Raw genomic sequence first — 144,179 nt, 5'->3', positions numbered from 1 at the left:
CATATAGGAAATAACAAACTATATATATATATATATATATATATATATATATATATATATATATATATATATATATATATATATATATATATATATATATATATATATATATATATATATATATATATATATATATATATATATATATATATATATATATATAAATATTTTGTTACCCTGGTTGTTCGCAAATAATTTTTCTAAAACGTAAAATGCTGGATAAGATCATAAACGTAAAAAATGCCAGTCCTTTTGACCACGTTGTTGTACTATTGTCTTGCATCCAGGCTGCTAACATTTTCTCGACTTGGTTAGCTTGCTCGACTGAACCTTGGCTCTTGCTGTGCCTTGGTTTTCATGAACTAATTTTGCCTCAGGCCTCAGTATGACATTACCTCATTTATAACTGCATTAACGAACTCACGGCCATTATTGGAATGTAAAATGCATGGTGCGCCAAAAGTTAAGAATATATCCGTTAATATCAATTATTAATTATTGATAAGCAACTTCTACCGCCCTCTTACTTTATAACGGTCTCAATAAAACAAATTGTATTAAATGGTCTTGATAAACCATATTAAACTTATAGCCGTGATCCTCTTGTGATTGCATATCGATCAAATCTACCTAACAGCCACTACTCATTTCTGAATGCAATATAGGTTTCGACACAAGACCATTCTTCGCTTTACTCTTTTTCCGTTAGCAGGTTTTATACATTAATATAAAATTATTGAACATATCAATTATTATCATATTTGCGTATTTTCTGGCGGTTTCAGTCTTCAATGTATCTCAACCTCCATGACCCATAGCAACGTGGGCTGCTTCAATTATGTCAAAAATGTCTTCAACAGGTACACTGATATTTGATAGGGGTTCAGTTCTAGAAGCCAAATTTGTTTTTTTCGCCATTTTAACAATTCTAAATCGTTTTGGAGTTTTCCTGGCAGACAATTATTCCGCATCTTGTACTTCGGCCATTCATTTATTATACATGCTTTTGGTCGCAACATTGTAGTGACTTTCTTTCTTCTAGCTCTGTTCCTTCTGTAAAATCTTTATATATGTTATAGTCAAAGCCCGAATTTCAGGCAATCCTAGGTTTGACTAGGCAATCCTAAGGTGTGACTGACGGTCTTAGTCAAAGCCCGAAATAAATTACAGTTTCGGCCTTTAACTAGTCAAACCTAGGAGAGACTAAGTTGGTCAGCAAAGGTCGAAATTGAATTTTATTAAATCAGGGTTTGACTAGTTAAACCCCGATCAGCTATTAAAATGTCGTAATTTGTTAGATTAGGTTAAATAATTTAATAATTAGGTAAAATTGTGTTTATTCTCACATGTTGAGGCATTATGGCATTTAGAGTTGGACAATACGTTAGACTTTTTACATTTACATATTTTTGAAGAGCATTTCTTATTGCAGTAGCATTTTATAAAGCCTTGTCCTGCAAATTTAGAATTTTTTGTACTAATTTCTCTTTGATACAGCTTATCGTCAGGAACATCTTCGAAACTAAGAAAATTCTCTTTGCAGTTTCTTATTTGATTTCTTAAAAAAATGTGTATATTGTTCCTAATTTCTTACCAACTCGATATAAAACTTCAATTATTTTATTTTATATGATATCCAAAATATTTCGAGCATCGCTTTTGACCCTATCAAAGCTGGAGAGAGGTATTGTTACAGTTTTTCCGATCAAAATTGAAGGAAATTTTTTCACTTAATTGTTTCATAGCATTATCCTGGGCATGATGACCTTCAATCGCCTTTCCTTTATTTATTTTAATCTTTTCTGTCTGTGCACAACGCATGCGTGTACCGTGTACCTTTTCTGTCAAAACCTTCATAGTGTGCACCAAGTGTGCTGTCAGCGCACACAACATGTACCACCTAATTACCAATAATTATGCACTTGTTTGACAATTTTCTTTCTCTCCTAGTGACGACGGTTCAAAGGCTTCCTTAGTATTATGGTGATCCTTAGTTTTTCTCCTATTGCAATATCTTCTTGCAAGTTGACGATGAGATTCCAATTCCATCTGTTTGTGCTAAAATAAAATTCATATATGTATTTACTTAGTCAAACCAAATTACGTTTTTCAAGATATCAAATAAGAGAATGCAAAGAGAATTTTCTTAATTTCGAAGATGTTCCAGATGTTAAGCTGTTTCTATAAAGAGAAATTTGTACAAAAGGTTCTAAATTTGGAGGACAAGGCTTTATAAAATGCTACTGCAATAAGAAATGCTCTTCAAAATTATCTAAGTGTAAAGGGTCTAACGTATTGTGCAACTTTAAATGCTATAATACCTCAACATGTGAGAATAAACACTAATTTTTTATTTTAATTAAGACAATATAAAAATAATAAACATTACAATTAAAAAATGACGTTCCATTAAACCTAATCTAACAAATTACGACATTTTAATAGCTGATCGGGGTTTGACTAGTCAAACCCCGATTTCGTAAAATTAAATTTCGACCTTTGCCTGACCAACTTAGTCTCTCCTAGGTTTGACTAGTCAAAGGCCGAAATTCTAATTTATTTCGCGCTTTGACCAAGACCGCCAGTCAGACCTGAGGATTGCCTAGTCAAACCTAGGAGTGCCTGAAATTCGGGCTTTGACTATAACATATACATTGTAAATTATGATTCGGGAGTGCTCCTAGTAGCATTTAACCTGTCTTGGTTTGTTGATTTCTGCTGCATCTTGACTGTAAATTTAGTATAGACATTTGGCCTGGGGGGGGGGGGGTGGAGAGACTTTCAGTGAATCACCAACCAAAACACAAAAAAGATAAAGCCAAACTAGATAGATAGATAAAATAAAGAGAGACAACTAAAAAGAGAATGATAATTGGGTGGTATGAATACAAACTCCGAGTATGTTCTCATGAAAATGAGCATAAAGTGTAAGTTTGATACATTTCATATGAATAAAAATATGTTAATGTGATGAGCTTCTACTCGCTGTACGTAAGAGTAGATACTACCACGTGGTATATGTACTCCAAAATTTGGAATATAAACTACATTCTCATTTTTATTCCTTCAAGCAAATAACTTCCGTTAATTTTTTTAACTAGCGAGTTTATTGGGTTGAATTTGTCTGCCAATTTTTTTTATTTCATGTCAGCTAGTATATTTTTATGTTTCTACAAATGTTTCCTTTAATTTTGGACGTTGTTGGGGGAATATCACCTATTTCGCCCACCTCAGCTCCGCCACTGATTAAAAGACATAAATAAAAGTCTTGAGAAGTCTAAAAAATGTAAACAACACAGTAGAAGCTCTAATGTTTCACTATCCTGAACATAACATCACAATAAAATATGTTTATCAATGTTTGTTGACAAATATGTCCAATGGCATAATATTTTTTTCAGTATTATCAGTATTTATTTTTATCTCACACTAATATTCTTCAATAGTTGTATTCACCTTCCTTATTGTTTGTTTGTCCAAGAGCTGAAGGCAATTTAACTTTTTTTATCAGCTTCTGAAGTTCTGTAGCAGCCAAATTAAGAAAACTTTATAGATAAGGAGATGTTTCCTTTGATTAGTAACTTCTCGCTTACCAACACTTTATATTGAATTACACTTTTTGTAGTGTTCACTTGGTTCCAAATAACTTAAACGAATTAGAACAACTTTATTGTTACATTAAAATGGAATTCAACATTTTACACTAGGAAATCAAACTGAAAAAGCATTTGAAAAATGAAAAAATTATTTGTGGCTATTTTTTAACTGGAAAATCTGGGGAGAGTCAATAGAGAGGCCGTACCATCCCTTTCTATTGAGTATCGAAAATTTTTACTGCCTCGTGGTTTTTTATTATTATACGCTTTTCTTTACTTCAATAGTTTGCATCAAATTTTTAGACGTTAATTTGACTGACTTTTCTTCAATGCAAATGAATGAAAATTTGCAGACATATGCATTCGCGGGAACAATACACAAATAGTCAATAAAATTTTTTTTATGTTTATTAATTGTTTAAATAAAAAAAAATTTTACCGGAAAATGCTTAAATTCTCTTGTTTTTTACAATGTAGAAACTTGAAACTTTTACGGATTGTAGCTAATGATATGAAATATACATAATTTCACTTTTTACGTTAATTGTTTACGTTATGCTTGATAAATAAACAATAAAGTTTCAAATTTTGAACGCTCATATATTTGTTTATATATAAATCGGTGTTTATTCTTGTCAAATTTCAATACGATACGAAACAAAACTTCAACCAAAACTCGAATTAAAAAAATTCGTGTTTTTATCGTAGTCTTAGAAAAACCACCGGTAGAGACGTTTTGTGCTATAATTAACATTAGAATTCGTTTTGTCGTATTCATTAATTAAACGCTTTTCTTTAGTTCAATCGTTTGGGTCAAATCTTTGGTCGTTAATTTGACTGCCTTTTCTTCGATGCAAATGACTAAAAATTTGCATACATATGCATTCGCGGGAACAATACACGAATAGTCAATAATTTTTTTTTGTTTTATTAATTGTTTAAATAAAAAAACTATTTTAACGGAAAATGCTTAAATTCTCTTGTTTTTTACAATGAAGAAACTTGAAACTTTTACAGATTGTAGCTAATTGTATGAACTATACATAATTTCACTTTTTACGTTAATTGTTTACGTTATGCTTCATAAATAAACAATAAAGTTTAAAAATTTTTGCTGATTCCGACTACTCTTCATGTTTGTACATCATATGTTTTATACATATTTGAAATATTATACATGTTTGAAAAGTGTATGACTAAAAATAAAAAATAAATATGAAAAAAATATTTTTAATAAACGCTTTTCTTTAGTTAAGAGTGACTTAAATTAAACACATAAAAAATCAGCTAAAAAGTAAAAAATAAAATAAATTGAAAAATCTAACACATTCGTTAAAGAAAAGTGTGGTGCGAAAACCGTTTATTCGATGAAGGCGCGTCACGCTTTTCTTTGACGAATGTGTCAGATTTTTCAATCCTTTTTATTTTTTTTTATTAACATTTAAGCAAAAAAGCGACATTTTTAATTAATTTCTTATTAATTTCATTAATATTGTGAAAACACTACGCATTCTAGATGAAAACGCTCAACAGACGATTTTCTTAAAAATACTTACACCTGATGAAAAACCTGAAAGTAAGCATTTTTTAAATTGTTTATAATTGCTAAAATAAACAATAAAAATATTTGGTAACACATTTCACAGTGTGAGTTTTATGTAGTTACTATATGAGCCCGATCGGTCGAGCAGTTTTTACACAATTGTATTGGTTTTTACACAATTGTATTGGTTTATCCCATTTAAGAAAAAAGGTCATATTTAGGACTTTTCTGATCTCATTGTCTTCCTAAGGTCTCAAATTTGCATGTTTTGAAAAAAGCATATTCATTTTTACTTGTGTACTGATAGTGATAAGTACTGTAATTGATGCTGAATGCTTTTTTCACCTGATAAACAATTAAATTATCTACGCAGTTGTAACCTATCCTTTTATACAAAAAAAGGAGTTTTTCAATGGATGCTATACAATGCGCAACTTATCTCACTACTTACATACATTCAAAACGAAAAATTTATCACGCAGTGAGAAAAGTCGGCCATTGCAGTGAGAAATAATTTCTCACTGGTTCTCAGCCGGTTTTCCATGTATTTACATCGCGACGGAATGATAGTCGCGTTAGGAAAACATATGATCGCCGTTTCCATGGTAACATGCACAATACAAACACAATTATTGTTGTCAACTTTCGAATATTTTATTTCAATTTAGGCATCTAATATACCTAAAAGCACCTAAATTATTTAATTTTGAATTTTGAACTCTTGACAAGAACGCATCCATAGAAAAAGTACAGTGTACAATACGTGAGAAAATGACATATTTCTGCCTCGCTTGATTTGCGACAAATTTCTGCGCTCGTGAGAAATATGTCTTTTTTCTCACTTGTACAATATACGAATATACGACAATGTACGACCTATAGAACTGCAGATATTTTATATATTTTTTAATCACAGCGCAATTGTTTATAACAACTTCATCTACTTTCTCTATTACAGTAATCCCTAGGTATTCAAATTCTTTCACTTTTTCGAACCAATATTCTTTTCCATCGTTATCTATTCTAATTTTCAAAAACCTGTTCTTCATTTAGTGTATCTCCCATTTCGGTAAATTTTGTTTTGTGTTCTTTAATTGTCAGACCGTACTGCTTAGCTTTTCTTTCAAAAAGATTAAATACTCTTAGCAGTTCTCTTTTTGTTCTTGTTATCAATACTATGTCGTCTGCATATGCAAGTACCTAAGTTTTTCTATCATGGATCGACCTTCCGTTCTCATCCCGCTGTCCCTGAATATTGCCTCTAATACACAATTGAAAAGGACAGTTGATAAAGGGTCTCCCTGCTTCAAACCCCTTAGTACTTTGAACTTTTCTGAGAGGCTACCCTTCAGTGCTACACGATTTTCTGTTCTCTCCAGTGCAATTTTCACTAGTTTGACCAACTTCTTCGGTATTTCAATTAACCGAAGTGCATGATAAAGACGTTTCCTTACGAATGGCATCATATGCCTGCTTGAAGTCTATAAACAGGAGCTTCATGTTTGGCTGTTGTTAAAGACGTTTCCTTACGAATGCATCATATGCCTGCTTGAAGTCTATAAACAGGAGTTTCATGTTTGGCTCTTGTTCGTAGGTACCGCTCTGTAACATCTTTAGTACGAAAATCTGATTGATGGTAGATCTTCCTCTCTTAAAACCACCTTGATATTTTCCTACCTGCACACTAACATATCTGTCTAATTTTTCTCTTATAACCTTGGCAAGGACTTTATAAATTACATCAAGCAAAGCGATACATCTGTAAACTTTCACACTGAGATTTATCTCCCTTTTTAAATATCGGACATATTACAGCCTGACTTCATTGTTTCGGCATTTCTTCCTGATCCCATATCATCTTTAGTAGGCTACATATTCTCTTTTCTAATATTTTACCCCCATGTTCAATCACCTCTCCAGGGATGTCGTTGATACCTGCACTCTTGTTATTCTTTATGCTTCTTAAAACTTCCATTATTTTCTCGTCTATCGGCGGCTCCATTACATCCTCTTGGTTGTAGTTTTCTTGTATCACTTCCATCTGAACCTCACCATTACTTTCCTGCCTCTCATTTAGCAGTTCTTCACAATGTTCTCTCCATCTATCCAGTTTTCCTTCCTTGTCGTCTATTAGGTGTCCCTCTTTGCTCCTGTAAAACTTTTGTCCTCTTGAATACTGTTCTTTACTTCTTATTGAATAAAATGTAAGGTTGTTAAACTGAATTCCTTTTTATTATACATTTCATTAATAGGGACCAAAGGAGGCAAAGGCACTGTATCCTAACGACCAACACATTTTTCAATACATGGCGATCATGGTTATTTTTTGCTTTTAAAATGCTTCGTGTCCTGGGGTATTGTATCATTCCTGAACTGCTAGTAACCACTGGTATATTCTCTCTGTTCATTTTTTACAAGAAATGCTAAGGGATCAATTACCGTAAAATGTTTGCTTAACTTAGTACGTACAGCAGATATTTGTGTCATTTTACAGAATTCTTGCTAACGCTATCGCAAAGTGAACGCTGAAACTAGAACATAGAATTATTTATGAGACCCTCCTCGTTTAAAAGATCCTTTTCAAATCCTAAACAGCCAGATCTTTCCCGCTATTTTACTTCATACAACTTTTGATACTAACAGTCAACTATGAACAGAAATTTACAAGGTACCGAAAGTGTTACCGCATTCTAGACATTTATTAGTGTAAGTTAAATCCAATTTGAGGATATATGTGGCAAGATACGTTCATTTATTGTGTGAGCCATATTAGGGAATTCCCTGGAAGTTGCTGTCAAACAAAAATTAGGGGCAGGCATATTCTGAGATGGAGGTTTTGGGTTTCACGTATTTGCTCCTTGTTATCCAATAAAATGAATACCATCGTCTTTATTAATTTAATTTTAATATGGTAATATACGAGGTCTGTACTTTTCCTCTTGTTTAGTGTACAGTAAGTAATTACAGGATGTTTTTGAAATTGAATATTCCGCTATACATTTCATGCAATATTATTTGTCTCATAATATTAATTGTTGACATCATTCAAGCTTGTCAATGATACAAAGGATGCAGAGAAAGTTAGAAGGATACTATCAAACAGGTTTTAGGTTTCAAGTTCAAGATCAAGGTATATTGTTATAATGTTCAAGGGATAATAGACAATGGAACCTTTTATCAACTGTATTATACAACTTCCTTTTAGAAAAATTGATAGGCGAGCGGTTTATCCCTATAAAGACACTTGGAAATGGAATAAACCTATCGACTAGGGATGAGAAAAATCTACCGGTTATAACCTAAAACCGGTTTCTTAGTCAGCAATAATCGGTTTTTCCGGTTGTTTTCTGTCCTGGGTTTTTTCTTTTTAAAATATTAAGCTACCTCTAAGAAAAAATAACGAATTTAGAGAAAAAATGGGGAAGTTTTTTTTTATATATTTTGGGGTCAATATATATTAATTCACGCTCATATATTTACAGAGAAACGTCTATAGATACGCTGATATAAAAGCATCTATAAGCTAGATAGCAAGATAGCTAGTATATAAATATGTTACCGGCCAAACCCGATTTCAGGACAAACTAGTTTGGACTAGGCCAAATTAGTTTGTCCTATCGCGTTTAGGCCAAACTAGTTTATCCTGATATAAATACACACTACAGGCCAAACTAGTTTATCCTGATATAATAAAGACTCACACTTGAGGATAAACTAGTACGGCCTAGTCTAAGCCAATTTAGCCGAGTCGAAAGTAATTTAGCGAACATGTAAGGACTTTTACAAATCACATCCCAACAGGATGGCAAAAAAAATATACATCGATATATTGTATCATATGATACATCGAATGAAGGTATTAATACATGCTATAAATCAATATATTATTATATAATTAAATAATATAAAAATTATAAATAAAAGGATGAGGTTTTCTCCAAAAATTAAAAGAAAAGATTCACTTACGAATAAAATCGAGTAGCATTAATATTGTTTTCGCCAATTTTGACAAAATCTGAAAACGTTGAATTATCCACGTCCGTCTGTCTGTCCCTCCGTCTGTCCATCTGTCCGTCCGTCCGTCCGTCTGCCTGTCCGTGAACTCACTCCTCTGTCATTATACCAGGTAGAATGACAAATGAGGTGTCAAATGAAAGCTTATAATCCAAGGATGGTACTAAAGGTGAGAAGTTTGACCTAGGCTGTCTGTTCGTCCGACCTCAAATATAACTCAATATTATTGTTTGTTTGTTACGAATAATTGTAATTTTAATAAAAATGATTATTTTTCGAAGCACAAAGTATTTTATTCAATTTATTATTTATATTAAGCCGTACTAGTTCGCTGATTTACTTTCTTCTTAGCTGTTTCCCATTTTGAGTTTGCCGTTTTCACCTTCCATCGCACTCTATTCTCCCAGTCGCCATCTCTGAGGTCTCTATCTATCATAGCATTTCCGATGTGAGTTTTCCATCTCACAGCAGGTCTTGATCTCCGTATTCCTCCCCGCGGGTCCCAGTCCAGTTATCTTTTCGGCCACCAGTGCTCCGGCATTCCTTGTACATACCCGTACCATTTCAGGGCTCTACTTTTACTACCACAACTTTTTTGTAATTGAACATTCTACTTCTATTATATTTCATATTTCCTCTGTTCTTATTCTATCCTACCTGGTAATTTGTAGACACCATCTCATAAACTTCAATTCAACTCTTCGTATTTTATTTCGTATTATTGTTTTCACTTTCCATTCATTCGCTCTTGTAGGGTAATATTCAGAACTATGCCCTGAAAAATTCTTTTTTGTTTTCTTTAGTTAGAGTGTTCTTCCATATCACTCCATGCAGTGCTTTCGTGGCTTGTTTTCCCCGTACTATTTTTATTTCTATATCTTTCATAAAAGTGCCATCTCGGTTTATCATTTACCCTAAATACTTAAAAGTCTTACAACTCTTAACCCGGCACCTGCCACGTGGCTTTGCAAGGCGCCAACTGCCACGTGGGGTGCTCACAGCACCCCTTAACAATTTTCTGTGATCTACTTGTTTAAAAAACAAAATAATGCGTTGAGTAACACAAGAATATAAAAAAACATGGTTTATTAACTTATTAGCCACTAATATGTTATAAAAGTTAAAAAATAAAATGAAAAAGATGTTATAAGCAAATTAGCAAGTACCAAACCATAATAAATGAAGTCAAGTAAAATATCTATAAAAATTAAAATTTAGTGAGTATAGAGTCTATATTAATAATTTAAATCAGTTATTTCAATAAAAAATGTAAATTTGACCTGTATATCAAAAATACAAAAAAAAAAAATAAAACTTAAAGTGCCAGATGATGACACCCTAATTCGACTTTAGAGCTATAAGTTCAGAATGACACTAAATAACCACTTCAAACACTAACACATCTATGCTATATAATATTATAGAAAGCTACTACGACGCACAGCTCGGTTATCAAACTTGAAATACCAAATATTTGGTAAAAATGTGTTATGGGGTGCTGGTAGTACCCCACGTGGCAGGTGCCGGGTTAATAATGTCGTCTAAACTTACATTTAAATCAGCAACCAATCTGTAATCAATTTGTACTTTCGACTAGATTAAATTAGTTTAGACTAGGCTAAACTAGTTCATCCTGATATAAAACATACACTTCAGGATAAACTAGTTTGGCCTGAAGTGTGCGTCTTTATATCAGGATAAACTAGTTTGGCCTGAAGTGTGTGTATTTATATCAGGATAAACTAGTTTGGCCTAGGACAAACCAGTTTGGCCTACGCGCAATAGGACAAACTAGTTTGGCCTAGGCCACACTAGTTTATCCTAACGCGCTTAGTTTGTCCTGAAATCGGGTTTGGCCGGTAACATAATATATACAGGGTATCCCAGACTAATTTATCCAGGCTATTAAACGAATTGAGATTTTCGAATAAGACAAAAATTGATCTATTCCATTTGTAATACACTTTAACATTTCGTAGAGAAAATCATCCCCTAAATATTCGTCCCTTACTTACAACCCCTAATTTTTTTTTTTAATAGCACCCCTTACATTTTTTTATACTTTTGGATGTGATATTCTATCGTCTATTCAACAGACTTTTTAAAAATAAAATCGGTTCGTAAGTAATCAAGAAAATATTAGTTTATTTTTGATAATTATGTGTCCTAAACTACACTATCCAGGCTATATTTCTTAAACGAATACAGATTTTCGAATGGGACAAAAACTGATCTATTCCATTTTTAATACACTTTAATATAATATGAGGCGTATAAATGCAAATCTTGCTTTTTGCAAAAAATACCAAGTATGACTTGACTGTAGTTTAAAAGTCATTCACCAATATACATTTTGAAAAACTTACCAAATACTTGCAAAACTGTCTCCTTACCGGCCATTTTGTGTAGAGAAATATGCAAAACTCTCTTTTTACAACGTTAAAAGAGATGCATCAGAAACGTGTTTATTGATTATCTCAGAAGAGTATAGCTCCCATAAGGCGAGTTTTGTTAGCTCCCATAGTTAGAGTGGTATTAAAAAAATTAAAATTAAGGGTTTTAACTAAGGGATGAATATTTAGGGGATGACTTTTTTCTACACCATATTTTAAAGTATACAAATGGAATAGATTAGTTAAATTATTACAAATTATAATGATGAATTTTCATATTCTCGACTAACTAATATTGGATTGCCACAGGGGAGTATTTTAAGCCCGATTTTATACATCTTGTACAACATAGATCTTGAAGTTAGTATACCTAACCATAAGAAAATTCTTCAATATGCTGATGATGTTGTTTTATATACAGAAGGAAAATTGTTAAGTAGATGTGAGGATAATTTAAAAGTCGCATTTGAAATCGTAAATCAGTGCTATGAAGAAGTAGGATTATCAATTTCTGACACAGAAACTGAGGTGTGTTACTTTACAAAAAAGCATAGAGTTCCACAAGGCAATCTTAATGTTGAAAAATTTAATTTTCCTTTTAAAAGCTGTGTTAAGTATCGTGGTACCTATCTAGACAGGAAATTGTCATGGAAAGATCACATTTATCATATTGTTAAAAAATCAGAAAACTCAATAAATATTTTAAGAGCTTTCTGTAAAACAAATTGGGGAGCAGACCTAAATATTGCTTTGATGTTTTATCGTAACATGATCAGGCCCATTTTCGACTATAGCTAAGTACGGTAAAGTACGGTAACTAAGTACGGTAAAGTACAGTGAAGTTATCTATAAAAGCCAAATTCCGCCTTACTACAATGAAATGACAAAAACATTATTTTCTAACAAGGTTAAAACATGTTATTTAAACTCACATTTACCGTGAAATATGTTTAATATACTTATTAAAGAAAAATGGTCAAATTTTCAGTACATATTTACCGATGGGTCAAAAGACGCAAATGGAATGGGCTATGCAGTGTTCCACGAAAATAAAAATTACCATCATCAATATAGCCTTCCTATTGAATGCTCAATATACACAGCAGAAATAATGATAACAGTAATGTTTGCTGTTCAGTATGTACTATGTACTGAATCCAACTAGTAATTATGTTATATTTACTGACAGTAAAAGCGTGGTGGACAGATTGAGTAACATTCAAACAGTCAAACATATAAACCACATTGAGTTGAATATTCTTAAAACTCTGTTTGAAACTATACAATTGGGAGTAAATGTAACAGTTGCTTGGGTTAAGGGCCATTCGGGAATAAAAGGCAATGAAATAGTTGACAATTTTGCTAAATCAGCTTATATGATCGGAGAAAAAATAAACAAAAATTTAATTCCAGCTTCAGATATCGATACTTTCAGCAGACAAAAAGAAGATATTCTAGGATATTCTCAAGAAGATGGTTTACACAGAATGTAATAGACATTTTATAAAGACCATTAATTGGCTGAGGGCCAATCATGCTCTTACGCCATCTTACATGCATAGAATCGGCTTGTCAGATACTCCTAATTGTACTTGTGGCAAAATCGGAGATCTAACACATGTCATATTAGAATGTAATTTACAAATAAATAATATAAATGACCTTTATAAGGAATTTATATTTAAAAATGTTTAAAATGTTTTTCCCAATAAACCTTAATACTTTAATATTTACAAATGATATGAAAATTCTTCATCTCATTTATAAACATGTTAAATTATGTAAGTACAAGTTGTAAGCGTAATATGTATCTACTAACTAGGCATAATTTGTTAATGTGGTGAAACGTTTTACATGTCTGCTCATATGGGAACAAGGAAAGACTATCTATAGAGATACTGGGGGGTAAGAATGGGGCTAAAGAAGAAGAAGCAGACACATAAAGCCTCGTTGCGGGACGGCAGCTCATTTGTTGTGCGGGAGCTAGGTCGCAGATTCGTTAGGGAGGGTGAAGGGGTGTTAAGATGACTACACTACCATAACTAAATACATAAGGGTACTTACTCTGACTAGAGGATCTTTCTACTATTTAACAAAAAGGGACGCCGTTTGAAATAAATCCTCTATTTCACCTATGGGTACTTACTGGATACTTTCTTACTTACGGGTACCAATCGGGGGGACAATCATCATTGATTCCTCTTTGGGGTTACATTGGGACAACATCTTTCCTTATTATTGGCTTCTATGCCATATTCTTTCTTTTCTCCTGAACTAAAACTTTCATACAGTTGCATTAGTTTTCTGTTAAAATTTTTCCAAAGGCTACAGAAATGAGATGATAGATACACTTTCACAAACATTTATTTAAAACTTTACGGTGGTTTTTTTTTAAACAAACAAAAAAACTTTTAACAGGAAATGATTTTACAGGACAAAATATCTACAAATCTTTTACATTACAAAAAAAATCTTCAATTTAACATAACAAAAGAATGACAAAAGAACTTGTTGGACAGTGTATGTCAAAACAAAATTTTGACGCAGCTGTCAAAGGTCAAAGTCACTGTCATTTTAATTTACAAGTTGCATCATGAAAGCACAAACAACTATTATTTTTCAAAACTCTTTACCAACAAAAATATTTATCCATTTGGGATCCTTGCAAAATTTAAAAAAATATATCATACCATATTTAAATAAAATCCTTTATCACACGTCACAAACTACACGGAAAGGGGGTTCATCTACAAACAAACAGGGTCATCGACCTGAGGTGGGCTTCATGGCTTCCTTTTTATTTCGGGGCAATCAACTGGATAAACATCACGGGACTGGAACTCAAAATGTCTACATCAGGACATCAATCGGGACTCGGAAGACTTCATTTAAACAGGAACTTGGACAAGATACAGGGACTTCATACCACGCCGGCGTATAGTACTGCGTCACAACTCAAACACAGTGTAAGAGCACCCAACTTCACTACGGGGTAAAAAAAAACATCGTGCCCTCACACTAGATCTTCCAGAACGACATACTATACCCTTTACCGGCGGGTAACAAAAGGCACCACGCCCTTTTGGGGTGAGTCGGCAAGCGATCTTCACGCTTGAAGAAATCAAACCGGACTGATCTGCGCTTCGGTCTGAAGCCACAGATCGGGGAAAAGTACCACATAGGTACCAAGCGATTTTGAACCTTAGGGGTGCTGACTTGACAAAACTCGGAACTTTATTCTAGAAGGTTCTTTTACGCATCAAAACGTCAGCACTTCTTACTATTGCATACCATTGTGCAATACCTAAATACTGTATACAGGGACGGCTTTAAAATACTCTAATGATATACAAACTCACAAAATAAATTGGAAAATAGACATTTTTTTGGGAATTGGGATTTTAAATTAATGTTGGAGTTTTTTCAAACGCTACAAAGCCTCCGCGCAAAAGAGAAACCTGGATAAGATTATCCAGTTTTCGATAACAAACAGAAAAAAATCCAACATGGACATCTTAGGTGTGACAGGACAACAATATCAAAATATTTAGATAATGGCTAGTGGGGATTAAACAAAACAAAAAAGTCGTTAGGGATTGGGCTAGCGTGCCATCAATCGCCAGACTCTTTAAAGTCGAGTAGACTTAAATGTTTCTTGACTCTACTAAGAACTGTAGGTGACAAGAGTTTCTGTGCCTTGGGAAAGAAACTAAACTTGTGCCCTGTGTGGACCTCGCTGACATCCACAGCAGTAACACAAGTGACATACCAGGGCAGACACAGCCTTGTCACCTCGTTGCCTAACCGCGAGCGGTTCACAAAAACTAAAAAGTTGATGTTTGACAGATAAACATCTGCCCAAACTCTGCTAACACCTAGCGAGTTTCACGGGACATTTCGGCAACGGTTCTGCAAAACGAGGATTTAGACAATCCAGTCTAAACACCTCAGTGAGACAAAATCTCACCAACAACTTACTTCAACAACTCATTCAAACAAAACAGGGCTAGACAAAAGGGTATATGACAACAACAAGGACTAAAATCAAGACAATATTAACAAGGGGGGAGGGGGGATACGTGTGACAACAACAAAAGACCGAAAAGACTAGTATACTGGGTTCAAACAGGATATCAAACTTTTTAAACAAGACTAAGGGAAATGAACGCAACATATGATATAGAGAACACTACATCATTACGTTTTCAATCAACAGTCCAATCCAGGACATAAGAACCTTTCATGAACGTTCACTAGACAACTCTCTCATTTTCAAATCACAAGCTGGGGAAAGACTTCATTTTCAAAACAGGGCTACATTTCACTTTTCGAAACAGGGGATAGACTTCATTTTTCAAGACAGGGGGGTTGGGCTTTACTTTTCAAAACTGGGGATAGACTTACTTTTCAAAACAGGGGATGAAAGCAACACGCAAGGGGAAGACCAAAGGGACATTGGAAAGTATGACAGTTCTGACGAACAACCGCTTCCATTTATCGACCGAAAGCAAGCTTCACCTGTACTCAACGCGGCCAGATCCTAACCTCACCAGCCTTGTCACAGCTTCTGCTCTTGGCCTACTTTCAATCAACAAAGAGAAGAGAGGTCAACTAACTATTCGCCAAAAAAAATCAAACCCCAGCACGGACACGGGCTAACAGACAACACGGGCTAATAGACAACACGGGCTAATAGACAACACGGGCTAATAGACAACACGGGCTAATAGACAACACGGGCTAATAGACAACACGGGACAACAGACAATGGGCTCTAAAACTTCCAGACAAAACAGGGATAGACAAACAAACAGACAACAACATACTTTTTGACTTCTAGATATACTCAGGGGCTTACAAACACAAACAATATTGAAATTTGGTTCCTATATGAGCTCACACGGGATAAGACATTTCTTGCTCCGACTACTAATGAAAGTGTTCACAGATAGCTGAACAACACTTCCTTCATCACGAGTATTACACTTGTGACATGTCAGATACAAAAAGACATACTTCATTCACGGGGGGACTTCAACTACTTCACTGGGGGGGAGACTTCAACTACTACTTCACGGGCTCTTTTTAACTAACCTCTGGCATCCTTTTGACACCTACAAAGATAGATTAGTCAAAAAAAAAAAAAAAAAAAAACAAGGGGCAACACAGACAAGGGGGGGGCTTTTTCAGGGGCTAACTTCTACACTTCAAGACAGTTATTCTCAAACAGTGTCGACAGAGAACGCTATCTTCAAATCTAAAAGTGACAGCTTTTCTCCTGGCTGCTTGAAAAAAACACAGAAGTGGGGGGCCTCTCCACGGTTTCCCTCTTCACTTCTTCACGGGGCCACTTCTCAAGGGGATGACTTCTCAATGGGATGACTTCTCCAACTAACCTGTGGCATGACATACACCAACAGAGATAGGCTTCGCTGGAAAAACAAGGGACTACTCTCACACAGACTATACGGGGCTAAGCTCATACACGGACCATACCAACAACATCACACATCTAATCAAATGACCAAATCAATAAATCACAAAAAACGATTATTCTGTAAAAAAACTGTTGATCTATAGGAATACATGCAAAAAATACAACATACTGTTATACTTCATAATTGGATTCAATATTCAAAATATTTAACGTTACTTTTAATCAAAATTTTCAAAAAAATTTTACGTTACTTTTTTATTCAACTGTTTGTCTATATATTTCATCAATATTTTCAAAAAAATTCAAATCAATGCTTTCATCATGGGTACAATATCAATACAATACAGTTAGTACGCTACAATAGCATACAATTCTGTTCTACGATACATACAATACAATACAATACCAGTATACATATGGGGTTACAAGTTAAATACACTATGATGTATGAAATGGTACATGCCTATACAATCAACAGCATGACCAAATCAACATCACAACAAAATGTGTACATACTTACACCTCTTTGGAAAAATTATTAACATTCTGCAACAAAAACTACAAAAATGGGCTCTTTCATGGGGACTAACAGACTGAAACAGTTTCGGGGGCACTAACAGACATGAAACAGTTTCTGGGGGTAAGACAAGAGGAATCTGGGCTAAACTACTTGGGAAGACTTGGGCGATATTTACTCGGGTCAAACTTCAGGGTGTACGTTACAAATGTAACACTAAGTGGGGGGTGGCTAAAGACATTGGGGACTAGTAGATAGGCTAACTACTAGTTGAACATGTCTACAAGCTAGACTTGTAACAATGGGCATACAAAACATGACACGAGTCGAGCTTCCATGTTATCGGAAACACTTGCACCACAAACTGAGATCGGCTACCCAAGACGGGCACTGCCTAACAGTTGTAGTACAAATGAGACCGAAAGGAGGCTAAAAGGACATGGTAGTGGGAACATGCAAATGGGGTCTGAGGGAGGCCAAAAAAAGTACAGGCCCCACGTTGCCGGGGCCATTTGAAGCATTCAACTGGACAAGACAACTACTGGATACTGAAGGAGGCAGAAAAATGAAACGGCCTCACACGTTGGGCGACATTTGAAGCGTTTAGAGCCCCACACGTTGGGCGCAATTTGAAACGTTTTACATGTCTGCTCATATGGGAACAAGGAAAGACTATCTATAGAGATACTGGGGGGTAAGAATGGGGCTAAAGAAGAAGAAGCAGACACATAAAGCCTCGTTGCGGGACGGCAGCTCATTTGTTGTGCGGGAGCTAGGTCGCAGATTCGTTAGGGAGGGTGAAGGGGTGTTAAGATGACTACACTACCATAACTAAATACATAAGGGTACTTACTCTGACTAGAGGATCTTTCTACTATTTAACAAAAAGGGACGCCGTTTGAAATAAATCCTCTATTTCACCTATGGGTACTTACTGGATACTTTCTTACTTACGGGTACCAATCGGGGGGACAATCATCATTGATTCCTCTTTGGGGTTACATTGGGACAACATCTTTCCTTATTATTGGCTTCTATGCCATATTCTTTCTTTTCTCCTGAACTAAAACTTTCATACAGTTGCATTAGTTTTCTGTTAAAATTTTTCCAAAGGCTACAGAAATGAGATGATAGATACACTTTCACAAACATTTATTTAAAACTTTACGGTGGTTTTTTTTTAAACAAACAAAAAAACTTTTAACAGGAAATGATTTTACAGGACAAAATATCTACAAATCTTTTACATTACAAAAAAAATCTTCAATTTAACATAACAAAAGAATGACAAAAGAACTTGTTGGACAGTGTATGTCAAAACAAAATTTTGACGCAGCTGTCAAAGGTCAAAGTCACTGTCATTTTAATTTACAAGTTGCATCATGAAAGCACAAACAACTATTATTTTTCAAAACTCTTTACCAACAAAAATATTTATCCATTTGGGATCCTTGCAAAATTTAAAAAAATATATCATACCATATTTAAATAAAATCCTTTATCACACGTCACAAACTACACGGAAAGGGGGTTCATCTACAAACAAACAGGGTCATCGACCTGAGGTGGGCTTCATGGCTTCCTTTTTATTTCGGGGCAATCAACTGGATAAACATCACGGGACTGGAACTCAAAATGTCTACATCAGGACATCAATCGGGACTCGGAAGACTTCATTTAAACAGGAACTTGGACAAGATACAGGGACTTCATACCACGCCGGCGTATAGTACTGCGTCACAACTCAAACACAGTGTAAGAGCACCCAACTTCACTACGGGGTAAAAAAAAACATCGTGCCCTCACACTAGATCTTCCAGAACGACATACTATACCCTTTACCGGCGGGTAACAAAAGGCACCACGCCCTTTTGGGGTGAGTCGGCAAGCGATCTTCACGCTTGAAGAAATCAAACCGGACTGATCTGCGCTTCGGTCTGAAGCCACAGATCGGGGAAAAGTACCACATAGGTACCAAGCGATTTTGAACCTTAGGGGTGCTGACTTGACAAAACTCGGAACTTTATTCTAGAAGGTTCTTTTACGCATCAAAACGTCAGCACTTCTTACTATTGCATACCATTGTGCAATACCTAAATACTGTATACAGGGACGGCTTTAAAATACTCTAATGATATACAAACTCACAAAATAAATTGGAAAATAGACATTTTTTTGGGAATTGGGATTTTAAATTAATGTTGGAGTTTTTTCAAACGCTACAGTGGTTTAAAAAAATTAAAAAGAAAAAAAAATAATACATAAAAAAACACAGTAAAATAATAATAAAAAAAATAATAAATAAATAAAAAAATGAAACAAAAATAAAAGAAAAGAAAAATAAAGAAAGAAAGTAAAAAAGTGTTTAGCACAAATTAAAATATATATTAAAAAAACACAGTACAATAATAAAAAAAAACAAAATAAAAAAAGCAACACAATGTACCTATGTATCTAAAAATAATATTGTAGTATGTACTTATATTAAGAAATAAGAAATCTATGACTATGAATCTGCAATCAATCACAAACAAGTCTGGCTAATTGGCTTTGCCAAAGCCATTTTTCAAAAAAAAATAGATTAGTTTTTGTCCCATTCGAAAATCTCTATTCGTTTAAGAAATATAGCCTGGATAAATTAATCTAGGACACCCTGTATTATTCTTCAAACCCAGTATTGGTTGGACTATAAACACGGATTTGACTGGTATAGATCGACTGTCTTTGTATCAGTGTGCTAAAATTGTGGATTACTGTGAACATAGAGCACAAAGCTCATAATTAGCAAAAAAAAGATAACCGAATGTCAAATCTACGCCAACCAAACTCCACTAGGAAGAGGGATGAACTATAGCTAGCTGGGCACCATAACGAATGAAGAGTGGACCAACAACCGGGATATAAGAGCGCTCATCGGAAAAGCTAGATCCATCTTCAACCAGATAAGATGCTCCTTCAAGAGCCACACCTCGCACTTGATGTAAAAGTAAGAATACGGCGATGCTACGTCTTTTCTGTCCTTTTTTACGATGTTCAATCGTGGATCTTGAACGAAGGTATGTGCAGAAAATTAGAAGCATTGGAGATGTTGCTATATGGAAAAATAATTAAGATCCTGTGGACTGACGAATCATAAATGAGGAGGTCCTCAGAAGAATTAAGAATAACCCAGACCACCATCAAATCTAGGAAACTATAATATTTCGCACATATTAGGACAAATTATTAATCCAGATATACCCTGCTACACGCACACGCTATCCTAACATACATAATATATTATATTCATACCGATTCGAATAGAGTATCGCAAACTACAGTGCAATGTAAATGTAACAGTGAATCTTAATAAGTATTGGCTATTGATTAAAAAACCAAACACCGCTTTTTGAAATATCCGGTTTGTTGACCGGTTATAACCTCCAGGTTAAACCGTCTTCTTCTTCTATGGCACTCAGCCCAAATTGAGCCTTGACCTCCTTTATTTTTTGCCTCCACCCTTGCTTGTCTCTGGCTGCTCTTCTCCATATACGGACTCCTAAAAGGGCTTGTGCGCCGCTGTTTACTATGTCTTCCCAGCGCTTTCTTGGCTTTCCAATCGGTCTCTTTCCCTGTATTCTAGCATTCAGTGCGCTTTTTGCTAGCCTATCCTCTCCCATTCTTATCACATGTCCAGCCCATTTCAATCTTTGTATTCTAACGAAGTCTGACAGGGGTGTTTCCTTATAAAGTTGATAAAGCTCATTTTTGTATCCACTTCTGAAGATTCCTTTTTCCCTCACAGGTCCTAGTATTCTCCTCAGTACTTTCCATTCGAATGTGTCGAGTGTGTTTTTGGATGTTTCTTTCAGGACCCAGGCTTCACTGCTATATGATGCTGTTGGTCGAATTAAGGTTTTATAGATTCTCATCTTTGTATTTCGGTGGAAATTTTTAGAACGAAATATATGGGAGAGGGCAAAATAAGCTCTATTTGCCGGCGTTATTCTCTTCCATATTTCTCCATCTCCTGATCAGTCGGCATGTAGTTCTACATATACAGGGTGATTCATTAAGAATGTCCAATCTCAGAGTTGTAGATTCTAGACCTCAAAATATTAAGATTTAACCCAAATCACTTAAATAAAATATGACTGGTTACTGAGTTACAGGGTGTTTTATTTAAAAATTTATTAATTATTTTTACCCAGTACGTTAAAACTATTTCACGTATCCTTATCATACTTGGCATAAAGTGTAGGTACTGTACATCCTACGAAATTGTGATAAACAAACGTTTCTACATACTACCAGAGGCGTACGACAGGGGATAATGAATGGATGACCCTTCCCAAATTCTACGCCACTGGCGGAATTGCTATATTGTATAACGTACTCTTCATTAGTAACGATAAAGTCATTCTTTTTCGAGATATTTGAAGTTAAAAATGAAACGGCACAGCAATTTTGTGCTATGCATTGTGCCCATTCACTTTTAACTTCAAATATCTCGAAAACTAATGACTTTATCGTTACGAATAAAGAGTACATCATTTACATAGGAAGTATTGTAGAATCGAAAAATTGCGCTAAAATAGTAATTCCGCTAGTGGCGCAGAATATGGGAAGGGTCAACCATTCAATGTTCCCTGTCGTACGCCTCTGGTAGTAGTCAGAAACGTTTATTTAACATAATGTTGCATTGTGTACACTACCTACAAATAGTTAATATTTCACTCAAATCACTTAAATAAAATGTGGCTCCTTATTGAGTTGCAGGATATTTGATTTAACAATTTAAAAATTACCTATTTGTACCCAGTACTTTAAAAGTATTTGACATATCATTATAATACTTGCCAATAAGTGTAGGCACTGTGTATCCTGCTAAATTATGTTAAATAAACGTTTCTCGCTACTACCAGAGGCGTACGACAGGAGAAAATGAACGGTTGACCCTTCCCAAAATCTACGCCACTGATGGAATTGCTATTTTAGCATAATTTTTAGATTCTCCAATACCTTCTATGTAAATAATATACCTGTAACTCAGTAACGAGCCACATTTTATTTAAGTGATTTGGGTTAAATCTTAATATTTTGAGGTCTAGAATCTACAACTCGGAGATTGGACATTCTTAATGAATCACCCTGTATAGGTATGAAAACTTTTCAACCGTTTCAATATCATCTTCATATATAATGTTTTGTGGGACTATATTTCTTCTCGTATGTATCATTATTTTTGTTTTTTTCGGTGTTAAATTCCAGACCTAGCCTTTGTTTGCGTTTTTAACTCTGCGTAATTTTCCTGTGCTTCTGTTGATGTTCTACTCATAATATTTATATCATCGGCATAAGCGGCCAGTTGAACCGTTTGGTTGGTCAGTAGGTTTCCTCGTCCAGTTTGAATTTGCCTAACCGCATACTCCAGTGCCAGGTTAAACAAAGTTGGGGCCAACCCATCTCCCTGCTTTAGTCCCTGCGAAATTTTGAAAAAAGTCTGTCTGGTGGTTTTGTATTCGTACACATGCCTAAGTTTCATCCATTGTGGCTTTAATGAGTCTAATTAGCTTGTGTGCTATTGCCAATTCAGCCAATATATTGTAAACTTTGTTCCTTTTGACGGAGTCGTAAGCCTGTTTGAAGTCTACAAACACATTGTGACCATCAATGTCGTGTTCCCATGATTTGCTCAAGATCTGTTTTACTGTAAATATTAGATTCAGTGCAGTGTCGATCTTCCCCGTCGGAAGCCCATCTGATACTCTACAATAATATTTTCTGCTAGTGGTTGGAGCCACTGGTTTATAATATACATTTTTAGGACTTTATATATGCTGTGCATAGTAGAGAAATTCCAAGGTAGTTTTTGCACTGGAGTTTGTCTCCTTTTTTATAGATCGGGCATACTATACTTTTCTTCCAGTCGTCGGGTATTTTCTCTTCTTGAGATGCCTTTAATGAGCGCGTTGATGTGACTTGCTAGGTATTCGCTACATACCTTATACAATTCTGCTGGTATTTCTTCAATGCCTGGGGCTTTATTGCTTTTCTGGGCCTTAATGGCTTCGAGAACTTCCTCTATGGTTGGAGCTTCTACTCCATTCTCTACTTCATTCTCTTCTCTGTAGTTCGTACCCATTTCATCTACTTGTGTCCCAAGTAGGGTCTGAAAATAATGCTTCCAGTTTTCTGTGACTTTCTCTTGGTTACTGATTATTTGCCCACTTTCATCTTTACATAGAATTGTTTGAGGTTTATACCCTTTTTTTTATCTTTTTTAGATATTCGTAAGCCCCTCTAATTTCGTTGTTTTTAAAATTTTCTTCAATTTTTTCTATTTTTCCATTTTTATAGCCTCTCTTTTTATTTTTTAAACCCGGTTAAACCGTAAGTAAGGCCAGGTTAAACCGTAAGTCAAAAAAACCGATACCTATAACCGGAAACCGGTGTTTTGTCAACAACCGCCATCTCTACTACCGACTAAATTTTTATTATAGTTCTACTGTACCAAACCTTTTGTATTCGATTCTTTATGTTTTTCAAAGTTCAACGGTAATTTTAAAAAATTTTCCAAGTGGGCCGGAAATTGTTATTAATAAGTAACGTATAAAAAAAACAATTTTCCACCTACCTCTACCGAAAATATACTTTTCCTGTCCTGATTGTAGGGAGCAAAGTCGTACTTTTCCTCCCTAGGGAGGGAAAGTACTTTTCCTCCCTAGGGAGGATAAGTAAAAGTGACGTCATGGTATGTCATTGATGAAATAACTTATTTAGGCTCTATACAATATTCTATTAGCTATTACGTAAGTATCTATACTTTCATTTTAACGTTTATTTATAGAGCACCTTGTATTTTGCAGAATGGTAAAAACAGTAAATTGTTATTTCGATTTCACAATGTTTACATTAATAATTTGACTTATATTTGACAGTTGACAGTTATACTGTACCTACTTGTTAGTTTTAGTGCTCTAATAAATTTTGTCAGTTAGTCACATAAATAAATTATTTAAAAATGAAAAAATTACTTGATATTTGAGGAAGGTGGAAAAATCATATATATAACATGGGAGTAAAGTGCCTTTTCCTCCCTCGAATGATTACTATCCTCCGCTACGTGTCGGACAGTAAATTTCATTCTCGGGAGGAAAAGTAGCACTTTTTTTTAGGAGTATGTCATCGAAATAAATACTTTTTCCACCTACCTCTACCGAAAGTATACTTTTCCGGACCTGATTGTAGGGAGCAAAGTTGTACTTTTCCTCCCTAGGGAGGAAAAGTAAAAGTGACGTCATGGTATTTCATTCATGAAATCTAACTTATTGACGCCCTGTACAATATCTATTTTCTATTACGTAAGTATCTATACATTTTAACGTTTATTTATAAAACACCCTATATGTTGCAGAATAGTAAAAAACAGTAAATTGTTAGTTTGATTTAACAATGTTTACATTAATAATTTGACTTATGTTTGACAGTTGACAGTTATATTGTACCTACTTGTTAGTTTTAGTTTTAATAAATTTTGTTGGTTAGTTACATAAATAAATTAAGTACAAATGAAAAAAACTTGTTATTAATTTGAGGAAGGTGGAAAAACCATATGTATAACATGGGAGTAAAGTGCCTTTTCCTCCTTTGAATGATTACTGCCCTTCGCTACGCGTCGGGCAGTAAACTTCATTCTCGGGAGGAAAAGTAGCACTTTCCTCCCTTGTTATACAAATAGCTATTTCTTTCTTTGTAATTTTTGGAAAAATACTTCCCCTTCAATTTATTTGCAATTTTTGTTGAAAAGAATGCCTTAACACGTTGACGGACAGTGCGTCAAATGTATAAGCAAGTGCTGTGACACTATATTATATGTATTTTGCAAAGTAGAATAGGGATTATTACTGAATTTCTTTTATCGTTTAAAGTTTATGAAAACAATGAGTTTTAACATTTTTGTAAACATGTGGACGATGACCTTGGACATCGTGTAACATTTAATATGCATCTGTATGTAGATATAATGTGACCTTTTTTGTCACATCTCCTTATTTTAAAAATGTCGTATATAGACGTCGTGTCACATTACACCAATGGAAATTAGACGTTTATAGACGTTCTGTCCGCCAACGTGTTAATTGGTGATTAAGAGACTACTAAATGAATCGTAATTCTACAAAAAGCAATATAATCTTTAAACCTTGAAGTACAAGTAGGAATATCTTGGCAAGGAAAAATGGTTTTCATCTTTTTGAAAACAACTATTTCGAATATGCCTTTCGAGAAGTTTCCCACTGTGTGTACAGCGGTTGCGACGATACAGGCACGCGGCGCGTAGAAATCTTTGTTTAAACTTAAAACTATGTTTTTAGCAAGATACACTCACCGTCAGAGAAAACGGGCACCCCAAAAAATGAGTCATTTTTAATGTCTTTTATTTCCTAAACCTGATGTCCGATTTAAGTAATTTTTTTAATATGTTATAGCCTTATTCTTTATCAATATCGCTGTAATAATATTGTTGCTAGACAGGTACCTTGTCATTGTATACAGGGTGTACGAATCAAACTGTGTTTTTTTCTCAAACTTTGGAACACCCTGTGGAATGTTCTAGCTTTTATAAAATACTAAAATTAAAACTCAACTATAGCCACAGATTTTCTTAACATTCTGTTTTTTTATTCATTCGCTTATGTTGGATAATAAAAAAGTTAGGCAATTTAACAACTACCCCTGTTTTTCGTCAATACAGGGTGTTTTTCAATAAGTACGGCAAGCTTTAAGGGGTAATTCTGCATGATAAAATAATGACAGTTTGCTTTATAAACTTATGCCCGCAAATACTTCGTTTCTGAGATAGGGGGTGTTGAAATTGTTCTTACAAACTGACGATTTATTTATTGTTCTAAAACGGTTTGTGATATGCAAATGAAATTTGGTAGATTTTAAGAGCTAGTTATTGCGCATTTTTTGGCATACAATTGAGAATTTTACATTCACCATTGGCGTGCATACGGGATATATCTAAAATATTTATACCCGTATGCACGCCAATGGTGAATATAAAATTCTTAGTTGTATGCTAAAAAATGCGTAATAACTACCTCTTAAAATCTACCAAATTTCATTTGCATATCACAAACCGTTTTAGAGAAATAAATAAATCGTCAGTTTGTAAGAACAATTTCAACAGCCCCTATCTCGGAAACGAGGCATTTGCGGGCATACGTTTATAAAGCAAACTGTCATTATTTTATCATGCAGAATTACCCCTTAAAGTTTGCCGTACTTATTTAAAAACACCCTGTATTAACGAAAAACAGGGGTAGATGTTAAAGTGCTTAACTTTTTTATTATCCAACATAAGCGAATGAATCAAAAAAAAGAATGTTAAGAAAACCTGAGGCTATAATTTGATTTTAATTTCAGTATTTTATAAAAGCTAGAACATTCCACAGGGTGTTCCAAAATTTGAGAAAAAAACACAGTTTGATTCGTACACCCTGTATACAATGACAATGTACCTGTCTAGCAACAATATTATTACAGCGATATTGATAAAGAATAAGGCTATAACATATTAAAAATACTACTTAAATCGGACATCAGGTTTAGGAAATACAAGACATTAAAAATGACCCATTTTTGGGGTGCCCGTTTTCTCTGCCGGTGAGTGTAGAAAGCATTTGTCCTTGTCAAAATATTCTTAATTGTACTAAAAAGTTTAAAGATTTTAAAGCTTTTTATAGAATTGAATTCATTTAGTAGTTTTTTGTAAAAGTTTTCCTAAAATCAGTAACTTAGGTATTTTTCCAACAAAACATTTCAAGTAACTCGAAAGTGAAACATTTTTTCAAAAATTACCAAGAGAAAAATACTTATTTCAATGAAATACACCTAAAAAATTGCATTCGAAGCGATTTGGGAAATTGTTGTTATTCTTCTTCTTCTGGTTGCACTACAACCCGGGGTGGGTCTTGGCTGACTGCACAACTCGCTTCCATCTCGAATGGTCGTCCATGATAGTTGGGTCAGTGGGTAGCCCATTGTTCTTAAATCTGACCATATATTGCCTCTCCATCGCAGTCGTGAGGGTCCTATGGGCCTTCTTCCTGTGAGGGCTTCCTCCCAGATCAGTTTGGCAAGGCGATTATTAGGGAGTCTATGGACATGGCCATCCCATCTTAGACGCTGAGATTTCATTTCTTGGACTACGTCGCTTGCCCTATACATCTGCCTTACCTCAGCATTTATTCTCATTTGGTATTGGTTGCTATTAGGGTCGTGATAAGGTCCAAAGATTCTTCTGAGGATTTTTCTCTCAAAACATCTAAGTTTTCTTTCACTTGCTTTGGTCCGAGTCCACGTCTCACACCCATGCATGAGTATCGGTCTAACCACTGTTTTATATATTCTGATCTTTGATGCTGGTGTTAAGGCGGATATACATATGCGCTCTGCTCGGTGTGCGAGCCGCTCGCGCGCAGCGTATTCGTCAGATTAGTACGTGTTTTCAAGTGACGCACAAACGGCAGGCACACGGCGCACAACGATCTAAATTCTGTCGGTTTTTCAACAAACGCTTTGATGGTTCGCAATACGTATTTGGACGGGTTTGCGAGTGGTTTGTTGGTTTTGGCGCGCATGACTTGAATATTTGTTAGTAATGGAATGGTCGGAACTGTCGGAAGGAAATATCTAACTTATTGATGTTTACCGTAGAAAATCATTATAGTGGGATCCTCAATAAAGAACCATTTAATTTAAAGAACAACTTAAATCCGATCTGAACGGAAATAGAAGCTGAAATAAAAAAAATGTACATGCGGACCTTTTTAAAAAATGTTAGTTCATTGTTGTACTAAAAATAACATGTATTAAAAATAAGATTTACTATTTTATTTGGGCATAAGCCACAATTCGAGTTTGAAATCAAGTTTACTTGACCTTTCGACTTTCACTTCGGAAATAGTTATCAATATCAAAAAAACATTCATAAGCAGATATATATTATGTGTCACCGGAAAGCGAAATAGGTAACGCACGACTTGGAGAACCTATAGTTTTCTAACTTCGTGTCTGGTGAAGCAACGCAGTTGAAACAAGCGGATATATTATAATTGTGTCACCGGAAAGCGAAAAAGGTAAGGCACAACTTGGAAGACCCAATAGTTTTCTAACTTCGCTTCTGGTGAAGCAACGAAGTTGGAATAAGCAGATATATTATAATTGGGTCACCGGAAAGCCAAAAAGGTAACGCACAACTTGGAAGACCCAATAGTTTTCTAACTTCGCTTCTGGTGAAGCAACGGAGTTGGAACAAGCAGATATATTATAATTGGGTCAACGGAAAACGAAAAAGGTAACGCACAACTTGGAAGAGCCTATAGTTTCCTAACTTCGCTTCTGGTGAAGCAACGGAGTTGGAACAAGTAGATATGTTATAATTGTGTCGTCGGAAAGCGAAAAAGGTAACGCACATCTTGGAAGAGCCTATAGTTTCCTAACTTCGCTTCTGGTGAAGTGACTGAGTTGGAACAAGCAGATATATTATAATTGGGTCACCGGAAAGCCAAAAAGGTAACGCACAACTTGAAAGACCCAATAGTTTTCTAACTCCGCTTCTGGTGAAGCAACGGAGTTGGAACAAGCAGATATATTATAATTGGGTCACCGGAAAGCCGAAAAGGTAACGCACAACTTGAAAGACCCAATAGTTTTCTAACTTCGCTTCTGGTGAAGCAACGGAGTTGGAACAAGTAGATATGTTATAATTGTGTCGTCGGAAAGCGAAAAAGGTAACGAACATCTTGGAAGAGCCTATAGTTTCCTAACTTCGCTTCTGGTGAAGCAACTGAGTTGGAACAAGCAGATATATTATAATTGGGTCACCGAAAAGCGAAAAAGTTAACACAGGGCTTGGAAGAACCTATAGTTCTCTAATTTCGTTTCTAGTGAAGCTACGCAGTTGAAACAAGCAGATACATTACAATTGTGTCACCGGAAAACGAAAAAGGTAACGCATGACTTGGAAGTACCTATACTTCTCTAATTTTGTTTATGGTTGTAGGAACAAGCAGATATATTATGGTAGGGGAGCAAAGTATGCTAAATGTGCAATCACTCGAGCGCTTTGGGGACCTATTGGGTTGTGATTATTAGGTCATAAAACCAAAAAAGTTAAGTAAAATTTTCCATTTTAGTGGGGACTTCCCATTTTTTAATTTAATTTTCCATTTCCAACAATCTGTTTTCCGATTATAGCGCCATCTATCCATAATTCAAAAAAATGTTTCGAATAAAAGTTGTTTATTTTTATAAAAACAATCCAAATCTGCAATAAGAAACGGCGTCTACCATTTAAGATTTTAAAGTAACCCCCCACCTCACCTCCGTGGGGGGTCGTGTTTGGAACCATTCGATAGATTTTTCAAAAATATTGATAAAGTGTATTTTGCATTTTTTGGATATGATGTTTATTCTGCGAAAGATCGCGGGATTTGTATTTAAAATTTTAAATTTACCCCCCACCCCTCTCCGTGGGGGGTCAAGTTTGGTATTTTTCGATAGATTTTTGAAAAATATTGAACACGTAGTTTTTAGTTTTTCAATCTGACGTTCATTTCGCGAAATATTCGCTTTTTTTTGTGAAACTTTTTGACTCACCCATTTCCGTAGGCCCCGCTCAAATCGTCATATTTTTGAAATATAGACTCTTTTGCATATACTTAAATTACCTTATCTTAATCTGACAATTTCGAGTATTTTTAAGGATAGATTTTTTTTCGGGCCCCCCTGAACGAACTCATCTGTGTTAAGAGCCAATATATGGTGGAGGTACATCTGCAGGGTACCGCGTTTCTCCCCATATGATAATCTGACGCGCTCGAGTAACTGAAAAAATCCCCGCTTGGGCTCCCCTACCATTATATTTGTGTTGCCGGGAAGCGAAAAAAGTAGTTCCCGAAATGTTCCCAAACTGTGGCTTATTCTACATAAAATAGTAAATTGCATAAGATGACACAAGAAAATAGTTTCAGAACAATACCAAAATAAGATGTAGTAGAAGTACAGGACAGAGACATGATTATCTACAATTACTAAACGTTCGTAAGTTTCCTCTGGATCGTCAAAATGAAAAATTTTAACGAACAATAACCGCGCCACGAACGCGCGGCGCACACACGGCGCGGAGTTCGCGGCGCGGATATTTATCTCCGCCTTTAGATTTAATAGTATTGTGAATACATACATCTGTTTGCTGCCTGAATTCTCCCTTTAATCTCTTCCGTGATATCGTTATATTCAGTGATTGTGCTCCGAGGTATTTAAAACTCTCCACTCTTTCAAAGGTATATGGGTCTATCGTTAAATGTTGCCCTATTCTATCTCGCCCCTTTTGTTTGTCGATGCACATGTGTTTGGTTTTCTCTTCATTTAACCTTAAACTAGTTTTTTTGCCTCTACCTCCAATTTATTGAAAGTATCCTTCACATTGGTGACTGTGTTTCCCACAATGTCAATGTCATCCGCGTATGCTAGTAGTAATTTTGGTCCATTTACTGTCAGTAATTCTGTTCTAATTTGTGATGTTCTTACTACTTTCTCAAGGATTATATTAAAACGGAGAGGTGACATCGCATCTCCTTGTTTCAGACCACTACGTATTTCGAACGATTCTGAGAGTTTGTTACCTATCCGTACTCTGGATCTACAGCCATTTACGCATATCTTAACAAGCTGGATAAGTTTTTTTGGAACTGAAAGTTCTGCCATTGCATTCCACATCTGATCCCTTTTAATGCTATCGTACGCTTCATCTTTTTCAAGCAGCTGCCTTAGAGTAAAAATCTGATATATGTACGATCTATTTTGTCTAAAGCCGACTTGGCATTCTCCTATGAAATTTTCTACAAACAGTGTTAGCCTACTTAAATTTGACCTTTGAAAAACATATAGAATCAAATAAAAAAGGTTTGATGTGGTAGAAATGCAAAAAAGAATGTGTGTGTACTTTGTACGCACGTAAGAAATTATACTTCTATTTATGATTTCAACGAAATAAATATACTTAACACAGGTTATTTGTATTTTATTTAATTATTAAACTAATTTTGATATTACTGAATCAAAATTTCTTTATTAAAACAATATCAAAAATAAAAAAAAAAGGAAAAAAAGAATTGTTCGTGTCCGGATTTGAACCCGGGACCTCCGCGATGCGTAGTCGAATGCTCTACCAATAACCCATCAGGGCTTTGTGTGCACGACTTCTCGGACGTAATTACATACCACGGTGACAAATAGATTAAGTGATGTATAAGAATATAAAAATATTTAATACTTATTATCTTACTCCCGAGGAAGACAAATCCAAAAACACAAAAATTATAATAAATAAATATAATGTTCCTTGGTGCATCAAAACAAAAGTTGATTGACTAAAAATAGAGTTTATTATTAATTAAAAAATTATATGCTAACAAATTATACAAACCTAAAAATAGAGAATCAACAATATTAAAAGTTTATGCTTCCAAAAATCTAACAAATTATTTTATCTATCTGACAATAGCTAAATTAAAACAGAGTGACAAATATCAAATTCATTGAATAAGTGCGTCACTTGGAAACAAGCTGCTGGCTGCGTTCCGTACCTAATGTAATACCAAACATTCACAAAGCTTACATCTTCCCTCCACAAGATATAATTTTCACTATGTAGTGCAAATTATGGTATATCACTAGACATAGGAATGAGCTTTGTGAGCTGATACAAACCAATCGATCTCTTTCCATGTCCTGTGTTGATTTTATAAACTGAATCAGACACTTTCTCCATTATTTCGAATGGACCAATTCGGACTTCATCCATTTTGTTTTTGTTTAGTTTATTACCATTGGCTACATAAAATAGATCTCCTTTGAATTTATATTGTATTCTCTTCTTATCACATACAGATTTGTTATACTGATGATACCTTGTTGATCTATGTGCTGCTATTTTTCGATCTTGTTCTAAATTTTTGATTTCTTCGCTTTTCTCTTTTAACTCAGGTGGTAACAAATCAGTAGATTCACCACTTAAAAGATATTTTGGTCAAAATCCTGTAACTGTGTGATTTGTCTCGTTATATTTATCTGTACATTCTTGTGCTATTTTAGACCATGCCATTTTTTTCTCTTCATTTAATTTACATCGTATTTTATTTACTAATATCGGGTTCAATCTTTCGTTTAAACCATTTGAGAATGGTGCATCTACTGCTGTGAAAATCAGTTGAATGTTCCTCTGTTCAAGATAATTTTTAAAATCATTCGAATTTTGAGCTGGGTATTGATCTGTAAGTATTGTCTCTATTTCATTTTCTGCAGATAGTCCAGAAAGCCACTGCGCATCCGCTAGGAAAAATATTCTAATTCGGATTTTTTGCACAATCTTACTCAAAAAGGACTCCTTTTAACAAATTTGCATGTTGCCAGGACCAAAAGGTGGTCAAAAATTTTTTAAACGTTTTTTTTTTGTTTTTTTTTCCTAAAATTATTTTTTTTGCATGGAAAGAAGTTTTTTTAGGTTTTTTGGATTATTCCAAACAGAAAAGGTCTTTAGTGACTTTTCTCTAAAAATGATAGTTTTTGACATATAAGCGATTAAAAATTGAAAAATTGCGAAATCGGCCATTTTTAACCCTCGAAAACCATGTGAAAAGCTGAAAATTTTAATGTTGCCAAGGTAGGTAGATATTCTTTAAACATCGATTGATGAAATCCCGAAGATTTTTTTGCAATATAATATTCAAAACTCCTTTGTTTTTCAATTGCTAATCAAGCGTGCGCGACACCATTTTCCACCGACAGTATGGTGCAAATGAAAGGAATAAATTCGTTATTTCGTAAACCGGCGACTTTAAGGAAAAATCCCGAAACAGATCGATTTTTATTTTTAAGTTATGATATTATGGCATATATGGTATACTAGTGACGTCATCCATCTGGAAGTGATGACGTAATCGATGATTTTTTAAAACGAGAATAGGGGTCGTGTGCTAGCTCATTTGAAAGGTTCTTCAATTCTCGATTCAGTAATATAAACATTTAGATAATTATTTATACAGGGTGTCAAAAAATTTTTTATTAAATTAAATTATTTGACAAAAAAAGAAGTAGAAGGACACCCTGTATAAATAATTATGTAAATGTTTACATTACTGAATAGAGAATTGAAGAACCTTTCAGATGAGCTACCACACGACCCCTATTCTCATTTAGAAAAATCATCGATTACGTCATCACGCCCAGACGGATGACGTCACTAGTATACCATATATGCCACAATATCATAACTTAAAAATAAAAATCGACCTGTTTCGGTATTTTTCCTTAAAGTCGCCAGTTTACGAAATAACGAATTTATTCCTTTCATTTGCACCATACTGTCGGTGGAAAATAGTGTCGCGCACGCTTGATTAGCAATTAAAAAACAAAGATGTTTTGAATATTGTATTGCAAAAAACTCTTCGGGATTTCATCAATCGATGTTTAAAGAATATCTACCTAGCTTGGCAACATTAAAGTTTTCAGTTTTTGACATAGTTTTCCAGGGTTAAAAATGTCCGATTTCGCAATTTTTCAATTTTTAATCGCTTATATGTCAAAAACTATCATTTTTAGAGAAAAGTCACTAAAGACCTTTTCTGTTTGTAATGATCCAAAAAACCTAAAAAAACTTTTTCCATGCAAAAAAATAAGTTTAGGAAAAAAACAAAAAAAAACATTTAAAAAATTTTCGACCACCTTTTGGTCCTGGCAACATGCAAATTTGTTAAAAGGAGTCCTTTTTGAGTAAAATTGTGCAAAAAATCCGAATTAGAATATTTTTCCTAGCGGATGCGCAGTGGCTTTCTGGACTAAGAAACCTTTTCTATCAGCTTTGTGAGTTCTTGAGCAGTTTGATCTTTTGAACAGAGGATGAATGCAAATCTTGTAAAGTGATCTACTAATAGGTGTAGGTATTTCTTTGTCGATCTGCAGCCACCAAAACCACCAATCGTATCCAAAGACATTATTTGAAACGGTTTTTCAGCAGGACCTAGTTGTGACAATAAACCATATTTCTTGTTTAATCTCGTTTTATTTTTTATGCAAACTTCACAGTTTTTACATATTACCTTTATATTTTCAGAATCATTTGGTGCAATATAAAAAGGTTTAAACATTGTTTTCATTTGATTTATTCCTATGTGACAATAAGTTTCATGAATTTTCGTTAAAACAAGTTTACTGTATTGTTCATTTAATACTATCTTTTTTCTTTTTCTTTTATCATTCTTGTAGTAAATATCGTTTTCCATAATAAAATTAAATTTTTCTTTTATTTGTTGGTTTTGTGCTTGATCACTTTTTATACATTTTAGACTAATAAGATTGACTGTCTTTAGGATATCTTCATTATTTTAATGATCCTCAAAAACTGGATTTCTACTCAGACAATCTGCTTCTGTATTTGTTTTTCCTGGTTTGTACTCTATTTTAAAATTATATTGGGATAAATAGTGAATCATATCTCCTAATTCATCATCTGTTCTGTTTTTAATATTGAGCTTTTCCAGTGGTTTATGATCTGTGTATGCAGTGAAGAAGTTTCCAAGCAACCAATGTTGCCAAAATTTTATACTTTCTTTTATAGCCAAACTTTCCAAAAAAAATAGCTTTTCTCTTTTTTTGATATTGGTTTAATTTCTTTGAAAAGTATGCTACAGGCTTTTGATCTCCATTTAATTGTGTTTGTTTTAGAACAGCTTTTAAACTATTTATACTTGCATCAGTATAAATAAATATGGGTAATTTTGGATTAAAAATGGAAAGAATTGGCCTTGAACATAAGAGATTCTTTATTATGTCAAAGGCTATTTGGCACTCATTGGACCAATCAAATTTTGTGTCTTTACGCAATAAGTTATGCAGAGGTTCAAGCATTATTGTAGAATTTGGGATATATTTAGCGTGAAAATTGACTTTTCCTAAAAATTGTCTTATATGTTTTCTATTTTGTGGAGTGGGAAATTCACTTACTGCTTTCAAGTTATCCTTAAGAGGTGTAATTGTATTATCTTCTATTAAATAACCCAAATATCTAACCGACTTAGATGCAAATCTACACTTCGTAAATTTCATTTTAAGTCCTTCTTTTTGTATAGCATCCAGCAATTTTCTAATGTGTGTTATATGTTCAGTAAATGTTTGTGAAAAAATTAATATGTCATCAATATAATTTACTGTATTTCCAGATAAATCATATTTCTTAATAATATTTCCTAGGATCCTTTGAAACATTGCTGGGGAAGTCTTAAGGCCAAATGGGAGACATGTCCATTGATAATGACCTTCTTGAGTTACGAATCCTGTTTTTGGTCTATCTCGAATTCTTAGAGGTATGGACCAAAAAGCAGAGTTTACATCTAGAGTTGTAAAATATTTGCAATCTATAGTCTTATCATTAAGTCTTCTATTAAAGGAAAAGGTTGACATTGAGGAACTACTACCTTATTAAGGTCTCTAAAGTCGATACATAGTCGATTTCTTTTCCCTTCATCTCTTTTTAATGCCAAAGTGACTGGTGCTGCAAAAGGACTGTATGATTCTTCAATCAAATTATGCTTTAATAATTCTGCAATCTGTTTTTCTATCTCCGTTCTATCTTCTATTGAACATCTGTACGGCCTTTTATAGCAATATTTTTCTGTTTGTAGCTCAATCAAGGCTTCATAATTCTTTACTTTGCCTACATCAAATTTGTTCTTAGCAAATATTTGTTCATATTCATTCAATAGGGCATTTATTATTTCTTTTTGACCTTATTCTAAGTGTTCTGTATTAATTGCAAATTGATTAGTGTCTATTTCTTCATTGAAATTCACTTCATATTCTTGCCTATGTCTTCTTCTATTTCTGCGATATCTTTTAATTTTTGTATGTTTAGATTCCCATCATGGGTCAATCTAAATTTTTTTATTGTATCTAATCCCAATATGAGATCACTATCAAATTCCTTACTTTCTAAAATAAATGCATTTATATTATTTTCTGCATCTAAAATTTTTACTTTTAATGTTACTAAGCCATTAGTTTTTCCCCTACCATTAATCGATTTTAATGTACCGCTTTGTTCATCTTTTTCTTGATTTTTTACTTGTAATAATTTGGAGTTTATTAGTGTAACATTTGATCCAGGATCATAAATTCCTGTAACATTCAATTTGTTATTCAGCAATACATCAATTTTGATTAATGGTGGGAAACTTAGTTTTTTTGGTCTTCTGTGTTTAATTCAACTTCTAAAATTGCATTTGTAGACATATTTTTATTTGTTTCTGATTTGTACCAGCATATATTTTCTGGGTGATAGCGGTTACTCTTACCTTTTTCTTAACAAATTTTGCATGGGGTTTTAAAATTTTTCTTAGTTACTGGTTTTGTAGTTTTTTTAACATCATTTATCTCTTCTATAAACTTCTTATTGAGTATTTTTTCGTATCTTCGTAATTCATTAAATAAGTCTTGTGTATTGTTTAAATTTTTTCTATCTATTTTCTCCCTTACAAATTTTGGTAATCCTACTCCAATTAGATTTATTAAAGTTATGGTATCTATATTTTTGTTAGTTTCTAGTAGTAGACATTCTTTCTTTAAGGCATAGTCTAACAGTGAACCATTCAAAAATTTGTAATTTATAGCATGTGTCACTGGATACCATCCTTTATCTGCAAAGGTTTTTAAGAAATTTTCTCTCCAAATTCTCCATTGTGAATCTAGTGTATTTTTATCAGCATTGAGGTATACCAGTCTTTCGCAGTATTTTCTAAAAACAATCTTAAAATTTCAATTTTTTCAAAATCTTTTGTAATATTAATTCGGTTACATTCACTGTCATATGTTGATAGCCACTGATTTACATTAACATTATTACCATCAAGGAACGGTTGTTCGAACGCTAATCAAGAAGTTGATTATAATCAATAATTTATTGTAATCAATTTTCTTGATGGAAATCAAATCGCGACATGAAAAATACATGTAAAACACTAATCAGTTATTGATTGTAAGTAAAACAGTAATTAAAATAGAGCCGCAGCTCTTAAATTATTAAAAATTGCTTATTATTATTATTTATTTGTAAGTAAAAGCAAGAAATTACCATTAGAAAAAGTTTAATTATGTTTTATTTTAAATTAAAACCAAAATAATAAAATAAATCAGTCAACATAACCTCAAAATGCGACATCTGTCAGAAGTACGCTTAATCAAATATAATTGTAATTAAATATTTGATAATGATCAGTTTTGATTAGCGTTCGAACAACCGGCCCTAAATCTATCAACTATGAACTTTTCAGAAATTTTATTTATATTTAGATTTGTTTGCATTTGATTTTCTTCTTTATTTTTGGATAATTTTTCCAAAATCTGTATTAAATCTTCATGAGAAGTGTGTGGAGATGTGTATTGTTGAACTTCTCCTAAAAGATAATCTTCTATTGCCATATTTCCACTCTCATCTTTGTAAATGTTTAAAGTACTTTGATTTAAATTAAACCATACACTTCGTTTTTGACCACGTTTTTTTAGTGTTGTTGAAACTCTTTTATATTCAGGTAGATTGGCAAGTTGTGTGTGATATTTTATTGGCCATAGGTAATTTGGAATGTAAAATTTTTCTTTTTGTTCATTTGTTATCGATTTAACTGCTACTATATTGGATTTTTGATCTTCTGCTGCAACAACCTCAAACTCAAATCTTAGTCTCTCCATAGCAATTAATATTTAACTATTAAACGAATTTATTCTTCAGTTATATTTAAATATTGATTGTATACTCACGTATTTCTTGCACAAACGTGACAATTGTTGATTTATAATGTTCCTTGGTGCATCGAAGCAAAAGTTGATTGTCTAAAAATAGAGTTTATTATTAATTACAAAATTATATGCTAACAAATTATACAAACCTAAAAATAGAGAATCAACAATTAAAAGTTTATGCTTCCAAAAATCTAACAAATTATTTTATCTATCTGACAATAGCTAAATTAAATCAGAGTGACAAATATCAAATTCATTGAATAAGTGCGTCACTTGGAAACAAGTTCCGTACCTAATGTAATACCAAACATTCACAAAGCTTACATAAATATATCGACGGTTGAAAGGCAAAAGTTACCAAACGCCAATTTGGCGATATTGACATATATATATATATATATATATATATATATATATATATATATATCACTGAAATCAGAAAATTTTTCTGCGTCGATTGGTTGTATCCTCATGCGGCTACGATGAAGTTTTTGTCGCTTGGTTACTTAAAATAATTGACATTTTTAACAATTTTCGGCGACCAAGCGACTAGAATTTCGTAAATTTAAGAACAACTTTCATTTGGTACCTCTTCCATTTTAATCATTTACAGTTAGTAAGTTTTTATTAGATTGTATTTTAAATGTTTGGGCGCGTAGTGATTTTTACAAACAATATCTAGAGTTTTTAAAATGCTTAAGAAATTTTACCCTACCCGAAAATTTTGTTTTTGTCATTTATTACTTTTTTTCGCACATTAATTGAATACCATTTTTGTTTAGTTGATTATATCGAGATGTAACTTTCTTAAAAAGGATCAATAGGTCCTTCTTTCTACCGAAAATAGGTCGAAGTTGTCGCTTGGTAATAATTTTCCTGCCGTTTTTTAATGTTTTTGTTGCTTAGATATAATATTATATTTCTTTAAAAAGGAAATTTTAAAAGAAATTTTATCATTATTGCACGTAACCTGTTCCGCCGTTTAGAAGGGCTCCAAATCATAGTTTGATATGTAGTTAGTAACAGAATACCGGTCAGTGTGCTTCGAAATTGTGGAATAGCTAAATATAATGGAGAGTAGAAAACGAATACATAACATCCTAAACCTAGCTCTAGCAAGAGCAGGGGCATCTACCAAAGATTTACCTTCTGTAAGTCCCCATATTTATAATATTTTAGTGTTTCTTATACTATATTAGTGTTTGGTGTTAATAACTTCTTCTTCTTCTGTAAGTGCCGTCTCCTAATCGGATGTTGGATATCATCATCACTATCGTTACTCTATCTACCACTGCTCTGAATAGTTCTATAGAACTATGTCTATTAAGCTAGAAAGACCATTTCATAAGGGAGCCATGAGACACACCCCATATTTTTTTGCTATTTTATTGCTAATTTATTACGCAAATTAAAAATTTATTGCTTCATCCCCTTCAGAGAAACAGGTGGCCATTCCAGCTTAATATTAAGCTAGAAAGGCCAACATTCATATATCCGGAACGAAAGTAGATAGAGAGTTGCTTCCGGTGGCCTATTTTATTGCTAATTAATTGCTAATTTATTACGCAAAACAAACATTTATTGCTTCATCCCCTTCAGAGAAACAGGTGGTCATTCCAGCTTAATATTAAGCTAGAAAGGCCAACATTCATATATCCGGAACGAAAGTAGATAGAGAGTTGCTTCCGGTGGACTATTTTATTGCTAATTAATTGCTGAAAGATTGAGTTTACAAGAATTTACAAACTCACCCCCTTCAACCCCTACCGATATCATCATTCCCCGGAATCCACAAAAAGTGAAAATAATTAGTTTAAAGAGCTAAAACCAAGTACGTATTTTTTGCTTATTCATTGCTACAGGTCTAAGCCACAAATGAATTTTTTGCTTCCTCCCCTAACGAGCCACAATGGCTACTGCGGTATAGTTGTAGCCTTATTACTTAAGGCTACAATGCTCAAAACTCCTATTTCAGGAAAGAAAGCAGATAGAGGGTCGTTTCTGGCGGCATATTTAATTTTTAATTAATTGCTGAAAGATGGGGTATACCAGAATTTACAAACTCACCCCTTCCATCCCCTACCGTTATCATCGTTGCACGGATTTCACAAACAGTGAAAATAATCAGTTTAAAAACTTAAAACCAAGTGGGTATTTTTTCTAATTAACAGCTGCAGGTCTACGCCAAAAACCAATTTTTTGCTTCATCCCCTAACGAGAAACAATGGCTACTGCGGTTTAATCCTTATGCTACAATACCCAACACTCCTATTTCAGGAACGAAAACAGATAGAGGGTCGTTTCCAGCGGCATATTTTATTGCTAATTAATTTCTGAAAGATATAGTATACAACAATTTGCAAACACACCCCCTCCAACCCCCACCGTTGTTCTCATTCCCCGGATTTCACAGAAAGTCAAAATTACTAGTTTAAAAACCTACGACCAAGTGGGTATTTTTTTCCTAAGCAACTGCTGCAGGTCTACACCAAAAACGATTTTATTGCTTCATCTCCTAACGAGCAACAATGGCTACTGAGGTTGAATACTTAAACTACAACACTCAATTCTCCTGTTTCAGTAACGAAAACAGATAGAGCGTCGCTTCCGGCGGCCTATTTTATTACTAATTAATTGCTTATTTATTACGCAAATTACAAATTTATAGCTTCAACCCCTTCAGAGAAACAGGTGGCTATTCTAGCTTAATATTAAGCTAGAAGAGCCAGCATTCATATTTCTGGAAAGAAAGTAGATAGAGAGTAGTTTTCGGCGGTATATTTTACTGCTAATTAATTGCTGAAAGATTGGGTATACCAGAATTTACAAACTCATCCCCTCCAACCCCCACCATTATCATCGCTCAACGGATTTCACAGAAAGTGAAAATTACCAGTTTAAAAATCTAAGACCAAGTGGGTATTTTTTTCCTAAGCAACTGCTGCAGGTCTACGCCAAATTCGATTTTATCGCTTCATCCCCTAACCAGTAAAAATGGCTACTGCTGTTGAATACTTAAGCTACAACACTCAATTCTCCTATTTCAGTAACGAAAGTAGATAGAGGGTCGCTTCCAGCGGCACATTTTATTGCTAATTAATTTCTGAAAGGTATGGTATACAACAATTTAAAAACTCACCTCCTCCAATCCCCACCGTTATCATCATTCCCCGGATTTCACAGAAAGTCAAAATTACTAGTTTAAAAACCTATGACCAAGTGGGTATTTTTTTCCTAAGCAACTGCTGCAGGTCTACGCCAAAAACGATTATATTGCTTCATCCCCTAACGAGCAACAATGGCTACTGCGGTTGAATACTTAAACTACAACACTTAATTCTCCTGTTTCAGTAACGGAAGCAGATAGAGCGTCGCTTCCGGCGGCCTATTTTATTGCTAATTAATTGCTTGTTTATTACGCAAATTACAAATTTATGCTTCAACCCCTTTGGAGAAACAGGTGGCTATTCTTGCTTAATATTAAGCTAGAAGAGCCAACATTCATATTTCTGGAACAAAAGTAGATAGAGGGTAGCTTCCAGCGGCATATTTTTTTGCTAATTAATTGCTGAAAGATTGGGTATGCAAGAATTTACAAACTCACCCCTTCAACCCCTACCGTTATCGTCATTCCTCGGAATCCACAAAAAGTGAAAATAACCAGTATAAAGACCTAAAACCAAGTGGGTATTTTTTGCTTATTAATTGTTACAGGTCTACGCGAAAAAGGAATTGTTTGCTTCATCGCCGTAACGACCAACAATGGCTACTGCGGTTTAATACTTAAACCACAATACCCAACACTAATATTTCAGTAACGAAAGTAGATAAAGAGTCGCTTGCGGCGCTATATTTTATTGCCAATTAATTACTGAAAGGTGGGGTATAGAAGTAGTTACAGACACTCCCTCTCCAACCCCTACTGTTATTTTCATCCCCTTAATTTCACAAAATGTGAAAATACCCAGTTTAGAGATTTAAATCAAGTGTGCATATTTTTGCTAATTAATTGCTGCAGGTCTACGCCAAAAATGAATTTTTTGCTTCATCCCCTTACGAGCAAGAATGGCTACTGCAGTTTTATAATAAACCCACAGTACCCAACACTCATATTTCATTTATAATTTTCTTAAATGCTCATTAAGAATATCTGTACAGTTCAATATTGATTTGTAGAGTTTTTTATACTTTAGAGTCTATGTTAAATTGTCGATATCCATTATCACATATTTGTAGCACGTGACCCAATGCTCAGATTTTGTATATCGTTTTTTAATAACTAAATGGTAATATTATCAGATTCTCTAAAATCTGTACATTTAAAATAAAGTATGCAACGTCCTTAAAAAACGAATATACTAAGACAGTTGACCATAATTTTTGCATTTATGCGTGCTAATAATAAGCTGCGAAAGAATTTAAGCATAGGTACCAAAAAATTAAAGCAAGTGTTGTTTATTTAATTTTAATTTATTTTATCTTTAATATACATTAATAATCTGAGCGCTATTTTTTTTGTTTCTTTAACGAAAAATGATTTTTCTAGTAAATCATCGAAGCCCATCCAAGATGTGTTTCCTCTTCGATAGGTATAGGTTATGTAGTGAACACCTCGATTTTCATTAAAATCAGTGTATCCGATATCACCCATTAATACTAGCTGATGATCGTCGTCGTGAAGTATGTTTAAATTTTTATGGAGTGTCTTTAATGGTATGGTTTTAATTTCTTCATGTTCATTACAGACTTGAAAAACCACAACATCCCCTGCAATGAATGTAAATTAATTAACTTTTGTTTTTTATAAAATACCTGTAGAGAATTTGGAATGAAATTCAGTACAAAAAAGACAAAAAGGGTGGTCATTAACAAGCACCTAAACAGAAGTGGATCCAGCTGGAGGTTGCATAGAACTTTTTGCATTTTGTAAAACACTGTACGTTCCTTTTCCAGATGTGTTCTTACTTCCAGTGAGTGGTACACACTTTCATCAAGGTTGCTTTCAAGGTACGTTATTCTTGTTACTCCTCACTCCTTCCAGATCTTTGTTTTGTCACAGTGTGAAGGTCAATGTTTTGTCGACATTGACCTTCACACTTCTGTTTAGGTGCTTGCTAATGACCACCCTTTTTGTATTTTTTTGTACTGAATTTCATTCCAAATTCTCTGCAGGTATTTTATAAAAAACAAAAGTTAATTAATTTACATTCATTGCAGGGGATGTTGTGGTTTTTCAAGTCTATAATGAACATGAAGAAATTAAAACCATACCATTAAAGACACTCCATAAAAATTTAAACATAATAATAATATCGTATGGCATTTTTGCCGGGGAGATCCTTTCGGATAGTTCCAGCGCCAATTACATCTTTAACCCTGTTTCAAGTAACTAGTGTCGATGTACACTAGCCCAGGGGGACCGACGGCTTAACGTACTCTCCGAGGCACGGTGAGACGGCTCGTGTCATTATTGGAAATGAAAATGGTTTGTCTTTGGCAGGGATCGAACCCACGTCTACTGGCGTATGAGGCCAGCGTTTATGCCGTTACCCACGGCCGCTCACAAACGGCCATTTAAACATACCCCACGACGACGATCATCAGGTAGTATTAATGGGTGCTATCGGATACACTGGTGTAGGAGGAACCAGTGTGTCTGATTTTAATGAAAATCGAGGTGGTCACTATATAACTTATACCTATCGAAGAGGAAACACATCTTGGATGGGCTTCGATGATTTACTAGAAAAATCATTTTTCGTTAAAGAAACAAAAAAAATAGCGCTCAGATTATTAATGTGCATTAAAGATAAAATAAATTAAAATTAAATAAACAACACTTGCTTTAATTTTTTGGTACCTATGCTTAAATTCTTTCGCCGCTTATTATTAGCACGCATAAATGCAAAAATTATGGTCAACTCTCTTAGTATATTCGTTTTTAAGGACGTTGCATACTTTATTTTAAATGTACAGATTTTAGAGAATCTGCCAATATTACCATTTAGTTATTAAAAAACGATATACAAAATCTGAGCATTGGGTCACGTGCTACATATATGTGATAATGGATATCGACAATTTAACATGGACTCTAAAGTATAAAAAACTCTACAAATCAATATTGAACTGTACAGATATTCTTAATGAGCATTTAAGAAAATTATAAATGAAATATGAGTGTTGGGTACTGTGGGTTCATTATAAAACTGCAGTAGCCATTCTTGCTCGTAAGGGGATGAAGCAAAAAATTCATTTTTGGCGTAGACCTGCAGCAATTAATTAGCAAAAAAATGCACACTTGATTTAAATCTCTAAACTGGCTATTTTCACATTTTGTGAAATTAAGGGGATGAAAATAACATTAGGGGTTGGAGAGGGAGTGTCTGTAAATACTTCTATACCCCACCTTTCAGTAATTAATTGGCAATAAAATATAGCGCCGCAAGCGACCCTTTATCTAATTTCGTACCTGAAATATTAGTGTTGGGTATTGTAGCATAAGTATTAAACCGCAGTAGCCATTTTTGGTCGTTACGGGGATGAAGCAAACAATTCCTTTTTCGCGTAGACCTGCAGCAGTTGCTTAGGAAAAAAATACCCACTTGGTCATAGGTTCTTAAACTAGTAATTTTGACTTTCTGTGAAATCCGGGGAATGATGATAACGGTGGGGGTTGGAGGGGGTGAGTTTTTAAATTGTTGTATACCATATCTTTCAGAAATTATATAGCAACAAAATATGCCGCTGGAAGCTACCCTCTATCTACTTTCGTTACTGAAATAGGAGAATTGAGTGTTGTAGCTTAAGTATTCAACCGCAGTAGCCATTTTTGCTGGTTAGGGGATGAAGCGATAAAATCGATTTTGGCGTAGACCTGCAGCAGTTGCTTAGGAAAAAAATACCCACTTGGTCTTAGGTTTTTAAACTGGTAATTTTCACTTTCTGTGAAATCCGTTGAGCGATGATAATGGTAGGGGTTGGAGGGGGTGAGTTTGTAAATTCTGGTATACCCAATCTTTCAGCAATTAATTAGCAATAAAATATACCGCCGAAAGCTACTCTCTATCTACTTTCGTTCCAGAAATATGAATGTTGGCTATTCTAGCTTAATATTAAGCTAGAATAGCCACCTGTTTCTCTGAAGGGGTTGAAGCTATAAATTTGTAATTTGCGTAATAAATAAGCAATTAATTAGTAATAAAATAGGCCGCCGGAAGCGACGCTCTATCTGTTTTCGTTACTGAAACAGGAGAATTGAGTGTTGTAGTTTAAATATTCAATCGCAGTAGCCATTGTTGCTCGTTAGGGGATGAAGCAATAAAATCGTTTTTGGTGTAGACCTGCAGCAGTTGCTTAGGAAAAAAATACCCACTTGGTCATAGGTTTTTATACTAGTAATTTTGACTTTCTGTGAAATCCGGGGAATGACAACAACGGTGGGGGTTGGAGGGGGTGTGTTTGCAAATTGTTGTATACCATATCTTTCAGAAATTAATTAGCAATAAAATATGCCGCTGGAACCGAGCCTCTATCTGTTTTCGTTCCTGAAATAGGAGTGTTTTTATTGTAGCTTAAGGATTAAACCGCAGTAGCCATTGTTTCTCGTTAGGGGATGAAGCAACAAATTGGTTTTTGGCGTAGACCTGCAGCTATTAATTACAAAAAAATACCCACTTGGTTTTAAGTTTTTAAACTGATTATTTTCACTCTTTGTGAAATCCATGGAACGATGATAACGGTAGGGGTTGGAGGGGGTGAGTTTGTAAATTCTGATATACCCCATCTTTTATAAATTAATTAAAAATTAAATATTCCGCCAGAAGCGACCGTCTATCTGCTTTCTTTCCTGAAATAGGAGTGTTGAGTATTGTAGCCTGAAGTATTAAACCGCAGTAGCCATTGTGGCTCGTTAGGGGAGGAAGCAAAACATTCATTTTTGGCTTAGACCTGTAGCAATGAATAAGCAAAAAATACGTACTTGGTTTTAGCTCTTTAAACTGGTTATTTTCACGTTTTGTGGATTCCGGGGAATGATGATATCGGTAGGGGTTGAAGGGGGTGAGTTGGTAAATTCTTGTAAACTCAATCTTTCAGCAATTAATTAGCAATAAAATAGGCCACCGGAAGCAACTCTCTATCTACTTTCGTTCCGGATATATGAATGTTGGCCTTTCTAGCTTAATATTAAGCTGGAATGGCCACCTGTTTCTCTGAAGGGGATGAAGCAATAAATTTTTGTTTTGCGTAATAAATTAGCAATTAATTAGCAATAAAATAGGCCACCGGAAGCAACTCTCTATCTACTTTCGTTCCGGATATATGAATGTTGGCCTTTCTAGCTTAATATTAAGCTGGAATGGCCACCTGTTTCTCTGAAGGGGATGAAGCAATACATTTTTAATTTGCGTAATAAATTAGCAATAAAATAGTAAAAAAATATGGGGTGTGTCTCATGGCTCCCTTATGAAATGGTCTTTCTAGCTTAATAGACATTATAGAACTGCTTTTAAACCAGTGCCTTAAATTCTTCAACCATGTCACTGCCTTCTTCCTATACTCCATCCGCCTCTTATATTTCCCTGTATTATCAGTCTTAGCATTTTATATCGCTGTCTCCTCATTGCGTGCCCCAGAAATTGTAACTTTCTTATTTTTAATGTGTTTATTATTTCGGATTCTTTAACCAATTCTCGCAATACTTCCGTGTTCGTTTTCTTCTGTGTCCATGCTATTCTAAGCATCCTTCTGTAACACCACATTTCAAATGACTTTATCTTATTTATGTGTTCTTGTTTTAATGTCCAGCTTTTAAGTCCATATTGCAGTATCTACATAAGCTAAAGTCTTCGTAGCAGATAACTGTTTTCATTTTTACAAACGCTTTACTGTTATATAAATTAGGTCACTGGTACTTAATAGAAATATCTTAACATTTTCAAGTGTAGCAATATGCCAAGAAATCAGTAAATATTTCAAATAAGAAATTTATACATTTCACTGATCATGCATGTCGTATAGATAAAGACGACACGATTCAAAGTAAGATTTGTTATTAACATGATAATTACTGTATATTATATTTTTTAGTGTTCTAGTTCAACCATTTTACCTGTTACAAAACATGAATGATTTTCGGATAGGTCATATTTCTGAAAATACATTCAAAAATTTATGGGGTTTAGTCAATTTTACCAGTTCCGATAATAAAAATTAGTGACTTTCAGTATTTTTTTCCAGTTGAAGGTAAAAAAATATAGTCGGTTGGTAACTTTTTCCTGGTTGCGATTTAGCAGAAAATATTACTAACCGACACTATTTCATAAAGTATTAAAAAAATAGATAGTCTACAAAGGGTAGTTTATAAAGTATCTAAACTGCATTTAAAGTTCGTTGGAATTATGACAATAAAACCACTTAATCATGTTTTATGAATTTTTTTCCAAATTTTCAATCTTTAAACCGCTCTAGTGTAAAGTTAGCCAAATGTCGCTTGGTCATTTTTGCCTTTCAGCCGTCGATATGTATTTACTAAAAACACTAACATATTCTTCTTAAACCTTACTTGCGCTGATGCATACATAATTTGAATGATTTAGCAACTAACAACATACTGTCTTTGTGCGCATGCGCGCAGAATAATAAAAATTCACTCTCAATCGCGCCTAAAGAAGTATAACTTCAAAAATTAGTCGGTTCGCTCTGTGCTTATAGGCGTAAGCCGCTCGCCTATTAGATTCAAGTATTCGCCAAACGTATAAAACTAGAGTATTTAATAGGATAAACATTCAAATTTGACAATAATGGTCGTCTTAATGAAATGTTTTGGCGCTTTTTAAAATAGTCTTTTTGAAATGTCGAAGTAAGTATGCGAGTTTTAAAATCAATATCCGCGGTGGAGGGTAACCACTGCGGCCCTAATTCGTCGAGTCTGTCCTGAATCGTCCTCCCTTTTCCCAACAGAGCACAGAAAACCCCAACTTGAAAAATTAAACAGCTTCTCTTTCTTATATCTCTTTTTTATGTTACTGTTAACCCACATTGACCAAAGAAAAAACTACTTACCTACTTTAATTTTTCATTTTGTCCTGAAATTTATTATGCTCCTTTAACTTACCTTATAATAATATTTGCTCTCATGCAGTGGCGAAGCGTGACTTTTTCTAAAGTGTTACCAAAACCAGTTGCAAAAAATCTTATTTAAAAAAATGAAGATATGGGTAAATGTATACACAGGGTGATTGATTAGTGTGAGGAAGCTCAGTAGATCTGTTATAGTAAAAATTACAAAAAAAAAGTTATTGATAAAAATTGTAGGCAGCTTTAAACTCCACATTTTAAAATAAGTTACAATCTTACAGGGTGTTCTATAAGGTGGTGGCAGACCAAACTTATGTTTTTTTTAAATGGAACACCTTATATTTTATTTTAAATTTGAAATCTGCTTCACTTCCACATCACAACAATGTAAAGTTTTATTATGTTATATTGGGTATTTAAAAAGTTATAACCAATATTACCTGAAAATCGTATCAAGTTTAACTCCCTGTATAATTAAAAAGGAGTATAGGCACATTGATATATTGCAATCATAGTTTTTTAGTAATTGTTAAAAATTATAAAACATATTTGTTTTCATAATATTCGTTAAATCAAATACAGGGTAAGTCAAAATGCAAGTACATTATTTTCTTGGTAATTTTAAATAGAACACCCTGTATTTTATATCACTATCGAAAAGTACTAATATCGTACTTTAAATTTTATAAAGCACTCCCTATAACTAAAGTTATCAGTTTTCTAGATATTTTTATTTTTCCATCAAAGTATTAATTTGGTAGATATTTTAACGTTTACCAATAATTATTATTATTATTGTGAGTTGGACATGATTGATTTGTCAGAAACTGACAGTCTGATATTATTGTTTATTAATTTAGTATTGGGATACACCATAAATAAGCAACTATTATTATTTAGTAATTCAGTAATTAATTCATTTTAAATTAGCAATAATGAATTTTACAACTGATGAAATGGTAGATATGATCTGGATTTTGGGAGAATGCAATAAAAATTCATTACTCTCAGCTAGCATTTATCAAGAACGGTTTCCAGATAGGCGGCAACCTAGACAAGATACATTTGAAAAATTGAAAGATCGATTTAACCGCACTGGTTCAGTGAATTATGAAAAACATAAACGAACAAAAACTAGTGTGACAGAGGAAAACGAAATGAGTGTGTTGATGGCAGTTACAGAAAACCCACACACAAGTATAAGGAGTATTTTCAATGAACAAGAACTTAGTTACTACTCTGTTCAAAACATTCTATCTAAAAACAAGATGCACCCTTATATTCAAAAGCACCAAGAATTAAATAATGATGATTTTCAGAAACGAATAGTGTTTTGTGAATGGGATTTAGAAAAAATTAATGAGCAGAGAGAATTTTTTTGATTATGTCGTATTGGGTGATGAAGCTACATTCCATCGAAACGGTTCTGTTAATAGGCATAACTTTCACTACTATTGGGGGAGGGGAAACTATGTGTGGGGAGGTATCGTCGGTAACCATGTAATAGGACCATATTTTTTTGAAGATAACTTAAATGGTGTGGTAAGATTTATTTAGATTTTATCGTAAATCAGTTACCGATATTATTAGAAGAGGTTCCACTTAATATACGTGAACAAATGTAGTTTCTACATGACGGAGGCTCCTGCGCACCACAACGAATTAGTAGGTGGTGAACTTAATGATCAGTTTGGTGAAAGATGGATCGGAAGGGATAGACCGGTAAGGTGGCCCTCGAGGTCACCAGATTCCAATAAAATCATTTTTTGGGGTTACGTTAAGAACGAAGTATATAAAATACCTCCAAAAACAAGGGATGATATGAAAAATAGAATCCGAATTGCATTTCAAAATATTTCTTTACAAATGCTTAGTAATGTAAGCACCTCTTTCAATGGCAGCTTTCAAGTATGCATATATGTTTTGGGAGGTCATTTTGAACACCTTACTTAAGTAAGGTAAGTTAAAATTACTAATTAATGTCAAACTGTCAGTTTCTGACAAATCAATCATGGCCAACTCACAATAATTTTTGGTAAACGTTAAAATATCTACTAAATTAATACTTTGATGGAAAAATAAAAATATTTAGAAAACTGATAACTTTAGGTATAGGGAGTACTTCATAAAATTTGAAGTACGTTATTAGTATTTTTCGTTAGTGATATAAAATACAGGGTGTTCTATTTAAAATTACCAAGAAAATAATGTACGTGTATTTTAACTTACCCTGTATTTGATTTAACGAATATTATAAAAACGAATCTGTTTTATAATTTTTAACAATTATTAAAAAACTATGGCTGCAATAGATCAATGTTCCTGTACTCCTTTTTAATTATACAGGGAGTTAAACTTGATACGATTTTCAGGTAATATTGTTTATAACTTTTTAAATACCCGGTATAACATAATAAACCTTTACACTGTTATGATGTGGAAGTGAAGCAGATTTCAAATTCAAAATAAAATACAGGGTGTTCCATTTAAAAAACATAAGTTTGGTCTGCCACCATCTTATGGAACACCCTGTAAGATTGTAACTAATTTTAAAATGTGGAGTTTAAAGCTGCCTACAATTTTTGTCAATAACTTTTTTTTGTAATTTTTACTATAACAGATCTACTGAGCTTCCTCACACTAATCAATCACCCTGTATAGCTTCAATAATATCATTTTGTATATCACTTGAAACTCTCGAAAAAACGGTTAATGTTTCTAGATGTTGGCAAAAATTTTTGATCTTTTTTGGCAATTAATGTTAACAACCCTCTGTAATTGCCTCGATTGTCAGAGTCGTCACCCTCAAAATGACCAGGAAACGCTAATTCTTGTTTTTCCAAAAAACATACGGTATCTACAGGGTGTCCAGAAACTCTACCAACAAACGAAGGCAGGAGATTCCTCAGATAATTTTAAGATAATTTAACTCAATTCACCTAGTCCGAAAATGCTTCCTAAGGGAACTAGAGCTATTTTAAGATGGCGGCTGGTAATTAGTTTTTCTTAAATACCTCCAGAACGCTTCTATTTAGAAAAACGAAAATTGGTATACATATTTACTTTCCATAAATGAATCGATTTCATTCATTGAGAATTTCTAGTACAGGTCATAGGCGTCCGTTTTGGGTAGGGCAACAGTTATTTTATCGCCTAACTTTTTTTTCTTTAATTTTTAAGCATTTTTGACTCTGAATTATTTAATTGTAAGTTATTCTAGTACTAAAAGGTACTCTTAGTTTAAGTCGATAGGATACACCGTTTTCTAGAAAACGGTGTATCCTCTGGAACGCTTCTATTTAGAAAAACAAAAATTGGTACACGTATTTGCCTTCCAGAGATTAATCTATTCCATACATTGCAAATTTCTAGTACCGTCCATAGGCGTCCGTTTTGGGTAGGGCAACGGTTACTGTATGCCATGGTATAACTTTTTTGTCTTTAATTTTTAAGCATTTGTGACTCTGGATTATTAAATTGTGAGGTATTCCAGTACTAAAAGGTACTCTTGTTTGAAGTCGATAGGATACACTGGTTTTTAGGAAAATCAATTTGAAAATTTTTCGTTTTCTGAATTTCAACAAACAATTTCAAAAAAACACTATTTAGAAAAACGAAAACTTGTATTTTTAACTATATTCCAGAGACGAATCGATTTCATTAATTGCGAATTTCTAGTATCAGTCATATGCGTTGGTTTTGGGTAGGTCAACGGGTTTTTTTTATCGCATAACTTTGTGGTCTTTAATCTTTAAGCATTTTTGACACTAGATTATTAAATTATGAGGTATTCTAGTACTAAAAGTTACTCTTGCTTTAAGTTGGTTAAATACATCTTTTTTTGAAATTTTTTTTTCATTTTTTTTTTCAAATTCAGGAGACGAAAAATTTTCAAATCGATTTTTCTAGAAAACGGTGTGTCCTACCGAATTAAAGTAAGAGTACATTTTAGTACTAGAATACCTCACAATTTAATATTCCAGAGTCAAAAATGCTTTAATTTTAAAGAAAAAAAAGTTATGCGATAAAATAACCGTTGCCCTACCCAAAACAGACGCCTATAAACGGTACTAGAAAGTCGCAATGGATGGTACAGATTTATCTCTAGAAGATAAATATGCTTACCAATTTTCGTTTTTCTAAGTAGAAGCTTTCTGGAGGTATTTAAGAAAAACGAATTACAAGACGCCATCTTCAAAGAGCTCTAGCTCCCTTAGGAAGCATTTTCGGACTAGGTGAATTTAGTTAAATTGTCTTAAAATTATTTGAGGAATCTCCTGTCTTCGTTTGTCGGTAGAGTTTCTGGACACCCTGTATTATAAGTGTGCTAAGGGTATACCTATTTATTTTTTTTAACAAACTCATTATGTTTAGCAATATTTGCTTTAAAAACTTGGTTAAGAGAACTTTCGATTCTTGTTTTGCCAAACTGAATAAAATTGGGTATACATCTTACATGTAGGTAACGGAGAAATTTCATGTCTCCTTTTTAAAACTCTAAAACTATTTAAATCGTGAACCTGGTCCACCCATTTTTTCTGTAGAAACCATAAAACATGGGCTACAATACAGTCTATTTTTCCATCAATCACATAACCAAGGATTTTCACTATACCAACTAAATTTAAAATATCGAACTACTTTTTTTGATTCCTTTTTTAAATTGTTTAAAATAGGTTTTTCACTTTCAATAATCTCATTTTTTTCTTCAAAATTATACAAGGAGAATTACTTTTCAAGTAGTTGATCGATTACGCAGCGACACTCATCCATGGTTAACTGCACGCACACTTTTATAGGTACTGTAACCAAATTGAAATCTGGTAACAGGGCTACTAATATACACAGCGCGCTCACGCCGTCGTTCCTTCAAAATTTTCAGACACTAGCCGGTCCCGAGCGACAGGGTAGATGTAACATTGTAACCACAAATGAAACTGGTAACATAGTGTAATAATGTGCAACTGAGTCACATAAACTCGCCAATATTTTCGTGTGTCTACGAGTAGTTGGCTATTTACTGAATTAGGTACTATTAACACATAATATAATAATATATTTCTATTGGTAAAAATATAGATAAATGGAATTATTCATCGTCATAAAATATTTATTTGCAAGATTTCTAACTGTTACCAATGGTAATAGTGGTTACATGGACGGTTCGCCAGTGCTCTCATGGTATTGATTAACGAGAGGAATAGTGAGGTTTTAGACGAATATATGGCCCGAACTTTTCCATTTTTTTAACTATTATATTCATACAGGATGATTGATTAGTGGGGTAAATCTCCGTAGATCCGTTATAGCATAGACAGTAATAAAAGTTAATAACAAACATTGTAGCCAACTTTGAGCTTCACATTTCAAAATTAATTAGAATATTACCGGGTGTTCGATAACATAGTGGCAGACCCTGATGGTTTTTTAAACGGAACACCCTGTATTTTATTTTATATTCGAAATATTCTTAACTTCTCCATTACAAAAATATAAAGGTTTGTTAAGTTATACATGGTATTTACAAAGTTATAAAGTTATAACCAATTTTATATGAAAATCATAAGTTGAACTCACTGTATAAATAAAAATAAGCACAAAAGAAATGGATTATTGATGCCATATTTTTATTTATTGTCAAAATGTTCATAAATGATTGATATTGCTAATTTTCTTTATATTGAATACAGGGTGAGATTATTTTCTCAGTAATTTTAAATAGAACACCCTGTATTTTATATCACTATCAAAAGTACTATTAACGTACTTTAATTTTTATATAACGTTTAAATTTATTAATTTTCTATATATTTATATTTTCATTTTTCTAAATTTTTCAATTTAAAACCTTTTTTTGTATGTAAATGTAACAATGTAGCAAATAAAGAACGAATAATAATTTATCAGTAAAAAATTTTACAGAAAAAAACATGAGCACAAAATACAACATTCTTGAAAACAGTAAAAGCTACTTTTAATGAAATATTTTAAATATTTAATTACATAAGTTGTTCAAAATGACCTCCTAACACATTTATTTAATGTTTAAAAAGTGTAAGACTAAAAAGTAAAAAATAAAAAATACGAAAAAATTAGAAACGCTTTTCTTTAGTTACGAGTGACTAAAATTAAAAATATTATAAAAAATCAACTAGAAAGATAAAAATTAAAAAAATTCAAACTCGAAGGATTATTCGAAAAAAACTTTTACGACAGATTAAAATACAAATATCTCACACATTCGTTAAAAAATTGAAAAAATCTAACACATTCGTTAAAAAAAACGTGTGGCGCGTCTTCATCGAATAAATTGTTTTCGCCCCACGCTTTTCTTTAGTGAATGTGTTAAGAGTTTTTCAATTTTTTAACGAATATGTGAGATTTTTGTACATTTAATCTCTCTAACAGTTTTTTTTAATAATCCTTCGAGTTTGAATTTTTTTATTTTTTTTGCTTTTTAGTTGATTTGTTTATAATATTTTTAAATTTAGTCACTCGTAACTAAAAAAAGCGTTTCTTAAAAATTTTTTTCATATTTTTTTATTTTAAATTAAGGTAGATGATGGTTAACTTTTAGAATAAATCTTGATTTTGTTGGACACAGTCAGCTAAAGCATCCTTACACTAATTTATTTCTTATGGCACGATGACCTACATATCAAGATTTCTGAGATAGGATACTCCTCTGCCCGATGAATTTAATTTTGAAAGGTAAACTACCAATATTCCCAATAGAATGTTAAACAAAGCATTCGCCTCTCGTACGGAACGAAGGAAAGGGTTAAATAAAATTTGTTTACTTGTTGACGAAGTTCGGCCCTGGAAGCAGAAACAAATAGTTTTCTCAAACAATGTCTAGCTACTATAGGAAGTTTATTCAAAATATCAGCACTGTAATAGCAGGAACAACCTTTGCTTCTGTGCTAGGTCAAATTAAACGAAATCATTACTACACCGAGCAGATGCAACGAAAATGTAAAAATATTTTTGTATCTGAGGACGCCAGAATCTCGATATTCCTCTCGCTGGAGACGAGATATAATGACAAATATTTTAACTGGAAATAATCAAAAGAAATAAACACGGAGAGGTTTTTTAAAGTATTATTTACACAATCTATATGATGTACAATCTGACAGTATAGACCAGGGCATTTAAAAAAAAATAATAGATTTTTAAATATAACACTTATCGACTTGCAATTTTTGCATTGTGTTTGGGATGGCGTTAGGAAAAAGTCTATATATAATAAACTTACTAAGGAAGTAAAACTTCACTTGTAGGTAAATGGTATATAAATTTTTATTAAAATTTTATCTAAAATGATCCAAATCGGATAAAAGTGGGTACATCTATAGTACAAAAATGACACAAACGTTATCGGACCAATCAATCCATCATCAGGTGGTAGAAACCTAAAATAAGCAAACCACTGCATTAAAAAAGGCCAAGATGAAATTTCGACTGTTTGAAAGTTAGGAAAATTAAAACATGTGGTTACTTACTTTAGATCCAAAGTAGTTGGAACTAGCTACATAGATAGGTCAAAAGACCTTAATTTTACAATAATTATGCCATTTCGGCTACAACAATGTCGACAATAAGTCGATGTTTAAAGGATTTAATAATGCAGCGTTATTATAATGTGGTCTTCATCTTGGCTTCAAATTGACAGACTGAAATATGACATTAAACGAAAATTGACAAGACCTTCTAGGTAGGGAATTTTATGTGTATGCAGTTATTTTGTATTTTAGAAATGCAAAATTATTATTACTTAAATAAATGAATTTAATTAGCTATTAAGTAAATGAGTGAAAATAAATAATTTGAATTAATAGTAACATAAAATTATTTATGATATAGGTATATGATGATTATAATTATTTATCATAAATAATTTTATGTTACTATTAATTCAAATTGTATATTCTCACTCATTTATTTAATAGCTAATTAAATTCATTTATTTATTAAGTAATAATATTTTTGCATTTCTATAATACAAAATAACTGCATACACATAAAATTCCCTACCTAGAAGGTCTTGTCAATTTTCGTTTAATGTCATATTTCAGTCTGTCAATTTGAAGCCAAGATGAAGACCACATTATAATAACGCTGCATTATTAAATCCTTTAAACATCGACTTATTGTCGACATTGTTGTAGCCGAAATGGCATAATTATTGTAAAATTAAGGTCTTTTGACCTATCTATGTAGCTACTTCCAACTACTTTGGATCTAAAGTAAGTAACCACATGTTTTAATTTTCCTAACTTTCAAACAGTAAAAATTTCATATTGGCCTTTTTTAATGCAGTGGTTTGCTTATTTTAGGTTTCTACCACCTGATGATGGACTGATTGGTCCGAAAACGTTTGTGTGATTTTTGTACTATAGATGTACCCACTTTTATCCAATTTGGATCATTTTAGATAAAATTTTAACAAAAATTTATATACCATTTACCTACAAGTGAAGTTTTACTTCCTTAGTAAGTTTTTTATTATGGTATACAGCCAATGAGAGGAATCTTTTCCTTTTTATTCTATATATAATACAGGGTGTTTCATTAATAATTGTCCAAATAGTAACTGGAGAAACCTTAGCACAAAATATGAAGATTTAACATAAAACACTTAAATAAAATGTGGTTCCTTACTGAGTTACAGGGTGTTTTATCTAAAAATTTAAAAACTATTTTTGCTCAGCGTTTTAAAACTATTCGACCTATCCTTTTCATACTTGGCAGAAAGTGTGACTACTGTACACCCTACTAAACTATGATACACACACGTTTCTAGCTACTACCAGAGGCGTACGACAGGGGATAGTGAACGGTTGACCCTTCTCAAATTCTACGCTACTGGAGAAATTACTATTTTAGTACCAGTTTTAGATTCTCCAATACTTTATACGTAAATAATGTACTCTTCATTGGTAACGATAAAGTCATTAGTTTTCGAGATATTTTAAGTTAAATATGAAACGGCACATTAATTTTGATTCAATTTATGAAATAATTCATATGATTAAAATTTAAAAATTATTTGTACCCAGTACTTTAAAACTATTTGGCGTATCCTTATCATACTTGGCAGAAAGTGTAGGTTCTGTACACCCTACTAAATTAAGATAAATACACGTTTCTAGCTACTACCAGAGGCGTACGACAGGGGATAGTGGCTGGTTGACCCTTCCCAAATTCTACGCCCATGACGAAATTACTATTTTAGTGTAATTTTTTGATTTTACAATACTTTTTATGTAAATAATATACTGTTCATTCGTAACGATAAAATGATTATTTTTCGAGATATTTGATATTAAAAATGAAGCGACACAATACATTAATCAAAATAACCGTGTCGTTTCATTTTTAACTTCAAAGATCTCGAAAACTAGTGACTTTATCGTTACTAACGAAGAGTATATTATTTTCATAAAAATTGTTGGAGAATCCAAAAATTGAACTAAAATAGCAATTCCGCCAGTGGCGTAGAATTTGGAAAGGGTCAACCATTCACTTTCCCCAGTTGTACGCCTCTGGTAATAGCCAGAAACGTTTGTTTATCATAATTCAGTAGGGTGTATAGTAGTTGCACTTTCTGCCAAGTATGAAAAGGATACGTTAAATAGTTTTAAAATGCTGAGCAAAAATAATTTTTAAATTTTTAGATAAAACACCCTGTAACTCAGTAAGGAACCACATTTTATTTAAGTGTTTTAGGTTAAATCTTCGTATTTTGTGCTAAGGTTTCTCCAGTTACTATATGGACAATTATTAATGAAACACCCTGTATATACGCGATGTTTCCGATTCTCTCAACCTGACTGAATTGAAAAATTGGCCCAATTCCATCTTAAAGTTCTATCATATCTTAAATGTCAACTGCCAAACTCACACAAATTTCGAAAATTTAAGTCCGACTTCTGCGGATTCTGATGGTATTGATCATTCATTTCCAACGCATGTTTAGACGCATTTTGTTTAGAAATTTCTTAGTGCTACGAATAGTAAGTATAATAGTACATATTTATACATTGTAAAAAATTCTTCAATACATGTAGCGGTACCTCTCACTCTTGGAAAAAATAATTGTACGCCACTGAAATTGGTTATACTATTCAAAACTTACCGAGCTCAAAAATTTGACTCAATTTCTATTTAAAAAGGGGAAAATATTTGTGGGTATGTGTGTGGAAAAGTTACACCGATCTGATTTTTTTTACGTTTCAAGAGGGAATTGTGGTGGATTCAGAACAGGTGTAGTTTATGACTTTTATCCACCCATAAGCCAGCTATAGGACTGGGTAGTACAGCAGGACATATTTTTTGGGTAAATGTATCTCAAGTTCAAATACAGACAGGAAAACTGCAAATCACCACCACACACCAAATCTATAGTGCAATTAAACCTTCAAATGGTGCCTAAGTAGTCAGGATCAGACATACACACGACTTAGTATAGCCGAAAAACTGAAAACTTGAACTTTAACAATTTTGATTTTTCGACAATGACTCAACATTTCCACCTACGAATTGTGCCAATAACTGAGCGTTTGTAGGAGTCCAGACGCGTCTAACGGTGTATACCTCATATCTGGTAAAAATTCGACCTTTTAAGTTCTAGACCTTATAAGTATGATCAAATCCATTTCCTATGGGATTTTTAAGCTCACTAAATCCTATAATACCTTTAGATATCATATTTGATCTCAGGTACATCAGACCCCACTTGTCAATACCTTTCAAACTCATGGTTAGTTATCAAAATCGGTTAAACCGTTTAGAAATGGGTATATCGACATTCTAGAGTTTGTTATAAAATTTGTAATTGATGAAATAATTTCACCTCTTAAGGCACGTATCTACTATGATCGCGAACATCTTGCGCTGCGCGCTCTCTGCAACTTTTCCAATCGATACTGTATGAGCTCCTCTACATATAAACCGCCACCGATTGGAGCGCTAAGGCGGAGCAGTTTCAGGAGCGCGAACATAGTGGATACGTACCTTTACACATTTTCACAATTATCCATATTTTGCCTTTTTGTTAGTCCATATAATCCAATGTCTAAATTTTTCAGTTGCTTTGTGGCCGATCCCATATATTTGTTTAGAAATTTCTTAGTGCTACGAATAGTAAGTATAATAGTACATATTTATACATTGTAAAAAAATTCTTCAATACATGTAGCGGTACCTCTCACTCTTGGAAAAAATAATTGTACGCCACTGAAAGTCCAAGGATAACTCATTCTCGTCATAATGGTTATCACCATTTCCTGAAACTTAGTGTCTACAATTTTGATACTTAACATTAGACAGAACAATAATTATTAAGAACTAGACTTAGGCCGTCCGCACATGGGTCGATCGAAGACACGTCTCAAAGTTCGCTCGTCTTGCTCGTCTTGTACGAACCCTGCGCCACAAGCGATTGCTCTTTACATACTAGTCGATTCAGTTTGCTCACACCTTCCAACCAGGAAGAACGCATGTTTTATATATCAACCAAAACGACTATTTCGATCTGTGAAAAGTACGGCATTGTTACATTTTTAGATAATTTGTATACAATGAGCATTATACAATTGAGGGTATTTTTGATTTCCCCAACGAATTTTGTAATAAACACCTAGAAACAGAAGTTTAATGTTTTTAGAATTTGATATATTTCCACAAAGCTACTAGTACTGAAATCAACGAACGTAACATTCACCAATCTTAAAAAAAAACTAAAATTTAGTTTAGCGCAAAAATTTACAAAAACCGGAGGAAACAAATAAAATAAACTTAGCTCTATGACTGAAAACGCGCGTCTCACTCGAATTTTCAAGTGCGCTACCCATCGCAAGGGACGAGAGTCGTATAAGACGAGGAGATTTGCAATCCTAGACGACCACTAAACGCCCCGTCTACGGAGCTCAACGCCACAACGAAGGAACTTGAGTGTTGGAGAGAGACCTACGCGACTAGACTCGAGTCGACCACTTAGAGCGTCGACCCGTGTGCGGACGGTCTTAGGTAGCTAATCATACATATCATCATCATCAACCCGTTCTCGTCCACTGCTGGATATAGGTCTCCCTCAGCTCTATCTATCTCTGTTTTGTGCGGTTTGCATCCAGTTGCCGACAATACGCTTCAGATCGTCAGCCTATCTCGTTGGTAGTGGTCCTGCTCCGTAGTGCTTCTTCTCGTGGCCTCCACTCGACAATACGTTTTGTTCATCGAGTGTCTGACAATCTGGCGACGTGTCCTGCACAATTCCACTTGAGCGATGCGATTCTTTCGACAGCGTCCGTTGTTTTTGTTCTACGACGTATTTCTTCTTTTGAGATTCGGTCCCTCAGGAAAACACCCAACATCTGGCGCTCCATAGCCCTCTGAGTTATGCGACTCTTGTTCACTACCTTTTTTGTGAGTGTTAATGTTTCCGCTCCATAAGTGAGTAGGGGCAATACACACTGGTCAAAGATGTTCCTTTTCAGGCATATGGGTAAGTCCGATTTAAATACATAGCTCAGTTTACCAAACGCTCCCCAGGCTAATCCTATGCGATGTGGGAGCTCGCACGTCTGGTTATCTCTTCTTAACCGAATTTCATGTCCCAAGTACTAATATTCATTCCATCAACAACAATATTACGATTTAGCACCAGATTAGTCATTATTTGCGTCTTGTTGATATTAATCTTTAGTCCGACCTCTAAGGAAGCGTGATATAACTTGTTCAACATTATTGTTGCATGATCCATACAAATCTGCGAATCTCAAATGACTGAGCTTCTCTCCATTTATATTGATACCATATTCGTTCAGATCTGCCTTCTTAAAAGTGTGTTTTAAAAGAGTTGTGAACAGCTTTGGTGAGATGGTGTCTCCTTGCCGTACTCCTCGCTGCATACATAATTTATTAGTTTGTTGATCAGGGAGTCTTACGCTAGCCGTTGCATTGTGGTAGATATATTTTTTCATGTTAGTGTAGCGACGGTCTATTCGGCATTCTGTCAATGCTTTTAACATTTTCTGCTGGTTTATGGTATCGAACGCTTTCTCGTAGTCCACGAATATCAGTACCAATGGTTTGTTGTATTCCGCCGACTTCTCTATCAAGTTTTTTATTACCAGTAAGTGGTCGTTAGTGCTATATCCGGATCTAAACCCAGCTTGTTCTCTAGGATGATAGAAGTCTAACTTAGCCTCCAGTCTTTTTTTGATAATTTTTGTGAAAAGTTTATATATGTGTGGTAGCATACTGATAGGACGGTAGTTTTTAAATCTGTTATGTCACCTTTCTTGTGCAATAAAACAATGACCGCATTGATCCATTGAGAAGGGGTTTTCCTTAGTAAATGCATTAGGTGAAAAGTTTGGCTAAAACCTGGATAATTGTATTTCCACGTTGTTTGATTGCCTCGATCACTACTCCGTCATCGCCAGGGGATTTACATACATACATACAGGATCATACATACCTCTACACAAGTTATAGGGTATTCATAAAATTAAAACTAAAAAAAGTTTCCCATATGGCGCCGACTTAAATTGGACATCCTGTATATATAGATACTCTTAAAACGTATGATTAATAAAACATACATTAGCAAAAAACAGACGCAAATTTAATAAAACTTCCACGCTGTTTTATTAATCTTTTACAGCGATAAATATTTTTAGCCGTAATAAATATGTTATTAAAATTGACCTTTTAACTTTTCCACTCTGATGACTTTTCATACATGTTTAATGGCTTTATATGAAAACGATTCATCCATACTTCTGGATTATCATCGATAGTCCCGGCATCATAAAATTACCCTGTTCAAAATGTCATAAAAATAACTTTATGTTATGTTTTGTGTAATTAGTAATTAAGTAGACTACACATAATAGTAGAGGATAAAACAAATATAACAATAATTGTTCGTAGGGAATACCTCATGCTATATGGCGGAGTCCCTTAAAACAAGAAAGCAAAAGAAGGCGTGGCTCTATGGACCAAGAGTCGGAAAAAAATTATTTTAAGACAACTGGTTCTTTAATATATTATTCCCTATGCTTCCTCGAACACGGTATCGGCCATCTGGCTGCTGATACAGGTTGCGTTTATTACTGCGCAGCACATTTAGACAGGTAAACATATCGAATTTAAAATTATTGTAAGACGAAAAATTATTTTGTCATTACTTTTTAAACATTATTAGAAATATGAACTATAATTGCCAGACATTTTTGTGGTTTAAAAAGTAATGACAAAAAAATGTTTCGTCCTTAAATAATTTAAATCCAATATACAGGGTGATTGATGAGTGTGATAAAGCTCAGTAGATCCGCTATAGTAATAGATAGCAATAAAAATTGATAACAAAAATTGTAGCCAACTTTCAGCTTTACATTACGAAATTAGTTAGAATGTTACAGGATGTTTGATAACACAGTGGCAAACCAAACTTTTGTTTTTTTTTAATAGAGCACCCCATATTTTATTTTACATTCAAAATTCTCTTAACTTTCCCATCACAAAAATATAAAGGTTTGTTATGTTATATACGGCTTTTGCAAAGTTATAAACATTTTTTTTATGAAAAACTTAACAAGTTCAGCTCCCTGTATAAATAAAAATAAGCACAACAGCAATGGTTTATTGGTGCTATATTTTTTGTTGATTGTCAAAATTTATAAAAATGGTTGATATTGCTAATTTTGCTTATATCGAATACAGGGTGAGTCAAAACGCAAGTAGGTACATTCTTTTCTCACAAATTTTAAATGGAACACCCTGTATTTTATATCACCATCGAAAAGTATCATTACCGTGCTTTAATTTTCGTGTAATATTCCCTATGCCTAAATTTGTTAGTTTTCGAGATATTTTCATTTTTCAGAGCAAGTTATTAATTACGGTGTTCTATTTAAAATTACTGAGAAAATAATGTACTTACGTTTTGACTCATCCTGTATTCGATATAAAGAAAATTAGCAATATCAACTATTTTTGTAAATTTTGACAATCAACAAAAAAATATGGCACCAATAAACCATTGCTGTTTTGCTTATTTTGATTTATACAGGGAGATGAACTTATTACTATTTTCGTAGAACATTGTTATAACTTTGTAAATACCCTGTATAACATAACAAACCTTTATATTTTGTGATTGAGAAGTTAACAGGATTTCGAATATAAAATAAAATATAGGGTGTTCCATTAAAAAAAAAAAACATAAGTTTGGTCTGCCACTATGATATCGAACACCCTGTAACATTCTAACTAATTTTGTAAGGTGAAGCTCAAAGTTGGCTTCAAGTTTTGTTATTAACTTTTATTGCTATCTATTACTATATCCGATCTACTAAGCTTTATCACACTAATCAATCACCCTGATTTTGTATTTACCTGTACAGGTGTGCTGCGCAGTAATGAACGCAACCTATATCAGCAGCTAGATGGCCGGTATGGTGTTCGAGGAAGAATAAGGAACAATATAATATGAAAGAATCAGCTGTCTTAAAATAGTTTCTCGAAAACATTGCTATCTCTTAGACTTAGACCAATACTAATACATGAAAAAAGAATATTAAGAGTGTAGACTACGTATCAAAAAGAATATTGATGATAGAGATGATAGAAAAGAAATAAATATCAGAAATTAAATTTAGTAAGTGTATATGGATCTGACAATTTCTTCTTCTTCTTCCTTTGGCATCATAAACCTGGATGTGTCTTTACTTGTCCGGCTATGTCCTTCCATTCAGATCTCCCTTGTGTCCTTCTCCTCCATTGTCTTATATTCATGCTTTTCAGGTCATTTTCCACGTCATATAACCATCTCTTTCTGGGTCTTTCTTTTTTCCGTCTTCCTATCGGCTTGCATTGTAATGTTTTCTTTCGTTTCTCCTGATTCTCCATGTACCGCCTTCTTCTTTCATTTTATTTTTCATTTTGTTAATTGCGAACTCTTGTCTGTCTTCAGCTGTTCTTATTAACTGTTCTAAATTTAGCCCTGTCCATTGTAGGTAGTTTCTTAGCCACGATAGTATTTTCCTTCCTAGTCCTCTCTTTCCCTCGATCTTTCCTTTCACTATTAGTTGAGCATATTGATACTTATTATTTCTCAATAATATGTGGCCTAGGTATGATGTTTTTCTAACTTTCACTGTGTTCGAATATAATAGAAATATGCTTTATTGTCGTTGAAAATTGTACAATTGTATAGACAAAGTTTAAAACAGTCGAAAAACAAAACAATAACAAATACAATTTACTAAACTAACATAAATCGTCAATATAGATTAATACAAATATGTAAAACAAAAACAATATATTGCAACATTTAAATAAATTGCAAATAATCAACCTTAAGAACTAATAAGTTTAATAAGTTAATAAGTTGAGCTGCTACATATGATACCCAAATATAGATAAAAATAGTACTTTTACGTAAGAATACTGTAATTTCTTAGTTATTGATTAAGACCATTGATATAAAAACACCCAGGATAGAACCTATGAGCAAAATTCTGGCGTCCAAAGTAGCTGATAAAAAGTAGCTAATAACTTGACATAAAAATGGCCGACTCTTGGTTTCCGGAAAAATTTCTTGATTTACCAACAGGAATGCATTAAATTATTGACTTAATATTTCCTTAATACATAATGTTACCTGTTTTACAATGTATTTTACATTAAAATATGTCACCAAATTACATTTTTATTATTTATTAACCACAAAAACACCTGTCAACGCCAACTTCACGTCAGAAATTGTAAACAGTATGTGACGTCAGTTCCGTCGCAGATCAGATGTATGTAAAATTATACACAGTTAGACCGCTTGATTAAGACATTCTTCTACTGAATAATACGGTCTTTCAAATAGGTAGGCTTTTGTCATTTCACGGAATTTGGAGAAAAATGTTGCCGGACGTCAACGGAAGAATTTCTGGTGGAATAGTCATGATTAGGTCTTGCTGGAAAGACATGTTGATGTTTACGAATTAATCAAACAGTTTCTAAAATATGTATATAAAAAAGGAAGTGTTAAAATCCCGTGATCTTTGAAGTAGCTTCTGCAACGTGTTGTTCTGTCGAGGCCAAACAGATATCTTATTGCTCTTTTTTGTAATTTAAAAATAACATCGGATTAGGCAGCTGTACCAGAACTCCAAAAAGGAAGACCACATCGAAGATACGACTCGAACAAAGAAAAATATGCTATTTTGGAAGAAGCTAAATTGATTTCCTTCGAAACAGATCTTATTGCATAGCAAGCTGAGGATAGTTTCTTACTTCACATCGATATGATGGGACCATTGAAGGTTGCTATCTTAAAATACCAAGAAATTTTACAGAATCAACGGTACTGATCTGGCTGTTATTAAGAGGTAAGGGTTAAATACCTCCTTTATAGGATAATTTGAAAAATGCTACTGTTTTATCTACATTAACAGGGAGCAAATTAGAATCGGACCAGGTTTTTATTGTGAGTAGATCAGAAGTTCACCATGTAAGTCAGATCACCATGTAAGTCAGAATAGCCATGTTAGTGTCCAACATCCGTAACGGATAGGCACCATAAGAAGATCAGAAGTTATAGTAGCACGAATAGTTGCAATATTTAGATATCTAGATCAGGATTTATTCTGCAATCGATCTAACACCCCAGGTACTTAAATCTGTTGACCAGTTCTAAAATGTGCCCGTTTACTGTGCAAGGTTGATGTACATTTAGGCCAGGGTAATAATACAAAAATATACCATGTTCGTAAAACTTCAACAGCCAGGGTACTGAAGTGTTTTTTCGACAGGTAATACCTATAAGAACAAATTGTAACTATTTCCTGCGTAGGATCTGGCGGCCATTTTTATTTATAAACAATTTAGTGTCAAAAAACGGCCATTTTTCCTTTTTCTTCAAATCAGTGGAAAACAGTGAAACTTATGGTTTTTTTAGTACAAACATCTTCGAGAGCATGGAAAATGCTTTATAACGTATTACAAAGTTTGATATACTCATTTATTGTTGATATAATTGCAAAAAAGATCGAAATTATAAAAAAATTAATTTCGCAACAAATATTGTAAAAATTAGTGTAGGTACAGCTTTGAAAATTTTGTCAAATGAGGCTTCTTTGGTGCCTAATATGTGATAAAAATTTCAAAGTGATTCATTCAATTGTTTAAATTTTATTCAAATTGTTTATCCCAGAGAGCTTTTTTTTGCAATAACATAAGTCAGAAAAAATTATTTTAGAACCATTCTACATGTGTCAAATTAAAAAGCATGAGCTAAACTTTCAAATTGGTTTCAAAAAAGTGAATCAAAAATGTATTTATTAGTAATAAATAATTATGCAAAAGTACCATCAATTTTTCCTTATAAACTTTTTGAATCACTTTTTTCAAAAAAAAATATTTTTTTACCGTGTTTTAGGTGCACAACTACCAAGTAATGTTATGTATATAATAATTGATAAAAAATTGTAATAGATATATCTGGACCTCGGAGTTAAACTACACTATGTCGACATGGTGTTGTTTTGTTTTTATTCCTTTAACTCACTCAGCTCTCCAAGAGCTTTCTAGAGGTATACTACACTTGGTACTAATTACCACGAAAACGAAGTTACCAAAAAAATAGAGCACTATGTTCAAATAATTTGAGAGGTAAAAGCGCCATGTCAACTTGGGTCACAGTTACTAACTGCGTGCTGATGGCAAACAACACTATGTTGACTTAGTGCACTGAGCACCTAGCGGCAAACGGGTCATAGGTAACTGTTCTTCTTAACAGAAATAAATCTCTTTGTTTTTATCTATTCTTTTTTTTATAGTTATATAGTTGTTTTTATAAAAATCGTGGTTATTAATACATTGTAATAAACAATCAACAGATATTGTATACCTTCTCTTAAAAATTGGTGTTTCTATTTCGAATGGTATTATACTGAATTTAAAAAAAAATATAAAAGAAACAGAAATAACAAGTATTATTAAATGTTATTATTTTGTTGAGCCACAATATGTCAGCAACAAATTGACAACATTGTTGTTATTTCTGTTTTGTTTCAAGATTCAATAGATACATATTGGTTTATTAATAATAGTTTTCTATTTGTGATAAAATAGAGACAATTAAATGGACAACCAAACAACATACCTTATGTCTGGTACATACGAAAGACCTATTTAGTATTAGAATGGATTACATAACTCATATTAACAATTTTTTTAAATCTTTTATAGTGCGTCTAATAATTTGGCCAGATACTGTATACTACGGAAAAAACAGAATCTGTTCAGATTGTTATCAGGTGTTAAACAATTGATGTTAGCGTTTAGTGAAGCGTTTTAAAGAATTTTTCACCTCACTTTTATTTTTTTTTATAATACAGCTTGATAATTTTACAACACTATATTTTTCGGCCAACTTTTGTGAATTTAAACCAGACTTTTTACTTTCTCAGCTGTTATATTTTTATTATGTTTCTTAGCGACAAAGGTTTCCTATTTGACGACATATTATTATAGAGATTTAAGAACTTTGTGTTAGCCGACATGGACCCTAATTATGATGCAGGTTATTTTTAATTTCATTTTATATAAATACGATAACTAATAAAATAGTATTGGGTATTTCGCAATATTGGGTATTATCAACAAGTACCTATATAAAAATATTTTGGCCGATATTAACTGGTAAATTTCTATGAAATGGGTTTTAAAAATAATGAGATTATTTGGCCGCGTTCGTATTATATAAATGGTCGTTAGTACAGGTTGCCGATTTTGACAGGTGGGCGCTAACACAGGTTTTACTGTAATAACATTAAACTAAAATAAAAATTTATTTCATGAGAAGTACCTAGCTAATTTTTTTGGGCTTAAATACCTTTAAATTCATTAAATATTTTATAAGTATAGATCAAACCTATCAGAGGTAAACTGCACTATGTTTTATAAGTTGGATTGTACAAACTAGTTATATGTTATGATTAAAATTCGATCACGTTGTCTTTCAGAAGGAATGATACCTAATTATGGGATATACAAGATTTTTAAAACATTTAGAGGTAAACTGCATTATGTCACTCTAAAATACCATTAATTACAGTAATTAGGGCAAATTTTAACGTTTTATTAGTTGTATTGTACAAACTAGTTATATGTTATGGTTAAACTATGATAACATTGTCTTTCAGAGCGAAAGATACCTAATTATGGGATACATAAAATTTTTAAAATATTCAAACTGCTCTATTGAAAATTTGCTTAAAATAACATAGTGTAGTACCTCCGAGGTCCAGATATATAATTTAATATATAAAAAATAAAAAGTTTATAAGGAAAAATTAACGATACTTTTGCATAATTATTTATTAACTAAAAAGGGGTAGTTCCCTGGATTGGCTGTATACCTTATAGTTAAACAAACTGGAACATGAAGTAAAAACCACTTCTATGTAAAAGGTATATTTACTAAAAATTTTTAGAATCCCAATGGATTCAATAAAATGAGTTCATCAGAACGTTTTCAAATCTATCGGTCCATCATCAGTGATCTAAAATCAAATAAGTAATCCCACTATTAAAATTGAAAAGATGGTTGAAATTGTGAAAGTTAAAAATGTGGTTATGATTACTTACTTGAATACTTGCAAAATAGCCCCAGAACCAAACAATGGTTGTGATTATAAATAAATCTACATTATGTTGAAATAAATTTAAAATGGCTAAACGCCGATGTTCAAGGATTAAACCTCTGGGAACATGGTGAAACTCTACCCGAGGACCCAATCAACCATCTTCGGTCAACGATGACTACTAAGTGTCAAAGCTATGTAAGGAAATGCTTGATGTGACATTGACAGTTAAGGAAGAAGGTAGTCGATTTTCTAGGAATTTTAAAAACAAAGTCATGATCCAGACGAAGATATGGTAAAGCTTTTAATATCTGAAATTGTCTGTTAATTAAATCTATTGTTTTTTAAATTAAAAGATAATGTGTTTTACAAAATAAAATTTTCACCTACATCCAAACAATAATTTCCCTACTACCTATACAACCATCAATACACATGCTGTGGACATATAAATTTCTTGATATAATAATATCCCTTTTCAAAATTTAAAACCTTCTTCTATAACACCACTTATTTAATTTTATTTCTGTTATTACTACTAATCAGCTCACTTTATCATATTGTAATTTTTTGATCAGGTTAATTTTATTTGATACAGTCAATTTGTAGTTACCTACAGTTAAAATAATTTTATTTTGTAAAACACATTATCTTTTAATTTAAAAAACAATAGATTTAATTAACAGACAATTTCAGATATTAAAAGCTTTACCATATCTTCGTCTGGATCATGACTTTGTTTTTAAAATTCCTAGAAAATCGACTACCTTCTTCCTTAACTGTCAATGTCACATCAAGCATTTCCTTACATAGCTTTGACACTTAGTAGTCATCGTTGACCGAAGATGGTTGATTGGGTCCTCGGGTAGAGTTTCACCACGTTCCCAGAGGTTTAATCCTTGAACATCGGCGTTTAGCCATTTTAAATTTATTTCAACATAATGTAGATTTATTTATAATCACAACCATTGTTTGGTTCTGGGGCTATTTTGCAAGTATTCAAGTAAGTAATCATAACCACATTTTTAACTTTCACAATTTCAACCATCTTTTCAATTTTAATAGTGGAATTACTTATTTGATTTTAGATCACTGATAATGGACCGATAGGTTTGAAAACGTTCTGATGAACTCATTTTATTGAATCCATTGGGATTCTAAAAATTTTTAGTAAATATACCTTTTACATAGAAGTGGTTTTTACTTCATGTTCCAGTTTGTTTAATTATTTATTACTAATAACTACATTTTTTATTCACTTTCTTTAACCAATTTGAAAATTTAGCTCATGTTCTTTCATTTGACATCTGTTGATGGAATGGTTCTAATATCAGTTTTTTCTGACTTATGTTATTGCAAAACAAGCTCTCTGGGATAAACAATTTGAATAAAATTTAAACAACTGAATGAATCGGTTTGAAATTTTTGTCACATATTAAGGACCAAAGAACCCTCATTTGACAAAAATTTCAAAGCAGTATACTAATTTTTACAATAGTTATTGCGAATATAATTTTTTTGCAATTTCGACATTTTTTGCAATTATATTAACAATAAATGAGTACATCAAACTTTGTAATACGCCGTTTAAAAAGCTTTTTCCATGATCTCGAAGATGTTTGTACTAAAAACACCATAAGTTTCACTGCTTTCCATTGATTTGAAAAAAAAAGGAAAAAAGTCCGTTTTTTGGCACTAAATTGTTTATAAATAAAAATGGCCGCCAGATCCTACGCAGGAAATAGTTAAAATTTGTTGTTATAGGTATTACCTGTCGAAAAACGCTTCAGTACGGTTGTTAAATTGTCATGGAAAAACATAATTACCCTGGACTAATAATTGTGTTTTTTTTCGGATTGACATCACTTTGGTTTTCGTAATGTTTATTTTCATAACTTCATAAAAAAATACTTAAAGATGAAAAGCTGCTAAAACTTAAAAAATATTTATGACTGCAGAAAAGAATTGTAATTTTCCCCAAGCCCAAATAAGTAAAGATATCCAAGTAAATTTATTTTTAAAAGAATTCTTTATTGCCCAAATTCATCATGTAACACATGGGCTTTATGATAATATTGATTTTCGTATTTAGTCCGAACGGGTGGTGTAGGAACATATTTTTATTAAGGGTGGTTGTATAACAGTCCGTGTTATATCAAGAAATTAAAATTGCTGGCCAAATGTTCAAACACGGGAAAATATACGCAATAATATTATAATATCAGAGTAGAATATGGTTGTTGTTATAAATTATTTTTAAATTTGTTGATACACTTGCTACCATACTGCCATGATGTCAACAAGTCAAATTCGTGCTCAATGGTACCTAGAGCAGGAAACATTGGATATTTTAAACATCCATGTTTAAAAATAAAAATAATAAATGATGGTTTTGCTTGTTTTTGATTCAGAGGGTTGCACACCAGCTAGACAGGCACTGTTTCTACCCTTTCAGGCGTCATCAGTAGCTTTCGATAGTGTGCCCACCTCTGAACCGAAAAACAGCTCCACCATCATTTTAAAGGGAATCTGAAAAATAATTCAAATTTCCCATCAGACGCGATACAGCGACATCTACTAACAAATTGAAGAATCTCAGATGCAGAATCCACCAATTTAATAAATTAAAATGGTAGATAGTATTTTAAAACTGAGATCTTTCGTGTTTGAAAGTTCTTACTGGTACATCCTTAATCTGCGACTTTTTCAATTAATAAGACAGCAGACGACGAATATAGAAAACGAAAGGGAAACGATCACATTTCGCTTTCATTCGTCTAGGAAAAACGGACAGCAGAGGAACTTTCAGTACTCAAATCCGAGTAAAGGAAATAAACATAATAAATGATGGTTTTGCTTGTTTTCACACTATCGAAAGCTACTGATGACGCCTGAAAGGGTAGAAACAGTGCCTGTCTAGCTGGTGTGCAACCCTCTGAATCGAAAACAAGCAAAACCATCATTTATTATTTTTATTTCCTTTACTCGGATTTGAGTACTGAAAGTTCCTCTGCTGTCCGTTTTTCCTAGACGAATGAAAGCGAAATGTGATCGTTTCCCTTTCGTTTTCTATATTCGTCGTCTGCTGTCTTATTAATTGAAAAAGTCGCAGATTAAGGATGTACCAGTAAGAACTTTCAAACACGAAAAATCTCATTTTTAAATTACTATCTACCATTTTAATTTATTAAATTGGTGGATTCTGCATCTGAGATTCTTCAATTTATCCATGTTTAAATTCACATCATTTTTCTATGCTCCTATGACGGATTATTTGTAAAGGGTTTTTACCCAAATATTATTACTTTGGTGGTTAGCATGTTGGATTCTGAGGAAACACTGACGATGATCGGTCAACCGAGTGAAAACTAGTTATGTTCTTGATGTAGTCCTGTATAGGGATTTTAACAAATATACCTTTTATAAAGGATTTTATGGTTTTTATTTTTAAAACAGTTCGTAGCTTTATTTTCGAAGGTACACTTCTATTGGGACCAGATTTAAACTACTGTATTCGTGATTTCTAATACTTGTAAAGCAAACGAACGATGAATTACAGAAGACTAGGGGAAATCTAAAATTTGCATTTCACTACCTGCCTATTCATCTAGGTACAAATTCTAACGAATTCTCACATAGGACTAAACTAATAGGTCTTGATATCGCGTACCAAAAAACGTTTATTAATAGCAAGCTGAAAATTTGTTAATAGCTTAACGGTATCAAGTCGGACAAACTTTGATGTATGGGAACACTGGAGCAGGGGAAGTTTTAATTGTGGAACATGATTTTAATTGTCGAACGTGTCATCCTGACAAGTTTATAATTGTGAAAACTAGCAGATTGTTTTTAAGTTTATTCAATAGCAAACTTTATACAGTCTGTTCCAACAAAAATTTGACCCCCCCAGAAACTCAGAAACCAAGAGCTTCTTCAAAATTAAAAAAAAAACACGTTAGTTTATAATGGGAGGGGGACGAATTTTCATGCAAATTTCATGCCCTCAAATGTAACCCCCTACTACCCCACATCAACCCCCACTTTGTTTTAAATAGCAAGTGTGATCGAGTGGCACATCATTTGAAAGGTAATTTTTTTTCTATACGACCCTCTATTTTTTTAATTTGAGTAATAAGTTTGAAGATAATTTTGGACTTAAAAAATTTATTATAAATTAGTTAAATCCAAAATAATCTTTAAAGTTATTCCGCAAATTAAAAAAAGCTAGAGGGTCGTGTGGAGAAAAAAAATATCTGTCAAATGATGTGCCACTCGACTACACTTGCTTTAAAAAAACTGGGGGTTTAGGCGAGGCAGTAGGGGGTTACATTTAAGGGTATGAATTTTGCATGAAAATTCGTCCCCCTTCCAATACAAATTGACGTGTTTTTTTTTAAATTGTACAGAAACTCTTGGTTTCCGAATTTCTAAGAGGAGGGGTCAAATTTTCTTTGGAACACACTGTATAATATATGAAAAATGTTTGTTCGACAGATATGTTGGGCGTTTTAATAAGTCCGACACGTAGAACATGTCAAATGACAGAAATTATGTTGTTGGTAAATAGCAGTCTAGCATAGTTTGATTTTGCATGAGAAATGAATAGGTAACAAATTAATTGGAAGTTCTGTCGGACAAAATACATGTGACGTTTTCGTAGTCTGACGTTCGAAACCTGTAACCTGTTCCACAATTAAAACTTCTCCTCTTCCAGTGTTCCCGTACATCAAAGTTTGTCCGAGTAGACACCGTTAAGGTATTAACAAATATTCAGCTTTCTATTAATAAACTTTTTCGGTACGCGGGATCCAGGCTTATTATATAAAATGAGTTTTATAGCGAACCAAGAACATGTGTACAGGGAACCAAGAATTCGTTGGAACTTTTAAGAAGATGAATAGACAGGTAGTGAACTGATTTAAGATTTTTCCTTGTTTTCTTTAATTCATCATTCGTTTGGTTTGCAAGTATTGGAACGCACGGATACACGAGTTATCATGATATAAGACAACCAGAGATAAAGCCACTTCGAGAACAACTTTTAACCGGTGCGCGTATGACGTCAGCGCCCGACAAACTTGTACGGAGACTTATGGGAAAGCATAGAGTTTTATACGGTTTTATACATTCTTGTGTTATTAAATAACTGAAATTGCCGTTCGTCTGTTCTGTTACACTGTTTAATTTATACTTTGATAAATTATTATAATCATACCAGTAAAATAATAAAATATATTATCTGGGTACTTTACTAAAAAACGTAATAGTTTTTTTCAATGCAAAAATTTAAGAGGTTTCTTGACAAGCAGAAAACTTTAAATAAACCGCGTCAAATAAAAGATGGTTTATTAACAATAATAAAAAAACTATTTTCAAAAAATTATTTTATTAACTGATGCTTTAAATAGATTAGCTGTTGTTGTGGGGAACCATTTCCTCAGGTTGTTTAACCATGATATTCTTCTTCTCCCAACTCCTAGCTTTCCTAGTACTTTGCCTTGAAGTACTATTTTCAGTAATCTCTATTTAGTGCCGTTTCATCACCTCTTTTTTCCCCATTCTTCGTAATACGGTCTCGTTGGTTATCTTGTCTGTCCATGATATCCTTAGGATTCGCCTGTATAGCCACATCTCGAAGGCTTCAAGTTTTTTCTCCATCGCTTCAGTGAGTGTCTCCAGGATTCAACTCCGTAGTACAATATTGAGAAGATGTAACATCATAGGAGCCCTACTTTCATCGCCAGATTAAGATTGTGGCTTTTAAAGAGTTTGGCCATGTTATTGAATGCACTCCTAGCCTCCTCTATTCTACATTTTATTTCTTGTGAGTGATCCCATTATTTGTTTACTATTGTTCCAAGATAGGTATACTGTTTTACTCGGTCCACTAGTGTATTCTTGATAAGCAGTTCTTCTTCTTCTTCTTCAAGTGCCGTCTCCTAATCGGAGGTTGGATATCATCATCACTATCTTTACTCTATCCACCGCTGCTCTAAAGAGTTCTATAGAACTGCATCTAAACCAGTCCCTTAAATTCTTTAACCATGACACTCTCCTTCTTCCGATACTCCTTCCGCCTCTTATCTTTCCCTGTATTATCAGTCTTAGCATTTCATATCGCGGTCCCCTCATTACGTGTCCCAGATATTGTAACTTTCTTATTTTTATTGTGTTTATTATTTCGCATTCTTTACCCATTTCTCGCAGTACTTCCGTGTTCGTTTTCCTCTGTGTCCATGCTATTCTAAGCATTCTTCTGTAACACCACATTTCAAATGACTGTAGCTTATTTATGTGTTCTTGCTTTAATGTCCAGCTTTCAAGTCCATATTGTAGTATCGAGAACACGTAGCATCTCAAAGCTCTTGCTCTCAGTTCTAAGCTAAGGTCTGTTGCAGAGAACTGTTTTCATTTTTACAAACGCATTTCTTGCTATTTCTATCCTGGTCCTTATTTCTGTTGTTTGATCATTTTTCTCTGAAATCCAGGTTCCTAGGTATTTGTATTTATCAACCCTTTCTATCGGTACATTTCCCAAATGTATGCTTGTTTGTATGTTTGTTTTCTTAGTTATTATCATGTATTTGGTCTTTTTTATATTCATTTTTAGTCCATATTCTTTACAGAAATTGTTTGTTTTGTTCAGTAGTAGTTGGAGTTGTTCAGCAGAGCTTGCTATAATCACGGTGTCATCTGCATATCTTATGTTGTTAATAGATCTTCCGTTAATTATTATTCCTTCACTTTGAGATAGCAATGCTTCTTCAAAAATGGCTTCACTATATGCATTAAAGAGTAATGGAGATATAATACATCCCTGCCGAACTCCTCTCCTGATTTCAATTTCTGGACTGGGTTCGTTATCTATTACAATTTGTGCTCTTTGGTTCCAGTAAAGGTTTGTTATTATTCGTAAGTCCCTTTTGTCTATGTTTTTTGTCTTTGGAATTTGGACTAATTTTTCATGTCTTACTTTGTCAAAAGCCTTCTCAAAATCAACGTAACAAACATGCACATCCACATTCATGTCCATGCATCTTTGAGCTAACACATTAAAAGCAAATAACGCCTCTCTGGTTCCTAATCCGTTTCTGAACCCAAACTGACTATCATCTATTCCTTCTTCTAGTTTTTTGTTTATACGACCATGTATTATTTTCAAGAATAATTTGAGAATGTGACTTAGTAGAATGTGATAAGCAGTTGGGCGTCTCTAATTTTATTGTTGCTGATGACCATAAAGTTAGTTTTTGATATGTATATTTACTCGTAGTCCAAATCTTTCACTTACTTCATTTACTTTGTTGATTAGTTACTGTAAACTGTTTAAACTGTCTGCAAAAATAACGGTGTGGTTTTCATAGCGGATATTATTTAGGCGTTCTCCATTTAGGAGTATTCCATGTTCGCAATTTTCCAAGGCTTTACTAAATATCTCCTATGAATATAGGTTAAATAATATAGGTAAAAGTATACATCCTTGTCTAATGCCTCGTAGAATCTGGATAGCTTCTGTGAGTTCATCTCCAAGATTTGGTCTTATTGTTGCTGATTGGTTCCAGTGTAAATTTTTTATTATACGCCGGCCTTTATCATCCATTTGGACTTTTGTTAGAACATCCATCATTTTTCGGTGTTGAACTGTATCAAATGCTTTTTGGTAGTCCACATAAAAGTGGACATAAATATCACAAGTCATATCTCTGCATCTTTGAAATAATACCTGTAGACTAAACAGTGCATCTCTTGTACCTACGCCTTTCATGAATCCAAACTGTGTGTCTTGTATTCTTTCTTCGCATAGCTTGTATATTCTGCGATGTATAATTTTAAGAAAAAGTTTTAATGTATGGCTCATTAGCCTTATTAGCCTATATTCTCCGCACTTTTTTGCTCCCTGTTTCTTTGGCAACGTAAAAAATTCTGAGACTAGCCAATCTTTTGCGATATTGCCTGTGTCATAGATATTATTGAAGATTTTAGATAGTATTCTTAAAGATTCATCATCAATAAGCTTAAGAAATTCAGATCGTACTCTGGTTCTGGAACTCTCCTTTCTTTTAGTGTTATTATGGCTGCTCTTATTTCTGCCACTAGTATAGGTGGTCCTGTTTCCGAAGGTATTGGGGACTGGTTCTCCCTCTCATCAAAAAATTAATTTCGTATGTACTTTTTCCAGGTATTATCGATACTCTCTTTGTCCACGACTATCTCTCCATTGTCATTAACAAGTTTACTTATTCTTCTATTTTTACATTTGCTTCTAATTTCTCTTATCTTCTTGTGCACATTGAAGTCGTCGTATTTAAAAAGTTCATTAACTAATAGGAATTGGAGTATAAGGTAAGTGTTTGACTTATACTTCACCTAGTTCTGCTCACAAAGCACTGATAAATTCAAATTTCTTGCATCGCTTACTACGAATTATAAGTCTATTTATTCAGAAATCTGGCAAAAGTTAAAGTCTCTATATACTTAACATTTCAAACTCGGAACTCCATTAGAAGTGAATTATTTTTAGTTTGATTACTGTTGTATTCGACGATGGATAAGAAAGTTAATCCAATAAAATACAAGACCTCACTAATTATTGGGTCAAAAGCAAAAAGTTTTGTAATATTACATTCTATTTGCTTTTAATTGCTTTTTCTAACTTGGTATCTTTGTATGTTAATTAGAATAAAAAAATAAGAGTATTACTTCTGAAATATAACCCTACACCATTGTATGGTAGGAGGGATATAATTATATATATATATATACTTCTGAACTATCCGGTAAATACGCAAACGCTTTATAGTATGTAACAACCATTCAAATATCTGTTACATGACAAGAAAGCTAATCGAGGAATACAGGAAATGGGGACTAGAGATCAACATAAGATAAACCAAATATATCAATGTAACGAATATAAATACCTGGGTATGAAAATCGCAAATGATGGAACACTTGACGGAGCCATTAAAGAACGAAATATTCAGGACAGGAAAGCAATTGCGCTTCTAAACTTAGTACCCTGGGACAAGCAGATAAACAATCAAAATAAGAAAAAGATCTATAATGCCGTAGTGAAAAGCATCAAAACATACAGCTGCGAAGTATGACCTATGAAGGAAAAATAAAAACGAATGTTAGAAGTCACCGAAATGTATTTCTAGGGAATAGCTGCAGGAATATAAAGAAGAGTATATGTCACCAGTGAACGGATACGAGAAATAATGAAGGTCACACATACAATAAATGACGAAATCAACGAAATACAACTAAGATAGTTTGGTCACGTACAAATAATGCATGAGGACAGATTCCCAAAACAAGTACAAAACTGGAAACCGCAAGGTAGAAGAAGAAGAGGTAGACCGAGGAAAAGTTGGCATGAAGGAATAAACAAAGCCATGGATGAAAGAGGTCTGCAAGTAGATCAATGTGCGGACAGAGGGCAATGGCGAACCGGTATCGGAAGACGGAGAACGTTGTAAACCGATAATATAATATATAACAACTCTTCTAATATTAAGGAAACTCATATCACAATTATCATAATTTACTGGACAGAATTTTGTGGATCTTGGCCTGCTCGCAGAACAGTCGCCACTTCTGTCGATTCCTAGCAACTTCCTTCAATCTTCGGACCCCTAGCTCTTCTTCCAAGTAAGAAAGCTTCAACAAAACAAATGTTGATATGTCCCTAAATAACTCTAAAACTATCTGTCAGAAGTATAATCTCACGATCGTATATTCAATTGTGACGAAACAGGAATAATTGCAGTCAATACTCCACCCAAGGTTTTGACTAAGCGTGGTGAAAAGCAAGTAGAGCAAATGATATGGGCTGAAAGTGGGAGAAAATTACTGGATTTTTACAGTGAATGCAATAGGAAACGCTTTGTCACCTGTATTTGTGACCAGAATCAGGTATAAAAAGTTTTTCTTGAAAGGTGCATCTCCAGGAACCTTGCACTAACTAGCAAGACAGGTTGGATGTCAAATGATCTTTTATGCAGAGTCTAGAACACATAATTAATCACACAAAAAGCAATATATTGTTTGATGAGAGCCATGTGGATTTAGAAGTGATAATAACAACAGCAAAAGAAAAGTGAGTTGTAATGTTATAACGTTTCCACCACATGCAAAGACTTGCAAAGACCGACACTTTGGCTGTAATGCAGTAGAACATTATGTCTGGTTTTCTAAAGACTGGTATCTACCCTTTCAACAGTGAGTTATTCACCACCGAATCAGAAGTCCTAATCTCTTCAATAACTGACTGGCATCCTCCATCTGCACAAGCTACTGGTACTTCTTCCTCAGCAGAACAAGAATATCTTGCAGTTGAGCATATAGCCATTTCATATCATTCATCAAATGTTTCTTCTACATCTTTTGAAAATGATTAACTTTTAAAGACTCTAACGACATTCAAGAACCTAAAATGCCAATGAAAATCATTTCACCTGAGCAAATCCGACGATTTTCTAAAGCTGCACAACGCTAATAAGCTCTAAGAGGAATGAGTAGAGGCAAAAGTCGTATTTTAAATATTACACCAGGGAAAGCAGAGAAAGGAAGAAGTCTGGTAAATCAACTGCAGGCATCCGTAATCTATCTAATAAGAAAAAAGTTTGTGAAGATTCTGAGTATTCGTCCGAGGAAGTACAAATTCCATATCATGGTACAGCACCTTATATAAAGATGTTGAGTCAAGGCCCGTCCAGTAGGGTGGAACGAAAGAATAGGAAAAAAAGTTTTTTTTTTCAATAAAACTTTCTAAGAGCACTCGACAGTTACCTTATCATGTCTACAATAAAACTACAAAATATTTTTGTTCTAGGTTTACATCTTGAGGTGCTGCAAGAGCTTTGAAAAGATAGGTTTTTAACAAAAAATACCGGAAATTTCAAATATTTTATATATTTAAACTGGTGCCGTAGCTAACATTTCTTAGTCAAATATTGTTTCTAATAACAGTTAACATTCCTATCATTGCTATATCTACACATTGCTATAAGATTTCTTTATTTACAATATTCAGCATAATACTTAAATAAATTGTTTTTTTGCCTCAAACTTATGCATAATCTTTTGGGAATCAATCTTTGCTCTAACAAAGCCATTTTTGCTTCAAGACCGCAGACACTAAGAGATAACACAGTCGCGAGCTATATGACTCTTTTCGCTGCCTGTGTATGACAGGAAAAAACACGGAAAATCCACACACTGCACCTGACAACTAGGGTCTCTTGCTTCACTTATATACTTTTTTAAGTCCTCGTCAGTTATATGTTTTGTCATAGGAGACTCAGTAATTTCTTCTTCCGTCCAGTTAATTATATCAATGTGGTCAGTGGTCATTGGCATTAAAGTTAAGCTTCGGGACAACAAACTTCCTTACACCATTTATGAGTTCCGATCTTGCCTTCCAAAGGCGCCGCAGACCTAGCTCCCTTATATGTTTTCTCTTGTCACATAACATGGAGAGAAGCATATTTTCTGGGCGAGAGAAGTAACCATTCCTTTCAATTACTAGATCAACTTTATTCGGAGGTGTTCCTCACAAAGATAACGTGAAAATTTGATGAGTCTCCATAGCATATTTGATCAATTTACACAAAATAGTTTCAGTTTAATATGAAACCAGACTGGAGCATTGGAGCATACACCTTTATCAATACATAGTTAAATTTTTCAGATTATTTGAAGGATCTTCTGTTGCAACATATACCTGAAGAAGGCGATTGGCCAACGTAAGCCATCGTGAATGACCAAATTTCCCAGGGTTTTTTAAAGAAAGATCAGAACGACATACACCACTGGAGATTTCTTTGCAGATTTCAAGTAAATATTTTTGATCTGTGCTTAGATCACCCTTAATCTCTAGAAGAGGGAAGTTGTTTTTTATGGGAGCGAAATTAACCACAGGAAGCTGGTAGCAAATTTCAAGTCCTTTGCCTAAAAGCCCTCCAAATTTATTGGGGCCTTTAGTTTTTCCATCCAATGTGCAAAACCAATGACGCAATAGAACAAACCATCAGCCACTTCAGCGGCTTATTTAGTTTTTTTCTATTAAAGCAATTACACCATTATTAACACCGGTGTTAGTGGCAGTTCCATCACATCTGACAGCTGTTATATTGGAAATGTTCAAAGGAATGTCACCTTGAAAATGCTCCATTATGCTATTTTTTATAGCTTCACCTGTTCCGGAAGCAGGACTTATATGCCCTAGGAAGGTTGATCCAGGTTCCTCTACTATTGAAATGTGCTCTTCTACTACAGTTAGAATGTCAAATTATATTAAGGAATGAAATAAATATTTACCAAATATTTCTTTAAATATGGAATTCAAGTTCAAATTTTGCCAGTTTTAGTAAAAATAAATATTGGGTTGTTTTAAGTTAAATCTAAAATTATCTTGAAAGAATAGTTTTAGAGTATGTATTTGTCATTTACAATAGGAATTAAGACATTACAATAATTATTTTTTACCAAACCAAAATCATCAAAATTCGCAAAATTTAACTAAAAATTCTAACTTTCAACCCTTTTGCGGCACCTCTAAAAATATTTTGTTTGGAAATAGCTATTTGTATAACAAGGGAGGAAAGTGCTACTTTTCCTCCCGAGAATGAAGTTTACACTGGATGAAGGAAAAGGCACTGTACTCCCATGTTATACATATGGTTTTTCCACCTTCCTCAAATAACAAGTCATTTTTTCATTTTTACTTATGTAATTTATTTATGTAAATAACCAACAAAATTTATTATAACTAAAACTAACAAGTAGGTCCAATATAACTGTCAACTGTCAAATATAAGTCAAATTATTAATGTAAACATTGTTAAATCAAAATAAAAATTTACTGTTTTTTACCATCCTGCAAAATACAGGGTGTTTTATAAATAAACGTTAAAATGTATAGATACTTACGTAATAGAAAATAGAGATTGTACAGGCCGTCAATAAGTTATATTTCATGAATGAAATACCATGACGTCACTTTTACTTTTCCTCCCTAGGGAGGAAAATATTTTTCTTCCCTAGGGAGGAAAAGTACAACTTTGCTCCCTACAATCAGGTCCGGAAAAGTATACTTTCGGTAGAGGTAGGTGGAAGAATATTTTACTTGTGGTTAAACAATGGCTCTAGGCAACTTTCTATCACTATTACACATTGAAATTATAAAAACATTTTTTTCGTTCCACCCTACCGTCCAGTCCCTGATTTTTTAAGCCATATGAAATCTGGGGCCTACCAGGACCTCGTTTTCATTCAATCTTCCCCAGGATGATCACTTGCACGAGAGTCTACTTTTACACACACACTTCTATAAAACCAGAGTTCAAAGGCTTCCTTCCCACTTGTTTATTATCATTATTTTGAGGGTCCAAATCTCCGCAATAAGCTTTTGTTGATAAGCTTTTTATTTTGATAAAACCTTGTCGGGTTGCCTCTATTCTCGCTCTTACTTCTTGTTTATATTCGAGATAATTGTTGAATCAGCAGCCAAGATATTTGTGTTGGTCTAATAGCCCGATCAAAGAACAATCTGACCAAAAAAAAAATAAAGGAAGGATGAAAATTTGGGAAAAGGTAGTTGAAATTGTCTATTATTAGGTATATAAGAAAAAGTTTACAATTCTACATCCCCTCCATTTTACAAAAATGGAGGGGAATACCCCCTCTCGAAAATGAAACAAATACATTCAAAATAAGACCGAAATTGGATAAAATGACTAATTCCAAACAACTTTTCTTCTATAGAGTTTTTTCACTTTTCGAGTCAATACTTTTCGAGTTATTTGCGAGTGAATATGTTCATGTTTAACAAAATAAAACATGTTTTTGGACCGTTTTTCGGAGATAACTCAAAAAGTAAGTATTTTAGCGAAAAAAAATATTATCAAAAATATAGCCCATAAAAAATTTAAAAAATGGTGTATACATGAGGTCTGTAGACCCAATAGAAGCAGAGTTGCAGCTAATGAAAAGTAGGAGCTTGTTCGTCAAATTCCAAATCGAATATTTCAATGTGAAATAACCCAAAAACGGAGCACTTTTAGGGGACAATTCATTTTAACTTTTTTAAAGTGTTTAAAAAAAGGTTTATTTTTGTTTAAAAAAACTTGTAATATTAAAAATAAGTGAATTACCCTCAAAATATTGTTGGTCCCTTTTATTTTTTGGTAAAAAAATCGCGAAAATCACCCCCCAATTAGCATCACATATAAATTTTAACATTACAACTTCACAAGTTACTTTGCCTATGTATTATTTATATGATCTGTAAGTTTCATCGGTTCAAAGTGCTTCGTTTTGAAAAAGCTGTAGTTAAAATGGCTTGAACGAGTAACTAATCACGATTTTAGTCAAATTTTGAACAGCCATAGCATAACCAATTTTGTCTAAAAAGAAAACAAAAAATCAAGAATATTCAGAAAAGCAAACCGTAAATTTTATTACTCTTTGAGATTTTTGGTATTCCTAATTGTGTTTAAGTTAATTCCATACAAAATTACGATTTTTTTTCAAAATTAAAAAAAATGTTTTATTTTGAACCTAATTTTTTTCAAAACTGAGCACTTTGAACCAATGAAACTTATAGATAATATAAACAATATATATGTGTAAAGTAACTTGTAAAGCGGTAACGATTAATTTTATTTGAGGGTGATTTTCGCCATTTTTTTACCAAAAAATAGAAGGGACCAACAATATTTTGAGCGTAACTCACTTACTTTTAATGTTATAAGTTTTTTTAAAAAACAAAAATAATCCTTTTTTTAAACACTTTAAAAAAGTTGTCATAAATTTTCCCCGAGGAGTGCTCTGTTTTTTGGTTATTTCACATTGAAATATTCGATTTGGAATTTGACGAAGAAGACCTAATTTTCATTAGCTGCAACTCTGCTTCTACTGGGTCTAGAGACCTATCGCATACACCATTTTTTTCAGTTTTTTATAAGCTATATTTTTACTAAGAATATTTTTTTCGCTAAAATACTTACTTTTTGAGTTATCTCCGAAAAACCGTCCACAAAACATTTTTTTTTTGTTAAAAATGAACACATTCACTCGCAAATAACTCGAAAAGTATTGACTTAGTAAAAAAACTCTATAGAAAAAAAGTTACTTAGAATTAGTCATTTTATCCAATTCCCGAATATTATTTTGCACGTATATTTTTTCACCCCGTATATTCCAAATTTTGTAAAATGGAGGGGATGTAGAATTGTAAACTTTTTCTTATATAATAATAGAAAATTTCAACTACCTATTGCCAAATTTTCATCCTTCCTTTATTTCTTTGGAGGTTTTCGTAAAATTTTGCGTTCCCTGATCGGGCTATAAGCATTTAAGCTGCTGGTGGTACACATTTATTGGAATTTCTTTTTTTCTTTGACATTTTCATAACTTTGGTTTTTGCAGTAATGATTTTCATCCCCATTTTTGCGCAACTCTCAGTGACCATATTTAACAGTATATGTAGACTGTGGTCAGAATCAGTCATTAAAACAGTGTCATCTGCATTTGCACTGTCATTTTTTCTTTGTCCGTTTATCTTGATACCATCTGGAGTGCAATAAAGCGTTTGCTGCGAGTAGACGTTAAACAGTATCGCTGATAGCACACAACCCTGTCTGACACCTTGTTGTATTTCAATCGGCCTTGAAGTGTTACCATTGGTGTCTGATTCCAATAAATAGCTTATATAATTTGTGAATATCTTTTGTCGATTCCGATATCGTTCATTCTTTCTATCAAGGTTCTGTGCTGTACCCGGTCGAACGCCTTTTTAAAATCGATAAAACAGACAAGAAGGTCTGTTTTATGACATTTGCGTCAGAATTTTGAAGACAGAATATTGCTTCTTGCTCCCTACAAATTTTTTATATTCCTATAAATATTTGAAATAATTTAAAAGAGACAAGATTTCACCCTGTTTTCATTGTAGCCGAGTTTTTAGCTGCGTAACATTAAGAGGCTTTTATTAATTAACCTCAAATGCAAACCAAAATTTAGCTAATTACTTCCATATTAAAACACGAACACTTGGAAAATCTCAAGAAATAATTAACGAGAAAGTACGATAGTGGAAATAATCGCATAATTAACTGCGGCCAGGGACTGATATTTACTAATTACGGATCAACTAAGTTAAATAACATTTCTATATTTCATTTCATTTAATTTTCACATTTCTACTTCCTCTCTTTTATTAATTTATTCTAATAAAATGAAATATCTGCAATCATGTATAACACACAAATAAAACTGTTTTTTAAAAGCTGTATTTTAAAAATAGTACTATATAAACATAATATGTACTAGAAATATGACTATACAAACACACATTATTTATTGTGTTGTTGATTTTATTGTACAAAGTGGACTTCAAAATATAATTTATTTCAACTGTATTCATAAAAAGTTTCCATATGATAACAAAAGAATCTTAAATATTGTGTTAATGTGGGATTGGCCACAGGTGATTGTAATAACAATTACGTTTACAATACACTAAGCATTAAAATTAACGCATCACCTTAATAATGGGACATTTTTATGTCTCGTATTTCCTAAACCTGTTGTCCGATTTGAGAGTTTTTTTTTAGTATATTATATGTATGGGCCATTCCACGACCATACGCCTGTTTTGGATTACTTCGACAAGGAATATTTTACTGTGCAACATAAGAAGTACGAAAGTAAATGGCGCTAATAATTTTTCCAATAAACAACAATGTAATTTGCAATTTACTTTCGTTCTTCTTATTTTGCACAGTAAAATATTCGTTGTCGAAGTAATCCAAAACAGGCGTATGTTCGTGGAATAGGGTATAGCTTTATTCTTCAAGAATATCGATGTAATAATATTATTGCTAAAGAGGTAAGTGTCATTGTATACCGGGTGTAACAATGATAGTGTGTTTTTCCTCAAAGTTTAGTTTCCCTGTGGAATATTCTAGAGTATATAAAATATTGAAATTAAAAGTCAACTGTAGCCTTAGGCTTTTTTAACATTTTGCTTTTCGACTCATTCGCTTATGTGGGATAATAAAAAAGTTAGGTACTTTACAATTAGCCATGTTATTCATCAATACAGGGTGTTTCTAAATAAGTGCGACAAATTTTAAGGCAATTTTCCATAAAAAAATAATGACCGTTTGCTTTATAAACATATGTCTACAAATATTTCGTTTCCGAGATACGGGATGTTGAATTTTTTCTTACAAACTGACGATTTATTTATTGCTCTAAAACCGATTGAGATATGCAAATGAAATTTGGTAGATTTCAAGAGGTAGTTATTGCGCATTTTTTGGCATACAAATAAGAATTTTGTATTCACCATTGGCGTGCATACGGGATGTATCTATAATGTTTATACCCGTACGCAGCCAATGGTGAATATAATATTCTTAATTGTATGTCAAGAAATACGCAATAACCATCTCTTAAAACCTACCAAATTTCATTTGCATATCTCAACCAGTTTCAGGGCAATAAATAAATCGTCAGTTTGTAAGAAAAAATTCAACATCCCGTATCTCGGAAACAAAGCATTTGCGGACATACGTTTATAAAGCAAACGCTCATTATTTTTTCATGCAGAATTACCTCTTAAAGTTTGTCGCACTTATTTAGAAACACCCTGTATTGATGAATAACATTGCTAGTTGTTAAAATACTTAACTTTTTTATTATCCAACATAAGGGAATGAATCAAAAAGCAGAATGTTAAGAAAGTCTAAGGCTACAGTTGAGTTTTAATTTCGATATTTTATATACGCTATAATATTCCACAGGTTGTTTCAAACTTTGAGGAAAAAACATACTATCATTTTTACACCCGGTATACAATGATACTTTTCTCTTTAGCCATAATATTATTATATCGATATTCTTGAAGAATAAAGCTATAATATACTAAAAAAATCTCTCAAATCGGACAACAGGTTCAGGCAATACGAGACATCAAAAATGACCCATTTTTAAGGTGGTGCGTTAATTTTGATGCTTAGTGTATTATATCGGTTTTAGAACGTCTTTCGACGTTGTCCGATGCTCAACTTCCACGTTCTTCTATCATCCCATTTGCCATTTCTAAGATCCCTTGCACTCATTGCTTTGGTTATCCCTTCTTTTCATGTATTTTTGGGTCTTTCTCGTTTTTTGCGGTTTGGTGGACTGCATAATCTTTTTGGGCAATCTTGTGTCTTCCATTCTTTGAACATGACCATACCAAATCAACTGTTTCCTCTCAATGTCTGTTGTTAAGTAGCCATCTATTCCAATTCGTCGTCTTATTTCCTCATTTCGAACTCTTTCCCTGCGGGATATACCTAACGATCTTCTAAATACATCAATTTCTACAGCTTCTAATTTTTTTCTGTTGTTCTGTTGATTTATAGATATTGTATTTTAGATTTAGCCAAAACAGAAAAAAAAAACAGTAAGTAACTGAATTTGTACAAACAAAGGGAATACCAACTGAGACATGGGAACAGTATTTCAGAGAACTCTACAAAGGTGAAGACGCCAATGACGAACACGGTTACAATACAGAAGACAGGTATATCACTAAAGAAACTGAAGTAGAAGCGAGAATGAAGACCTTAAAGAATAGACGATCGCCAGGTACTGATGGAATACCGAACGAGCTGCTGAAATACGGCGGTCAGAAACTCACTAATTGTCTCACAACATTGTTTAACAAAATCTTAGACAGAGCAGAGATACCACAAGATTTGCACATCAGTATCACAATACCGATTTTTAAGAAAGGACAAAGATCATACCCGGACAACTACAGAGGAATAACTCTCTTAAATACGACAATGAATTATTCACAGGCATACTCAAGGATAAATTGGAATCACAGATAAAAAAAACAGAGAAGAAGAGCAAGGATTCAGGAAAGACAGGTCGACGACGGACGCAATATTTTTCATGAAACAAGTGAAAGAGAAGTCGATAGAATATAACAAACTTGCATATATTTGCTTCGTAGACCTAACGGAAGCGTTTGACAGAGTCAGACTTAGCGATATAATAAAGAAAATTAAGCAAAAAAGGATACCGGCAAACATTGTTGAAGTCATAAAATTAATGAACAATAACAACACGACAAAAATTAAAACCAACGACACCACCACGGCCAACATACCAACTCCAGGAGGAATCAGGCAGGGAGACTGCCTCAATCCATTTCTATTCAATATGCTAATGGATGAAATAATAGAAGATGTGGAATCGCTACAACTAGGATACAGACTCGGCCACAGTAGAATCAGTATAGTGTGCTATGTGGATGATGCAGCCCTGATTACAGAGGACGAGGATAACCTACAAAGACAACTTTATCGATTCTATCAAGCATGTCGACGACTCAACATGAACATATCCAAGCAGAAAACAAAATGCATTACCATTGCGAAAGACCAAATTAGATGCAAGCTCGTGGTAGAGGGGAAACCCATAGAACAGCTAAATCAGTTCAAATATGTAGGTTTAGAGTTATCAAGTTATCATGACCCAGCCAGAGACCTAAGAGGACAAATTAATATAGCCGCTGTCTTGTCCGGATGTTTGAGAGATGTGGTCTGGAATAACCCATATATGAGAACAGCAAAGTTAGAATTTATTAAACTTAAATCAAACCTGTTATGACCTATCTATGGCATTGAATCAAAAGAAGACACCAATAAAACCAAAAGCATGCTACGAACACCCGAAATGAAGACACTAAGAGCAATAGCAGGGAAGACAAGAAGAGATAGAATACGAAACAACATGTTGTTGAAATTGTTTAGTCATGTAAAAAGAATGGAGGAGCACAGACTACCAAGAATTGCTCTAGAAGGCAAGCGTCTATCGGAGAGACCACCAAAAATATGGAGAGATAGCTGGCAGTCTAACTCTCAAGAAATACTTCAACGTCGGAATTAAGAGATCGACAGATCTACAACAAGTATAAGAAGAAGAAGAAGAAGCTTTATTCCTATTTCGGAGCTCTAAAGTACTCCATTTAGGTAGCCAATTGTTCTTCTAGCTTGTGTTAATCTTTTCTTTATTTCCTCATCGTCTTTTCCCGTTCTATCGAAAATTACTCCCAGGTACGTGTATTCACTACAGGATGTGATTTCTTCATTATTCTTGATTCGATATTGGATGTCAACTCTTATGGGTAGGTATTTAGTTTTTTTCACATTAATTTCCAAGCCCCACTGTTCATATGCCTCCTTTAGTTTTCTTGCCATATACTCTAGACTTTAGATCATCTTTATCCTTACCTATGATGACTTGGTCATCCGAAAATTGTAAGGTATTTATACTGATAAGGTAAGACATTTACGTTTCCAATGGCTTAGTGCTTTTGCAACATATATCTTGAACAAAGTTGGTGAAATACAGCAGCCCTGGCGCAGACCCTTTCGATTTTCCCAGGCGTTTCGATTTCCATACCGCAAATCTTTTTCAAAAAAGACTATTAAGAAAATTGTGTTTAAAGAGTGTATAACCGCATAGGTGTTAAGGAGGTTAAGTATTATCAAGAATTGAGATTTACATTGTGTTGTAGCCAACATTCAGGCTCTGGCTGAAAATATCTGAGGGTTGATGCTTTATGCCCTATTGTACATCAAATTCTGAGTAACCTGTTTGTTTCTGCATTGTATCTACGTGCTTTATGCGTTAGTATTGTATTGTGTATTGTGTGTTGCACATGTATTTGTATGATAGAAGACGTGATTTTTATATTTTCTCATTCGCTATTGTTGGTATGTTCTTCTTTCTTTAAGTATCGGCGACCAAGGCCGCCTGCATTCTGCTGATGGATTTGCTACATATTTTTCTTCATTTAGTACGATGAGAGTTGCTTCTTTGATTTTTCTCTTTTTCATGTTTGTTTCCTTAATGATTATTATCGATTCATCTTTCCATTCTCCTCTGTGTTCTCCTCTGTGTTCCAGGTATTATCTGTTGTCTGTTGTTCGGTTTGGTTTTGGACAGGATAGATCTGAGTGTGTTGGTTGTTTTAAATGTTGCTGTGATATTGTACTTGTTTCGCATCCTCTTTAATTTTTCTGATGAGCCCTTTACATATTATGGTATTGTTGTCATCCTTGACTCCCTTCTTGTGGGTGTTGTTGGACTGCTTGTGGTGGTATTTCTTTCTTATATCTTGTGGAATTCCTTGTTTATAAATGATAATGGGTTTTGTTAGCAGGTTTTTTCTTCCTGAAATGCCTTATTTAAATTTCTAATTTAAAATAAAAACAAAAAGCACTAAAAAGTCCAAAACCTAGGAATTTTGTGCAGTAAGATGACTCATACAACTTTTTGCATTCGATTTGGGAGAGTGTCAGGAAATTTTTTGAACTAAATTGATCGCCGAGAAATGAAAATTGCATTTTGAGCATAAGAAAAACGAATTTGCATAGTGCATTTCGAAGAGAAGGAAAATAAAAAAATTATAACTTGGAAATGTTGACGTAAATGAGTTCAATTTTTATACTCGGGGGTTTTGGGGGTCGCTGAATATGAATTTCATGTCGGCAATGGTCTCCTTGGTGCACAGGGTGAAATTCGTCTCAAAAAGAATTTTGAGAAAGTTTACAAGGTTCATTCCATGCGACTAGTACCACCCTTGGCACCAGGTACCTCGGAGACCATCGCCGTCATGAAATTCGTGCTCAGCCATACCCAAAACACCTGAGTAATGGTTATTGACTGATTTTGAATGATTATAACATAAAACCCCAGGCGACGAGTTCCACTCTGGGCACCAGGTACCTCGGAGACCATCGCTGTCATGAAATTCGTTTTCAGCGACCCTCAAAACTCGCGTGTATAAAAATTGAACCCAGTTCCATAAATATTGCCAATTTCTAAATTTTTCATTTTCCTTCTCTTCGAGATGCACTTTGAACATGCATTTTTCTTATGGCCAAATTGCAATTTTCATCTCCCGGAGATCAATTTAGTTCAAAAAATTTCCTGAAACTCTCCCGAATCGAATGCAAGTAGTTGCATGACGATTCATCTTACTGCACAAAATTCCTAGGTTAATGCTTCCTTGCCTCGCCTGCAATGTGATTCGTCTTAATCCTAACTAATAATTATAAGTAAACCGAAACACCCAAAACTTTCTATTAGTCAAATAAATTTGCGACAGGTTTTACTTTCACCAGTAAAAACTAATTTTATGTTCTTACATTTTTATTGGTGAATCAATAATTTTTTTCGAGAGAAATTTTTTCGAATTGTGGATAGATGGCGCTATAATCGAAAAAAATGATTTATCGTGATACCACAGTATAAAGAGGGACAGTAGAATCACTCTCCGAAAAGTTGGAAGTAAAATTTTTAGTTGCGCATGGTGACCGCGCAATGTTCTTAGTCGCTTTTGCCCCACTCTCGCATTGCTAGTCGCATAGAAACGTACGGCTTTTAACAGGGAAAACCCGTATCCACCACTTTTGAATTACCAATTGCGTACTGCCGGTATTACTTCTTGAGATCAAAGTGCCGACATGGAAGAAGTTTTAATGTCCCTCTTTATACTGTGGTGATACCATAGGTAAATTATAGAAACGGCCTAATATCTCGAGAAATATATAATAGATTCGGGTTAGAACGTCCTGCGACGTTGTCCGATGCCCAATGGCCATCGCGTCCTATCATTACAGTCTTCTTCTGTCAATTCTCGTTCGCTCATTGATCTTCGAACTCCTTCCATCCACGATTTCTTTGGTATTCCTCGTTTCCTGTGTTCCGGTGGTATCCATTTTGCTACTTTCTTTGGTAGTCTATTTTCTGGCATTCTTTGAACATGCCCATACCATATAAGCTGTTTTCTATCTATGCAGTCGGTCACAGTTTCTTTTAGACCCATTTCTTCCTTAATTGTGTTGTTTCGAACTCTATCAAGTTTCGTTTTTCTAGCTGCTCTTCTTAATGCATCCATTTCTGTGGCTTCTATTTTCCTTATTTGATGTTCTTTCAGACGCCAGGTTTCAGACCCGTACAGCAGTGTGATTTTTATCATTGTGTCATATATTCTCAATTTTCTTTGTTTTCCTATTTCGCTCCATAATATTCCATTTAGAAATTTAATTAATTTTCTAGCTTTATTTATTCTACTGTTTATCTCTGAATTATCCGTTCCTTCTTTGTTAAAATTTATTCCCAGGTATCTACAGTCTTCACATCGTTTTATTGCTTTATTGTTTTTCAGTTGCAGGTCAGTAGTTTCCTCTCCTACGCAGAGGTACACCGTCTTTTCCATGTTCATTATCAGACCCCATTTTTCAAATTCCTGATTTAAGTTTCGTGTCATGTACTCGAGATCCTCTTTGTCATTTGCACATATTACTTGATCATCGGCAAATTGGAGGGTATACAAACAAGTGAGAAATACACTTCCAAATAAAAAACCAAAAAATACGTCTTTATATTTTTTAAGAACCTATCGAATAACATAAAACACTACCCTCCACTCCACCCCCTAGAGGTGGGGTGGGGTGTACCTTTAAAATCTTAAATGGGAATCCCCATGTTTTATTGCAAATTGGGATTTCTCATGAAAAAATAAGTAATATTTATTCGAAACATTTTTTAAAATTGTTAATAAATGGCGCTAATAAATAGTGTTCTTCCGATTATAGCGCCATCTATCCATAATTCGAAAAAATGTCTCGAATAAAAGTTACTTATGGGGGCTCCTATTTAAGATTTTAAAGGTACACCCCACCCCACCTCCAGAGGGTGGAGTGGAGGGTCGTGTTTTATGTTATTCGATAGGTTCTTAAAAAATATAAAAGACTTATTTTTTGGTTTTTTATTTGGAAGTGTATTTCTCGAGATACTAGACCGTTTCTATAATTTACCTATGGTATCACGAAAAAAATCGTTTTTCCGATTATAGCGCCATCTATCCACAATTCTAAAAAATGTTTCGAATAAGAGTTGCTTCCTCGGAGACTATCGCTGTAATGAAATTTGTGTTCAGTGACCTTCAAAACCCCCAACTATAAAAATTTAACTCATTTCCGTCAATATTTCCTGAGTCCTAAATTTTCTATTTTCCATCTCTTCGAGATGCACTTTAAATATGCCTTTTCTCATGCACAAAAATGTTTGCCGGAGATCAATTTAGTTCACAAAATTGCCTAACACTCTCAAGAATCGAATGCAAAAAGTTGCATGACGGTTCATCTTACTGCACAAAATTCCTAGGTTTAAAGGCTGTATGACACTATACATTTTCTTGTATCATTTCTAATATCGTTTCTGATATATCAAAAAAATGCATAGTGTCATACACAGATACAAGAAACCATATCAGAAACGATACAAGAATTTGAGTCAGACACAGATTCTTGTACAAGAACTGCGCCAATTTCTGCGCAAAGAGCAAAAACGTAAAACCTGCTGGTAAAACATCTAAAATGTCATAATTACTTACTCATAATGGCGGCTGAAATGAAAATGGGATCATGTATTGATGAATTTATTTGTGTTTTTGTAGGTATTATTAATAAATCTTTTATTGATACTTAATATACCGTTTGGTATGAACTACTGTTCTACTAATAACCATATATTTAGCTCCTAGTAAAGTTCAAATTATAAATTTAGGTTTCATGGTGCATAATTTTTTAATAGACGAAAATACAATAGTTCCTAATTTGGATCAAACTGAAGATAATTCTAATGCAAATATTTTAGCACAAATATCAAAACAAAATAAAAACACAAATAATCAACCTCAAACAGTCAACGTAAAATTCTGGTTAACATTAAAATGTCAATTAAAAGTTTATAAATTTTATAAAATCTTTAAAATCAGCTGTAGCTGTAGATGCAGTACTACCATAACGTGACACAGGGTGACAAACAAAATTTCGACCAATCACGTGCCGAATTTCATACAATTTTCGATACAAGAACTTGCATAATGTCATACAGGGCCCAAATGTACGTACAAGAAATGATACAAGAAAATATATACAAGAAACGATATCAGAAACGATATTAGAAATGATACAAGAAAATGCATAGTGTCATACAGCCTTGATGCTTCGTTGCCTCGTTTATTAATAGTGTAGGGTAGTCGTTCTCAATCTTTTTGTGTCAAGTACCACAAAATACTTTTTATTATTTTTGGTACCACTTAACTGAAATACGTATCTAGCTAGGTAATTTAATTAACTATAATGGTGGTGCTCATTTTGGCTGTTTTTGCATTTTATGTACCACCTCAAATAATGCTATGTACCACCAGTGGTACATGTACCACAGATTGAGAACCGCTGGTCTAGGGGCAGAGGGGATTTTTTATAACTGGTTTTAGGTATTTTGACCCGCTGAATCCGAATCTTCAACATGATAATCCGAATTTTTGAAAAATAATTTGTTTAAATGCTTATAACTAATAAGCTAATAAAGATAATGTGTCCTTTTTCAAAATCATGTTCTGTTTTTTTTTAAATAACCAAACTTCGAAAAATTAATATTGGATCATTAGAAGCCGAGATATTGCAAATTTATTTTAAAAAAATAACAAATTATTCACTATATCAGACATTTTTTGTTTCATTTTAAAGATATGATTATAAGCTATGAAATGTATGTTGGAAAATTAAATTTTATAAGTTATAGTCCCTAATAATCTGAAAACTGAAATACACTCACCGGCACAAAATTCCGCCACCCAAAATTTTTGATTAAGTTTGACAATTTATAACTTCATTATTTGTACTCCGATTTTCAAGATTCTTGCACCAGTTTGTAGGTACATGTATTGATATCTTCTGGTATTATTCCGGCAATACAAACATTTTGCTTGCGTGGCATTATACGGGGGTGAATGGAAGCGTTGTATTTTTTCCTAACTTTAAAATATTCTGTGGAAAATCGGAAGAGCTGATAGTCCTGTCCTGTTTGATAGTCCTGTCATATTATCCCGGAGGCATCGCTAAAATTTTGTTTTTTGAATTATCCGAATATCTCTTATCTTGTAAGAGCTGCACCATTTTGTGTAAATAAAAACACTGGTTGACGCATAAAATAGAGGGTGGATTGATAAGATTAGAATGGCCCGCATGCAGCCCAGATCTCAATCCTATTGAGAATTTATAGTATGAATTAAAAAAAGCTACTCGCTGTCATACTAGATCTCCAGAAAATTTGGTACAGTTATGGCCCTGGTAGAGGAATATCGGGCTATTCCCCAGGCAAAGATAACGTATCTTTATTCGATGCCAAACAGATTGCGAGCAGTCGTTGCTGCAAGAGGTGGACATACCTGCTATTGAATGGTTTTGTTTTGTTGTTAATTTTGTTTTATTTTGTTAATTTTAGTGCATTTGATATTTTTAATTAAAAAAACCTTCAACGCAGTGTTTTTATTTAAAGCTCTTACAAGAAAAGAGATATTCGGATAATCCAAAAAACAAAACCTTAGTGATACCTCCAGGATAATACAAGAGGAGTATGAAACAAAATCAGCACTCCAATTTTTCCACAGAATTTTTTAAGGTTAGGAGATAATACAAGGCTTCCATTCACCCCCGTATAATGCCATCTAAGCAAAAAAAATTTGTTAAATAATAAAAAACGACATCAATACATGTAGTATGGTATAACTAGACCCAAACACAGACATCCAAAGTGAAAGTTATCCTCCAACACCAAATTGTTCTATGTGGTCCACATAATGTTCAGAAAAAAGTCACACCATTTTGAGCATCGGGTTTGGGGGGAGAGGGGGAAGAAATCGGTAAATTCGTAGTTTTTTATGTTTTTCGTAAATATTTCTAAAACTATACGATTTAGCATAAACAACCGCCTATACAAAAATGTTCTACATTAAATTTGAAATAAAAAAGGTTCTATGCATAATCCTTCTAAAATGAACGGTTTCAAAGTTACGGAGGCAGTATAGTATAATTGGTCCAAAAAAGGCCTAACCTAAACATCCAAAGTAAAAGTTTTCCTCCAACACCAAATTGTTCTATATGGTCCACATACTGTTCAGTAAAAATTTACACCATTTTGAGAGTCCGGTTTGGGGGGGAGATGGGGGAGAAGTCGGTAAATTAGTAGTTTTTTTAGGTTTTTCGTCAATATTTCTAAAACTATCCTTTAGCCTAACAATTTTCTATACAAAAATGGTCTACATAAAATTTCAAACAAAAAAGTTCCTATACATAATTGTTATCAAATCAACCGTTCCAGAGTTACGGAGGGTGAAAAGTGGAGGTTTTCGATACTTTTTATATTTTTTGGGCAATTTCCTATTGATTTTCTTTAACAGGATTGGGTTTTATAAATCAAATTTGCTATTTCAGTGGCCGATGGTATGTTAGTGATAAGCCCTTGAAGAAAAGTCAACCTCACCACCCAAAATCATCATCAATTGACCAAAAAATATAAAAAGTATCGAAAACCTCCAATTTTCACCCTCCGTAACTCTGGAACCGTTGATTTTATAACAATTATGTATAGAACCTTTTTTGTTTTAAATTTTATGTAGAACATTTTTGTCTAGAATATTGTTTACGCTAAAGCATAGTTTTAAAAATATTGACGAAAAACCTAAAAAAACTACTAATTTACCGATTTCTCCCCCATCTCACCCCCAAACCGGACGCTCAAAATGGTGTAACTTTTTACTGAACCATATGTGTACCATATAGAACAATTTTGTGTTGGAAGAAAACTTTTATTTTTGATGTCTGGGTTAGGCCTTTTTTTGGACCAATTATACTATACTACCTCTGTAACTTTGGAACCGTTCATTTTAGAAGGATTATGCATTGGACCTTTTTTATTTCAAATTTAATGTAGAATATTTTGTTATAGAAGGTTGTTCATGGTAAACCCCATAGTTTTAGAAATATTGACGAAAAACGCAAAAAACTACGAATTTACCGATTTCTCCCCCATCTCCCCCCCAAACCCGACGCTCAAAATCGTGTGACTTTTTTCTGAACATTATGTGGACCATATAGAAGAATTTAATGTTGGAAGAGAACTTTCACTTTGGATGTCTGGGTGATGCCATCTTTTGGATCAGTCTTATCATACTAATGTACCTACAAATTGATGCAAGAACCTTGAAAATCGGAGTACAAATGATAAAGTTATAGATTGTCAAACTTAATTAAAAATTTTGGTTGGCCGAATTTTGTGCCGGTGAGTGTAGATACGTATGTCGTATATACCTATTTATAATATTTATATATAGTAATTATATTTATACATAATATAGGTATATATACATTATACATATATATATATATATATATATATATATATATATATATATATATATATATATATATATGTCTTCATATCAAGGCGAGATCCGTTTGTATCATAAGCTATACAAGATGAGATCCGTTTTGCAAGGCGAGATCCGATTTTGGATCTCACCTTGTATTCACGTGTATATAGTGACATCTCGATGTAACAATGGTTAGGGTACAAGGAAATCGATTTTTGTCTGGACCTCATTTTGCACCCCTTTTGGTGAATTTTATATTGCAGTGGTTCCACTAAATCCGCTGTAGAGGGCAGCGCGCGCGATCCGTTGTGTATATGGTAAATATATATTTTGCAGACAACTCGAGATCCGGTAAATTTGGAAACATCGCAAATGAATTTCACGGTCAGCTCTCTCACTCGGCTTATGTCTAGCTTGAATAAGAATGTTTACATTATTTAAGGGCTCTGTCCAGAAAGGCGATTGTCAAATATCTCGAGAATTAGACGGCATATCGAAAAAACTTTGGAATGCTTTTTGAATGGTTTTTCAAAATCTACATACTTACGCAATAGCAGGGTTCTTATTCTGCCTGCGAAAGCAGTGGGTGTAGCAACTTTGAATTTTCAACTGAAACACTTTATTTTTAATTAAATAGTTGAAATTTAGAATTAAAAATACACAACTTTTGTTTGAATCGATAATAGCTTCTTTAATCCAGTCGGAAGAGCTTCAAAATCGTCGTTTTGATGACATTTTTAGGGTTTAGGAGTACCTCAGGTAGTTAGCTTAAAACGTAAGAAATAAATTTGAATAGTTAATGTTTATTGATAAACAAAGCTCCAATTCTATTTTACTTCAACTCATTTTAAGGCTATTTCAATAAACTAATCGGTTCTTTTTTCAGTTTTTTGGTAAAACATTGTAACTTATAGACGAAAATTCTTAAAATCGGCTATTTTTCATTTAAATTGTCAATAAATAATTAAATTGAGAAAAAATTGGTCAGATTTACATAAATTTTGTTATTCCGTCCATATAGAAACTAAAACAATTGTTACGTAGTTACACTGAGTGTCATAAAAACCGTGTATTTTTACTCATTTCTTTGAGCTATTTCACGTAATATCGAGATATAAGTTGTATTTTTTACATAAGTTATATTAACGTTAAACTGACTTAATTTATAGTTTTATAAGCAACAATTAAGTATAGCGAAATTTATAAAACCTTGTTTAAATTGTTTTAAATGCTCTATAATGCGGTTATCTTAAATTTTGTTTTGAATGTTTTTCTTCTTACTGGTAGACAAAAAATGCAAAATGTGCATTTTGACATCAAATTGTTGATAACCAACATAGTTACTACTCAAAATATTAAAAAAACTAACCGTCGGTATAACAGGTTGCCTGGAAACCAGATGCAGAACAGTACCATAAATGTTTTAGACTTTTTAGCACTTTCTTTAACACTTTCTTTAAGTGAAATTTAAAATCATTTACCACCCATGTACACTCATTACGGAATCTGTTACAAGAATTTCAGCGATTTCAGCCATTTTTTCAAAATTTATTTGGATTTTCTCTAGTTATCCTTCCAAAAGACAATACATAAATGGTGAATACCTTTTACACCAACTTCAAGGAGGGTAATTTATACAGGTACATACCTGGAATTATTATATGGACCGTTCACTCTTGTTAGAGTATAGTTCCCTCAAATATGAGCTCTTTTAATCCATTTCACGCGGTAAATTAGTCCGCTTTTCCTTTAGGTCTTAGTTCATAGGTTGTGATGTTTTTTTGCCCTCTCTACTATCTTCTTCCACTCTCTCCGGTCCTGAATCTTTTCTCTCCAGTTTGCAATTTCCATCTTTGATATATCGTCTAGCAGTTGATCTTCCCATCTAATTTTTGGTCTTCCTCTTGGTCTATTTTTTACTGGTTTCCAGTTCATTATCTTCCTGATCAGTTCTGCTACCCCTCTTCTTTGTGTGTGCCCAAACCATCTGAGGCTTTGTGCTTTAATGAATTTTACTATATCTTCTCCTTTATTTATATTTATTATTTCATGGTTCATCAGCTTTCAATATTCCCCTGTTTCTGTCTTTACTGGGCCATGTATCCTTATAATTTTTCTCTCAATTATTTTTAACTTTTCTTCGTCTTTTTTCGTAAGGCACATTACTTCTGCTCCATAGGCTATCACTGATCTGATTGCTGCTGTGTATATTTTTGATTTTGTTTTTTTTTGCTCAGGTTTTTGTCCTTGAGTAGTTGGTGATATTTCCAATATACTCTATTACCTGCTTTAATTCTGTCGTTTATCTCTATAGTCCTTTCGTTTTTGCCGTCCACCATCACCCCCAGGTATTTGAAGCAATCTACTCTCTGGAATGTATTTTCACCTATCTTTATTTCTGCTATTCTGTTTACATTGTCTCGTGTGCTTATAAGATATTTTGTTTTATTCTGATTGATTATTAGTCCTCTCGTCTTTGCTTCTCTTACCAGGGTTAAAAGTGCCTCTTCTAGTCTTTTTTTATCTCGTGCTACCAGTCCCAGTTCATCTGCATATCCTATGATCTGTGTTGAGCTTTGAATAATTGTCTTTTTCAGCCCTGTGTCCCTAATTACTCCTTCTAGAGCGATATTAAATAGTGTCGTTTGTTGTTGACAGACTGTCTCCTTGTCTTACTTCAAGTTCTATTTTGATGTCATTTGTATCGCCCTCATTTGTTTTAACTTTTGCTGTTAAGTCTTTTATTGTCATTCTAGTTAGTCTTATTAATTTTGCCGGTATCTCCATTTTTTTCATTTCTTTTAATAATTGTTGTCTGTATATGCTGTTGAAGGCCTGTTGGAAGTCGATGAATAGTATGTGTAGCTTTTTTCAATTGTTTGTGTCAGTACGTGTATTGCATCTATTGTTGATCTTCCTTTGATCTATTGTTCTAAAACCCTGTTGATATGGTGCTATAATTTTTTCTGTGTATTGATTTAGTCGGTTTCTTATAATTGTGGTCAATATCTTATACGTTGTATTTAGTAGCATAATTGGTCTGTAGTTGCAGTACTTAGTTGGATCCCCTTTCTTAAAGATTGGTGCGATGTGTCCGTTTTTCCATTCTATGGGCATGCTTTCGTCCTTCCAAATTGTAACCATTAACTTGTGCATTCGCTTCGTGAGCTCCTTTCCGCCGTTGATGATCAGTTCGTTGTTGATTTCATCTGGCCCTGGCGTTTTGTTTACTTTTAGTTGTTTTAATACCTCCATGAATTCCTAATAAGTAGGTGCTACTTCCTCTTCATCTCTGTTATCTCTTATATCCTCATCCTCTGAATATGCCTTATTGTCGTTTTTGTATAGGTCCGTGAAATGTTTTTCCCAATCTTTTTTGTTTATTTTTGTGACAGATTTTTTGGTACTGTGTTGTTGATTTATCTATTCGAACAATTTCTTGTTGTCTTTATTATTCGTTTCTAATTCTTGCATTTGTTCAGAGATCCATGTGTTCTTCTTTCTTCTATAGAGTTTCAATGCTTCTTGTTTTTCTTTTCTATATTGGTCCAGTTGTTCCTGTTCGGCACTTTGTAGCCATTTGTTTCTTGCGAGGTGCTTCAGTTGACTTTTTTGGTGACATTCCTCATCAAACCAGTCTTTCGATTCTTTGTTTTTTTTGGAATCCTATTATTTGTTCTGCTGTCTCTATTATGCTGTTCTTTATGTTTTTCCATTCTCCTTCTATTTCTATGTGCTCGTACTCACCCAATTTCTGTTCCAGTTGTTCTGTATATTGTTGCTTTGTTTCTTGCGTTTTCAGATTGGCTATATTCCATTTCCTCCTTTTTCCTTCCTTATGATTATTTGCTTTGATTATTTTCATCTTAAGTTTTGCTATCAACAATATGTGGTCAGTGCCTCAATTTGCCCCTCTATATGACCTTACGTCTTGTACTATTTGTGTACACTTTTTCGAAATTAGAGTATGATTTATTTGGTTTCCATCCATTCTTCCTGGTATCATCCATGGTATTTTGTTTTCTTTTTTATGTTTATGCCCAGTACTAACTATATATGTATTTGTTGCTGCTGCTAGGTTGCAGATTTCTCCTCCATTATCATTCGTAGTTTCATGAATGGTTTCTTTGCCAGCTACATTACGATTATAGTCCTCCTTTCCGATCTTTGCATTGAAATAACCCAATATTATTAATATGTCATTCCTCGGAATATTTTCAGAGGTTTCTTCCAGGATGTCTTAGAATTCTGTTTTATCTTCTTGGTTTGCTTCTTCGGTGGGTGCATAGCAATTGACTATCGAGATGTGGGCTTGTTTATTTTCTTATGTAAGATATCCTTTCATTAACTGCTTTGAATTGTATCAGTTTTTCCCTCATTTTTTTGTTCACCATAAATGCCGTACCATTCGTTCCCTGTTTGTTTTCTCCCGAATAATACATGCTAAAGTTTTTCTTCTCAATTTTTCCTTCTTTCTTCCATCGTATTTCCTATACGGCTAGGATTTCTAGTTGGTATTTTTTCATTTCAAGAGCTATTTCTTGCATCTTACCTGCTGCCAGCATGGTTCTAATATTCCAAGAGCCCATTCTAATGGGTTTTGTTCTTTTCTTCTTATTAAGATTATTTCTTTATTTTGTGTGCGTTATTTTGTTTTCGTTAACCGTTTGCATTTCCGAGTCTTTTTTTGCCATGTCAATATCATATTTCAGCCGCTGTTCTTCGTTTATTAGTTTTTTGAATTTTCTATCAGCTGTTCTCTCTCTTCGTCCCATATCTAGATTTTGCCATTCACTATTAATTTCTTGTAGCCGATTTTCGTTTGCTTACCTTTGATTCTTTCGTCCTTTGCTATTTTAGTTATTTCCTTTTGTATTTCTTTTTCTTTCGATGTCCAATCGTTGTTTATATAGATACGATCTTTATGCTGTTTTAGTTTACGTTTCTTGTTTAGGATTTCCATTTTATCCGTGAGGGCTTCTGTTTCTATTGCGCATACTGTTTCTCCTATTTTTTTGCACTTCTTAGTTTTATTTGTATTTGCAACTCTTGGGCTCTGAAATTTTCCATTTCTTCTTTTAATTTCTTATAATCATTTGTTTCTACTTTCAACCCAGTTACGATCAAGCTTTTCTTTTTGCTAAATTTCTCCAGTTGCTCCATTCATTCATGTAGCTGTTTTACTTCTTTTTTTAGTTTTTGTTTCTCTGCTTTTTCACCCATTAACTCTTTATTGGTTTGTTGTTATTCTTTCCTTATTTGTTTTATTTCCTGAAGCATTTCATCGTTTTTATTCATTAGCTCTTTCATTATTGTAATCACAACATTTTCCATGTCTTCCTTGTTTTCGTTGCCTGCTTTGCTTGATGACCGTTTTTTAATTTTACTTCTATTAAAACAATCATCCAAGTTTTCTCTTTTGCGTTTCGTTTCATCATCGGTTTAATTTTTTGTGACATTTTTTCCATTTTCTAGGAGTGCAGCGCTAAATACCTGGAATACCGATATTAGATTATCAACAATACTTAAAAAATGAAAGTTACCAATTCACCGGTAGTTAATGCGTTATTTAAAAATTACCTGCGCACCAGAGTTGCCAGTTGGTCTGTAATTAGGATGGGGATTAAAATAGATACGAATTCACCGGGACCCGGAAATATGCACACCCTGATATTCTAGTTACGTAAGCTCGTCCGATTGGCGCATGACGTTAACAACAGAGTAAAGCATAGTCCCGTCTATGCGTTCGTAATACGAACGCGAATGAAATTTGAGAATAGTACAAATGAATGAATTATGACTAAAATAAACTAAGTGATTTTTATAGTTTAGAGGAAAATTATTAAACTATTTACTTTTATTTAAATTGATTTTCAGTTATTTGTAAAGTTCCCAGTTTCTTGATTATATTGGTATCCGGAAAATAAAAATATTCATATAATCGATATCTACTAAAATTATTATATTTCGTTAGTTGGCAAAAATTGATTAGTGGCCTACACATTAGTAAATATAATTTTTACCAAGGGGAAGAAAAGCCTCAAAATAAAACCATAAATTTAATGGATTGATAAAAAAACAAAATTTTTTACTTTTTAAATAATGTATTTCATCAGATTTAAGTAAGAGGCTTGGAAAAGACAAAAATAAGTTTTACAGTTTTCATGCCATGCACTTTATTTAAATTTTGTGCATGTGAAATAGACGTACATACAGCAACTATGTAGCAGTTTTCATAATTTTTCTTTTACGCAATGTCAGGTTGTTAAGAGACTTGTTTAATTCTTTAATTCGGAAGTACATCCGAGACCTAAAAAAATAACTTGTTCGCTTTGTTAGAACAGTCTACAGTTGCACTTTTGGACATAAGGTTTTCTAAATAATTTTTAGTTACCAAAATGGAATCACCATTCATGTGGACGGAAAAATTGTCTCCAGTTACTTAATATATGACAAGAGAGTGTCTGATGGTTTACATAAACCACTTACTCAAATGATCAACCCACGTGTACGTTGAAACATCTTCGGATTGAATACTGGAGTCCTTCAATTTATGGCAGATATAACCAGACAAATTCTCCAAACCATCATACTCGAGGTCACTAATGTTTTTTCATTCTAACTCTCATTGAAAACTTGAAAATCCACAACTGTTTCGTTGTTAGAATCCAGCCATCAATTGTCCAGAAATTGGTAAATCTGGGATGTCGTCTGTTTAAACGTTCGAAAATTCGTTCCGTTGTCTCTCCTACCCGTATATAACTTTTATAAAATAAAATAAAGCTTTTTGTTAAGACTTTAAAAAAATTTTAATGGGTTTTCCCCGAAAAGAGCTTCATTTTATGGTACTATGTATCACGTTAAAATATTTGATTTGGAATTTGAAGGATAAGATCGTCTTTTTATGAGCTACAAATTTACTTTTACTGGTTCTATAGACTAAGAATATACCATTTTTTCGTTTTTTTTTATATGCTACATTTTTTCCAAGAATATTTTTTCGATATAATACTTACTTTTTGAGTATTTGCGAAAAACCGCCGAAAAACGTGTTTTTTTTTGTTGAAAAGTAAATATTTTTAGTCGCAATGACTCTAGTACCTACTACTAAATTAACCTAGTACCTAAGTTAAAAAAACTCTATAGAACAAAAGTTGCTTAAACTTAGTCAGATCTGTTTCCGGACTTATTTTAAACGTATATTTTTTCACCCTCCAAGTAAAAGCAATCAACGGCACAAATTCAACTTTGAAGTGGGGGATGGGTAGAATCTAAATCCAAATTTTCATGCAATTAGGAGTTGACCCTGAAAATTATGTGTGTTTCTTTTTATCTTTTAAATCATTTTACTTAAAATCATTTTTAACTATCAAATAATAATTACATATTGAGTTATTTTATTTTTTAAACTTTAATAATATTTATAAAAAATTTTACTTTCTTGTAATGTATTTTTAAAACAAGCAATCATTTAAATAATTATTTTGTAACAATTTGTATTATTTAAGAATATAATAATTACATTTTGGTTTCGTAGTAAGTGTTTTTTAAGAATATTAATGTATAGTTTTAAAATATTGTATTGCAAATAATTATCATTATTAAATGGTTATTATTTGTCAAGTATTCTTTTTCTTTTTTCACACCCTTATGTATGTAATAAAACTAAGGGACTTTCTGAAAGGTCAATCGTAGACTTTAAAGACACAAAAGAAGCGATACTTAAAAGTTACGCCCATTATATATCTTTATATCGTGGGAAATATACAATACAACACGAGCTCCAACCGCTCGACTAATACTCTTTAGAGCTGGCATCAGTGTGTGATCTCGCGTTGAACGGTAAATATCTAAAATTTCGTATATAAGTCCTCCCCTTTACTTTTCAGCGACGGATCTCGTTTCGCTGTAAATTTATCAGAAAAATTTAAGTACAAAAATCTTTTCCCCTCTAAGTGTGCCATGATTAATATGTTAATTATAAAGATACTTATGAACAATATACTCCAATAATTAATTTCCTATTGGTGGATCTCGGGTTGTCCTCGATTTAGGCGGATCTCGCCTTGATATGAAGACGTATATATATATATATATATATATATATATATATATATATATATATATATATATATATATTGTTATATTTCTATTTGATATGAAAATTAAATTTTGATAATTATAGACAAAATTCAATTTAATATAAAATATTTTCAATTTTCTCAACCACGGGCATATAAATTTAGAACAACCTGTATACAACAAATTGTTATATTTAATTTTAAGAAGTGATTAAACGAAACTCGGGAAAATGCGCTTAGAATAAACAAAGTGAATGGCGCGTACCATTATCGTTGTTCGCGGAAGGTTCGATCATTAGCCTATGCTAAATAAGACTCAGTTGGAATCGATAATAGGTCATTATCGTTGTTCGCGGAAGGTTCGATCATTAGCCGATGCTAAATAAGACTCAGTTGAAATAGAGAATAGGTCATTAAATTTTGTAAATAGTAGAAAGTAATTTTAGAATGGGAATTAGCTATTTCTTTTTTGAAATCCATTAAGCATATTTAGAAAGATTAAAAATTGGTTTTGAGGAATACTGCGAATGAGAGTTGGTGGTGGAAGGTTGATTTGTGAATCTGGAAGGGATATTTAGAAAGTAGGGAAATGAATGAAAAATATGAATCAGAATGTTTTGAGCTGTCGAGAAGTGAAGTCCAGTAGTAGACGGTAGTGTACGGAGAGTGAGAAAGCCGGTGTAGTTCTGTGAGTGTGGAGTATCTATCGTGGAACGAGAGGTAGGCCAGGTTGAGAGTAAAAGAACCTCCTTGAGCCAAGAGTGTCCCGGTAGCTGATTGCAGTTTCGAAAAAGGTAGAATACAGCATCACGACAGAAGCAGGAACGAGATCTATACGAGCTAGTTTTCAAAGGAGAACATTACTGAAAGCCAGGACGAGGTTTTGATCGCAGCCAAGGATAGCAGGAAACGGGTCTTGTGTGAAGACATTCTCAGTTCACCAGAAAAGGGTCAGTCTCATTTGTTTGGACATGAATGTATGGGTTTTTCGTATTAAATACCACATTATAAATTGAAGAACATAATAAATAATATCAGAAAAGCTTCATCAAACTTAAATAGAATTGTTGCTAATAAATGCTAATAGTTAAATGTTAATAAACACTTTCAATTGGAAACCAAAAGGAAATAAGATTCCCATTTGTAAATGTTATGTTTAAGAATAATAAGATCTAGCAAATATTAAGCAGTGATTGCCATTTAAATAAAATAAACAATATTTTGATTATAATTGTAACCCGTATGTGTGTATTATTTTACTCTTTTCTTTCCTATCCCGATTAGGAACCATTGAGAAATACTTAGAAGCCACGAGAGTAAGTAATTAATTTTATAATTCGCCCTGAGGTTGAAAACATATTGGTATGTGATCTGGTAAATTAATTAGATTATGATTAATGCATTGATTAAATTAAATGACATATAAGAATATTATCTCATATCAATAATCAACATCACATCAACTGTCGTCCAACGTGGAAAGCATTGAAAAGTATTTCTAGTGGCAAATTTGAAGGATAGAAAGAGTAAAGCCGGTATTTGAAAATTTATATGCCTGTGGTAAAAAGTGAGATACTTACATTTGATAACATAAAATTTTAGATCTCTTTAGGTACAAATTTTGCATAACTGATTTAATATTTTATTTTACGATATTTACATTTGATATATTTATTGACAATTTATAATATTTGGGTGAGAAAAAGTCGTCTTGGTAATATACTAGTAAAATTTCATATTTGGCGGGGACAGTACTTCTTGAAAACAAATGTCTGTGACAAGAAGCCAAAGCAAAGACAATAAAAAACAAAAAGAACATTGTGACCAAGAAGATATTTTAGACACGACAATCATGGCATCAGAACAGCAAGAATTATCAGGAATAGATAAACTATTACAACTGATGCAACTCCAGTCACAAAAACTGGATGACAATCAAAGAGAAACAAAACAAGCAATGGATAAAAATCAGGAAGAAACATCAAAGAAAATGGATAAAGTGGATCAAAAAATGGATGAAACACAAAAAAAAATGGATGAAACACAACAAAAATTGGATCAAAAAATGGATAAAGTGGATAAAAAAATGGATGAAACACAACAAAAAATAGAAGAGAACAACAAGAAAATGGAGGAACGCATAGAAAAGTATGAAATGAAAATTAAAGATCACATGCAAGAACAAGAAATGAGAATGAAGGACCACATGAAAGAACAAGAAATGAAAATTCAAAATAAAATGAAGGAGTTAACGAATTGCCAGAAAAAAGAAATGGAAAGTTTGGAAAACAAGTTGGAAAATGCTATTCAAGTAGACAGAGAAGAAGTGGAAAAAAGAATCACAGAAATAGAAAAACAAGTCACCGAAAACAGGACGCAACAGAATGTCGGAGAAAGAAGAGAAATGGTTATACATAGCACAGATGACGTGAAGATAAGGTTTGGCGGGGATGTAAGAAGATTACACCCAGTGCCGTTCATAAATAGCCTGAAAAAGAAAATACAGCACATCGGAAATTTCGAAACAGCAAAAGAAACTATCAGAAACCATCTCAAATATGAAGCAAGCCTATGGTTCGATAGCAAAGAAGAAGAATTCGGCAATTGGCAACAATTTGAACAAAAATTTTTGAATTATTTATGGGGAAAAGTCCAACAATTGGAAATTAACAAGGAATTGCAAAATGGGAAATACAATGATAGGATGGGTGTATCAGAAAGGACATATGCTTTGCAAATTTACAATAATGCAAAACATTTACAATATAATTACTCATCGGAACAATTAGTCGAACTGATTGCAAGACATTTCGAGGAAACGCTGGAAGACCATATCACATTGCAAAATTACAAAGACATAGATAGTTTATGCCAATTCCTACAAATAAGAGAATCACGTCTAAGAGAAAGAAAATCAAGAAGGTCGCGAGAAGATTACAGGCCCCGAGAAACACAAGATTACAGAGATAGAAATCAAAATAGGAGGGACTATACAAGACGAGATTTTAATCCCAGAAGGGAAAACGAAAATAGAGACAACGGAAGAGGAAATTATGAACAAAGAAATAGGCAATGGAATGAGGACAGAAATCGAGAATACCAGAATAGAAACACCACACGCTCAAATCAAGAAAACAGAAATAATGGTAGACAAAACGAACAGGGATATCGAGAAAACCGAAACAGATCCGACAGACCAAGAGAAAATAGAAGAGAAGTAAATAATACCCAGACAGATGAATATGACGGAGAGAGACATTATGACGAAAATATAAACAACGATGAGCAACCGGCGGCTTTTCACGACGGCGCTCACTAAAAACCAAAAATCAAACAGGAATCTTTTGTCACCCCAAGGAGTTTATTAAATTGGCAGGAAACTACGAAAAGAAAAATGGAGTTAATTTAAAATTTGTGGATGGATTTATCAACGAGAAACCAATTAAAATTATGATAGACACTGGATCTGAAATAACATTGGTCAACAGAAAACTAATAGAAGAAGTTAACTTAACAAATTTAATTTACAAAATACCTAGGGTAAATTTAGTGGGCGCAAACAAACGGACATTGGCAACTATAAATGAAGGCATACGAGTAATGGTTCGACTGGGTAAGAATATGTATGCACTACAATGTGTAATAATGCCAAACATGTCACATGACATGATAGTAGGAGTTGACGAATTGGCAGAAAAACATGTAGTGAGAGATTTTAAAAATAATACGATGAAACTAACAGAAGAAAAAGAAAAAGAACAGGACAAGGAACATGAGAAACAAAATACGGACGAATCAGGTAAAGAACAAACAGTGGAAATTAATTTGGCAGCGAAGCAAGGACAAAGAAAAAAAAGGAAAAAAGGCCCGTACATCGTGAATAATGAAAATGGGATAAATAGTTATGAGTTGAGGCACAGGAACTCGGAAAAGATCCGAGGAATTTATAATATTCACGATGTATACAAATATCACGAATAAAAGACAGAATTCCATGAAGTAGATAGTAAGTTAGGATACAAGACGTAGATTAAAGTAAGGAAATATACAGGGAGTTGGTTTTGCCTCGAGAAAATTTATTTAAAAATGCAGATAAATTTTATCGAATACAAGGCGGGAATTTGTTATATTTCTATTTGATATGAAAATTAAATTTTGATAATTATAGACAAAATTCAATTTAATATAAAATATTTTCAATTTTCTCAACCACGGGCATATAAATTTAGAACAACCTGTATACAACAAATTGTTATATTTAATTTTAAGAAGTGATTAAACGAAACTCGGGAAAATGCGCTTAGAATAAACAAAGTGAATGGCGCGTACCATTATCGTTGTTCGCGGAAGGTTCGATCATTAGCCTATGCTAAATAAGACTCAGTTGGAATCGATAATAGGTCATTATCGTTGTTCGCGGAAGGTTCGATCATTAGCCGATGCTAAATAAGACTCAGTTGAAATAGAGAATAGGTCATTAAATTTTGTAAATAGTAGAAAGTAATTTTAGAATGGGAATTAACTATTTCTTTTTTGAAATCCATTAAGCATATTTAGAAAGATTAAAAATTGGTTTTGAGGAATACTGCGAATGAGAGTTGGTGGTGGAAGGTTGATTTGTGAATCTGGAAGGGATATTTAGAAAGTAGGGAAATGAATGAAAAATATGAATCAGAATGTTTTGAGCTGTCGAGAAGTGAAGTCCAGTAGTAGACGGTAGTGTACGGAGAGTGAGAAAGCCGGTGTAGTTCCGTGAGTGTGGAGTATCTATCGTGGAACGAGAGGTAGGCCAGGTTGAGAGTAAAAGAACCTCCTTGAGCCAAGAGTGTCCCGATAGCTGATTGCAGTTTCGAAAAAGGTAGAATACAGCATCACGACAGAAGCAGGAACGAGATCTATACGAGCTAGTTTTCAAAGGAGAACATTACTGAAAGCCAGGACGAGGTTTTGATCGCAGCCAAGGATAGCAGGAAACGGGTCTTGTGTGAAGACATTCTCAGTTCACCAGAAAAAGGCCAGTCTCATTTGTTTGGACATGAATGTATGGGTTTTTCGTATTAAATACCACATTATAAATTGAAGAACATAATAAATAATATCAGAAAAGCTTCATCAAACTTAAATAGAATTGTTGCTAATAAATCCTAATAGTTAAATGTTAATAAAAACTTTCAATTGGAAACCAAAAGGAAATAAGATTCCCATTTGTAAATTTTATGTTTAAGAATAATAAGATCTAGCAAATATTAAGCAGTGATTGCCATTTAAATAAAATAAACAATATTTTGATTATAATTGTAACCCATATGTGTGTATTATTTTACTCTTTTCTTTCCTATCCCGATTAGGAACCATTGAGAAATACTTAGAAGCCACGAGAGTAAGTAATTAATTTTATAATTCGCCCTGAGATTGAAAACATATTGATATGTGATCTGGTAAATTAATTAGATTATGATTAATGCATTGATTAAATTAAATGACATATAAGAATATTATCTCATATCAATAATCAAGATCACATCAATATATATATATATATATATATATATATATATATATATATATATATATATATATCTTAAATTATGTAGACATATCGTAAAGAAACTTTTGTCCATTTAAATAATACCTAACTTATCTGAGATCTAACAAAATGCTATTTTCTCGGTGTATATTGACCACGTGGCTTTAAAAGTTTTAATTAAATTACGAGTTTGCAAAAAAACTCAATTAGACATGCATTAGCCAGGGGGAGAATTTAGAGTGAGGCTATTTGAAGAATTAAATAATAATGAAGTGTTTTATGCGAAAGTGGAAATGCGAGACAAGTTCAATGGAAAAGCCATTAGATTAGTACTTTGGATTTTATAACTTCATGCACTTTCATTATAAGGTAAATTAATAGATATTAACCCGCAATATTAATAAATAGAGAAATTAAAGTTCTGAAAAAATTCATTTCATTCAAAATTCAATCCCATATTTAAATGTTTAATATAGAATAATAATAAGAAAACAGATTAACACCAGGACATATCGTTCATCTGGAAAAAAGAGGTTCCTACCTGCCATTTAGGATTATTATAGACTCTCAGATAAAACACGGTAAATGCTGATATTTATGTGAAACCTAAGAAACAAGAAAAACCAAAGACATTTTCCAAGAAAGAAAAACTGTCAAATATATGTCTTTTGACAAGTGTAACAAGATTTAGTGATGCTGAACATTATTATCCCAGCCAACTTAACCTAAGTATTCATTAATAAGAATATATACCTACAGTATGAGGCAAAATAAACAGTACTGAAATGTATATTAAAATTTTTATGATTATTTATATATCTAGTATACATGATATAGTCTTGCAAACATGATTCACGACGACGCACGTTTCCGATAAAACAGATGTTAAAGATACCCCCTGGCCAGTGGCGCATCTACGGGGAGGGAAAATGAGGAAATTTCCCCCTAACAATCTCCAAAATTAAAGAAAAAAATTGTTTAAATATTAAAATATATTAGCTGACATGAAACCGAAACCACAGAAAGACAAATTCAACCCAATAAATACGCTAGTTAGAAACATTATGGGAACTTAAGGAATGCCTATAAGTTATTGAGTTGATATATTAATATGAGTTTATCTTTTTTATGTCTTTTGGTTGGTTTTTCATTGGAAGTTTCCCCCTAAGACAAATTTCCCCACCCAAGTCAAATTTCTAGAGCCGCCACTGCCTAGGGCACAAAAAATTTTTAATTCCAGTCCGCAATTCCGAAATGACCGACGGTGGATCTATTTGACTCCTTCAGCATTCCCATATGTACGCATCTGGTGGCGTTAGTTCTGGTGAGTGGCAACTCCAAAAATGATCGCACAGTATTCGAAGAGACTCCCTGGCAGTGTAACAGGTTATCCCGTCCTGCTGAACCATTGCTGATTTTAAGCTTGGACCGTTTTCGTGACCTTTTCCATATGACCAAAAATAGTACTCCACCATAAAAAAGTTTTCTGCAAATCTTAGAGCAATCCTGAAGCACCTAAAATTATCGTGATATACCACTCAGTACGTTTCGGCGCCGTATACATAAAAATTTGAGGCATACGAATTTTTGTAGTCGACGTAAAAGTAGCTATAGCAAAATATAAAGTTACATTTCCAATAATGTCAAAGAACAAGGCTGGGTGGTACTTCCATCAATCCAATGTCACTACAGCCCAAACGGGTCCTTGGCCTGATTTAGCAAGCTTCTCCAATCATCTCGATTTACTGCTGTTCTTTTCCATGAACGCGTTTTTAGGAGGTTTTTGGCATCCTCATCTACTTCAACCTTCCATCTCTTTTTTGATCTTCCAACAGGTTTTTTTTTCTGGCATTCTTGCATTTAGAAATTTTCTGAGGATTCTGTTCTCATACATGCGGACCACGTGCTCTGCTCACCGTAATCTCTGCAATTTAGTGTATTGTGTTAGTGTTGGTTTGCTGTATTGTTTGTACAGGGTGTCTGCGTAACTTGGAACCATATGGGAAACTTTTTTAATATCAATTTTACGAAAAAAAGTTATTCTTCATAAAGTGCTCTGCATAGTCTAAAACCTAAGATGCAATTATCAGGTATCAAATTTTATCAATAATATACGAGGTATGTCCAAAAATATGAATTTCGCCCAAGACTAAAGTGCCTTTATATTGCACAATATCGAAAATTGTTATTAAGAAAAGTTGTTTGTAATTAAAAATTATGTTATAATATGCATTTACACTCTTCTAATTGAAAAAAAAAATTTGAAAATTTTCCTCAAATTACGGATACCCAACATCATTTTTATTTATGATAGCTCCGTTATTATTAATTTTACGAAAAAAGTTATTCTTTATAAAAAATTTTGCATGGTCTCGTAACCAAAACAAAATTATAACATATTAAATTTTGTCAATTTTATACGAGGTATGTTAAAAAATATGAATTTTGCTGAAGAGTAAAGTACCTTTATTTTTCACAATATTGAAATTTATTATTATAAAAAGTTGTTTAGAATTAAAAACTATGTTTCAATATGCAATGGCATCCTTCTATTTGAAATATTGTGAACTATAAAGGTATTTTACTTTTGAGCGAAATTCATATGTTTGACATACCTCGTATAGAATTGAAAAACAATTGATATCTTATGATTGCATCTTAGTTTTTTGACTATTCAGACATTTTTATAAAGAATAACTTTTTTTCGCAAAATTAATAATAACGGAGTTATCTTAAATAAAAATGATGTTGGGTATCCGTAATTCGACGAAAATTTTCAAAAAAATTTTTTCAATTAGAAGAGTGTAAATGCATATTATAACATAATTTTTAATTACAAACAACTTTTCTTAATAACAATTTTCGATATTGTGCAATATAAAGGCACTTGACTCTTGAGCGAAATTCATATTTTTGGACATACCTCGTATATTATTGATAAAATTTGATACCTGATGATTGCATCTTAAGTTTTAGACTATGCAGAGCACTTTATGAAGAATAACTTTTTTTCGTAAAATTTATATTAAAAAAGTTTCCCATATGGTTCCAAGTTACGCAGACACCCTGTATATTTCTTTATTATACCTAATTCACCAGTTGTTATTTCCATTTATTGGGCCCAGTATCCTACGTATAATTTTTCTTTTGAAAACGTCTAATACATTAGCATATTGGTACTTGTCACGTTTTAATAAAAATCGATAATAAAATAAGAGTTCTCTCATGAAGGGAAATATGGTTTGAATATAGCAACATCCTGTATTTTGACATATGTTTATGCATACATAAATTCATACACATGTTCATACATTCTAGTTCAAAACTTTCCTCCCTTTATTAAAGTCACGGTTATTTACTACCAAATTTTGATGAAGCCAAACTTACTTAATATGCAAATATGTCCTACCGCATTGTAATTAGCTGTACTACGTCGTTATTCGTCAAGTTTTGTGTTGGCAGATGTTGATTTAGTTGAATTTTCAAAGAGAGCGTTTGCAAAATTTCTATTTTTCAAATTGATTACAGTTTTAATTGTTTGGTAGTGAATGTGTATTACTGTAAATCTCGGATTCATCATCATCAAAACTTTTAATTTCGGATGGAATGTAATAATAATACTCAAGTATTTATTAAATATTATATTTAATAAAAGTAAAATATTTACAATCTCCACGTTACATGTTTATATTCTAACCTTCTAACGTATATCTAACTTCATTGTGCCAAGTCACGCGCCTCTTTTTCTTTATCATGGCCTATTACTACATCTCCCCCTTTTCCTATACAGTGGAACCTCAATTATCCGTCTCTCTATTAACCGTCACCTCTGTTAACCGTCAGGATCCATATATAAGTTATATTGTACAGTGGTACCTCGACATACGAGGGTAATTCGTTCCGTAACCTTGCTCGTATGTCAAATTGCTCGTATGTCAAAGCAATTTTCCCCATTGAAATTAACCGAAATGTCATTAATCCGTTCCATTCCCAAAAAACCACCTTAGTTGTTTTTGTTAAGTGTTTTTAAATAAGAAAAATGTTTTTACAAGAAGAAACATTTATTTATAAGTAACAAAAAATACATACATATTCTGTAAAAACAAAAGAAAAAGTAAGCGCTTAATTTTCGTCAGTGGTCTTCGCTTTCTTCGTCACACTTTGCTCATTTTCATCTGCAGCTCGTTTAAAAAAACTGTCCAAAGAGGTTTGTTTCTTCCTCCCTTTCATAAATCGCTCGTGCCTTCTCACATATGATGCTTTGTGTCAAGGTTCCTCCTTGAAGCTGCTTCTCTGTCACCCATACCATCAGTAGTTTCTCCATCTTTTCATGGAGAGAAGTCCGGAGCTTGGAAATTATTGTAACGCCCTTAGCTGGCATTATACACTTTATCACCTCCTTCAAGTTAGAAATAGGTAGTCAAAAAGAGGCATGAATTTTAATAAAAAGCGGTTCCTCGTATCTCAAATTTTGCTCTCATCTCAAAGCAAAACATCGCTCGCTCGGCGGCTCGTATCTCAAAACACTCCTATATTGGGGCGCTCGTATATCGAGGTACCACTGTATACATAAGTAAAAATTTAGTCATCATTTGTTTGAGCATTGCGATATGCCAAACGAAATTCGTTGAAATGTACATGTACAGTTATGCCACCACCGCATTTTTTTATGTAAATAATTTTTGTTCTTATCCAGGGCTCTGGATTAAATTGCAATTTAAATAGGTAAGGATAAATGATACCGTGCTTTTAGAGTTCTATTTCTTGAATCGCAAGCCGAAAATGAAAACGCACAGCACAATAATTATAATCATTAATTAGTCGATATCTGTATGTCACCATAATTCAGTGTGTCATCATAATACTATGAATTTTTTTAATGTTCTGTTAACCGTCTTTTCGATTATCCGTCATACCCTTGGTCCTGTGCCCTGACGGATAATCGAGGTTCCACTATATATTTTTTTTTTCAAAACAGTGAACTTAAATCAAACAAAGCTATGCTAATACAAAATACAATCAGAGGAAACTATACTAATATAAAATATAATCAGAATACTTAGCAGGCTGTATGATAGTACGTGATGGTCTCAAGCTCATGTCACACTCTGAACTGCTAGAACTCTGATCTTTACTACAACTAGGTGTATCATCATTGTCATCACTTAAATTCTGAGTTTGCCTAATATCATGATCAGTTTTTGACTTACGCAAGTGGTAGCTGTTTCTTCTTAAGATATTTTTACCATTATCAATTAAATAAGACCTTGGAGCCTCATGTTTATTGACAATAACAGCCGGACTCCATTGATTATTGTCCTTGTATACCACATTTTCACCTTGCTTATATTCGGGCCTATTTCTTGTCTGCCTATCATAATATTCCTTATAAGTATTATTTCTTTCTTCTAATTTTGACCTAACTTCTTTGATATTATCATTTTGTTTTTCAACAAATGGTAATTTAGTTTTAAGTTTTCTGCCAAATAAAAGTTCAGCTGGTGACTTCTTGAGATCAGTAACAGGAGTATCACTATAGTTCATTAGAGCAACCCACATGTCATCTGATTTTTTAATATCTAATATTTTTAGATATCTGTACAACCTCTCAGCTAAACCATTCGATCGAGGGTAATGGGGGCTACTAGTTTGAAATTTAAACTCAAATTTATCTGCAAACTTTTTGCATTCGTACGATCCAAAATGCATATTATCAGCTATAATTACATCTGGTATACCATGTGTTGCAAATATCTGCTTGAGGGCATTTATAACATCAGACGATTGTTTACCTCTTGTAGGGATTATCTCTAGCCACTTCGTTAAATAATCAGCAACAATCAAATAAGCTTTGCCACCATGTTCCATAATATCAGCACCCAATTTCTGAAATGGCAATTCCGGGACATCATGAAATATTAATGGCTCTTTACAATTTGCATATCTATACTGTTCACAAATTTTGTAACTCTGTATCTCATTCGCAATATCCACACTCATCCCTGGCCAAAATAAAACATCTTTTGCTCGATCTCTTGAACGATTTATACCAAAATGACCTTCATGTACAATTTGAAGCATCTCTTTTCGCAAAACTTTAGGTACAAGAATTCTATCATTGAAAAATAAAAGATTATCATTAACAAACAACTCAGTTCTTAACTTGTGAAAAACTTTCATCTCTCCTTCATACTTTGTATTATTCCACCCTCTCAGACAACACTCAGTGACTTTACTCAGTACGTTATCTTTTACTGTTTCTGCTTTAAACTGAATCTTTCTAGTATCACTCATTCTTAAATGCTTTTCTAATGAATGCACCATTTTACTCATATCAGCATCATTCTCCGCACTTTCATCACAAACGTTTCTAGACAGATAATCAGCAATATGTAAATATTTACCAGGTACATACTGAATTTGTATATCATATTTCAGTAGCTTCAGTTTTAGCCGTTGCAACCTAGGAGAACTAATTTGACTTATTTGCTTAATCATGATACTTACATTAGGTTTGTGATCTGTTATGAATTTTACAGAGCGACCATAAATATAATTATGAAATTTTTGACATGCAAACACTACAGCTAATAACTTCATAACTTGCATTAGACAACATCCCAAACCAAACTGGGATGCATCTGTTTAAATTACAATATTTTTACTAGATTCAAAATTTTTTAGAGATATATTTTTAGCAAGTTCCTGTTTTATCACTTCCAGTGCTTTACTGTGAACTCCAAGCCACTGAAAAATAACATTCTTTTTCAATAACTGATACAGTGGGCTTGCAATCTCACCCAATTTCGGAACAAATTTTCGTACATAATATACCACACCCAGCAGTTTTTGAAGCTCTTTCTTGTTTGACGGATTTTTTAGCTCATTTATAGCCCTCAATCTTTCATTACCTATTTTCATACCATCTTCACTAAAAATGTGGCCCATATCTTTCACTGTCAGTTGTCTAAACTGAAATTTTGATTTCTTAAACTTTACACCCTTTTCCCTAGCTCTATCAAACACTTTTTTAAGTCTTTTGTCATGCTCCTCCATGGAATCATATGCAATTAATAGATCATCAAAATATATAATAACATTTTCAATGTCACCAAAATTTTTACAATTTAATTTTTGAAAATATTCTGGGGCCAGATTTAGATCGAATGGTAATCTAAGAAATTTGTAACACCCAAATGGAGTTGCAAATGTTGTTAAGGAACTAGATTTTTCATCTAATTTAACTTAATAAAAGCCATCTTTAAAGTCTAATACTGAAAAATATTTTTTTCCTGACAGTTTAGAACTTATTTCCTCTAAACTAGGAATTTCAAAATATTCCCTAACAATACATTTATTAAGCTCTTGAGGGTCTAGACACAGACGCAGTGAACCATCTGGCTTCTCAACTATAACTATATTATTAACCCATTCACATGCTTCCGTTACTTTGGATATAATATTTCTACTTTCTAATTTACTTAATTTCTCTTTTAGCTTATTTTTTATGGTAAATGGTACTTTTCTAGCCGGTCTAGCTACTGGAACACTATCATTTTTTAATTGTATTTTACAAAAACCTGTGAATGTGCCCATTCCCTCAAATACATCTTTATATTCTAGTAATAATTGTTCCTTATTAGTATGTTCCTCATCAACATTCACACTCTGTGTTTCTTTAATTAAGTCAAAAGAATAACATGTTTTTAAACCCAAAATTGGCTGGACTTTTAAATCTACAACTACAAATTCTAAATTATAATTCCTATCTAACCTCTTACAATTTAGAGTAATTTTCCCTAAAGGTCTCAAACGTGTACCTCCATAAGCTTCTAACATAGTATTACACTTTTCAATTTTGTACTTACTGTTTCTGAATAAGACATTTAAGATATCCCTAGGTAATATATTTACTTCTGATCCAGTGTCCATCTTGAACTCAATGTCTTGGTTGTTTATGTTGACTACTTCGATCCATTGATTACGATTTCTACTATTGATTGCTCCAACGCCTTTCACGGTATGCACATATATGTCATCATCTGTTGCATAGCCATCAATGTTCTCGTCATGTCCCTAATTTCTTTAACTTTTTTAACATTTTGCCTTTTATATCTTTGCTGATTGGACATTTCAGCAAAACAGGCATTACTAAAGTGATTTGCTCCACCACATTTAAAGCAATTTTTTCCAAACGTTGGGCACTGGGCGTTGTTTACGTTTGCAATTTTTACACAAAAATTTTAACTCACTTTGTGTATTTCCACTAACTTGTCTATTTTTTACTGCATTTACTTCCAAACTTTCATTGTTTCTTACAGATTCTAACTGCCTTTTTGTTATTTCAGAGTTTCTGCATATTTCTATTGCTGTTTCAAGCGTTAACTTTTGAGCATTTAATAATTTCTCTTGAACTGATGGATTATTTGTTCCTAGAACTAACCTATCTGTTAATATGCTGTCTTCCTGGGTCTCATATTCACAGCTTTGTATCAACTTTTTTAAATCACTAAGATAACTATCAAAAGGTTCATCTGAATTCTTTTATTAAATACAAAACGTTCATATGTTTTATTTCTTCTGGGAGCACCATACTTCTTAAATTCTGATATGACACTATCACATTTATTAGGTTCTGGTATTTTGAGAATGTTATATATATATCAACTCCTTCCGGTCCAATCATATTAAAAACAAAGCAATTTTTATTCTATCGGCTTTGTCATCTTTCTCAGTTTCAATAGGATATATTTCAAAATTTTGGTAAAACCGTCTAAAATTTTCATGAAGGTTTCCCTCGAATTTCATGGATTCTGGCACTTTTCCTTCCATTCTGGATAACTGTACTTTTGGCTCTTGTACTGATTGCGCCATGTAATAATAATACTCAGGTATTTATTAAATATTATATTTAATAAAAGTATAAGATTTACAATCTCCACGTTACATGATTATCTTCTAACCTTCTAACGTATATCTAACTTCAATGTGCCAAGTCATGCGCCTCTTCTTCTTTATCATGGCCTATCACTACAATTACTTAGAGGTTCGGCGCTCTTACTTAGAGCTCTCTGATTCGCTTATTTCGGTGAATCACTCCGCATTCTTTTTGTGTATTGTCAAAGGTTGTTGTATGATTTGGCTTTCGTTACAATTTTCTTCCACTCATTTCGATATGTGTATAGTTCCCAGCAGTTTCTCACTTTCAGGATTTTGATGTCCCTCATGACCTGGTCCTCCCATCTCTCCCTAATACTTCTCCTTGGTATTTCAGTTTATGGCTCCCATCTGGTGACCGCTCAATCAGTAGGTCGTTTTTCCTTCTGTATATGTGTCCTAGCCATCTCAGTCTCCGCGCTTTAATAACTCTTACTATATTTATTCCCTTCATTATGTCTCTTTAGTTCACGGTTCATTCTTCTTCTCATTTTTCTGTTTTCCATTCTTACAGGACTTATAATTCTTCTTAGGATTTTCCTTTCGAATATTCTTAATTTTTCTTTATCTTTTTCTGTGATGCACATTGTCTCAACTCTGTATATTTTCATTTTTATACGCTTGAGATCATAAAAAGCGGGTCACTCGATGAATTATTCAAGTTAGATGTCTCAAATTTTCTGAACCTGTTGTCTGATTTGAGTGATTCTTTCAGTATTTTATAGCCTTATTCTTTAACAATATCGTTATAATAATATTGTTGCTAGACAGCTGAGTTGTCATTGTATACCGGGTTAGGAATCATACTGTGTTTATTCCTCAAAGTTCGAAACACCCTGTGGAATGTTTTAGCATAGATAAATATTGAAATTGAAACTCGATTGTAGCCTTAGGCTTTCTTAACATTTTCTTTTTTGCTTTATTTGTTTATGTTGGATAATAAAAAAGTTACGCACTTTAACAACTAACCATGTTCTTTATCAATACAGGGTGTTTCTAAATAAGTGCGACAAACTTTAAGGAGTAATTCTGCATGAAAAAATAATGACAGTTTGCTTTATAAACACATGTCCTAAAATGCTTCGTTTCCGAGATACGGGATGTTGAACTTTTTCTTACAAACTTACCAATTTATTTATTGCTCTAAAACCCGTAGAGATATGCAAATGATATTTAGTATGTTTTAAGAATCGGGTAATTTGCATTTTTTGACATACAACTAATAATTCTATATTCACCATTGGCGTGCATACGGGTATAAACATTTTAGATACATCCCGTATTCACGCCAATGGTGAATATAAAATTCTTAATTGTATGTCAAAAAATGCGTCATAACTACCTCTTAACACCTACCAAATTTCATTTGCATATCTCAACCGGTTTTAGAGGAATAAATAAATCGTCGGTTTGTAAGAAAAAATTCAACATCCCTTATCTCGAAACCGAAGAATTTGCGGCCATACGTTTATAAAGCAAACTGTCATTATTTTTCATGCAGAATTACCCCTTAAAGTTTGTCGCACTTATTTAGAAACACCCTGTATTGATGAAGAACATGGTTAGTTGTTAACGTACCTAACATTTTTATTATTCAACATAAACGAATAAATAAAAAAACAAAATGTTAAGAAAACCTAAGGCTACAATCAAGTTTTAATTTTAATATTTTATCTATGCTAAAACATTCCACAGGGTGTTCCGAACTTTGAGGAATAAACACAGTATGATTGTTATACCCGGTATACAATGACAATTTACCTGTCTAGCAACAATATTATTATAGCGATATTGTTAAAGAATAATGCTATAACATACTAAAAAAGTCACTCAAATCATACAATAGGTTTAGAAAATTCGAGACATCTAACTTGAATAATTCATCAAGTAACCCGATTTTAATCATCTCAAGTGTATTTCTGGATAAGTTCTTGTCCTTCATTTTCATTAGTCTATGATATTATTTCTTTCCAATATGTTTTGTTGCCTGTTAGCATTCACTCCATTACCTCTTCACTTCTCTTATTTTTGCCATTCACAATTACTACCACATATTTAAATTGTTGAACCCTTTTAAAAGTGTAGTTTTATATCTTGATTTTTCTCCTCTTGCTATCTTCTCTTCTCGAGCAGAGCAGATATTTTGTTTTTGCTTCGTTAATTTCTAGACCTCTTTTCCGTGCTTCATTTGCCAGGGTTATTACTGCTTTGTTTAATATTTTCTTGTCTCTCCCATAAGAATTATGTCATCTGCATATGCTATTATTTCCATTGAGGTTTGGGCTATAGTTCCTTTAATTCCGCTGGTCTTGACTTTTCCTTCTATAGGCTTTAAAATGAATTTTGAAAATTTTGGAAGTAGTAAGTGTGAAAATAAAATTATTTCTATAAAAACCAAGTAAAACAAAAAAAATATATAGACATATATTAGAGAAAAACAGTTGGAGACACATATTAGAGAAAAACATACATTAGAGAAAAACAGAAAGAAAGGAAAAAAGGTAGGACCAGATAATATTCCTGGGGAAGTATGAAGAGCATTCGGAGAGACAGGAACAAGGTGGCTAGCAGGTATATTTAATAGAATTATGGAAGTTGGACAAATGACAGACGAATGGAGAATCAGTATACCACTCCCTGTCTACAAGAACAAGGGAGATATACAAAAATGTACAAACTATAGGGCTATAAAACTGCTTAGCCACACCGTGAAAATATGGGAAAGAGTAATTGATAGACGGATACGTGAAGAGACCGAAATATCCGAGAATCAATTTGGCTTTATGCGGGTCAGATCAACAACAGATTCAATTTTCATTATAAGGCAGTCGATGGAAAAATACAGGAGTAAAGAAACAAACGCTTATAAGGTATTCATTAATCTTGAGAAAGCATATGATAGAGTTCCTCGAGAGATTCTGTGGTGGGCACTCAAAAAGAAAGGAGTCCGTGGTGAATATGTAAAGATTGTAAGGGATATGTATGAGGGAGTAACGACTAGTGTTAAGACAGGTGTGGGAGAGACTGATAAAGTTCATGTGAATGTAGGATTGCACAAAGGCTCTGTGCTTAGTGCGTATTTATTCTCATTAGTTTTGGACCAGATAACAGCGAAACTACAGGGTAACATTCTTTATTGTATGCTGATGATGTCGTGTTAGTAGGAAATAGTGAAAAAGACTTAGAACAAAAACTGGAACAGTGGAGACAAGCTCTCGAGGAAAAAGGTTTAAAACTAAGTAGGACAAAGACAGAGTATTTGGAATGCTCATTTAAAGATGGAGTTACTACAAATAAAATGGTATCTTTGGATGGTGAACTGATTGTAAAAAGCCATAGTTTTAAGTACCTGGTATTGGTATTACATAGTAATGGAGAAATAGATGGGGATGGATGCATGCAGTAGAATTAGGGCTGGATAGATGAAGTGGAAAGAAGCGAGTGGTGTGCTGTGTGACAGAAAAATTCCAATGAAGCTGAAGGGAAAATTATATAATACAGCCATAAGACCGGCTATGATGTACGGAACTGAATGTTGGGCAGTGAAAAAGAAAGAGGAACAACGAGTGCATGTGGCGGAAATGAGAATGCTTAGATGGATGAATGGAGTGACAAAAAAGGATAAAATTAAAAATAAGTATATTAGGGGAAGTCTAGGTGTGGCACCAATTGATGCCAAAATGAGAGAGCATAGGTTGAGATGGTTTGGTCATCAACGTCGAGACGTTAATCATCCAATACGAAGAATTGCTGAAGTGGAGATTCCTGGAAGGAGTAGGAGAGGAAGACCAAAGAAGACGATTAGGCAGGACATGTTGGTCAAGGGGATTAATATTGATATGACCCAAGATAGAATTGTGTGGTGAAATGCAATTAGGGAAGCCGACACCCCGCATAGGGATAAGGCAAAGAGAATGATGATGATGATGATGATGATGATGATGATGATTAGAGAAAAACAGTTGTTTGATGTTTCTTTTCGATTCAGAGGTGGTCCATCATCCCCAGACAGCTGTTTGTGTCTCTCCAGACGTCTTTAGTGGGGCTACATAAACACCTCTCAAGAACACCTCTTGAAAGAGGAGTTTATGTAGCCCCACTGAAGATGTCGGGAGAGACATAAACAGTTATTTGGGGATGGTGGACCACCTCTGAATCGAAAAGAAACATAAACTGTTTTTCACTTTTATCTTTACTCAGATTTTGACTACTTGGAACCATCTTTCGTTGGACCTTTTCCTAGACGAGTAAAGCGGAATGTGACTGTATATTGTAGAGTCCTTTTCGCTTTCTTTATTCGTCGTCTCTGGTCTTATAAATTGTAAGTCAGAGATTAAGGATGTTACCAGAAAGTGGTTCCCACGAAAAGTTTCAGATTTAAATTATTATTTTAATAATAAATTTTCGGCTCGGAACAATCGGCTCGGAAAGAATATTCTTTTTCGTTCGGTGTAACTGAGGGGAGCTCATGCAGAGTGTGGAGGTGTGACTAGGGGGAGATATGAGTGTGATCTTTGTCTATTAAATGAAAACGTAATATTAGTACATTGGTTAGATATCTGGCTAATTTTGTAATACTAACTAAAAATAAACTTTTTCCGAATCTGTATATACAAATATAAATGGGTGATTCCATTTCAAATGACTAAATTTTGGATCAAAAAAAACTTTTGGATCTCATATTTGCCTGAAAATTGGTATATAGCATCTGCGGGATGTAGAAATAAAACAGTTAAGGTCGAATTGTCTTCTTATTCTTCTTCTCTTTTTTCTCAAAATGTTATTTTAAGCGATTTTACAGTGATTTGGTATTTATTTAAACAAATTTGCATTTTCTATCGTAAAGTATCGATAGAAAACATAATATTTTAATAGAAGGGACTTAAGGTCCTTAATACACTTTAGAAGACCAAAAATAAGCATTTTTTCAAGATTTTTTTCTCAGAACCTTTATTAAAAATGAACATAAAACTTTTTACATACTAATATCTATTTTGTAACGAATAAAAAAAATATATCTTTTTTTATTTGTGTACTTACACTAATATTGTAGAGGGCGCCAAAGTCGAGGCCTCGAAAAAAAGTAGCTCCGATGGCGGACAGTTAATCTCAGGATTGGGATCTCTGAAAGAAAAAAATCGTACGGCATTTGAGAAAGGAAGGATTATTACATGACAATTTACCACCGTTAGTGAAGAATTCCTCAAAAGAAAGATTTTACAGAAATTTGAAAAATTTTTGTAAAAAAATCGCCCATTTTTGTTCAGTTTTTCACGGATAAAAAATATTTATCTTTTATTTTTTGGTTGAATTGTGATAAATTGTTACGTAAGAAACCTTCCTTTTTCAAATGCCGTACGATTTTTTTGTTTCGGATATCCCAATCCTGAGATTAACTGTCCGCCATCATTTTTCGAGGCCTCGACTTTTGCGCCCTCTACAATATTAGTGTACGTGCATAAATAAAAAAAGATATATTTTTTGTACTCTCTAAGAGTTAGAGATTAATATGTAAAAAGTTTTTCCACCTACCGCTACCGAAAGTATACTTTTTCGGACCTGATTTTAGGGAGCAAAGTTGTACTTTTCCTCCCTAGGGAGGAAAATATTTTTCCTCCCTAGGGAGGAAAAGTAAAAGAGACGTCATGGTATTTCATTCATGAAATATAACTTATTGACGCCCTGTATAATATCTATTTTCTATTACAAAGTATCTATACATTTTAACGTTTATTTATTTAACATCCTGTATTTTTCAGAATGGTAAAAAACAGTAAATTGTTATTTTGATTTAACAATGTTTACATTAATATTTATTTGACTTATATTTGACAGTTGACAGTTATATTGTACCTACTTGTTGTTTTAGTTCTAATAAATTTTGTTGGTTAGTTACATAAATAAAGTAAAAATGAAAAAATGACTTGTTATTTGAGGAAGGTGGAAAAACCATATGTATAACATGGGAGTAAAGTGCCTTTTCCTCCCTTGAATGATTACTGCCCTCCGCTACGCGTCGGGCAGTAAACTTCATTCTCGGGAGGAAAAGTTACACTTTCCTCCCTTGTTATACAAATAGCTATTATGTTCATCTGTGGTAAAGTTTCTGAGAAAAAAATTCTTGAAAATAATTATTATTTTTGGTCCTGTAAAGTGTACTAAAATTATATGGCATTATAACAAGTTATTTTGATTCAAAACCAGTTTTTGATCAAATTTTATAGTTTAGAAAACGTTAAAATACCGTTTTGTTATATTTTCCTCCTTTCCCAAAATACATCATAATCGATTTGACTGAAAATTTGCCTACAGATACCAAAACATAGGACTTCAAGTGGTTAGAAGGATTTGAATTATATTTCAATACTAAAAAAGTTACATGCAATATCATAGTCAAAAATATAGGTGTCTACTTCAAGTACAATTAACTCGGAAAATATCGACCTCACGACAAAAATTTGTTAAAAAGAAATTGTAATAATTGTAAATACGATTTATTTGGAACAATTTCATTTCCTACCATTTTTGTCGAAAAGTTAAAAATGGCGGAAGTATTTAGCAAAAACGATTCTCCTTTAAAATCAAGATGGAGGCTAACGTAAATGAGGAATTCATTCGCGATTTTAATTAGGCTACTATTGACCCCCCTAAAGATTAGAAAAATAAAATTTTGGGCATCTCGGCATGCAAGGTCAAATGCTATCCCGACTGGACTAATATACTTTTGAGTCTGATATTATTGCATGTAACTTTTTTGTATTGTTCTTCTTCTTCTTTAAGTACCGTGCTCAAATTTTTAGGCGTGGGTAGCTTCCATAACAATTTGCCGATATCGTTCTCGATCTTGTGCGGCATGTAACAATTGATCTGCTGATAAGCCAGTCCATTGACGAAGGTTTCGGAGCCATGAATATTTCTTTCGACCAATTCTTCTTTTTCCGTCGATCTTTCCATTGAGTATTAACTGCAGCATCCTGTATCTGCTACCTCTCATTATATGCCCCAGATATTCAAGTTTTCTCTTTTTTATCATCTTCATTAAGTCACCTTCGCCTTGACCTACTCTGTTTAAGACTTCTCTGTTTGAAATGCGTTGAACCCAAGATACTCTGAGCATTCTACGATACGACCACATCTCAAAGGCTTCTAATTTGTTCATCATGTTAACCTTCATGATCCAGGTTTCACATCCATATAGTAATACAGGATACACATAACATTTTAGGAACTTGATTCTTAGTTGTAAGTTCAGCTGAGAGTTGCTCAGAATAGATCTAAGTTTCATAAATGCTCCTCTTGCAATTTCTATACGAGTTTTAATTTCTTCATCCGGATTTAGTGTCTCGTTTATCCAACATCCTAGGTATTTAAAATGGGTAAATTTTGTTATTGATTTATCACTGACAATTAGTTGCATAGGGCCGACGTCTTGTTTACTAACCTCCTTCAGCCTTTCCCGAGTGGTATACAATGTATCCATTACTCTCAAATATGTTTGACCCTAGCCATTTCGTCTCGCATATACCTAGGATAGGAATGTCTAATCTGGCCATTTCTAGCTGAATATTTTGTAATTTTGCACCTTCAAACATAGTTGTTACGTTCCACATAGCTATCTTGTGGATTTCCACGACACGGGGTTTTCGTGTGTTGACGACCTGAGAGTCTGGTTGTGATCTTCCGCCCCTGCCGGATCTTGGATTCCGAAGTCCATGATCATTAAATGTATGTATAATTTCCTTATCTGTCATGGAAAGCTGTACTAGAGATATCCACAAGGATCTTTAATGTAGTGGTTTCTCCTGGCCTTCTACATCCTGATGCCGTTGACCATTTCCTGGTTCCTCCGCCTTTGAGACCGATTTCTTGGTCTCAGGACAACAGAGTGCCCTACCACTCACGAACTCATCCGCCCGAAGCCGTTGGTCAGTAAGTGGGGGATTGCTTATACCGGCAATCATTCGGTGAGAAGTATTGATAGAGTGATAGAAGTAAAAATTATAGTGACCCGTCTGCCCTCGGAAACCTAATAGCCATTCGGGGTCGGAAAAATAAGAATTGGCCAAGTGAGGCCGATAGGAAAGATTAAAGAAATTTTACTCAAGACAAGTTGAAAGAGAGTAAAATATGAAGGCCCTCATGACTCGCCAGATGCGACTCATGAGAGTATGAGTATTTTTCACCTTTTGTTCCCGCCCATACATCGGGGTGTTGACTACAGACTGTATGGCTTGTCCAGCGTACCATAGCATGATGTAACGAAATGCATGCACTCCCATATAATTTTGGAGCCCACACATTCCCGACATCATGGCCTGACATTTGTATTGTAATATGATTTAAATCCTTCTAACCACTTAAAGTACTAGGTTTTGGCTATCTGTGGGCAAATTTTGAGCCAAATCGGTTATGACGTATTTTGGGAATGGAGGAAAATGTAAAAAACGGTATTTTAACGTTTTCTTCACTATAAAATTTGATCAAAAACTTGTTTTGAATCAAAATAACTTGTTATAATGCCATTTAATGGCATTTTTGAGTCCCCTCTATTAAAATATTATTTTAACATTTATACTTTACGATAGAAAATGCAAATTTGTTTGAATAAACACCAAATCACTGTAAAATTGCATAAAATAACATTAAAAAAAAAGAATGTGTGTGTACTTTGTACGCACGTAAGAAGTTATACTTATATAATTTTAACGAAATAAATATACTTAACAGTTACAATATCAAAAATTAACAATAATTATCAAAAATTATCCAAAACTTAACAATACCAAAAATAAAAAAAAAGAAATGAATATGAATCGCCCGGGATTTGAACCCGTGATCTCTCGATCTCTGGTCCAATGCTATACCAACCAAGCTATCAAGCCCCGTGCTATTGACGTGTCAAATATAATTACACATCACGGTGGCAAATAGATCAAAGTGAAATATAAAAATAGATTTTTTATTATCTTACGCCCGAGGAAGACAAATCCAAAGACACAAAAATTATAATAAATAATACATTTACTAAGAACACTAATAGGTATATTCTTTTAATGACTTATTTGCGCTGATACATACATAATTTGAAAGATTAGCAACGAACTACATACTGTCTGTCTGCGCATGCGCCAGGGAATTATAAAATTTCACCCTCGATCGTAAAGAAGTATAACTTCAAAAAGGAAGAAGAAGAATTTTTGACCTTACCTATCTTATTTTTAAGTCCCGTAGAAGCTGTACACCAAGTTTCAAAGAATTATGAGGTCCAAAATTGTTGCCTGAGTGGTTTTACACGGAATGTACCAAATGTATTTCTAAAACTGAATCAATGACAATATCGTCCTATAGGCATCCAGCCAATTAATAAAAAGGGTGTATTATCCATCCGACCACCTTGTATTTCGCTGTCTGGATTTGATTTGATATATCGATTTAATAATCGTTTAAAACAAAGACCACGAATTATCGATGCCGTACATGCGGTTTCGTTTATTTAAAATTTATAGCTGCTTTTGAATTGACATAGTTCTGGCACCATCTCGTTAAATTGGTTCCAAAATAGGAGTCGCACATAATATGTAACCAAAGGAACAAGATATTGTAAGGATTTCGATTATTCATCTCGGTAAATGGAACACAAAGATGCACGAAACGTGTTTTGGTGGAAATGTGCATTTCTCAAGTAAACTATTTCGACATGTATGTATTTATAGCCCCATGATTACATATATAGGGTGATACGATAGGCTGCGTTTTTAATTTTGCATATAGCCATAAAAACAAAAAATATATAGACTTAAAGTACTTTATTGCTTTTCAAAATATGTCCCACCAAGATCGATACACTTTTGCATACGTTCAAACCAATTGGTAAAACAGTTACTCCAGTCTTCAGTTGACACCTGCAAAATGGCTGTTTTAAAGGCATCGATGGCTTCTTCTGGCGACTGGAATCGCCGCCCACGCATTGAATTCTTGATCTTTAGGAACGCGAAGAAGTCGTTGGGACTTAGGTCGGGGCTATACGGTGGATGGTTTAACAATTCGATGTTTTGCAGCTCCAAAAACTCTATTGTCTTTTGGGCAGTGTGAGCACTTGCATTGTCATGATGTAGTATGATTAGCCGTTGTGTGTTGCTTTGTCGGAGATTCGCGATAACTTCTGGTAAACAAATGGTTATATACCAATCAGAAGCAACCGTTCTTCGATCTTCTAGAGCAATTGTTGCCACATGACCAGATTTTTATACAAAAGTTGCGACCATTTTCTTTGACACACTTCGAGGACGGATCACTTTTGTTGGTTTTTCCTCATCTTGAAACGCCCACACAGCGGATTGGAGTTTATTTTCCGGTTGGCAGGAGTAAATCCAAGACTCACCGCCACTAACAATACGATAACCGTTATTTGAGCTTTCTTTGTTGAACCGTTCCAATGTTTTTCGACACCAATTGACGCGAGCCGTTTTTTGCTCTTCTGTAAGCAATTGAGGGATCCAACGGCAAACCAACTTCCTAACATCCAGTTCTTCATGTAGGATCTTTTGAATCGAGGTCTTTGAAATACCCAATGATGACTCTATCTCCCGGCATGTTATACGGCGGTTATCCTTAATTAACTGACGAACCCCATCAATGTTTTGCCGCGTGACTAATGTTTTGGGTGTCAGTGTTGCTATCAGTTGCCACTGAGTTGCCATTAAGTCATTGGAATGTAAACAACTCAATTTGCAACTCACTTGTTGGGAAATGCAATACCTTACTTAAGGGCATTATCCTTGTTGCCATGTATCTATCCTAAGGCATTTTATTTAAGTATGCACCTTTAATGCATCCATATTATATTTAAAAGGTTTTTATTTAAACAAACATTCCGGAAAGCAATCATTGCGGAAATTGTTATGCAAACATTGCGGAAAGCAGGGTTATCTTGATCATATCTTTTTTGAATGTACTAAATTTCAACAGCATTCAAACTCTATAAAAATTTAATTAAACTTAATATGCATGCACCATTCAATATCCAGTCTCTGTTGGCTACAGGCTCACAACAAATATACAACATCATTATAGATTTCTTGTCAGATACACGCACGGTCCTATAAGATTTGTACGCGGGAGTGAAATTTTTTATGATTTATGTTCAGATTTGCATCCTTTTTTATCATAAATGTTATATCACTTTATCAGAAATCCATCATTGTTTTTATTGTATTATTATTGTATTGTGTTATTTATTGTATTAGTGTATTGATTCTGTTTAATTTTGTATTAGGGAAAGGATTGTATATTCTTTATTGCAACTGGCTGAATGACCTAATGTCTATGCAATTAAATAATAAAAAAAGGTTTTTATCCGAATATTTCTTTGGTGGCTCAGCTGGCATCCAATCTGTTTATTACTGATGATGATTTTTTATAAAATCGAAAACGTTTTGTTGTGATGTAGCCCTTAAGGGGATTTTTAATAAAAAATTTATACCTTTTACAAAGAATTTTTCCAATTTTTGTAACTCTTCTTCTCATTGAGTCTATAACATTGTTTAGGACCCAGGGAATATTCTTTAATTCTTCAATATGATTATCTATTCTTTGTCTAAGATCTTCCAAATCCACTACAGGAGGTTTAAAAATAAATTTGTTTAAATGTGGCCGCAGATATCTCTGGTCCGAATCAAAAATCTAAAAACATTGAACACATATCAGTTGTTAATGCCAATATAACTGTAAGTAATAACAAAGAAAAAGCAGATATGTTTAATAATTTCTTTTCTAATATTGGTGCTGATATGGCAAATAGAATACCGGTGACATACCTGATAATTTTATTGCTAATGATAAGGTTGAATCTAGCTTATTCTTAAAACCAGTAACTAAAAATGAAGTAACAATACTAATATCAAAGTTAAAAAATAACTGTGCTCCTGGACCAGATAAATTGCATGCTAAAACAATAAAAAATATCCATGATCTAATCTCACAGCCTTTAACTCATATTATAAATTTGTGTTTTCAAAGTGGTAAAATACCACTACAATGGAAAGAATCTACAGTCACCCCCAATTTTTGAATCCAAAAATTCGAGTAAACTGAACAACTATAGGCCCATTTCTTTAATAAATAATTTTGCTAAAATATTTGAAATGGCCCTAAAAGAAAGGTTGCTTGAATTTTTTCATATAAATAAGGTTATTTCAGATAAGCAATTTGGTTTTGTAAAAAAATCAAGTACAGAAAGGGCTGCAGTTGACCTACTGGAGAAAGTGATAGGTGCTGTGGTTGAATCATTGAAATGAGTAGTGGTTTTCCTTGATTTAGCTAAGGCGTTTGACACGGTCTCTCATAAAATTCTCTTAGATAAACTAAGTAATTATGGGGTTAGGGGAATTCCACTAAATCTAATAGCAGATTATTTGTCGGAAAGAGCTCAACGAGTAAAAATTGGCCCAGAATTGAGTTCTGAATCTATAATATAATTCGGATTACCACAAGGAACAGTATTAGGACCACTTTTATTTAATATTTATCTGAACAATATCACAAGAATTAATAGTTTCAACGGCCACATTGTTTGTTATGCCGATGATACGGCAATATTATTTATGGGGAAAATCTGGGAGAAGGTTAAAACTAGAAATGCATCAAGTCAAACTAGTTTGATTTTATTTAACAAATTTGACTTGACTTGAAAATCAAACTTTTTTTGTAAAAAAGTTTGACTTGACTTGATTTCGATATCTTTAGGTTTGACTTGAAATCAAACTTCTTCAAACAGTTTGAAGTTTGAATATCATATTGGCAACGTGTTTATTTCCAATTCTAATTGAGAGCGTACGGATTTTGTTGTGACTTATTTGGATAGGTCTGAATCTGTACTCTGCTACTCCGCAAATTAATTTGTAGTTCATATTTAGACGTCCATGTTTGGCTTGTTTATTACGTTCATTTTGAAGTGTGTGGCTTTGGGAGATAATATCTGAATTTGGATATTTTTCGGTTCAGAATAAGTACCAGAACAAATTGAGTCTGATATTGAAGGTATTCCCACTGCAAAAATTAAGAGAAACAATCTGTAGTCGAAGCAGTATTAATTAAGAAAAATAAATATACTGATTTATTTGATGTTGCGGCAGGTGATTTCAAAACAATGAAAATTGCAAAGTGCATAATATATACTTCCATTATGTAAAAATAAAGAACAGCGTTATAAAATCACAAACAAATGAACTAATTTTTTAAAAGGACGGCGTTATGCATAGCTCGACCAAGCGTCATTTCTTTAAAATCGAGATAACAGCGGATTCTGGTGACACATAGGACTATAGAACTATCTTGGAAAAATCCCTGTTATTGTCACGTTAACGGTTACTAAGAAAAACAAAAATAAACCAAGCGACATTCTGTCTATTAAGGGTTTTTAGTTTTGCATAACAAGCCTATATTCATAACTGCCATTCATAACTGCCATATATTCATAACTGCCATTCATAATTCCCTACACATTAATTTTGAAGTTTCGTTTAAAAAACGATGTTTACGAAACAACAGTACAACTTTTAATTTCAAAAGTTTGCTTTGTATTAAGAGTACAAGTCAACATACTGTTACATAGTACCTTCCGCTTTCACTTAGCAGCTTGACTTATACTTTTAGTACAGACACCACATGTTATGAGATTCTGGGACATTTGTATTGAAAAAATGTAGATAATCCAAATTTGACCATAAAATTTCAAGGAATTAACATGCTTCTTAAAAAGGGGTTGGTACGAAAACAGATTTTTGGGGTTCTTTGTTTTCTTCCTTTTTAACTTTCCTAAACCTTTTTTTATGACTTTCGTTCTGTCGTGCCGGTGTTTATTGTTATCGGTTATAGCAGCAGAATATTATAAAAATAGCTAGATCCCATTTACCAAAAACTGTTCATTTAGTATTTTTTTATTTAATTTTGTTGTGCATGCTTAAAATAGTTTACTGTGAAAGTGTCAGTGTTCTATTGTACATGATTTTTAAAAGTGGAGGAAACAAATACTAAAATTATTGGAATTAAAGGATGATTTATATGGCACTCAATGTATTATTAAATTTCTTATCTTAATTGGCAACTGACATGTCTATCTCAACAAAAAAGTATTTCTTCTTCTTTTTCTATAGACATGACTCTGTCTGTTTTTTCAATGTGCCTCTAGTAAGTTGTCGTTCCATCGTTTTCGTGGTCTTCGCACTGATCGTCTTCCTATTGGGGAACCGACTCTCGCTGTCCTGACTATCCTATTTGTTGTCATTCCGCTTATGTGGTCATTCCATTCTATTCTTCTGTTTCTTACCCAGTTATTAATGTTATACATCTTGCACAGGGGCGTAGCTACCGCCGTATCAGCCGTATCAATTATACGGGGCCCCCGACATTCAAGGGCCCCATCGCGGCATGTCGAAACAAAATTCCATTTACAAAGATTGAACTAAATATTCTACAATTATTTCACTATTAAAACGCTTTGAAAGAGTGTATGTTGTTTGGATATCAACATTTTGGTGTAGTGGATTCTTTATATTACCTATATAAATCATATCTACCTATTATCTATTCTCTGTCCCATAAGAACAGAGCTTTATTGTTTTCAAGGTACCACTCATTGTCAATTCCGTTGGCTGTGTGTGAGTTATTGTATAATATTGAAGAATGCCGAATTGCAATTTTTGTAATCGCTTTATCTTTGAATACATATTTGAAACAGTATGTATTGTTCGGTTATATAATGTATGTTTGTATAATCTGTTCTTTATCTATAATTGTATTTATGTACAGTCGAACCCCACCGGTTAAAGGAATATCCCGGTTTAATGAATGGAAATTTGAGGTCCCAAAACGTTTTTACTAGACTTATATGATCGGTTATTAGAATATCCCTGTTATAGGAATATTTTTTCGTGGTACGATGGCTATTACAATAAGCGGGTTCGACTGTATATCTACATTTCTCCAAGAAATTAACGTACCACCTTAAAAATTGGTCATTCTTTATGTCTCATATTTCCTAAACCTGTTTTCCGATCTAAGTGATTTTTTTAAATGTTATAGTCGTATTTTTGAATAATATCGTTGTAATAATATTGTTGCTAGCCAGGTAAATTGTCATTGTATACCGGGTGTACCAGTCAAACAGTAATTTTTTCTCAAAGTTCACCACACCCTGTGGAATATTCTTGCATTTATAAAATACTGAAATTAAAACCCAACTATAGCCTCATGTGTTCTTAACATTCTGTTTTTCGATTCATTCGCTTATGTTGGATAGGAAAAAAGTTAGGTAATACTTTAACAACTAGCCTTATTTTTCATCAATACAGGGTGTTTTTAAATAAGTATGGCAAATTTTAAGGGCTAATTCTGCATGAAAAAATAATGACAGTTTGCTTTATAAAAGTATATCCGAGATAGGGGGTGTTGACATTTTTCTTACAAACTGACGATTTATTTATTACTCTAAAACCGATTGATATATGCAAATGAAATTTGGTAGGTTTTAACAGAATTTCATGTTTACCATTGGTGCACACATGAGTCATATTAACCGTATGCGCGTCAATGATAAATAGGTATTAAATTCCTAATTGTATATCAAAAACGCACAATAACTACCTCTTAAAACACACCAAATTTTACTTGCATATTTTAACCAGTTTTAGGACAATAAACAAATCGTCAGATTGTAAGAAAAATTTTAATAACCCTATCTCGGAGACGAAGCATTTGCACACTAGCAGGTTTATAAAGCAAACGCAGACTGTCATTATTTTTTCATGCAGAATTACCCCTTAGAGTTTGCCATACTTATCTAAAAACACTCTGTATTGACGAAAGATACGGCTGGTTGTTCAAGTACCTAACTTTTTTATTATCCAACATAAGAATCAATGAACCAAAAGCGAATGAATAAAACAACAGAATGTTGGCTATAATAGCCTAATAAAATAAAAAAATCAAAATGTAATTCCGTACTAAATACAGGTTGGAACTAAATTTTTATCAAAGTTTCTCTCTCTCTTGTCGTTTCCCTATTACTGAGGGATCGTGATTTCCCCCAATATTCCTAACAATGTTTCTCCATTGGTCTCTATCTTCAACCGCTCTAAGAGCTTCGCAGAATTAGTTTCCAGCTGAATTCTTTATTTGGTTGGACCATCTTGTTGGTGATCTTCCTCTTGATCTTCTCCCCGAACGTTTCCAAAAACAAATTAATTTCTCCAAACTGCCGTCACCTCTGCGATCCACGTGACCAAAGAATTGCAGAATTCGTTGCAGACATATTGTGGACAGTCTTTTATCAAAGTTTAGGTGAATACAAAAGATATTTTCAAGGGGATCACTGTTTAAATAATTAAAAAGGGGTCATTTTTGCACAATATTTACTTTTTTCACTTCTCTGCAGTAATTCACGCTTTTATGAAGGTTTATACCATTTTTTTTTCTACAAGGTTGAAGAATAAAGCTTTCACTTAAGATTTACTTAATTAAATTTGACTCCTATTTATTTAAATAACTATATTCAAAACTTAAAACACAAATAAAATATGCACGATAAAATATTTTATTTTATACGAGAAGTTCATGGTACCAGTATAAAGCAAAAAAAAAATTGGTCGAAAAATATTTAACAATTTATGAGATATTGAATTTTTTAACCCCAGCGACGTTATTTAAAGAAGAAGTAATAAACAAATTAGAACAATTTTTGAATGCCATTTTAGAGGGGAGTTTAATTAAAATTTGAATTTATCAATACATTTATTAAAAATATATACATAAAAATAATGAGATCTTTTGCAGGTTTAAATTCTTTTGGCAACAACCGCGTTTTTGCAATTGAAAATATAGTGATATTTAATAAACAAATTCAATATCTCATAAATTATTAAATATTTTTCGACAAATTTTTTTGCTTAATACTGGAAAATAGCGCAACTTCTCCTATAAAACAAAATATTTAATAGCGAGTCAAATTGAATTTAGTAAGTCTTAGGTGAAATACTTACCCTTCAGCTTTGCAGAAAAATGTTCTAAACACCTTCATTAAAACGTGAATTACCTCAGCAGTTAAAATAGTAAATATGGTGCAAAAATGACCCCTTTTTAATTATTTAAACAATGATCCCCTTATATGATTTGGATACTTTCTTGAAAATAGCTTTTGTACTCACCTAAACTTTGATAAAAAATTTGTTCCAACCTGTACGAATTTACATTTTGATTTACATGTAGTGTAATTTTATTTTACTAGACTAGACTATAATTATGTAGTCGGGTTTTAATTTCAGCATTTTAAAAATGCTAAAATATTCCAAAGGGTAACGCGAACTTTAAGAGAAAAAATCACAGTTTAATTGGCACACCCGGTATATAATGACAATTTATCTGTCTAGCAACAATATTATTACAATGACATTGTTAAAGAATAAGGCTATAACACATTAAAAAATCACTTAAATCATACAACAGGTTCAGGAAATTCGAGACATCAAAAATGACCAATTTTTAGGTGGTACATAGGTACGTTAATTTCTTGGAAAAGTGTATTCGCCTGTCGATTGCCGTTATACCATAACAACAGAGCTTCTTTGTTTAAGCTCATTTGCAATGCCCGTTCATCCTTGGATTGAAAAAGCTGAATCTGTTTTCAAACAATGAGTCTCGACAATTCAAATCTATTTTTCGACTTTGGTTAATTAAAATTTATTAGGTTTATTATTATTATCTATATTTGGGTGTTTTGTGTGTTTTGTTTTATTTCATTATCTTTTATTTTGTACTAATATTGACGATTTATGTAATTTCGGTAAACTGTATTTGTTTTTGTTTTTTTTCCCAACTTTTTGTAAGCTTTGTCCATAAAATTGTAAAATTTTCAGTAACAATAAAGCATATTTCTATTCGATTCTATACAAGCGTTTTTGCTTCTTTTTTAGCGGGGGAAAAGGGCCCCGCGACAAACTTTGATATGGGGCCCCCATGGGGCTAGCTACGCCACTGATCTTGCATCTACGTCGTATATCTGTAGGGGAGACCGGGGCTAGTTGTCACAATTTTTGGTTCAGGCTCTGTAACTCGGACACTTTTTATTTTTTTTTAACCAAAATTTCTCCACATAATTAGTTGAAATGTGGGCTAGCCATTCATATTTTTTTTAAATTGTAGATACGAGTGGTTAAAATGATACGATGGTTTAACCTTCGACAGGATTTGTGTGACAACATTACCCTAGATGGGGCATGTTGTCACAGTAAATCTGGCTCCGGTACCGGTATCTGGTACCGGCTCCGGTAACCTGGGGCAAATTGTCACAGTATTACAAAAATATAGTAAATGTGAAATAAAACGTTGTTATTCAAAGAAGAACTTATAAACTTAGAAACAACTACATAGCGTCCTCTGAGTCACAACTGTGGCAGACATAAAATTGATTTCCATTAGTGCGCAGCCTGTATGTGTGCATTGTTTGCATGCTGTACGTTGGTCCAAATTTCTATAGAAGCACAATAAAGTTCTCCGCAAACAAGCCATATACAGTCTTATTTGTTCGATGAAATGTTTCCTTTTCTTTTGGTCCTACTTTTTTTTTTGGTAGAAGGCAGATTCATTTTAACGCTTTTCTTTTTTTGTACTGCACAATTTCATCCTTGGCTGGAGTATCTGTTAGTATTGATGATTTGCGTTTTATTACGTTGAACGCGGTTGGTCCTCTTCGCAGCCTTTGGGAAAGAACGAACCGTTTCTACAGACTGCTTTAAATCCTCCGGGTGGTGTCATTTCCGACTCTCATTTTTTTACCTATAGTAAATCCGAGGGACTTAAAAATTGAAACGTGTAAAATTCTTCAATTCTTGATTTGTTCAAGTTCAAAACAGGGAGGATATCCCTACCTGTTTTAAGAAAAGGAAATTATTAGTTTGCAAGGCTCTTAAAGGATTCTAACCTGCAAGGTTTTCATTCGGATCTTAATTTTCTTGGATGTTGATAAATTGATTATTTGGTGTCTATTGAATGTTCTCACCGCTTGTCTGTAGGTTTACTAAATTATCTAACCCACGATTTTCGTGTGCTGTACATATTAGTTCATTTTTCCCTCCTAGGGTGTCAGGTGTGCCCACTTCCGTTTCATTTGGGTTCTTTCGATCGGTAACGTAACTAGAGCGGAAATCTTGGTCTGATAATATATCCCTGTTAAAGGGAGTTAAGTAGCATACGCAGAGATGTTGCCATAATACCAGGTATATCATAAGGTAGTAATAGTTTTTCCAGGGGTTTTACTTCATCCATGCTATGCAAGCAGAATAACAGCATTTATGTTAGAAATTAAATTTTAATCTTGTAGATATTAAATCACTTTTTCACAAAAAGTTTACCTTTGACAAATTCATAAATGATTTACCCTGTATTCTTTAGCAATTTGGTCTAAAATCATTTCATCAGATTTAAATGCTGCGGGGCAAGTTGTCACAGTGACATCTTGCCCCTTGCCCCGTGTAATTTGTGATAACTAGTAGCCCCATATAACCTTCCGCAACTGAATGTCAAATCAAAAACATTCCAATAAATAAATATATCAAAATATGCCTACGTATGTAATCTATAAGATTGACAATACCCTTTAAAATATATTTTTATTACCTTGGTTTCACAAATTCGCTCACAGCGCGAGATGTTTGAAGATTAAAAATTTTACATGAGAAGCCTCAAAACACATTTACACAAATAAGAGAAATAATTACTGGTCGATCTCTGTAATATTTTGTGTGGAATTGGTGATGAATAATACCTTTTGCATGTGGATGGTACAGCGTGTTAACTTCACAAATAAGGTAGAAATCGGCATTGTGAAAACTTACCCCTCTGACAACTAGCCCCGGTCTCCCCTACTTCTAGCTCTGTCCTATAGAGTCTTACCGTCGATTTTTCGAAGGGTTTTCATCTCCGCTTTTTCGAGCAATCTTTTTGTCCTCTCTGTGTCGGGTCGTCTTTCTGCCGCGTATATCATTATTGGTCTGATTACTGTTGTCTAAATTCTTCCTTTCATTTCTTTTCCGATATTTTTATCTTTCCATATTGTGTCATTCAGGCAACCTGCGGCTCTGTTTGCTCTATTCATTTGATCTTCCAATTCTGTTTCGAGCCTTCCGTAGCTAGATAGTGTGATGCCTAGGTATCTAAACTCCACTTGTTCTATTATCTGACATTCCAGCTCCAATTTACATCTTATTGGATCTGCTGTTATAACCATGCATTTTGTATTTTGTGAGGAAATTAACATGTTAAATTTTCTGGCGATTATGTTGAATTGGTGCAGCATACGTTGTAAACCATCTTCACTTTGAGAGATTAGTATTGCATCGTTCGCATAGCAGACTATTTTAAGTTGTTTTTCTCCCATTTGGTATCCTTTTTTAGTTCTTACTTTTTTTTACTATTTCGTCCATGATCAGGTTGAACAATAAAGGACTCAAGGAATCCCCCTGTCTTATCCCATTGCCGGCTTCAATTGGGTCAGTTAATTCATCGTCCACTTTTACTTTTATTGTGTTGTTCTGGTAGATGTTTTCGATCGTTTTAATTATTCCGAGAGAAACAAAAAAGTATATCTACGAAATAAATTATTTTTCAAAATCTTTTAAACTAGTTTGATAAACAGTTTGAATTTTCAAACCTGTACGATTGACCAGTTTGAATTGACTTGAATTATTTGTTAGAGGGACTGACTTGAGTTTGACTTGAAATTAAGTTAAACTCAAGTCAAGTTCAAACATTCAAGTCAAACTTGTGCAACTCTAGTTAAAACCAACTCTGAATTGAACCTAAAACAACTAAACTTATGGCTAAAATTTAACAAACTGACATTAAATATTAATAAAACAAAATATATCGCCTTTCGCCCAACAATTGTTGACCAACTTACAAATTTTCATATAAAATTGCATAACGCAAAATGTCAAGGACAAAATTGTGACTGTTCTTCAATAGAAAAAGTTTTCTCTATAAAGTATTTAGGTGTCTTCATAGATCAACATTTACGTTGGTCAGACCATATCACTCATGTCAGCAAACGAATAAGGGCTCTAATGCATAAATTTTATATCTTGAGAGATATTCTACCCAGGAAAAAATTAATCATGGTTTATAACTCGCTTGCAGAATCAGTTTTAAGATATGGTATTGTGGCATGGGGTGGCGCGTCTAACAAAACTCTTAACATTTTAGAAACAGTTCAAAATAATCTATTAAAAATAATTTTTAAAAAAATAAAACTGTATCCAACAAAATAATTATATGATGAATCCAAGATATTTAGTGTTAAATCCCTCTACATCTACAACTGTGTTTTAAATGTTTGTATAAACTCAAACAAATTTAAATTTCAAAACAACCGATTAACTCAATCAGTAACAAATATGGATATTAGTATTCAACAGTTCAAAAAATCAGTAACACAAAGATCCCTAATGTTCTTTGGACCGAAATTTTATAACATAATTCCTATATATATCAAACAAGAACCTAAATTATTTAAATTTAAAAAATACATAAAAACCTATCTAAAAACCCACTTACAATTATTTTTGGACGCAATGTCTTAATGTATGAACGACAGTATAATCAGAGTAAAATTTGGGTGTATATGGGTATTATAATTAACAAAGTATTCAGCAGCTAAGAGGTTTACCGTCCGTCTTGTTCTGTTGCATTATCTCTTTCGATAGTTAGGAATTTTACTTCTTAGTTCCAACCTTAATACTACTTTTATGTACAATTGATACAGTTTCGATTGACATAGTACAGAGCAAAACAGGCAACTCTTGCCTAGGCATGGTGCTGAGTCAGTCGACACTAATAATATAGGATAAATGTAAAATGTTGTACACACATATTTTTGAATAAATTTGAATTTGAAATTTGCATTTAGATAGAAATCTTAAGGGGATGACCCCATGATACCTTATGAGCCTATTGTCGAAAAAGTCCATAATAAAATTCAAATTTTGCAGCGTTGTATTAATTCGAAAATATCCTATTAATTCATCATCCATCAATTGATTTATAAACGGGGTTAAAATTTCTTGATGGTATCTTTCAGAATTTATAATCCCTTCGAAAAATATGCGTCCTAAAATACGTTGTTTGCCTATAGCAGCTCAAACTCCAAGTTTCTGTGGATATACAGGCGTTTCAATAAAATAGTGCGGGTTATCTGCACTCCACATGCTCATATTCTGAGAATTCGTGTACCCAGAAAGATCAAACCAACATTCGTCAGTAAAAATGGTTTTACTTAATACATCATCATTATTATTGAGAATGTTCAGAAACTAATTACAGAAGGCTAGCCTTGGGGGATAGTTGTTTAGGGCGATTTCATGGAAGGCTTGTGAACGATACGGATGAAAATGTAAATCTTAATATGCTGGCAAGTTCCATATGAAAGATCTACCTGTTGATATAAATGCCGAATTAATATTTGTGGTTGATCTACAATAACTGTTCTGACCAGTTCGATGTCTTCAGTTCGAACTTTAGGCCTGCCTGTCACTGGCTTGTGATTTACGCTTCCCGTTTTTCTATAAACATCTACAACGCGACAAATAGTTCTGCAAAAGACGTCATAATGAACCGCAACATTGGGAAAGTCTTCAACAAAATCCTCAAAGTATCTCTGTTGAAGTAAACCCATTCTCCATTAATTCTTTGGCCTTTTCTAAAATACATTTCGAGCATTGATCGCCTTTGTTCATTTGTGAAAACCGTTTTTAAAATTAATTATGTTTACTAAAACTTGAAACGTCAAAGTTGACGTAAACTGACAAGTATATCTGCACATAGTCAAAGTTTACGTATACTGATAACTGACAAGTATATCCAGTGCTGTTTTTGTGACGGTACGCGCCGATACGCCGTACCGGCACCTCTTCTTCTTCTTCTTCTTGACTGGCTTTACAACTCGGGGTGAGTCTTCGCTGCATCCACTCCATCGTCTGCGATCTTGCGCTTCGATTTGCCATTGTTGTACCCCAATCCTAGATAGATCGGTTTCAACATCATCCTTCCATCTTTTTCTGGGACGGCCCACTGATCTTCTACCGTCTGGTCTCTCAAAGAACACTGTCTTTAGCACTCTGTCTTCCTCTGATCTTACTACATGACCTGCCCATCTTATCCGATTAGCTTTTATATATCTGACGATGTTTTCAGTACCATATAGAGTCACCAATTCAGCATTGCGGCGCCTTCTCCACTCTCCTGTCAATTCATCTCTTTGAGGACCAAATATCATTCTGAGGACTTTCCTTTCAAATATCAGCAATTTATTTATTTCTCGCTGATATAGAGTCCATGTTTTACTCCCATATGTAACAACTGGGCGAATAATTGACATGTACAATCTTAATTTAGATTGTCTTTTCAGCAGCTTAGATCTTAATAATGATGATACGGAGTATAATACTCTATTTCCCGCAGCTATTCTTGCTGAGACCTCTTTTTCTATGTGATTGTCCTCTGTGATTACTGCTCCCAGATATTTAAACTCTTTTACTACTTCAAAGTTGTGGTCATTAATAGTTACGTTCTGCCTAACTCTTGGTCTTGGATTTTTGGTCACCAGCATATATTTCGTCTTCTCTTCATTTATTCGAAGGCCCAGGTTACCTGTTTCCTCCTCGAGCTGTGAAAACACCTCTCTTACGTCTCTTGTAGAATGAGCGACTGCATCTAGATCATCGGCAAAGGCCAACAATAGTTTTGATCCTCGATTTGCGAATCCCCCTGTTAGTTCAGACGATATTTTACTTATTGCGTATTCTAAAGCCAAATTGAATAGTAATGGTGATAAAGGGTCTCATTGTCTAAGCCCTGATGTTATACTAAATGGCATCGATGTTCTGTTTCCTATCTTTACCTGTGCATATGAGTCTGCCACGCACATTTGAGTGAGCTGCACTAATTTTCTTGGTATTCCCATTTCTAGCATTGCTAGCTATAGTCTGCTTCTTTTTATCGAGTCATATGCTTGCTGGAAATCTACAAAGATTTGGTGTACATCTCGGTTGAATTCCCAGTTTTTTTCTAATATTTGTCGGATGGTAAATATTTGATCTATTGTTGACCTTCCACTTCGAAAGCCGCATTGGTAGTCGCCTAGAATATCTTCCGAATACGGAGTGAGTCTCTTTAGTAAGATAATTGATAGAATCTTATACGCTGTACTAAT

The sequence above is a fragment of the Diabrotica virgifera genome, chromosome 10, assembly GCF_917563875.1.
Source record: "Diabrotica virgifera virgifera chromosome 10, PGI_DIABVI_V3a".
Classification (NCBI taxonomy): domain Eukaryota; kingdom Metazoa; phylum Arthropoda; class Insecta; order Coleoptera; family Chrysomelidae; genus Diabrotica; species Diabrotica virgifera.
Note: the sequence above shows the minus strand (reverse complement) of the source record.